The sequence below is a fragment of the Sciurus carolinensis genome, chromosome 5, assembly GCF_902686445.1.
Source record: "Sciurus carolinensis chromosome 5, mSciCar1.2, whole genome shotgun sequence".
Taxonomy (NCBI): domain Eukaryota; kingdom Metazoa; phylum Chordata; class Mammalia; order Rodentia; family Sciuridae; genus Sciurus; species Sciurus carolinensis.
Window position 1 is genome coordinate 12,319,813 of NC_062217.1, and position 121,896 is coordinate 12,441,708.

At 45.4% G+C, this 121,896-nt stretch overlaps 2 protein-coding genes, 1 non-coding gene and 1 pseudogene across 14 annotated transcripts in view; all 4 read left to right on the top strand.

Annotated features, from left to right (window-relative positions):
• Window positions 1-6,262, top strand: part of Dock9 (dedicator of cytokinesis 9) — a 273,347-nt gene extending 267,085 nt beyond the window's left edge. For all 12 annotated transcript variants that reach the window (XM_047553251.1, XM_047553252.1, XM_047553253.1 and 9 more), the window contains 4 exons: window positions 51-241; window positions 2,697-2,797; window positions 2,918-3,056; window positions 5,001-6,262. In XM_047553251.1, coding sequence (XP_047409207.1) covers window positions 51-241; window positions 2,697-2,797; window positions 2,918-3,056; window positions 5,001-5,123 — 554 coding nt within the window. In that variant the 3' untranslated portion in view covers window positions 5,124-6,262. The remainder of the gene's footprint in view (window positions 1-50; window positions 242-2,696; window positions 2,798-2,917; window positions 3,057-5,000) is intronic.
• A 14,784-nt stretch (window positions 6,263-21,046) lies between these two features.
• On the top strand, window positions 21,047-24,395 carry LOC124985452 (ribosomal protein L18-like; annotated as a pseudogene).
• A 17,829-nt stretch (window positions 24,396-42,224) lies between these two features.
• Window positions 42,225-93,606, top strand: Slc15a1 (solute carrier family 15 member 1). The gene is made up of 23 exons (XM_047553064.1): window positions 42,225-42,326; window positions 56,367-56,383; window positions 56,751-56,832; window positions 56,932-57,073; window positions 57,852-57,971; window positions 60,402-60,501; window positions 60,723-60,813; window positions 63,052-63,135; window positions 64,966-65,048; window positions 67,544-67,630; window positions 68,144-68,233; window positions 70,109-70,153; window positions 70,269-70,301; window positions 70,382-70,470; window positions 70,977-71,058; window positions 72,333-72,452; window positions 73,469-73,615; window positions 74,455-74,504; window positions 88,720-88,827; window positions 88,929-89,037; window positions 90,048-90,191; window positions 91,271-91,378; window positions 92,292-93,606. Exons 1-23 carry the CDS (start codon window positions 42,323-42,325, stop codon window positions 92,481-92,483), a joined length of 2,127 nt encoding a protein of 708 aa, XP_047409020.1. The 5' UTR covers window positions 42,225-42,322; the 3' UTR covers window positions 92,484-93,606.
• Window positions 93,607-121,605: 27,999 nt separating this feature from the next.
• Trnai-uau (transfer RNA isoleucine (anticodon UAU)) lies at window positions 121,606-121,679 on the top strand. Its single transcript has one exon. It is a non-coding gene; the product is annotated as a tRNA-Ile (tRNA).
• Window positions 121,680-121,896: the final 217 nt, after the last annotated feature.

The following is a 121,896-nucleotide window of genomic DNA, read 5'->3' on the forward strand; positions in this document are numbered from 1 at the left end:
GTGACGGTGGTGCTGACTGTGGAGTAATCCTGGGCCTCATTCCTGTGCAGCAATACACTGCTTCCCCTACGTGAAGAAGCGGATCCCCGTCATGTACCAACACCACACCGACCTGAACCCCATTGAAGTGGCCATCGACGAGATGAGTAAGAAGGTGGCCGAGCTCCGGCAACTGTGCTCCTCGGCTGAAGTGGACATGATCAAACTGCAGCTCAAACTCCAGGGCAGCGTGAGTGTCCAGGTGAGCCAGGCAAAGCCAGCCCAAGGTCCGGGAGGGAAAAGCCCTTCACACCAGCAAGGTCTGCTTTAGTGCCCTTTACCTTCCCTAGTGTCCATGTAGCTTCTCCTACTATCAGGGGAGAGGTGGCGGCCCTTCCAACCCACCTACAACAGTCCTCTTCACTCCACTGCCTGCTGGGGACAAGAGATCGCTCTCTATAACACCTGATTTTTCAGTAATTTGTGGGATTTGGGTTGCTTAATTGGAAACATCAAGACTCTTCTACATATAAGAAGGGCAGATACTAGGTTTCCCCATAAAATTGTGTCTGCAAAACTACCCAAAGTTTTACTTTCAATAATATTTTGATTAACAGAAATTCTTCATTTTAATATAGTCTAATCAATCAATTTCTCCTTTTCTGGTAGCATTTTTTATAGAAACTCATGCCCTTTCCAAGACTTCAGAGAAGTTCTCTTGTTTTCCTCTTTTGCTCAGCTTTCACATTCAGGTCTGCAATCCATCTAGAATAGATTTTTGTATGTGTAGGGCAAGGGTCCAGGTACATTTTTTTCCATATGACCATCCAAGCGATGTGTACCATTTATTGAAAAGATCATCTTTGATCTAGGTACTGATTAAAAGATATGTTCAACTTGTGAATCAGTCACCTCCCTCCAGTGACCAGTATACATCTTGCTTTGTGGATAGTCCTAAGTGTGTATAAGTAATTCCAGCACATGTTTATTTCCATACAAATCCCTATAGCTCATTGTTTTCTTTTCTCTTTCAAGTAGATTGTGTTTATGAAAGTTACATGTAGATTGTTCTGTAAAGGAAATTTTTTGCTTCATTTTCTGAAATCAGTTTTTGCCAGTGATTCATCTAATCTACACTAAAGAACCATGAATTATTGCCTAAAATTTTCCTAAATCTCTTTGACCACAGAACTATTCACAGATGTTTTCAGTCTTCTCCCTTACATTCTGAAAAATAATGTTCCAAAATTGGTTAGCAAGTGAAAATAAATATTCCAACAATGTGATTACACAGCAGGGCCAGAGGCCATAATTTTCTGTAGTTGGAAACAAACTCACTCAATAACCTGACCTGAGAACATCCAGCCTCTATCAAAAGGCTGTGAAGGGGTGTGGGCATCCGTGCAGGGTGGGGCTGGACAGGTTGGGCTCCCTAGAGGGCAAAATATGTCCTGCCATTTGACAGTGACCTTCAAGTTTTATAAAATGTGCAACCATCATATAAAGCAAATAAATCCATGTTAAAAATGAAGAGATTAAGTTTATACTTATACCTGCCCAGATAGCAAAAAAGTTGTGGCCAGAGAATATTAATTCTGACATTTATTTGTGTACTTCTATGATTCATTATGAGGCTCATGGAACTGCTGCTTTACACGACAGAGCTATCTATGTGGCTTCTTGACCCTGCACTCCAGGATCTAGTTGTATTAGGTTTTGTGCAGTCTCGTCAGCTTTACTCTTTGAGTCTTTTAGACAGTCGGTCATTAGGGTGGTCTCCACGTTGTCACGATCCCACACACCCGAGTCTTGCCCCGTACATTGAGTCATCCCAGGAGGTTAGCTGGCTCTCCCGTCTCAGGCTCCACCTCCGACACTGTGGCTTGTTCCCTCTGTCTCCCCACATCTGGTTTGAATTCTGGGGGCTCAGTTTTCCGGCCACTACCACACAAGTCCTGCCCGACCTGGATCAGAACCTCAGACAGACAGCTCTCCCCACCGCCCGCTCTTCACATCACCAGATCTTCCTGGGAAGAGTGTGCATCGATCCCGTGATCCAGTTCCTTCCCCAGCGCTGAGGTGCCGGAGCGTTCCTCCCATCCCAGGATGTTCAGCCTCCTTTCCTCCTCATTCCTGTATTTCCTGACTTACCAACTTCAGAGAGCCCTTCTTAGCTAATCGGAAGAGAGGCGCAGAGTTCTGACACACTGGCTACAGCACACCTCAAATGGTCACTGCAGGTGTGGGACAGCAAATCATTTTACCTATGGCTGCCTGTACAATTCAGCAGAGTGAATAATTGGTTTTTAAAAACTGGCATATAACTATATTTTTTTCATTTTTCCCTGAATTCGCCAGATTGCCTTTAGTGCAACGAAGACAGTTCTGGGGCTCAAGCCTCGGTGGTAAGAATCTCTGGCGTGCATCGCTGGTGTTTTGCTGATTGGATGTTCAGACTTGACTAGGTCTTTATGTTTCCAAGTCCATTCTTACATAGAGAGCCTTCATCACAAGTGCCCAAGGATGACCCAGGTGATGGAGCAAGTAACATGTGACATTACACTTTATTTTTGGTTTCCTCTTGGGTCATAACTTCCTAGAAGGCAAGAATCATGATTAACTCACTCAAACATTTTTTACCACATGCCCCCGAAGCTAAACAGGTGGTAATAGTAAGTTTTTTCCTAACATAAATGAAACCTTCTGCTCCTTTCTAGGTCAATGCTGGTCCACTAGCGTACGCACGAGCCTTCTTGGATGACACAAACACAAAACGATACCCTGACAACAAAGTGAAGTTGCTGAAGGAAGTTTTCAGGTAAGCATTTTAAAAATGTCTTTTTCTCCTCAAGGATCAATCATTTCCGTCCTCACTGAGGAAAGAGTTGCTACCCTTTGTCCTCTACATGCCTTTGTCTCCCTCTCCGCCCCATTTCAGGCAATTTGTGGAAGCTTGTGGCCAAGCCTTAGCAGTAAATGAACGCCTGATTAAAGAAGACCAGTTAGAGTATCAGGAAGAAATGAAGGCCAACTACCGGGAAATGGCAAAGGAGCTTTCTGAAATCATGCACGAGCAGGTAAGTGCCACCCTGGCTCTGGCGGATCAGAACTCTCATTGAGGGAACATGTGTTCGCTGGGTCTCAGATGCACCCTATGATGGGCTAAGCCTTTGGCATCTTCCCAGAGTTTTAATATCTGAAGAAAAATGTAACCTACCACACTCCTGCTCCTGCGACCCTAGGTTGCTTAGGGAACAGCTAACAGGTTGCCCCTGTGTTATGACCTGAGACCACCCAGGAGAGCAGCACCACCTCCTCCTTGTTTTTAGAGGGACCATGTTTTGTGGAGTTTGCCTCCCTCACCGTGATCCAGTCTGGAAAACATATCACTCAATCTTTTGAAAGAACAGAACTTTCCAGCCTGGTTTAAGGAATTCTCTGTTGTACTAAATGTCTTACATCACTTAAAAATACCTAGTTATTCCATTTTTTGCCTATTGACCACTGACCGGGTACCCAGTGGATTCTTCATAGTTACTTTGTATATGTTCCTTATCATCGTGGGCATCATTCCTGATTGGACTGCTCTGTCTTTATGAAGTCTCTCTGCAGTCCCAGTGGTCATCAGAGGAAACGTCTGACCTAAGCAACAAGCAGAGGTCAAAGAGCAGCATCCACATTCATACAAGCCACTGTCCTAGTCTTTGTACTTAGTGTTAGCATCTTGAGCACCCATAGGGGGGTTTTGTGTGTGCCCTACTTCATTGCCTGTTGGTCTTGCAAGATGACAGCCAGGGCCCTTCGAGTCAGTTATCCTGTTACATGATGACTTCCCATTTTGGAAAACTAATTTCAGTATTTGGACTTTAACTCACTTGTTTTTTTTTTCTCCTCCATGCTAACACGCTCAGCTGGGATGGTAATGTCACTTTTAAGTTTTCTTTTTCTGATAAACTAACTCATTTAAACTGACTCACATAAAATTATTACTGAGTTGGAGGCAGCTGTAGACATTGTAGAGTGCATGTGCAAAGGAAAGCAACCCTAATCTGGGCATTTTAAAAAGTGGGAAAAATGCAAGGGATGTAACTCAGTGATAGAACCTTGCCTAGCGTGCTCAAGGTCCTGGGTTAGATCCCAGCACCAACAAAAGAAAAAAACATTGAAATAACTAAATAAATGAATGTGTGAATAATTAAACAGAAGGAGAAGTCTAATGGGAACCTCTTTATGGAAAAACTCAAACTTTTTCCACAGAACCTCTAAATTCCTGCAAAATGCAGAGCTCAATCAATGAGTGCCAGCTTTCAGCACTAGGAAAGATGGAAATGGGAAGAAATTATAGGCTGAGACTGTTAAGCTCCAAGATCATATGGACATTAATTGCAGTGATTTGCTCTCCACTGTACCTTGAACTTCCCTTTGTGTCAACAAGTGTGAGATTAAACCCCTTGGAACACTTAAGCAAAATGAGTTACAGACTGGAGTGGTTGCTTCAGTTGCCTAGAGAGGAGCCTCTCTGAGGGTCTGTTCCTGAGTCTCCACCTGCTAGAGGGCGAGTCTGCGCCCAGCTTCCTTCTGGAGACAAAGGCTGTGCAAAGATGCACGCTCAGGTCAGCGGCAGCCACCCTCTCTTACCCAGGAGGGAAAGCTCTGAGACCTTAAGGAGATGGGAGAGAAGCATAAATGGCTCTAAATTCACTTTGGAAGATTCTGTCAAGGGACAAGGCTAGGTCAGGTCCCAATCAAGTTGTAAGCTAGACCTCAAGTCACCTAAAGTATGGGGAGTCTAGAATGTTCTTCATTCACTCACTGGTGAAGGAAACAAAACAGGTTGCTCTCTCTCTCTTTAAAATCGCCATCTGAAAACAGTCATTTACTAGATATGCTCAAACAGTGTCTCCCTGCAAACTGCCAAACCCACTGACAGTGGTGGCCAGTTCTGCATGTTGTCTGAAATGTAGTTTTGAGAAATGTCTGGGGACTCACCTTTTAGTAACGTCATGTTTCTGTGCCTTGAGATCTGCCCACTGGAGGAGAAGACGAGCGTTTTGTCGAATTCCCTTCACATCTTCAATGCTATCAGCGGGACTCCAACAAGCACAATGGTTCACGGGTTGACCAGCTCGTCCTCGGTTGTGTGACTTCGGCTCATGGACCACGGGTGGGGACTTGCTTTGTCATTTGCAAACTCAGGATGATTTCCAAAGCTAATCACTGGGAAGACCGAGCACAGGGAGAAGCCATGGGGAACGGGAGAGAAAGGGAATCGGGTCTGTTGGTATTTCATAGCAGATTTTCTAAGGTGTGGGAAGAGGGTGCACATATTTTTTTAAATCTCACTGGCAATATCTAGAATTTTCCTTGTGTCTTAACAGAGATGTGTGGTGGACATTCTTAAGCTGGAGTTAAATTTTATTCTTCCTTACAGAGTAGTATTAAAATAAGTGACCTAAAGAAGAACAGTGTTCTGGAATGTGGATGCAGGGGCAGCAGCACGGGAACTGAGGCCAGGGGCCTTCTGCTTCTGGGCTGAGCTGGAAAATCTTGAAGATATTATTTTTTTTTCCTGTGGCACATTCAGGTTGAATACAAGAACTATTTTTGTGTCTAGTTTTGATGACCTAAGGAAACTGACCATTGTCATTTTTGTACTGGTGAACGAGGAGATTTAGTGCTTTTATACTTATTCCTTGCACTTAAAACATGTGAATGCTTAAGAAACTACGTGAGCTTAAAGCTAGTGGAGCAGTTTAGAACCAAAGGCCTGTACTAACAACCACAACTATGCTCAAAAGTAAACCTAGTACAGCATATCACAATGTACATACAGTTTGTTAATACAGCCTCGCATTCTGTACATACGTGTATTACATTTCTACATTTTTAATACATCTGCTTCTGCATTGAGTTTAATTGTGACAAAGTTGTGCTGTTCTTAGTATATGCAATACATTTGACTTTACTGTTTTATTCTTGTACATAAAAAAGTGCAATATGGAGATGTACACAGTCTTTGCTATATTAGGTTTATAAACTATTAAAAATGTCATCCTTTTGCCAAAATGGTGGAATATGTGATTGGTAAATCATAAATCCTGTGGTGAATGGGGGTATAATTTAAAGTTTTCACCATGTTATATTTTCTTTCAAGACATTAATTTAGTAATTTTATATTTGGGAAAATAAAGGTTTTTAATTTTATTTAACTGGATCACTGCCCTGCTGTAATTACACATTCTGTACCACATCTGTATTAAAGATAACGTTGCTGATTTTCCAATAACGAACACTGGGTATTTATTGTTTGACCGCCCTAAGGGGAGCCAGGTATTGAAATACTTCAGGGAGTAAAATAACGTGGTATCTGAAACGTTCTTTAATATTTTGGGGAGAAGAGGACGGGTAGACACAGCAGAATCGATGGTGTCGGTGGTGCAGAAGCGGAGCCCGTGTGCGTGCAGGATCAGAGCCCTGCTTTCTCTGCTGTCGTGGAAGTGTTCCTGATCCCGATTTCAGGACGCGGGCCGAGTGTCGTGTTTCCAGAGGACGCGGGTGGCGCTTTGTCGACCCGTCGTCTGGCTCCAGATCGTGCCCGTTGTTCCCCCCGTACCTGCAGACGCCTTTTGCAGTGCCTGCTCGCCTGCACAGGGCGTCCATCTTGCCCTCCCCCTTACTTGCTTTGAGGCAAATGCTCTGGAACAAGGTGGCCGTTCATCCAGGTGATTCGTGGCACCCACGTGTGCACGCTGCGCCCTGGGCCCCCGTCACCCCAACTGCACGGGGTCATCAGTGGCTCAGGCTGCAGGTGCTGGTCCTGCCTCTGGTGTGCCCAGTGGCCCCAGCAGATGAATCAGTTCTTTGTCACTTAGACTCATACAGTTCCGGTGACACAAGAGAGAGGAAACTTTCCACAAGGAGTGAAATGGTCATTTTTCTACCAAAGGATTGAGAAACCGTTTTTACATGACCAGTGGAGGGAAGATCGCCTACAATGCTGTGTACCTCCTGAGCTCCTGACAGCTAGGACCTTGTGGCATCTGAAACGGTCTTCAGTTGTCAGCGGCTGGGGAAGAGGTCTTGAAGAAGAGATGGTAAAGGGTCATGGCCCTCAGCAGAGCCCAGGGCCCACTCATGAGTCCATTCAGACTTGGCCTCAGAAAAGTCTCAGTGTAGGTGGCCCTGAGCCTTTGACATCCCAGCCCAGTGTGATAAACCTTGACTCAGACACTATCAGGGATGGGTTGAAGAGTCTGTCACTGAACTGAATGTCCTCGTTATAAACACCTTATTTAGGGGCCATAAAATTCACATCATCTTGTGGTAGGATAAACGGAAATCTAGAAAAAGTCCCTGGCAGATAAGATGAGGTTTGGAAGGTGGCCAGCCCTCCCTGCCGCAGTGGAGAAGGTGAAGATGGAACCTTGGTGGAGCGCAGCGGAGAGCTGAGGCCCCTGCGTGTGCCCGGGGGCTGGCCGCCTTCGCCTGCTGCTGCGGTGCAGAGAAGAGTGGAGGAGGTTGGGGCCTCTGCTGTCCCCTGCTCTGAGACGCATTTTACTCGTCAAAAACTCGACTCCATTCATGCACAGAATTTTAGTAGTTTCAAGTAGCACATTACTATAGCAGTTTCTCAGAAAAAAAAATATGGCTATTAGTACATTTGTGTTTCACATAGACCCTACCTATTATTTTTTTAATTGGAGAGGAGTGTATATGACATAAAATTTACGATTTTTATAAAATTTGTCAAGTTTATATCCTGAATATCACTCTTTAATAATATAAAGATATATTCTTAAATCTTTTCATAGCTACATAGTACTATACTGTGTGAATGTACCAGAGTTTATATAAATGATCTCCTGATGGAATCAATTTTTTAATGGAGTCTCTACACTGAAGACCTCTCTTACATGATGAAACAATTCCCTGTGGTGGTTTTTTCTCATCTGTAAGTTATCTTTTGATTTTACAAAACCATTGTAAGCACACAGCTCTATGCCACTGGCTACATTTGCATTATATGTGGTCATCACTATCCATTCCCACAAATTTGTCATCCCAAACAGAAACTCTGTCCCCATTAAAGACTATCTCCATATTTGAACATATTTGAACATTGTTTTTGAGGTAACTCTGGAGTTGAAACTCTAGTTAGAGCCTTGTCAGGGGATTAGTTAAGGAACTAGTTAACTGGGAACTAGTTAAGGAACATGAATAGAGCCAGCCTCTGGCATGACAGAGATACTCAGAGTAGGTATGCAAAATGGAAAGGTAACTTATGGATGAGAAAAAACAACCATAGAGAGCTGTTTAATCTTAGAGTTCTTCAGTGTAGAAGGTCCATTAAAATTTTGATTTGCATCAGGAGATTATATATAAACTTCAATATAACCACATGTTGGAGTATTATATATCTATAAAAGAATTAAGATTATCTCTTTATATTACTAAAGAGTGATATTCATAATGTTTAAAAGTCTCTAACAGCTTATTGAGATATAATTCTTATTGAAAACTACCAGACATTTAATGTATACAATTTGATGAGTTCAGACATAAACACACACCCATGGTATCACCACCACAATCAAGGTAATAAACATGATGAAACACATCTATCACCTCCAAAAGTTTCCTTGTGTCCTTTTTTTTCAGAGTAAGAATGCTTAACGTGAGCTCTACCCTGTTAAATGTTTAAGTGCACAATACTGTGTAGTTAACTATAGGCAAAAAAAAAATTGTTTAATTATTAAAATTTGGAGAGGAAATGATACATAGGGGGTAGGATTATAAGATAAAGTTGTCAAGTATAATTTGTTTTATAATTTGGCTTTAGAATCATGTGAATACAGTCAACCTTCTGTATCCATGAGTTCTGCACCTGGATTTAACCAGCTTCAGATTGAAAATGGTGTAGGTGTGTGGTGTGGGTCTGGAATGTCCACCAGAATCTCATTGGAAGGTTTGCTCTCCAAAGCAGCAATGTTCTGAGGTGGGATTTCAGGAAATGCTTGGATCGTGAGGGCACTTACCTTCTCAAATGGACAGTGGAGAAGGGAGGAGACGACAGGAGATGGGACCTAGCTGGAGGAAGTGGGTCACTGAGGCTGTACCCTGCAAAGTGGCGTCTGGTCCCTGGCCCCTCGCTCACTCGAGCTCTGCTTCCCAGCTGCCACGGGCTGGCAGCTTTCCCCCACCATGCCCTTCACCATGACGCTCCGCCTGCCCAGCCCCAAAGCAATGGAACCAGCCAACCAGGGACTGAAACCACCGAAACTGGGAGCCAAAACCAGTCTGCTGCTCTCACTTGTTCTTGTCAGTGATTTTGGTCACAGAGATGAAACTCTAACACAGTAGGGTGTGTGTGTAAGCACCACACTATTTTATGTAAGGTATAGACGTTGGTGTCTGGGGGTGGGGTTCCTGGAATCAGTGACCCAAGGAAAACAAGGGACAATGGTATTTATATAATTACTAAAATGAATTTTTCGATTCCCAAAAGTTGAAAACAAAATTAAATAAATGAACCCCTAACCATATATCAATTTGGTGACATAAATACAGAATAGAATTATTTCAAAAAACTTTTAAATATAGGAACTTCACTGGGCATTCTTAGTGGTATATACTCCAAGGTTAAAAGGGGTGACAATAAATAAATAGTTGACAAACAAAAACTATTATCAGTAATTGTTTTGTTTGTGGAAGAATTGTACTAGTTTGTGAAATTGCATTGTTATTCTGAGACTGTTGTATGTTTATTACTGAAGAAAGTAAATTGGGAACCAGGTTTTGGCATGGGAGATAAAAAGAGATGAATCTATAAGAACAAAGGGATTAAATTAAAACCCTTTAGTTCTGAATTCGATATGGAAATGTCAGTTGGAACTCATGATATAGTTTATCTTAAACACACACCATTTCCTTACTAGGTTCACAGCCTAAAAACAGTGACCAACCCTGCAGCCAGTAAGTACCCCTCGTGCCCAAAGTGTGGCCTCTACATACCTTTCCACCAAAAGGAACCAGGGCCCCTTGAAGAATGGCTGATTCCATATTTAGGGCAGAAAATGTCCCAAGTGAGTGGAGCATGTTTTCAAATCACACATCAGGGGGCTGACAAGGTCACCTGGGGTCATGCCAATGATTTAAAGACACGATCTATTACACAACATGGTAACTTATAGGTACCCCTCAACTTATGATAGAATTACAGGTGCCCGAGAGGTGGGCACCTGTTCCTCGCTTTGCGTCAAGGGGACGCAGAAGGACTGGTGAGGTGGAGGAAAGCCAAGGGTGGGGCCAAGGAGTGTTTTGTAAATGGCAAAATAACAGCACGTTCATAGCTGATGAAAATAGCCCGCTAAACCGGAGGAGAATCCCGCAAAGGGGTGATGTCTCAAGTAACCAGAGGGGCGGTCACAGGGCACGAGTGAACGGGCAGGGAGAGCTGAACCCAAAGCATCTGCAAGGAGGGTGGCTGCTGGGCAACGTGCTCATCCTGTGGTGGCTTCTGTTTTCTCGGGAAGTGAAAAGAGCCCTCCACTGAAAGAAGAGAGAGAGGTGTGCTTTGGGTGGAAAAAGAGCCTGCAAATGATACTTCCATTATCACCTGTGTCTCTATCCCCAAGGAAGTGCTCTTAGGAATGGAATCATGGGTCGAAGGGAACGCATGTTTCAAACTTGACCATCATCCCCAGATTGTTCTTCAGAAAACAACATGGAGGCCAGAAAGAGCAAAGCTAAGCACTTGGTCTACTTTAAAACTTCACCCCCTTATTGGATTAGTTATGGGATTTGACAGTTTTCTGACAAATGCTCCAAATACAATTCACTGTGCATCTGCAGTGTACAGAATCTGCCTGGTAGAACTTGGACACTATTATTTGGTCTTGAGCAAATTGAAAGAGATGAGGACATTGAGCCACCAAAGTTGGACTGTCTCGATTCACTCTCCACTTGCTAGCTGTTTGACTTTGGACAAATTTTTCGTTTTCCCTTACCCCAGTCTCCTCATCTGTAAAATGGGGATAACGATGATCCCCGGCACCTGGGAATCTCCAGGCTGCAGTGAGGTGGGCACTACTGACTGGCTCACGGCACGCCCTGGGGAGAAGTTACTTTTTATTTTTTTAACTGAGGTAAGTGACGTTTCAGTGGGAAGATGGAAGTTCTGTTCCCCTGTGGCAGATCCGACCTTTAAGCAGATTAAAGAACCTCAGAGAAAGCCGCTGCTCCCCAGGTGTGCTCAGTTTGAAGTGCATAACAGGATGCTTTAGGGTCTCGTCTTCTGAGCCTCGAGCCTCCCAAGAAAGGTCTCCACTAAGAAGTATCTGCTCACGTTTGTTGATGAGACACTCTTGCTTCTCTGCAGCTGTCCCAAGACCAGTCTCCCACAGAAATGCTCCTCCAGACCACATCAGATGTAACCTCCCAGGTCCTGCATGGAGAAGGCTCTGCCTTGCGGGTCCAGTGACCACAGCTGGCAGCACAGAGATAGCGGGCTCTCCTCCATCAAGCGGCCATCTGCTAACTTTCTGGCCCAGATGCAGTGACTGAAAGGCAGAGAGTCACCCACCTTATGGACCAGGCCTGTGCTCTTGATGGGAGGCAGTTTGTCACGGATCAGCCTGATGTCTGGTGAGGTCTGGCCTGTCCTGCTGCACAGACACTGAACAGAGTCTCAGCACGAAGTCTTGAGCTGATGGTGCCTTCCTTGCCCTACACACGACCTAACAAATCCATGTTTCACTCTGCTTCTCCCTCTGAGTCACTGAGAAAGCCACCTCACCTCCCTCCTCACGGGACCCAATCCATGGGATCATCAAAGCCGAGAAGCATGCCCATTTCTTGTTTGGAAGAAGTAAGAACAGTGGTTACAATAGTTCCTTGAAGTCGGTGTCAGCTGGCATTTGGAATGTGGTCCCACTGGTTGAGATGGTGGTGGCATCTATAGGTGTGTTGGTGGTTGGCACCTGGGATTTACCTACAGAAACCTTGTAAAGAAAGCCCCAGGTGAAGAAATGACACTCAATTGCTAGGTCTTAGAAACTGGGGCAGCATCGCCCCTGAAATCAATGCCTGAATCCAGGCCAAGAGAAGCTGAGGAATGAGACACTGAGCTGAGATCTCCGTGGATGCTGGTGTGTCACTCAGCAGGCCCCAGACAGTCCTGGGCAAACCTTCATTGTAGGTGTGACCGACCTGTCAGCTGAGACGGGCGCAGGCTTGGGGGCATCCTCTGCAGAAGCTGATGGATTTGTGTAAGTATGTCATCGCTTCTTCCTGCCTTCAGAATGCCAAGGACTGGCATTTTGCAGTCGTTTTTACTCTTGGTCTTCAAAACAATCCTGTGAGGTTGGAAGTGGTACCATAAGAAGAAACCAAATCCAGAGAAAAGGAGGAAATCATGAGCAGTCACATAGTGAATGTGGACGCTGGGGTTCTACTTGGGATCTGTCTACCTGGGGGCCCGTGCATCCGCTGGCTCAGGAGAGGTGGGCATTCTCTGGGCAGCCCAGGTTGCTGAGGCCCGCCTAGTAACATGTGGAGGCTGATGCTCTTCATCTTCCAGGACAAACCGTATTCCCCGAAAATTCATATGCTGAAGTCTTAATCCCCTGGACTTCAGAATGTGCATGTATTTTGAGATAGTCTTTGCAGAGGTAATTCACCTGAGAATATTAGAGTGGCCCTAATCTAGTAGGAGTGATGTCCTTAGAGAAAAGGAGATTAGGACACAGAGGGCAGACCATGTAAAGACAGAGAGAATACAGCCTTTGATAAGCTAAAAAGAGAGCTGGAGCAGATCCTTCCCTCATGGCCCCCAAAAGATCCAACCCTGCCAGTACACTAATCCTGGACTTCTGGCCTCCAGACCATGAGATGATATATTTCTGTTTAAATCACCATCTGTAATACCTTGCAATGCAGCCTGAGAAAACTAATGTGGCAAAATTCCCAGCACCGAGGGCCATCAGTCACAGGGACATGTGGGCAACTCAGGACCCTCAGGGAGACAAAAGGTTAGAACAGAAATGTCACTGTGTCAGGAAAGGGAAGAGGACAAGTCTTTGGAGGGACTAACCCTTGCTGTGAATCCAAGATTGGGAAATAGTAATTGCTACCATTGGCTCTGGTGGCTTGTGGGACTGGTTCTTAACAATGTGTTTCCTAGGGGTGAGGACCAGGCGTGTTCCTTGTTGCACAGTAAACTACTTTCCACCTTCCAGATGGGTGAGTGACCAGCCCTGGAAGTTAATACGACTCTTCTATCACCGTCCCAGACGAGTCTCAGAGCCACCCGAATGCCTACTGCTTAGTCGGCACAGTGAAAGAAGCCCTGGATGAGGAGTCTGAAAGGTTGGGCAACACCATCTCCACACATCGCCGTTGACATCTGTCAGGAAGGTCCCTGTACCTCTTGACTTCACAGTTTGTCTCTCAAGTGAGGTAATTTATTATAATACTCCCACCTAGTCCCCAAAAAGACCATGGGAGGCTTGTGATAAAGACATATTAAATAAAATCATCTATAAAATAATGGGAGTTAATGAACTGATCAAGGAGATAGTTGTAAATTAAAATTTTGTTCTTGAGCATCCTGGCAGCCAAGAAAAAAAGTGGAACACTTTCAGTTTCAGGCAGTGGGTGGCTGAAGTTAATAAGATCCTGTACTCTTTTAAAGTAAAGCATTATACAGTATTTAAAATGATAATTTTATTTCAATGTGCCCAACCCAAATAGGAAGAAAAACACCCAGGTTCTACACTTAAATTTCCCAAACATTTCTAGGTGTGCTAGACTCTCAGTCTTGTTTAGCTAAGAATGGATGAATTTCTCACTCTAATCCCTTCCCAGAGACAATCTCACGTTCTAGGCAAACCCAACAACTTTTTTTTCCTCTTCTCTCTTTATAAGAATCTCCTTTTTACTTTTTCTAATTATAAAAGCATCTAGAATAAAATACTGAAAAATACTTGAGTAAGAATAAAAACGCCCCAATCCTGCCCAGTTTCCTCCAGAAGTCAGCCGTCAACATTTCCATTGACTTCATTCTAGAATTTTCTCGACTCTTTTGAATCTCCCATTGTTCCTTGACCCACATACTTTGGCTGGCCTCGAGGAGGAATGCTTCTGCTCCAGGTAAACGCGGTGTAGAAGCGTCTCAAATTACAGCTCTTCAACCTCCCCCGGGCTTGGAGGGCGTTTCTTTAAAATGAAAGTGGAGCCACCATCTCTGCTGCCGCCTCTGCCCTGCTGCCAGGGTGAGCCCCAGGGACAAGGCTCTGGACATCTCACCCTTGGGCGCCCACTCTGCCAATGCCCACGACAAAATGGGCTCCACTCTGCAAATTTTAAGAGACCTGGGCTCGTGAGGAGCCTTGTACAAGCCCCTGTAACTTTTTCCACATGATATTCTTGTTTTCCTGGCATTTCCCCGGAGGTAGAGTGGGTTTTGAGAGAGGCTGCCTCATTGCCATCCCACTCCAAAAAGAAGTCAACTCACCGCTCTGAATTTCCCTGCCCTGTTTTATTTCACCATTTGCAATTCTGCCACCAAGAGAAACAAACAGGTCCTTTAAAAATCCCACCTCGAGAGAAATCCGATCAGTGATCTTCGTATGAATCCTGCCAACCTGTTCTTCCCTAGTCCCATGAGCTATGAACTCCCAGGGTAAGATGCACTGAAGGGAAGAAGAGAAGTCACTGTGGAACTGAGAAGAGGAGGGAATCCTCTGTGAGGCTGCTCAACACCCTGGCCAGGCCTGGCCTGCTCTGCCCCGTTGCCGGTGGAGACCCCTGTGCAGGGGAGTCCAACAGTCACCTTCCTTCCCCCAACTGTTTTTGAGGGCCACCCTCCTTGGTTTATGCTGGGTGGAGGGGTTTGGGCTCCTGTTTCTCCTGAGTTGCCCAAGGTAGCTGCCCTTCCTGGGCCACCTTGCACTTTCCTGGGCCCCTGCCCTGGACTCTTGGAGAGATAGTTGCCCTGAGAGGTAGCGTCTCCTTGGCATGGTGGGGCCAAGGGTGACTGGTGCAGGCTGCACGTCCCTGTACCCTCCACGCCCCAAAGCTCCAGGAAGCAAGCAGAGCGGGCAAGGCCCCAGCCTGGCAAAGCACTGGGTCTCCCAGCCTCTGTGGTGTGGGCATCGGGAATCACCGTGCTCCTGTGACAGCTGACAGAGAGCAGGTCCTGCAGACTCTGCAGAGGCGCTCTAATGGCTCCGTTCTGCCAAGGCAGAGCTGTCAGACGTGGTGCTGGAGGCACAAGGCATGGCTGCCTGTCCCTCGCCAAGCCTGCCCTTGCCAAGTTCTCCCCATCTGACCGTCAGCAGCTCTGGACCCAAACACTGCCCCTTCTCTTGGACACACCCTCCTGCCTTCCTCCCACTCATGTCCTCCTCGGGGGGGCCTTGCTGCTCCCCAACTCTATCCAGAGTGCCTGGGACTCAGGCCTCACTCAGTTCTGTGGTCTCCACTGACCTCCTCTCCAGGCTGCCTGCGGGACGCTTCCTTCAGCTGTGCCCCAACCACGTGAGGACTTGCACGGTCTACAGTACTGACCACCCGACCCCTTCCAAAGGTGCCCTGGTGCAGGGTACTCCAGACTCCAGCCTCTGCCTGCCCGTGCTCCCCGGCTCCACCTGGAAATGGGTTCAATCCGAAACTCCGCGCGCCCCAGCCGGAGCACACCACAGGAGCCTGCCTGGGCCGGACGCCGTCACTACGGGGAAATGAGGTACGTGTCGGAAAGTCAGCCCACACACCTGCTGTGTCCGTGCTCTCCCGAGGCCTGGAGGGTCTGGCAAAGGCTCATCAGCGTCCCGCAGGGCTTCAGACCCCCAGGCCTGTGCTTTCAAGCTCCAGCTCCTCCTCTTACCAGCAACGTGACTTTGGGCAGGCGACTCACTCTCTCTGGCCCCAGCAACCCCAGAGGGCTTTACATGAAGTGCTATAGGACCTGGTACAAGGTCAGCCTTAGGAAGGTCACATTAATCCTGTCCCTGCACTGTCCTGAGGGTACAGTTTCAGAAACATCCTAAGAACCCGTGAAATCCCTTTGTCCCCACCGTGGCCCAGTGAATGTTTCACGGTCGCTTCCCCCTCCCCTGGGCCTTTCAGGGTTCCACAGCCTACGTGACAAAAACACCAGCCCCGGCCGGGCCTGGCCCCACCCAGCCCCCGTCAAGGGGTCTTCCTGGTATGGTGCGACCGACTGTGGCCTCTTCTCCGCCCCCAGGGCTGCCCGCCAGAGTCAGCCTGGCAGGGCTCCGTGCGTCTTCTTCAGCCCTCGCTCACTCAGTTCTAGCTGCGCCAGGAACTGGAGAGAAGTGGCCGAGAGCAGGCAGCCCACGTGCCGAGTGCCTGCCCTGCCCAGAGGGTAGTCAGAGCACTTCCCAAACGTGGACCAAGGGAGTGCGTCCGCCCGAGCCCACTGGCCTGTGGGCTTCCTTGATGAGGGATGGAGAGGGACGCGGGCCCAGGCTCCTCAGGAGCGGCCCGGCCGCGGAAGCCCAGCATCCCAGCGGAACACGGGGCATCAAGGTATTTATTTCGAGAAGGGCTTGACCCAGTGAGAGCCTACGCACCCTCTCTGTGTAGACGCGGGCCACCGCCGTCTTGAGTTTGACTCTCCGAGGACTTCCACCAAGCTTCAGGAGCGTGCCAGCGTCCCGAGGCTCCCTTACGGCCTTGGTCGGTGCACCTGCCCCCGATGGCCTCCCGAGAGTCAGAATAACCTGCTGGCAGGCGGCCGCACCGGGGCGGAGAGGAGGCCTGCTCCATTCCATTTCCCTTAGTGCCCAGCAGTCCTGGCAACCAGTAAAGACTGGGCATCTGCTGGATTCATGGAAGAGAAAGAAGCAGGGCGAGGAAAGAAGGGCACATCCTTCCATCACCTGGGAAAATAGTCTCATGGCTCCAAAATCAGTTACACCTGGAAAGCAGTCTAGATTCTATGCCTGTCCCTCCAGCCAATCGTCATACTCCTTATAGAAAACCACTTTTAAATGTTTTGCATTGGTCTCCCATTCTTTAGAAGGTCTTTTTAGTTGTAGAAGGACACCATACCTTTATTTCATTTATTTATTTTTATGTGGTGTCAAGGATCCAACCAGTACCTCACGTGTGCTAGGCAAGCATCCACCACTGAGCTAAAGCCCCAGCCCGTCTCCCATTTTTTTAACAGAACACACATGCATTCAAGGCAGGTGGGCCACCTACCTCTGTCAGACATTCAGGCCACAGAATCTGGAGTCTAAGAGAACAAAGTCCCCGAAGTGTGACACCACACGGTCACTCCCACTCTCAGAGGGTACAGGGAAGGCCATGGTGGGCAGTGCTGGGCAGCCCCGCCAGTGCCTCTGGGGCCTCAGACCTGCTTCAGAGTGCCCGTCAATAAGTCGTGGGCTGTAGACTCGACTCCCTTGTGCCCACAGCAGCACTCCACTTCTGGAAAGTGACCTCTGTGACCCGCCAGCACAAGCTTGAATCTGTCCCCGGGCTCTCCATCTGCTCGTGATACCCTTCCTTGGGGACACTTGAGCACAAAGCCCGTGGCGGCACCCGTGCCCCTGCTGACAGAGCCCCGGCTTGGTGTCTTGGGTTCATGGGTCGCCCTTTCCACCCCAGGGAACTATGGGACAGGAACAGGGCGGGGGCACAGCTGAGCCACTGGCAGAGTGAGGACCAACCCCACATGTCCCTGAACTGGAGGTCCCTTCGCCAGGAGAAATGCCAGCTGCTCTGCAGGGCACCTGCAGGGATGGTGAGGAAAGAAGGTCTTCCCTTCCTGATCATCTGTCGCCAATGGCCTCACACAGCATTTCACATGGCCCACAAATGACCTGGGGCAGGGTGTGAGGTCAGGAGTGGCAAGTGGGTGGAGAAAAGTCAAAGCCCGGCCGGGGACAGAAAACAGGCAGGCGTGGGCCGAGGTGACAGTGCACATAATTAAGGTCTCACACTTGTCACAGGAGAGGGCACACATTTGGCTTTTTAGCTCCAGTGGAAGAAGAAACTGTTTTCCACAGGCAAGTGAAACTCTCTCTGGAGGAAAGCTCAAGTGGTCCTGAAACCCAGCGCACGGACTTCCCCTCAGGGCCCCGAGGAATGGTGACCCCAGTAACTAGCTTCCTGTTGAGTTGTTGGCATCAACAGGAGCCAAGAGGCAGTCTATTAAAGAGCAGCTCAGTAAAAGCAAGCCTACGGGGGTTGCCACATAATCCTGGCACCTGTCTCTGGGGGTCTGGTCCATGCCAGGACAGACCTGACCCCCGGTTAAAGGCCCACCTCTGACCACAGCCATCTCCCACCCGCTGGCACCCTGCTCCCCAGCCTGTTGCCCAAGACTCTGAATCTCCACCTCACAGGAACAGCTCCTCCCTGACCTCTCCACCGTCCAGGGCTCCAGTGTCCTACCCTTCCTCACCCTGTCCCTGATAGAAGCAAAAGTATTTGTCCATGAGAAGCAAAGCTGTCTCCGAAGTTGAGGGGCCTGGGCTCGAATTCTGGTTCTGCCACTTCCTGAGTGTGTGGCCTGGACCATTAAGTGAGCTCCACTTCAGCAAATGCAGGCAGACAGTAGTGTCTGCCCCGCAGTTCTCTGGTGAGGAGCAGAAGAGATGGTGCCACCCATCAACAAATACTCCCTGAGCTCCTGTCACATGCCGGCGTTGTTCTAGGCCTCTGGATGCAGCAGAGAGCCTTTGCCTGCTCCTCATGGGACTCCATTCCTGCCGTGCGGCACACAGCGTCTGCTACAGTTCCAAGGCTCTTGATGAGCTGGTAGTGTTGAAGACACTTTTTGTTTCAATCAAGTAACTAAGGAGGACCCACAGGCCACCCAGACCATGCTGGATCTGTGTCACGGCAAAACTGGGTAAGGATGAGTTCATGCTCCAGTAAAGTTTATAATCCTGATAAGGAGACAAAATCTGAGGGGAGAAGGCATAATCCCGGCAAGAAATACCACGGCGATGGCATCAGTGCCGGAGGAAGGACCAGAAGCGCCCTGGCCAGGCAGCAATGTGGGAGCTCACCCATGCCCACTTCCTCCTCCTGGGTCCCTAGTGGAATGCGGGCAGCATCCAAGCATCTTTCCTCCTCCAGGAAGAGGGGGTGAGCCCTGGCTCTGCTGGCTGGAGTGGAGGTCATGACGGACTTCACTGCTCACTCCGGTGAGAGGACCTTGGGAACGGGCACTCGGGGGTCAGCCCTGAGAAGAAGGCCTGCTCTTCCTCTAGAACCGCTGCAGCCCGTCCTGCTGCCAGACTGCAGGGAGAGCCATCCCAGGGGCTGCAGGGCCAAGAGGGCCAAGGGAGAGCGAGCCGCCAGGGCCAGCCGCTGGCCTCCTTTGGGTGGAGATAAGAGAGGCCAAGGCACTGTAGTAGCAGCAGCAGCGGTTACTGTTTTCAGCAGTTATTTTCACCATCTTCAGTCATTTGGGAAAGTCTGTGCTGCCCTCAAGCCCAGAGGAACCACCCTTAAAATCACGGACTCTGCCTGCAGCTCTTCCTGTTCCCACCCTCTCTCAGAGCAAACGAGGAAGCCAGGGGAGGCAAACCACCTGGGTCATAGTGAAATGGAGCCACCCACAGCAGCACAGTGACAAACTGATCACACAATTGCATCAGCAATCTTCCCAAGTCCTCTTTCTGGTTCCACGACATGTGCCATATCCTGTACTGCAATGGGGGACTCCCTGTTGACAATACCACATTATCAGTGTCTGAATCAGAACAACACACACAGCACCATGGAGAGCCAGACCAACTCAACGAAGACAGACATTTCAAAATAGGGGAGGGTATTCCTGGCAGAGGTTGCAGCCTCTGAATCATTCTAAGATCTAAAAAACATGGTTATTTGATGGGAAAGAATTTTGTTTTGTTATTTTAATTTAATTGTCTGAGAAACCCACAGGGAGTCAGACAGTAACTTGCCAGGCTATGCAGGGGCTTGTTTCATTTCTGTTGACTCTGCTATTCCTAAATTGCCACCACAGCCCCAGATGCCTTCTGGTCCCCTCCTGGACCACTCTTGTTCCTAACATGGTCTGACACCAAAACAGGAGTCCCGGAACACTGGGGCCTACCTGGACACACAGGAAGATCCTGCATGAGGCGGATTCTAGGGCACTCAGGTAACAAGGGAATTCCCTTGCAAGGGAATCCACAGCGTTTTCACAAGGAGACATACATCACAGGCGTTGGGAGCACGTGGGTTTCCTGCCGGTGAGCTCCCTCTGCCTGTCCTTCTCTGGGGACGAGGTCCTCTCCGCCTGCCTCTCTTATCTTCCATGTGAAAGCGCGCAGCTGCGGTCCTGCCTCTCTCGACCTACTGACGTCCGCACGTCTCCCATCTGTGCCTTTCAGGAGCGGAGTCTGCTGCCCGGCGTGTACGCTGGTGCGCACACGGGAACCCTGGGCGCTGCGCCCCAGAGCCGGTCCCCCCATGGCCTGCAGGTGGCCCCACTGCAGCCCTGGGGTGTCCTCTCCGTTCCCGTCTAGAAACATAAGTGGGGCTGCACTGTTCCTCTTTCGGGGCTGACTTAGGGACATCGTGCCCTGGCTCAGTGACTTCGGGGGGCCCCTCCAGCCACCCTTTTATTTCAACATCAGAAAAGCCTGGACTACACTGGGTGAAGCAGAGTCGTTTTATTTTTGGCTTTCATTTTTGTTCTTTTTTTAAAAAAAATCATACGAGCGATGTGAACGCTTTTGATCATGCTTCTCTTTTCTTCTCCCACTAGAGAGCCGACTGCTAAAGCTGGAAGCTGCCCCTCCAGCAATGGATTTTAGCACTCCGATGACTCCCCTGAAGCACTCTCTCCTCTTCATGATTCCATGGCGATACACCAAGTATAAATTGCTGCAAATACTTAGGAAAACTATTTGGTATTACCCACTGAAATTGGTCATAGACATCTATCATCTCACAACCCATCATTCTGCACGATACGTGGAAGTACTTTACATATGTTCATAACATATGTTCATAGACATCTACAGTGTTCTCAGCATGGGTAGCTGAAAGCCAGAAACAACAAAGTGCACATCCACAGTTGAATGAAGCAGCGTACCGAGGTGGGTTTGCCCGTGGAATGCCGTCCCGCAGAGCGGACATCCGGTAAGTCCACGCGTCCACGGCTCAAATGGCACGCACAAGATTCTGATGAAAGAAACCAGACGCTGATGTGATGTCATCTATATGAAGTTCAGAAACAGGCAGACTCATCTTTGGCGTTACCCTTGGGGTCAGGGTAGTGACTGGGAAGGCCATGAGGCATGTTTCTGGGGCTCTGGGAGTGTTCTAGATTTTATTTATGTGATGGTAGGGTGGATGGGCTCTCATGGGCGAAATTCCCTCCAGCTGTGTGTTTATGATTCAGTTAAAAATCTCCAGTACAATTTTTCTAACATAGATTTTTTTAAAAACTGAGATATAACCATAAAATTTACCTAAGTGCACGATTCTGTCATTTTTAATATATTTACCACGTGTCCATCCCGCGCCACTAACTGCAAAGCATTCTCGTTGTTCCCCACAGAAGGCTTGGGCCCACTGAGTCGGCCCTGCTCCCTCCCCCAGGCCCTGGCAGCCACCCGCTGCTCTGTCTCTGCAGGTGTCCTAACTGGGCATTCATGCAGGGGGTTCCTGTGCATGCGGCCTTTGCGTGTGGTTCCAGGCACTGAGCTGGTGTCCATGCTGCTGTGTGTGTCGGGCGCCTTCTTTTCTGGCTGAACCGTGTTCTGCTATGTGGATGGACTGTGCTCCATCTGCTTGTCAGCTGCTGGATGTTTGCAGCGTTCGCTTTCTGGCTACTAAGAACAAAGCCACTGTCACTGTTTATGTTTGGGTCTTTGTTTGCAGTTCCCTCTTGACACACCTAGGAGGGGAACTGCAGGCTGCAGTGCTGAATGGCAGCGGCAAAAGAGATGTCTGGGTTTTCTCTGATCTTAGGGGACTGGGGGCCTGCTGAAAAGTTCCCTTCCATTCCTAGTTTGTTGAGTGTGTTTAGCATGAAAAGATGGACTTTGCCAAATGCTTCTTCTGTGCCAACTGAGAGTATAATGTCAATTGCCCTGTGTTCTATTTTGTTAAATTGATTTTTGTATATTAAACCTGACATTCCTGGGATAAATTTCACCTGATCGTGTCAGGTAATCCTTTGTATATTTTGCTAGATTCAATATTTGGTTGAGGAAATTTCTGTTTTCATATGGGATAGTGGTCTGCAATCTTCTCTTCTTGTGATGTCTTCACCTGGCTTTCATATTGAGGAGATGCTGGCTTCTGAATGAGTCCATGTGTTTCCTCTTCTTCTTTTTTCTTTTTTGGTATTGCTTCTTTAGGTGTGTGGTAGAATTCACCCGAGAGGTCATCTGAGCCTTGGCTTTTCTTTCAGGAACGTTTTGTTTGTTTTTGTTTTACTGTAATACGGATTGAACCCAGGTCTTCACGCCATTTCAGGGAAGTCTTTGATGACTAAATCAATTCCTGTATTTGTTATTCACTCGTATTTTCTATTTCCTCTTGAGTCAGTTTTAGTAGTCTGTGTCTTTCTAGGAATTTATGCTTTTCATTGAAATTACCTACTTGTAATTACCTACTTGTAAGGCAGGCAGATGTCCCTCTTCAATTTTTCCTGCTGGTATTTTAAGCCCTCCCTCTCCTCTCCCCCTCCCCATTTGAGATGCTCATTAGACATGTATTGGTACACTTGATGGGGTGAGACAAAACAGCACTTAAAGCTGACCGATGCTATACACCTTTGTAAGTTGTACACCAAAAATGTAGATTTTTCACTTGTAATAAATTCAAAGAAAATAAAAGGAAATGATAAATAGCAGAAATTTTAAAAGGAATAGCATAAGTGAACTTTTTTTTCACCTATTGGGACAGGGTCTCATTATGTTGCCCAGCCAGTTCTCAAACTCACAACCCTGCCCAGACGCTTGAGAATCTGGGATGACAGGCACATTCTTCCATGGCTGGCTAAAGCAGATAAACTTCTTTAAATGAGACAGAAAATGTGAAACTTAGGCCATCTCTATAAAATTATCCTTTTTAAAGATCAAACATGGGGGCTGGGGTTAGAGCTCTGTAGTAGAGCGCTTGGTTTCGGTCCTCAGCAGCACATAAAAATAAACAAATAAAGGTATCCTGTCTACCTACACCTGAAAAATAATATTTTAAAAAATCAAACACGGGAAGATTTAAGGATTTCATAAAGATAGATATAGCATTTGTACTTGTTTGCCAGTTTGAAATAAAATGTTTCATTGTTTTATAAAAGGTACCCATCTTCTTGGGAATTGTAAGATAATTTAATATGCATCTATGCAACAGAAAAAAATTCAACACCATCAAGAGACTAAGAAACCTGTATACATGGCCAGGCACAGTGGCCCTCAATTGTACTTTGGGGTACTTGGGAAGCCGGGGCAGGAGAATTGCAAGTTCAAGGCCACCTCAACAACTTAGTGAGACTTTCCCAAAATAAGAAATGAAAAGGTCTGGGGATGTAGCTCAGTGGGAAAGCGACCCTGGGCTCAATTCCTGATACCAGGAAAAAATTACAGATATCTAATCTCCGTATGCACTGATTTGGAGAGATACCTAAGATGATCTTTTATTTAAAACACCACAGCGCGAAGTAGCGTACAGAGCATGCTACCGTTTCTGTATGTGCTACCCTTTGCTTGTGTGTGCTGAATCACCTCTGGATGGATCTTCAGCTGCTAGGAGGAAGTATGGGTAGCTGTAAGACAGGAGTGGGAGAAGGAATTTTTACTCTTTCATAAAAACTTTCTAAAGTTTAAAATTAAATTTCGGCTTTCCAGACCAGGCCGAGCTGAAGGCACCATCATGGGAGTCGACATCTGCCACAACAAGGACCAAAAGTTTCAACGAAAGGAGCCCAAGAGCCAGGACATCTACCTAAGGCTGTTGGTCAAGTTGTACAGGTGTCTGGCCAGACGAACCAATTCCACCTTCAACCAAGTTGTACTGAAGAGGCCGCCTCTCTCCCTCTCCGGGATGATCAGGAAGATGAAGCTTCCTGGCCGAGAAAACAAAACGGCTGTGGTCGTGGGGACCACTACAGATGACATGCGTGTTCAGGAGGTGCCCAAACTGAAGGTCTGTGCACTGCGAGTGAGCAGCCGAGCCCGCAGCCGCATCCTCAAGGCTGGGGGCAAGATCCTCACCTTTGACCAGCTGGCCCTGGACTCCCCCAAGGGCTGTGGCACAGTCCTGCTCTCTGGTCCTCGCAAGGGCGGAGAGGTCTACCAGCACTTGGGCAAGGCTCCCGGGACCCCACACAGCCACACCAAACCCTGTATCCAATCCAAGGGCCGGAAATTGGAGCGCGCCAGAGGCCGGGGGCCAGCCGTGGCTACAAAAACTAACGCCAGATCTTACTGGATCTTACTGTTAATAAAGAGATTTTGAATTCTGAAAAAAAAATTCAATTCAATTCAATTAAATTTCAGATAGTGCCTTCCAAGGGTTCTATAATGAGCAGTTAGATTAGTACTCAGTGTACAGGCATTTATGAACTATTGAGTCCTCACATCTTTCTGAGGTGCAAGTTCCACTGTGAGACCCTTGCTACAGAGGAGGAAATGGAGACCCAGAAACTCCCTGCCCCGAGCTGGGAGTCCAAGATGCCAAAGCCAGTCGGTGGTAGAAATGGAAGCTGAGGCCGGGGCTCTTATGATCCGGGTGCCTTGTGGCATCTTGTGCAGCTTCCTCCCATGTGCCACTCTGAACCCAGTGGAGTCACTCGCCAGTGTCCGCAGGCTGTCCCCAGAGATTGTAAATTCCACAAGAGGAAAGTCTTTTCATTTTTAATATTACTCACATACTGGATTCTTGGTGGATATTTCTGAACCAGTGACTCCTCCTTAGGGTGTCCTGTGTGCACCGTAGTGCAGTCACTGTATCCTCAGGTCACTCTGGAAGAGACCTGGAGAACAGTTCCAAAGTTTAGAAGGACATCAGGTGATCTGAGTTCAGGCAGTTGACAAAATGCTCTAACCCCTGGGTGAAACTCTAGCAGTCATCTTTCCCCATCTGAGCACACAGCCCACGTGGAGGTAAGTCACTGCAAGGCAGTCCACCTGTCAGCGCAGCTCAGCGTGGGGTGTGTCCACATGTGTGTGCCGTGTTAAAGGCTGTCCAGTCTGTCCACACTCCCTATCCCCTTGACCTCTGGACCCGTGGAGGCTCCTCTGGTCTCCTTCGCCTGGTGCCTGCCCAGAGAGAGTCCAGAAGTCCCGGGGACTATCTGTTAAAACACAGTGAATCAGCATTTGTTGATTCTAAGACAGTTTCCATTCTGATGTCTCCAGAACCAGCTTGCCCCATCTAACCAACCATGAGGAAGACTACGTTACCATTAATTGTAGAGATTTTTCTTTCTAAGTGATCCAAGGCGCTTCTCTCAAGGGTTGACAACTCCGATTTGGAGAAATCCAATTGGCAAACAGACAGGTAGGGAAGCTCAGTTCTTCTGAGAACTTGGCTCAACTTAATTTGGATTCTACCCTTGGGTGTCTAGGTATCAGAACCACTCAGCCACTAACACATTGTAAAACACAGCCCCAACACGGCAGCGCCTGCTAGATGCCCACCCTGAACACACACCATCTTTCCTGATAGTGTGAGAACTCATTTTCCCTATTTAGAGAGAACAGAAAGTGAGGGCTCAAGAGATGTGATGGCCAGGCCACTCACTGTCCTCCAAATGTGTGGGCTTCTGCCCTTCCCCCTCAGCTGCCCTCCAACTGAAGGGTATGCATGGATTCCTTGTGAGTCCTCCAAACTGGAGCCTCCCTTTCTCTATCCAAGGGCTCTGTGGCTACAGACACAACTGACAAGCTCAGCAGTGGTCCTGGGGGTCCCAGCCAGAGAGCACTCAGCCGTGGCCGTGTGCTCTGCCATCGTAGCCAAAATGGTCTGCGTGGGCTGCGCCTTCTGTGGAAGTGGGAGCAGCAGGTAGAACAGGATCAGACACCAGGATGACCAGGAAGAAGAAGGCGGGTAGCCACAGAGCCACATCTGCCTCGGAGGGACTCTTGCTCAGGTCAAGGCTGTCTCGCCTGTGGCTGGGCCATTGATAATGCTGTCCAGCAGTCCCCCTTAGCAGACATCACTTGGAAACGGAAGCTCTAAAGCAGGGATGACATTAGATATTCTCATGTTTATGTGATTTTTTTTCATTTTTAATACATTCGGCTCATTAATTTGTACACTGTGGGTGCAAGGAAAATATCTCTAGAAGGTAACTCGGCAGTGTGTATGAAGAGAATTAATTTTTGGTGGGGAAGGTACCAGGGACTGAACCCAGGAACACTTAACCACTCAGCTACACCCCCAGCCCTTTTTATCTCTTATTTTGAGACAGGGTCTCACTAAGTTGCTTAGGGCCTTGCTAAGTTGCTGAGGCTGGCTTTGAACTTGTGATCCTCCTACCTCAGCCTCCTGAACTGCTGAGAAACAGGCCTGCACCACCATGCCTGGCTAAATTATTTTTATATCCTTTGACCAAGAGATTCCAACTTCTAGGAATGTGTACTGTGGAAATCATTGGAGAGACAAATGTTTCCTTACCAGAATGTGACTGCAGTATCGTTTATGTAGTCCCAAACTAGAAACCAATGTAGAGGCCCAAATAAAAGGAATTCATGATGAAATACTTGCACTCATTAAGAAAATAGTGTAAGATGACTTTGAGACATGGAAAAGTACTTATGACATATGACTGAATAAAAATGGAAGATTACAGAACTTGTATGGTAAGTACCAGTGTTGCTCAGTTTATTAATTTATGTTTGAAGAAAAACTGCAAAGAAGTAATAAAAGTTCAATGTTAGATATCTCTAGATTTTTTTTTCTTTATGCTTTACAGAATTTTCACAAATAATTTTATAATGAAAGTGTATTACTTTCACATTCAGAGAGGTGAAAGATACCTTTAAAAAATGTCCATTTGATTTTGCTGCTAATGTGGGGATGACTATCTTATCTTCAGGAAGGATGTTAGCTTTTCTCAATCACTGGGTTTAGAGAATCTGTGTATAAGCTTAAAAGAGAATTTCCCAGGCGCTTCCTGTGGAGAGCAAACATTACCTTCTAAATAGGCCAGAAGAGGGGTGGTTAGCATCTCCCTAATCTCCATTAGATCTGCTCATTCCCACTGAAGGTAACACATTAGGATCTTAGGACATTATCTTCCCAAAGATGAGAAACTTATCTGTTTTACAGATAAGAAAACTTTCAGAGAATTTCTTTTTACTCTATCCTTATTGATCAATAAAATCAAAAGTAAACTAATTGGATCATGGTCCACTGTGTTGGCTTTATGGTTTGTCTGTAAGATATTCAGGACACGTAGAACTCCCAAAGTAACAGGGGTCTAAGGTTTGTTCCAGAAAACCTTGTTTCCTGAGATCTGTGACATATTAAGGTAATGGAAGCCACTTTTCTTCTTTAGTCATGGACTCTCAAATCTAAAAGAAAATGTTAGAATTATTGTTCCCATGAACACTTCGGGAACTACAAAAGGAAACTTATTCACCAAAGGATAGCTGGGGAATTATGGCAAAAAGAGCAATGGTGAGAACTAACATATTTAAGAACAAAATCGAAGCTACAACTAATGTGAGGAAAAGTGACAGATGAGAGGGTAAATGTTTTGTGCTAGGAATAACGCCACCGATGAAGACCTTTCCAGAAGAGGAAGAAGGATGGGAGGGTGTATTTGTTGACTGATACTTGCTGGGAGTCAAAAATACCACCTCAGTACCTGTGGGGAATTGGTTCCAGGACCTCCTCAAATAACAAAATCTGCACTACTCACATCCCTTCTATAATGGCATAATATTTGTATATAATTTACATATATCCATATATTTCAAATATAGCTAGTTATTTATAATACCTGAAATAATGTAAAAACTCTAAGTAGTTGTTCTACTAGATTCTTTAGGGAATTATCATAAGAAAAACCCTGTATATATTCAGCACAGATACAGACTTTTTCCTACTGTGGCCAGTCTGGTGGTTAAGCCTGCAGATGGGGAGCCCGCAGATGTGGAGAGTCAGTTGCGTAAGCACGTGTGTTGGTGCCACATAAACACTGAAAAGGAGAACTCCGCCCGGTGGGTGACACAGAAGCATACCAGTAACACTGCTTCCCCTCCTAGAGAGTGACACAGAGTACTGCAAGGGATCGGTGGCCAAGGGCGCTATCTAATTCTAATCATAAGGTAGCCACCAGTACAAGGATACGGGTCTTCCCCCATCATGAAAAACGAAGGCCCCCAAAGTACATAGAATAAAAACTCGTGGAAATGCTTGCTTACAATGGGTGAATTTTATAGTACATACATTATATTTTTAAAAGACTGTTTAAAATATAAAGAAAATGATCACATAATGAGAAACTTTCTTAAAACTATGAAAACATAAAAGAATATAATAGAATTTAAATCACACATCTCTAAATTAACAACTCACCCAAAAAAAAAAAAAAAAAAAAAAAAACTTTCCTGTTGGCTCACAAAGCAAATATCAGTGTCCTACAGTTTGCAAGAGACACACCTAAAGCAAAGCAAGAAGCAATTGAGAAAGATTGGGAAAAAAGGATGGGCAAAATTTCTCAAGTCCAACTTCTTTTAAAAGATCCTTGCCTCGTGGGGCGTGGTGGCGCACGCCTGTAATCCCAGCAATTCAGGAGACCCAGGGCTGAGGCAGGAGGATTGCGAGTTCAAAGTCAACCTCAGCAACTCAGCAAGCCCTGAGAAACTTAGCAAGACCCTTTCACAAATAAAAAATAAAAAGGACTGGGGGTGTGGCTCAGTGATTAAGTACTCCTGGGTTCAGTCCCCAGTATCAATCCATCAATCATCCTTGCCTAGCTCAACTGAACAAATTTGATGGCCTTTTAAAAAGTGACTCATATCTGTGTTAATTTTATTACATCTGTATTTTTAACATCTGTCTTACTTTCACATATGCTATCTCATGAAACCTCCCTGTAAATTGATGATTGGGCAATATTATTGTTTTTATGGCTGGGAAACCATACCTGGAAAGAAGGCGACTTGCCCACGTTCACAGCTGGTGCTTGGAGTTGCTGGCATCAGTCCCAGATCTTCAGGCCTGCTTATCTCTGACTGGTCTCCCACACTGCAGTCTCAGGAGTAATCCTGAGTGAGCAGGTCAGAGGGAGGCTGATGCAGATCATCCTCTCTTCATGATAAACTTGCTGCCATTTTGCATACCTCTCTGTCCTGTGGCACTCCTGGAACTAGACATTTTATAGCTTATTTTTGAATCCACCCTACCACCATGAGTTGAGGGTCCTTACCTGTATTTTCACATTTGAGGAAATTGAGGCTTAGAAAGGTTAAGTGTTGTTCAACTTCACACAAAATAAGCAAGAAAACTGAGACCTTGATCAGTTAAGACTATCTCCAAACCTGGGGGGTGTGCAGTGAGCCACCAGCAGGGTTATTAGCAAAGGTTAGGATGGGAGGGGATAAAAGCACTTTAACTTGCTGGGCATGTGGCACCCGCCTGTAATCCCAGTGACTTCAGGAGGCTGAGGCAGGAGGATCACAAGTCAAGGCCATGTTTGGCGACGTAGCAAGACCCTCTCTCAAAAAAAAAAAAAATGATCTAAGGATGTAACTCAGTAATAAAATGACCCTGTATTCAGTCCCTAGAACCAACAAAAGGAAGAAAGAAAACCCACGTGAACTTAACCATCCGCCCTTATACAATTTAATACTCTTTTTAAAATATTTTTTAGTCGTATATGGACACAATGCCTTCATTTTACTTATTTATGTTTATGTGGTCCTGAGGATGGAACCCAGTGCCTCACACATGCCAGACAAGCACTCTACCACCGAGCCACAACCCCAGCCCCAGTTTAATACTCTTTGAGATGACAAATAAAACCCAGCTGGCCAGATGGGCATGCAACCTGGGCACTCAGAAGAGCCCTGGATCTACCAAGCTCTGTTGTCCCCATCCTGGAGTTAGTGATAACTTTATCCGTGAAGTCTGAGGGGACACGGGAGCAGCTTGTGTGTGGAGGAGATGTGCAGTGCGCATGCCCTTCGCCATTGCTGGGCCCCGGGCACACCATTGCAGCAAGAGGGCTGGCTTAACTAACCAGCACCAGCCACGCCTTCCAGCCCAACCAGAATTTCTCTGAACGTGGAGAGAAAATAATGATGTTCCAAAACACCGCCAACCAAGGAATCCTGCCATCTTTTCCTCCTTGTGTTGATCCCTGGGTCAGCGATGACTTATCTTGAAAGCAATGACATGAGAAAGATAGAGGGACCTCAAGTTCCTTTTCCTTCCAGACCTCTCCAGTCCCCAGATAGCCAAAGCCTGGGAGTTGGCAGAACGTGCGCGCAGCTTTCCATCACGTATGAGAGCTTCAGATCACTCCGTGAGCACATTGTTTTGTGGAAGGACAGAGTTGTTGTTTGCTTTTAAAGAGAACCTGTTTTTATAAATGTTCTTTATAAATAATTTTTGTGATCGTGGGCCTTGTGTAATCATTAGAGAAAAACATGTATTGTGAACCTTGTAACAAAATCATGCTGCCGTCAGCATTACTCATTTACAGCCCTGTTTCTGTTCCTCAGCTGGCCGCCGGGTCCTCCCTGCGTCTATAGATTGCACCTGGGGTGCCTGACTCATCCCCCACCCCCGAGTGATCCTCACCCCGTGAGTTTCCTACAGTTGATTCTGTGTTTTCTTTTGAAAGAAATAAATGTGCTCGACTAATTATCTGAGCAGATACTAGAGATGAGTCAGTCTTCATAGACACTTGTAGAGTTTAATTTGAATAATGGATTTTACTTTTTGAAACAAAAAACATAAAGGAAATAGAGAAACAACATGATCTAAAGATAATGTAAATATTGTTATTGGTATTTATAATATCTTTGCTAGTTAGTGTCTCTCTCTCTCTCAGTCCTGACCCTACAACGTATATGGAAAGACAAATGGCCTACAATAGCCAAAGCAATCTTGCCCATGAAGAACACAGATGGAGAGAATGTGGAGAACAGACATACAGGTCAACAGAACAGAAGAAAAGGCTCCAAGGTAGCCCCTATGTATATGACTGATTATTTCATTACAAAAGTTCCCATGCAATTTGGTGAAAATTTGACTTTTCAACAAATGGTGTTGGGATATCTGATATATGCAAAAAATAAACTTAGACCTTTATCTTACCTTGTACACTAAGATGAACCAAAATGGAGCATTAACTTAAATGTCAAAATTATATAAAGCCTCCTAAAGAAAACACAGCAGCAGCTGGGCATGTTTGCACACCTGTGATCCTAGAAGTTTGGGAGGCTGAGGCAGGAGGATTGCAAGTTCAAAGCCAGCCTTGACAATTTAGCGAGACCCTGTTTCTAAATAAAAAATATAAAAAAGGCTGGGAATGTGGCTCAGTGGCTAAGCACCCCTGGGTTCGATCCCCAGTAATAAATAAATAAATAAAAGGGCTGGGAATATAGCACCTCTGGGTTTAGTCTCCAGTACTCAAACAAACAAACAAACAAACAAAAAACACAGCGGTATGTTTGTGATCTTGAAAAAGGAAAAACCTTCATCATGACAAGTGCAAGATTTATTAAAAAATTGATAAACGGGGTTTCAAAAGACACATTAAGAAACTGAAAGACAAGCAACAGACTAGGGGAAAATGTTTGCAAATAAAGTACTTGCATGCAGAATGTGTAAAGAACTGTTAAATAAGACCCTCAATTTTAAAATAGGCAAAAAAATGTGACATTAAACACAGTGGAATGTTACTCAGCCATAAAAAAGAATGACTTTATGACTTTTGCTGGTAAATGGAGGGTCCTGGAGACTATCATGCTAAGTGAAATAAGCCAATCCCAAAAAACAAAGGCCAAATGTTCTCTCTGATATGTGGATGCTAACACACAGTGGAGGGCGGGTAGAAGGATTAGACAAAGGGGATGAAGGGGAGGGAGGGGATGGGAATGGGACAGACAGTGGAATGAATCGGGCCTAACCTTCCTCTCTTCATATATGAATACGCGACCAGTGTAACTCCACATCATGTGCAACCACAGAATGGGAAGTTACACTCCAGTTATGTAAAATGTGTCAAAATATACTCTATTGTCATGTGTAGCTAAAAAGAACAAATTAAAAATAAATAAAAATGGGCAAAAGGGTCCAATAGGCATTCCCCTGAGGAAGACACACAAATCACTGTCATGGCCAGGAAAAGTGCAAAGTGGAGTCAGTCACTAGCAAAATGGGAATGCGAACCCACCCACGTATCCCACCGTGACCCTGCGCGTCAGCCCTCTCCCAGTGGTGTGCTAGATATTTAGCAACCAGCCTCCTTGGGTAAAATGTGCTGACAAGTATCATGCGCTGATTTCTGTGGAATAATTAGTCCCCCCTGGTGGCTGATATCAAGCCACCAGCCTGGAGTCACTGACTGGGGAGTTGGGAAAAGGTATTCAGGGTTGCCTCCCAGTGACCCCGGCTCCTTCCTCACGCACCAGACACACCACCATCAGCCTCTGCAGTCAGAGGGAAGGCCACTGAGGAAGGGAACAGAAAAGAAGCCCAGTGCAGCATCTAGAAGAATCCACGTACGCAGTCTTTCTTTAAAAAGCAAACCAAAAACTCTCCCAAACGGATGAGGAAATCCAGCAACTTTAAAAGAGAAGGCCTAGAAAAGTGTAGAAGACCCTGGAGGAAAACAGATGCTTTGGCAAGAGAAGAAAATTTTGTTTTGAGTTTCAACTCTTATCCTCAGGGAGATTTAAGGAGAGATATTACATCTTCAGAAAACCAAGAAAAAGCTCTTAGAAATTAAAAATACTTCTTTTTGCTAAAAACACTTTTGCTAAATAAAACTTGCAGAGATGAGAAATAGATAAAGAAGTTTCCCATAAGGCCAAGAGACAGAAACATGATACAAAAGAAAAGAGAGAGGAAGTCCAGGAGACTAACATTTGAATAACAGGTTTCTAAGAAAAAGAGAACCAAAGAAATAGAGGCAAGGACATGATACAAGAGATGATGGAAGAAAATGGCCCAGAGCAACCGAGGCCATCGAATGAAAAATACTCAGGAAAATGAAAGGTACAGACAGACCCACATCTAGACACAGTCTCACAAGAAAGGTAAAAATGTAAAAGTTTCCACGAGAGAAGAAAGCCTCTAGTTTTTAAATAAACTGGGTATGAAATTCACCAGCCGCAATGAGGCTAAAAGACAAAAGGTAATTCCAAAAGGAAATTGGAAACCAAATTCCAATGAAGAATTCACTTAGATTTAAAAGCAAAATAAAGGTAGTTTCAGGCACATAGAAATTTGCTTCCCAAGCACCCTTTCTGATGATGTTATTGAGGATGTGCTCCGAGAGAGAGAAGAAAGAGGGACGGAGCAGGGAGACATGGAAAGAAGAAAGGAACAAGGAAGAAGGAAGGAGGAAGATGGGAGGTCAGGGGACCCGGGACCAGGATCTTAGTGTCTGGCTCCCAGGAGAGCCAACCCTGCTGGGAACAAGAGGTAAGAGAGAGGGGGCAAGAATGGAGGAAGGAGTGACTGTACAGAGGGAAAAGAGGGGTGGGCGGGGTGCGGGGGAGGAAAAAAATAACAGAATGAATCAAAAACTATTTCCCTAGGTAAATATATGATTACACAAATGGTATGCCTCTACCTGGAAAGAAGAATGCATTGCAACAGTTGCATGAAGCCAACTAAAGCGTGCCCCAAAGGGAGCCACCAGGGGAGAGTCAGAAGAGGAATCCATTCCACAACCTCCCGGAAATATAGGCCTTGGGGTGGCCTCGGAATGTGCTCTGGAACCATCCAGAAGAAAGCACACCCTGATTCCATCACTTGGTGCTGCAGTGGACATTTACATAATCCTAATAGGATAATGGGATTCATTGCTTTCTTTAATTTTTAGAATCAACTTTTAAGCCATTCATGGAAGACACTTCCAGAACAGAATGGAAACATTATCAGCCTTGACCGTGGCAAAGTAAAGTGATGGCAGTCCGACCTTGGGAGATGAATGGCCTCAATATCCTACTGTTAGGAAGGACGGAAACATTGTACTAAAACAAATAAATGATTACATAGATTAAAGTTGTTCAGGTGACAAATTGAAGAACTAGGATAAAGTTCTAAGTTATCTAAAACTGAAAAAAGTGTGTGGAGGGAGGTGTTATAAAAGGAGTATTGTGATCTCCAGTGTCATTTTTCATACAGGGGAGGTTACACAGTTTGTTTGTTGTGGTACCAGGGACTGAGCCCAGGGCAGTTTTGCCACAGCTGTGTCCCCAGATCTTTGGATTGTTTAGTTTGAGACAGGGCCTTGCTAAGTTGCTGAGGGCAGCTTTGAACTTGCCACCCTAAAGGAGTGCATTTGTATGGAAGGTCCAGGACAGACACATTCTGTCTAAGACTGGGAGGAAGGTGGAGAGAATTGGAGGCAAATCCCAACATGCTCTGATTTCTGTTTAGGGTGATGAAAATGTTCTAAGATTGAGTGTGCTGATGTCGCACAATTCTGTGACTATACTAAAAACCACTGACATGCACAACTGTAGAATTGCATGGTATATAAATTTAAATCTCAGTAAAGCTATTATTTAAAATTCCAAGGCACTATGAAAATCAATATGGAAGCTCCCAAAAGTGAAAAATAAAATTACTGTGTGTTTCAGCAAGCCCACTTCCGGGTGTATCTTCAAAGGGATTAGAAACAGGATCTCACAGAGATATTTGAACACCCATGTTCATTGCTGTGTTATTCACAATAGCAGAGAGGTGGAAGCCACCAAGCATCCATCAATGGATGAATGGATAAGGAATGTGGTATATACATACAATGAATTATTGCTCAACCTTGAAAAGGAAGGAAATGTACCGACATGGGTTAGCGTTAAGGACATTGTGCTGAGTGAAATAAACCAGTCACAAAAGACAAACACTGCATGCCTCCACTTAAGGGAGGTGTCTGGAGCTGTCAGATTAGAAAACTAAATGGTGGTGGGTGGGAGTTAACTGTTTGAGGTTACTAGTCTCTTCTCTGTTGGGTAGGATGAAAATGTTCTTGAGCTCCCTTGCACAAGTGGGCATCTAGTCCACACCAGGGTACTGTGCGTAGGAAAGTAGCTAAGATGGTAATTTTATGTTATGTGTTTATGTTTTGCTTTAATTTTGAGGCAGGATCTTGGTGAATTGTTGAGGCTGGTCTTGAATTTGTGATCCTTCTGCTTCAGCCTCCTAAGTAACTGGAATTATAGGTGTACGCCACCATGCCCAGCTTTGGGTGTTTTTTGTTTTTTTTTTTTTAAACACAGTAAAATAAAATTGATGACTCAGACTAGAGACAGGAACAGGGGACTTTGCCGTTTCATTATAAGCTGTTCTGCACTGTTAGCTGGGTTTTACTTTTATTTTTTATTTAATTCTGAATTCAATCTAACACTTAAAATAATATTGCCAAAAGACATTGGACATAGGCTTTGCTGGGTACCTCCTGCAGTATTTTATTTATTGCATTTGAGTCCTGAGCAATCATTTCCATATTTTGTATGGTAAAGCAATCATTCCATTGTCGCACCAATAATTTGCTAAGATTTTTATGTGGATATTTTTTATATCATCAGCATAAAGTTTGATTCTTTGCATTTGTAAATGATTTCAACTAATGCATATGCAAATGTTTTATCTGTGACTAATATTTCTAACAAAAATTTCATTACACATGCATGTAAAATTATCTTATTTTAATAAAAATTTAATTACCACCATCTATGAAAGTAAATATGATTTAGATGCCTATCTTGAGGACTTCTTAAAATTTTAAATGATTTTAAACACAAAAATAGTACCGAAAATCACCACATCCTCTCAATTAGCTTTGCTCACTGTTAGCATCTTATATAACCACAGTCAATGATCAAATAGAATGAGACAGACATCGTTACCCCATGTACATGTATGATTACAGGAATGGTATGAGTCTACATCGTGCACAACCATAGAAATGAAATGATGTACCCCCGTTTGTGTACAATGGATCAAAATGTAGTCTGTAAAAAGAAAAAAATTAAAAAATTAAAAAATTTTAAAAAGATCAAATAGAGGGAATTAACGACTCATTACTATTAACTCAAACTGCAGCCATTCCATCCTCTGGTCTCCTGCAGCTCTGATGGTTCCTCAATCTTTCATTTTCATAAACTCCACATTTTTAAAGTTCAGTCAGTTCTCATGTAGCATGTCACTCAGTCTGGGTTTGATGCTTTCTCATGATAAGGTTATGCATTTTAGCAAGAATTCTTCAGGACTCACTCTGTACCCCCTCAGAACATGTCCCAGGGGACCTGACATTGACAGTCTGACTCTGGGTGGTATTGGCCTTGATCACTCAGTCAAGGTGGTGTCTGCTAGGCTTCTCCACTGGAGTTACTGCTTTTCTCTTTGTAATAAATATCTTGAAGAGGCATTTTGAGACCAGACACAGTAATCCCTATCAGCTGTCAATTTCTTAGCATTTTGTAATATTTCCAAAGCGTTTTTGAGTGGCTAGGCATCAACTCATTAAGTGTGTGGTAATTCATTGCAGCATTAATAGGAAACCAATGCCCTTCTTCAAAAAATGTATTTCTTTATTTTTTCCACTTATTTAATATAGGTTTGGATGGTACTGTATAAAATATGAAAGATAACTTAAACTGTAAAATATAGAAATACCTGAATTTTCTAAATCTTTGCCAGCGATGGCATTTAGGTAGATAATATATTCTTTTTAATTCTAGAAAATAAGGTCAAATAATTGTACATAAGTGAATCAGATGTCAAAAATTTCCACATATTCACAGTAATCTCCCAAGATTTCCTCACATACATTATCTTAATTTTGTAGAACTGCAGTTCTACATAAAAGAAAGCAGGTTGTCAGGTAAATGACAAATTTTAGTACCATATAACTAAGCTCAGTGTCAATAAATAGGACATTTGTAAGTATCAGCATTTCTTTTTTTATTTTTTTTTAGATGTTGATAGACCTTTGATTTTTATTTATTTATTTATATGTGGTGCTGAGAATAGAACCCAGTGCCTCAAACATGCTAGACAAGCGCTCTATCACTGAGCCACCACCCCAGTCCACAAGTACCTGCACTTCTTATATGACAAATAAATTGTACTATTATTGGCACAAAACTCAGTAATGCAGGACACACTGACATTTTCTTGCCTCACACTTTGGGATGATTTCTTGAAGCAAAAATGAATTTGTTAAAAAAAAAAAAAAAAAAAAAAAAGCAGCAAAGTAAGAAGCCTAGAAATGACAAGAATTTCTGCTTCTTTGTCCACTCTGACATCTCAGGGACTTCATGTTAGTTACCCGGAAGGAAATTTTCCAAAATTCATTTTTCTAGCACTTTCTGAAGCAGGAACTTTGCAGATCATCTAGAGCTTCCGGCATCTGCTGCTGATTAGTGGGCACTGTGGGCAGCTCCTTGCATCATTTCAACAGGAAAGCACCCAAGTGCCTCCAGGAGGTCCACTTTATTTGAGAATAATCAATATAGTCACTGTTACTTGGTCTCTCAGCCTATGGAGGTGAAGAATTATTTGGTGGTCTCTATTCCCCCTCAAAAAAGTGAAACAATTTTTGTATCAAAAATAGTTTGATTTTTGTTGCTTTCTTTTTAAAAAATTTGTTTTAATTAGTTCTCCATGACAGTGGAATGCACCTTGACACATCACACATAAATGGGGTATAATTTTTTGTTCTTCTGGTTGTGCATGATGTGGAATCCCACCATGTATGCACACAGGGTGACAATGGCGATTCATCCTACCGTCCTTCCTGCCCCGGTCCCCTCCCCTGCCCTTATCCCCTCTGCCTAACCTAGGGTACCTCTCTTCTTCCCCAGCCCCTCCCCCTGCCCTTATTGTGCGTTAGCATCCGCATGTCAGCGGAAACATTCGCCTTTGCCTTTAGAAGTAAGATGTGGTGTGCTGCTCAGGTGACGGCAAGGGTTCTTCTCTGCACCCTGGCCTGAGTCCCCTCCGCTGCTGGTCTGCCTGGGAGCTTGGGGCTTGGTCATTGCCCAGCTGTGCCCACAGTCCGCCTTTTCACTCAGCACCTGGTGAGTGAGCAAGTGGTATCATGAGGATGACAGGGAACAGGGGCTCCAGGACCTGTCCCCTCCCCTGGGTCAGGGGCAGGCCTCTCCACATAGGAGGCCTCTGGCACCGTCTGGGGAGAAATCCCTGCTCTGGAAGTTTCCCCTTCTCTCAGTTTCACAGGGACCCTTTCACTAGCTCATTTGAATTGGTGGCTATTTTTCCTTCTGAAACGAAGCTCTGACCTGGCATGGTGGCCCTGCTGCTGGACGGACCACTACAGACTGGGTAGCAGTCGGTCTCTACAGGTCTGGAGGCTGGGAAATCCTGACAAGGGAGCACGTTGCTGAGGCTCTCTTGCTGCACAGGACAGGACGGAGGCTGGGGAAGGGCCAAGTGTCCCCTTTACACAACCCCTTCCCACTGTAGCCGCATGATCCACTCGGGGCCTGCCCCTGGTGACCTGACGACTGTCTGCGTGGTGGCAACCGGGCCTGGTCGTGGGAGGAGGGGGCAGTTCGGCCACAGCGAGCTGCAGAGCCGGTCGGTACTGCAGGTGGTGAGGCGACTCTGGGAGCAGGTGTAGACGGAGAGGGGCAACAGGCAGCGCTGGCAGCTGAGGTTCGGGCCTGTGCTCGGCCCTGGAGCAGCTGCATGACGGGTGATTAACCAGCCCCCGGTGCTGCAGCTTCCCCCCGGCAACATGGCTAACAGCGCTGCCTGAGAAAGACGGAGGAGCCGGGCCAGCGTGGATGCACTGGGCGCAGGACAACTCCCTCTGCCTATCTTTGAACCTCTCCGTGACAAAAACACACAAAACAAAGCGGAGCTGTGCTCCTGACACAGGGTGCTCTGCGCTGTGGGGAGAAAGGAATCGCAGGAGACGATGAGCGCAGTGTCCAGTCACAGGGCCTGCGCGGCACAGAGAGCCTTGGAATCCCAGGGACCACACACAGCACGAGTGTGGCACTCCCAACACTGGAGCTGACGAAGGTGACCACTACGTTTGACAGCAAAATCTGCCAGATGAGTTGGAATTTAAGTTAGTTTGGTAAACATTAGCATAGATGGCTACCACCTTGTCATCTTGATGCTATAAATAGGACAGCACAGTTCAGTGCCAGGCAGGGGCAGGACTGAGTCCTGGAAGAACCATTTCCTGGGTTCAGGTGCTTAATATTCTGAGGACTTGGTGGGTGGTATGTCATACATGTAAAATTTGCCTGCCAGTTCTTGGTTCCAAAGTAGCACTGAATGAACATGAGCCGGCTGCTGGTCCTCCCTCTCTTGCTAGTTTCCAAATAACCTTCCTCTTCACACCTCGCATGCTCCACCCCCATCCATTCCTTTTCTCAGCCTCTCCTTCTCAGGTGGATGGCATAGGGAGCCGTTCTTGTTTACTCCTAAAATCTACACCTTAACCATCAACCTCTCCATACCTACTTGCTTTGTATTTTACTTCTACTCAATTAGAGATGGAATTAAAGTTCTTTACAGCTAAGCAACCCGAGAGATAATTACTCCGAAAAGTTCTTAAGCCACCTCTCAAGGCAATGTTCTTGGACTAGAACACTGTGATATCTCTGTGCCATTTCAATGCTGAGGGAGTTGACAATATTGAAAGGTCAAGGTCTCATCATTATCATGGACATTTACTTCTCCTGTGATGGTTTCATAAGACAATCCTCTGAGGTCAAGTGACAGTTCCCTTTATCCAGGACCAATTGTCAAATCTGTACATTCCAGTTCTAGACTCAGGGCTCTTTGGAGAGGGTAGTAGGTACCCTGGTGCCTTTCCTTAAAGAGATGATGACCCGGAACCTGTGAATGTGGCCTTATTTGCAAAAAGGGCTTTTGCAAGTGGAATTAAGCACCTCAAAATGACTATCCTGGATTAGGGAGTCCTAAATCCTGGAACAAGTGCCCTTAGAAGAGGACAAAAGGCACAGAGGAGAAGATTGTGTGAAGACAGAGGCCAGTGTCACCTGGAGCCACCAGAAGCTGGAATCAAGAAGGAAGGAGTCTCCCCTACGTCCTTCAGAGGGACGACACTGCCCACACCTTGGCTTCATCTGGCCTCCAGAGTTGTGAGAGAATACATTTCTGTCCTTTTAAACTCCAACATTTTGGTAATTTGTCACAACAGCATCAAGAGTGATGAGGGGGGAGGCTAAATTGAGGAGAAACCAACCAGTGCGACTCCCCAAGGAGCTCCCGGATCTGCTGTCCTCCACACCACATACCAAAGAGCACCCAGTAAGAACTCCTGTTCTCCAAGGACACATTATCCTGGGAATTCTAGTGGATTCCAGTAACTGGCTGGTCTCCTCAGGGTCGGCACAGCTTGTTTCTTCTACCTCTTTAGTGCTTGCTCTTCACTGACGCATCCCTGTCTGGAACATCTCACCTCTTCTTGCCACGCTTAAAGGGTAGGGAAGAATTGAGGCTGCGCGGTGGCAGGGCTGCCTCTTCATTGCTTACACAGAGCGCACTCAACTCTCATCGGCACAGTAGTTAGCACTTGGAGGTGACAAATCAATAGTGCTTGAATGGAGGATTAAACAGGCATATGGAAGAGACAGCATCTGCCTCACACAATGAGGCGCCTGCCACACCCCAGAAGCCCCTAGTTTCTGATTCAGTGGATCTGGGCTGGGGCCCAGAACTTGTGTTTCTGCCACATTTCTGGGAGATGCTAATGCTACTGGTCCAGGGACCACACTTTGAGAACCTCCAGTCCAGAACAAAAGTGCATTTACACAGGCCCAGGATCCCAAGGTTCACAAACTCAACAGAAAGTCCACCCTGCAGAGAAAATGGACCCAAAAGAGCTATCAGGAGCTTCCTGTCTCTGCCAAGCCTGGCCGACAGCAGGTGACAGCCAGGGAGAGTGCTTCCAGCCTTGCAGAGGCCCTGCTCCTTCCCTCTGTCATTGCTGTTCTTCCCACCTGACAGGGTCCAGCGGCCAACATCAGTTGTCCTGTGCATCAACTGAGAAGGGTGGAAAGAGGTTTCTCCTCCTCACACACAGTGAAGAAGCCCAGGGAGGGCAGGTGCAGCGCCTCTGGGGTGGGGTGCCCCTGCCTCACCTCCACACCACCATCTCCCAGCAGGGTGGCTGGGGAAATTCCTGAGGCTCAACAACAATGGGGACAGGTGGGTGGATGAGGAAAGTGAAGTGTGTGCATACACTGGAATGTTCTTCACCCTATAAAGGAAGGGAGTTCCTACCCAAGCTGTAATAGGGATGAACCTTGAGGACATTATGCAAAGTGCAGGAAGCTAGGCACAAAGGACAGGTACTGTACCAACCCACTTACAGAGGCTCCTGGAAGAGTCATTCAGAGGCAGAAGGTGGAGCAGAGGGAAGGGATGGTGTGAAGAAAAGAGTGGAAACTCACCTCCGTTTCCCTTTTTAATGCTCCTCTCTGTTCGCAGAACACAAACCTCCTCCAGTCAGGAAAGCAGAACAGTGTCTCAAGAGGATTGCTGTGTCCCTATTTTTGTTTTTGTTGTCTGTATGGAGATGTAGACTCCTTCATGAGTGCTTCCATTGGTTCAAATGTCAGGTTCAACCACAAGCACATACATGGCCATGTGCACAAACACAGGACAAAAAGACACAGTGACCTGGTGCTACCCACTTGCACGTCCCCACCAAGAAGCAGCTTGGGTTTCCTGGAAGGTGGTTTGGAAGCGTGGCCTGACCAGGAGCACCCCACCACCTGAGGCTTGTTGAAAATGCAGATCCATCCCCAGTCCCGATCCATCGAGTCAGCAGATGGTGGAGTGAGACCTGGCAGTCTGCATTTTAACAAGCACTCCAGGTGACCAGTGACCCCCGCGGGAGAGCCGGTGGCCCCACAGCCCTCCTGCCGTCCCTGCTCCTTGGGGCAGCTGTTCCTCGGTTCCTGCCTAGACGGCCTGGGGCACCGGCCACGCCACGTGGACACCTGCAGGGACTCAAGCCTGCTAACCTCTGCGCGGCGGGTCCGGCCACCTCCAAGGGTGGAGCCCGGCCGGCCCCGCCTCGCACACCTCCGGCCGCCCGCGCAGGTAGCCAGCTGGGCAGGGCCTGGAGACAAAGTCAGAGGAGCTGGACTCTTCCCGCCCTCCAGTCGCCGGCGCTCCCGCAGCCGCCACCATGGGTGAGTCTCCGGGGAAGCCCGGGAAGCCGCTGTGCTCCGCAGTCGGGAGCAGCGTCAGGGCGCTGTGGCGGTGGGCGGGCTGCGACCGCGTCCCCGCGGCCGCTGGGGGCCGGCGAAGGCGCTGGGAGCGAGGGAGGGCGCGGCCGGCGGCAGAGGCCGGCTGGGGATGCCGAGCGCGGGAGGTTGCGGGCGCCCGACGTGTCACTGCTCTGCGGTGGCGCGGAGCCCTAGGGCGCCCCGTCGTGCAGACTCCCAGGCGTGGGGAACGAATGCAGTGACCTCGACCTGCCGCCTATGGGAACTCAGGTCCTTGTGCTCCCACTCTGCCGGCTGGCTGTGGCCTCGAGGGTGTGCGCACCACGACTCCCTGTCGGTTAGCCGGTGTTGGCCGCAAGCTGCGACGCTGGTGATGCCGGGCTGCCTGTCAAGCTAGCCCTGTGGCTGCCCTTTCACTTCTCTCCCTTCTGTCTGGGGAGGTGACCCTGGACTCCTGGAGGGATCCCTGGCCGGAGGGGAATTGGAGCCATCTCTCTGGGGCCCCGCTTCAGGTTCCGCCACTGCCCTCAGGTTATAAGCATAGGCACAGAAATGGAGTAGCTGGTTCTTGAGAGATCAGAGTATCAGCAAAACAGCTTGGAGGCAACGTGACTGCTACCTGCCTCAGAACAGGTCACTCCTGAAGTGACAGAGCAGAGCACCAAACAGAAGCCAGCCCAGCCCTCTGCTCTCTTAAAGATGGGGCGTTCAGTCAAGTGACTCCCCAGAGCCATGCCCAGGGCCTTGCTTTTCAGGTGACTGGCCACATGCTGGAGAGAAGGGACTCTGACCTCACCTCATAATATTCCAGTCTTGCCACTTGCCACCCCTATGTTCTTGCCCCAGTAAAGTAAGCTCTTTTGGGACCTCGCTTCCTACTGCACTAGACCTTGCAGAGTTTGGAAGTAGAAGCAGTGAGTAGGTCACACTCTGGATATTTACTTGTGGCTAATTGTGCTTCAGGTGGTCTTGGGAGCTGCCAGCATGAGTACCCAGCTCAGCTTCGAGGCGGATCCTGAGCTGAGGTTCTGGGGCCGTCCTCAAACACCATTACCTTGTGGTTCCCCATTAACTTTTCTGGGAGGTTCTCAGAAGCATTTTTGTTGGACTGTGGATATCAAATCCATGTTGAATTAGAATTCTGTGAGCTGCTTTTAGCACTCATAACAGGTCAAATGGGAACTGTTGTCAAAAGTGGCAGCAGATGAATACAGAACTGGCTTTTGAATCATAGTTCCAAATGAATCAACATTTTCTAGTTTGCAAATTGGTCCTTAAGGGTTTGGTGGGGTTTTTTGTTTGAGGTTTTTGTTGTTGTTGTTGTTGTTTTGTTTTATTTTTGCAACTAAGATTGGCATAGCATGTGAATAGCAACAATTTACATTTATATACTGGTTTGATTTTTACCAAGCCCCAACTTTTTGATCTAAAGCATAAGTACAAAAGAAACTTTTGTTTTGTTTTGTTTTTTTAATTATTGTTAAGAAACAAAGTAATATTGACTTACCCTCTTGAGAACAGATCTTTGGCACATAGATTACGCCAAAATTGTTTCAGATGCTGGGTGAAGGTGATGTTTGGAATACTTGGCGAATGAGGCGACAGAGTAAAGCCATTCTTACAGAAACCTGCGCTGTGAGCTATGACTCAGCACTGTGTAACTGGAACACAGTGGGTTCTTTACTCCCCCTGTAAATCAAGGTGCAGAGCTGATGAGTGACTAGCAACGTGAGGGACATTATGAGATCCAGAACTGTACCCCTCAGGCACTCAGTACTCAGTAGCGTAAGCAATGAGAAGCCACCACAATAAACAGGATAAACTATTGCATGGGATACGATGATGCATAGCTAAACCTGGTTGCAGAATCTTTCTGGGATCCTGAACCATAAACCCTGTTTTGTTTTGCCTTTTTTTTTTTTTTTTTTTTTTTTTTTTTTTTTAATACTGTGGGTTGAACACATGGACAATTAACCACTGAACCACATTCCAAGCCTTTTTATTTTTTAGTTTGAGACAGGGTCTTGCTAAGTTGCCCAAAAGTTGCTGAGGCTGGTCTTGAACTTAAAATCCTCCTCCTTCAGTCTCCGAAGGCACTGAGATTATAGGTGTGCATGAAGGTGCCCAGCTCTGCAAACCCTGTTTTAAAGCAGAAGTCAGTAATCTCTTCTGGAAGTGGTCAGGTAATAGATACTTTCAGCTTTGTGGGCCATATTATCTCCAACGACTTCTCAACTCTATCCTCGGTTTGTGAAAACAGCCACAATCTGTAAACAAATGGGTGGAGCTGTTCCAGTAGCACTGTATTTATGGGCACTGACAGTGGAATTTTATGTAATTTTCATGTACCACAAAAGTCTTTTTTTTTTTTAATCATTGGAAAACATAAAATCAATTTTATCTGTGAGCTATACAAAGACAGGTAGTGGGCTGAATTTGGCACATAAGCCACTGTTTTTCTGAGTCTTACCTTAAAGTACCTGTGTGCTTCTCCGAATCCGTGTGAAGTCTTTTCTCCTGAGAGTCATCTGGGTGGGTGAAGTCTCCCGATGACAAAGAACTTTTTATAGACTGGGGAGAAACATTGGGGAGGAAAGAGCAGTCTCGGGAGACGGGGATGACTTCATTGAAGATTTTCCCTCTCACCCCTGCCCCATCCAAAACTAGCAAGGGTCTTGGTGGACTTTGGGGCTCTCACAAATGACCTCTCATGCTTTGGTCTTGGAAAACCATGGATCTTGCTATGTCACTTGCCACATATTTGACTGAAAGTTAGGTGCAAGGGTCAAGTTTGAATCAAGTTCCTGCCTCTGTCTACCAAGACCTCCATCTTATTTGGGAAATTCTTTCTCTTAGCGAAGGACACTATCCTGTGCCTGGGCCCTAGATCTCAGTCTCGGGGCTTGTGTTTCCAGTGAGCTTTTCCAAGTCAGCTTCTTTTTGGAATAGAAAATAATGAAGTACCTTGAAGGTAACTCACAACTGGCCATTTGAAAGTCCTTCCTCATTCTCTGCAGGAGCTCTGGGGTCAACCCAAGAGCAGGACTGAGGTACTGGGGCAACTGGGATCCCTGCTCTAAGCTGGGAGTGTGCAGCTGGAAGCCCAGCTTGCACACTGGAGGGGCCTTTGACCTGTGACCTCCAGGATGACCTCTTCCAGCCAGCAGTAGGAGGAAAGCACTAACCTGGGCTCTTTGCTGGGTTCTTCCAGCTGACAGTGCCCTAGGCCAGTGTTTTTCAAACTTTGACGTGCACCAGACTCACCCTGAGGGCATGCTTCTTCTCACAGATCGCAGCCCCACCCGAGCCTGTGGTTCAGCAGGACTGGGGTGCGGCTCAAGTCTGGACATTTGGACAAACTCCTAGGATGCCCTTGCTGCTAATCCCAGGACCACATTTTGAAAACCCTGGCTCCAGATAACCCTGAGTGACTCTAAATGACAGAGCTCTCTTCTTCTTGACCTTTCCTTTGTCCAAATATTGCTACTAAAAATCAGATTGTGGTATGATGTAGTACACAGCCTGGCCCCTGGATTACCCATGTGGGTACTTGTCCATGGTGAAGAAGCTTTGGGTGAATCCATGGTAGGACTAGAAAATTCGCCTATAGATGCTTCTTTAGAGTGCAGGTGAGCAGCAGTGGGTAGCAGTGGTGCATCCGTGAGGTCCAGCCTGGGCTGTCGGGGCGGCGCTAAATCACTTATTCAGGCAGGCATTTATTTCCCATGCAAGGACATAAAATAATCCTGCCTGGAAGAGATCAGAGCCTCAGGGGCAGGAACCTAAGTCCACAAACAACTTCTCCCCCTTGAGCTGTACTGAATGACCCTGTGAACCTAGCAAGTAGTGACCTGTCAAAGACAGGATTCGCTGTCTTCAAGCTAAAGCTCTCACCTTCCTTCACACCTCTGTGCAATCTCCTGAGCGGAATTACTCAACTTTTTGTTTACTTGGATTTTTTTGACTAGTAATTTCCTCAGGTCTCTGAGTTATTGAACCATTCCATGAAGAACAGAGAAAAGCAGATGGAGGACTCTCTCAATTGGCAAGTGAAACTCCCAGGAAACTTTGCTAGCAGAAGGAACAGTCATTCTGTTCCCAGGGTACAGTGGCTAGTGATGGGGAATGACCTGAAAGCAGGCACAGAGGCCAAGATTTGCCAACCAGCTCTGTCCCAGGTCTCAGGGTGGGAGAAGCTTCTGGACACGATTGCATCTGGAATCTATCCCTTCCAAGGGAGAAAGTGCGTAGGTATCCTGGGTGAACTGATAGAGAAATAAAAACAAGGGTGAGGTCTGAGGAACATCTGCACATTCTTTCGTGGTGACAGGGAGAGAGTTTGAGCAGTACCATCAGGAGATGAGTGAGAATCATTGGCTCATAACTCTGGGTTGCGACAGAAGGACCTGGAAATCACTGTTTTGTAGCTTTGTCCCTTGGTTTATGAGCACAGCTGCCATCAGCAAGCAGGCCAGAGATAAAGGACATCTCAGCAGTTGGAAAGTGCAACATCTGAGTGGAGGAGGGACAGGCTCTTCCCCAGAGACTTGAGAGGGAGGAAGACCTAGAAGATCTAGTTCCTCCTGGGTGGAGGCTGGAAATGCCCAAGGCCCCCAAAGGTGCTGGAGGAGCTTCTCCCTGGAGCAAGGTTCTGAATCTCGGTATTATACAGGGTCCATGATCACGAGCATGTGTCCATAAGGAAGATTTGGTTCAAGAATCAGCTCGAAGACTAGAAAATTCACAGAATGTGCTTAGTTAAGAAGGCGCATTCAAAGTCCTCAAACCAAAGCGCTTAAAACTTCCACAGTGCCTGGAGCGACAAGATTTTGTGGTGAGCTCTAGGATATATCAAAGATACACTTGTGCCCTGGAGATATTCTTAGGGAAAAAACTCAAACACCTGATTCACACAGTGCACCTGCTTCCTGCTGAACCAGAAGTACCACAAGCAGAAGTATATTCTCCCATAGGTTGGAGGCTGGAGGTCCAAAGTTAAGGTGTGAGCCGGGCATGCTCTCTGGAGGCTCTCATCTCAGCTTCTGGGACGCCTCTGGCGAGCCTTGGTATTCCTTAGCTCATGAATGCCTCACCTCAGTCTCTGACTCTGCTGTCACCTGGCATCTCCCTCCTGTGTGTCTGTCTCAGCGTCTTCTCCTCTCTTCTAACTCCCACTGGATTTAGGGCCCTCCAACACCAGTCTGACCCCACTCACCTTAATTAATTTCCTCTGCAGCCACCTGTTTCCAACCATGGGTCACATTCTGAGATTCCTTGGAGGACATGAATTTGGAGGTGACATGCTCTGAGATATGTCATATGTCCCTTCCATAGGGCTTGGGTGGAAATATCCTTAGTGTGTAAAACAGACTCCACTGGGCCACCTCCTCAGCTCAGGTGCTGTACTTGGTGACCAGTGACTCTCCCAGCAAGACAGATGAATTTAGAGTCTTAGCTCTAATCAGTTAAGTGGTATGGAGAATCCACCCCTGCCATGTGTAATATCAGGTGAGATCAGAAACACTTGAAGTGGCGTAGTAAACACAGACAGTTTACCTCAGATTAATTCCAAAAATTGTGGCCATACTCCATTGACCCAGTACTTTGAATCTGTGGTTAAAGTTTCCAGGCAATCTTTACACATAGTGTTTAACCCTTTTTCCTTAATTCTTTTTTCTTCCAATATAACTTTTTTCTACGTTTGCTCATTCCAAAATTATTTTAAAAAGACCAAAGAAAGGTGTTACCCAAAACTTCTATGGATGGTTGTTAGATGATATCTAATAATATTTAAAATACACATAATGTTACTAGTTCTACTTCTAGAGCTTTTTACAGATATTTTCATGTTAACAATAAGGACTGTTGAAACTAAATATCAACTAGGCAAAAAATGTGCATGCCGAGCCAAGTTTTGTAGCCTAACTTCATATTTAATGTAATCATACAGTTTTTTTCCTAGTCACAATTTATCATGTAAGAGTGAAAAGCCTTGGTGTGTAAAAGTCACATTCTCTAACTTACTCATGTCCAAAACAAAAAGACCAGCAGATTGGTTCCTTTTAATTCAGCGACACTGTGGGTCACTGGCATTGTTTCGTCCTTTGACCGTATCGGGGTCACATTGTATTTTGGCACAGTATGGATCAGTGTGCAGCATTGATGCTAATCTACTAGTTTCTGCTGCCTGTTGGGTGTGGGCAGCTTGGTGGGGAGGGAGGGTGTTGTCCAGGAGGCCAGTCACCACTTCACGCCCACCATGTTCTACAGTCTCCTTCTGAGGAAGGTCTCTCTCCTCTTGAACTTGAGAATATAGTTGTCCATTCACCCTTAGCTGCCACGCATTTATATGTTCTGAACTAAGGGTGTTCTAGGATAAAAATATCCAAGTGCAGGGCTGGGGAGATAGCTCAGTCAGTAGAGTGCTCGCCTTACAAGCACAGGGCCCTGGGTTCAATCCCCAGCACCGCAAAAAAAAAAAAAAAAAAAAAATCCAAGTGCAGATAAAGAAACCAAGTAGGAGAGCAAGGGTTACAGTTCTAATGTCCAAGAAAATCATCTCACCTGAGTACTGTTCCCAGCCTAGACCTGGGCAGAACTTGGGACTATTGCCCAGGTCCTTTTGTTTTGCTATATATTAACTCCAGCATACTTTCTGGCCTGGCTGACCTTTTCCTGCAGTGAAGCACTTTGAGATTAAGTGATCTCTGAGCATGTCCAAAGATGGTTGGGCCCTGGGACCCCAGAGACCTAAAACAATAAGTGGCACACTACAAATGCCCTTGGATGGTCATGGTTGAGTTGTGTATCCCCCAAATTCACATGTTGAAGCCTGAACCCCCCAAAACCTCAGAATGAGACCTCTTTGGGGAATAGGATGGTTGCGAGTGTACTTAGTTAAAATGGGGTCGTAGTGGGGGAAATGTGAACCTGGCAGTTTGCACAGGGAGGCTGCACACGGAGATGAAGACAGAGACGGGAGCTTTTCTCCAACTCAGGAATGCCAAAGACCGAAGCCACCACCAGATCTGGGAGAGGGGCCTGGAGCAGATCCTCCACGGCCGCAGTGGGAACCAACCAGGCCATCACCCTTCCCTCAGACTTCAGACCTCGGGGACCGTGAGGCAAGTCACCTGCATTGTCTTAAGCCACCCAGTTCAAGATACTTGGCATGGCAGCCCCAGGAAGCGACTTCACTGACCCCGAACTGCCCTCAAGCCCGAGCCGTCAACCCCCAAGTTGAGGGAGGGAGTGTTTTAAAGAAAGACCGAGCACACCTGGGACCAAGTGAGTCCTTACAGATGATGGAAGAGACACAATGTCACAGCTTATCCCTCACATGGCACTGGGGAATGGTCACAGACACCAACTCCCCAGGTCCCTGTCCCCACAACAGAAAGGATGACACTGAAACCTCAGGGGCTGATGAATGGGTCGTGAGGTGCCCTGTCACCACGGAGCTGATGCCAGGTGGCAGCTAGGTGGTAGCATGTTCTGTGTCTCTCCTGAGGGGCTGGCAGAAGCCTCACCTGGTTAGGTCTCAGTGTGGAGGGGGCGACAGAGCCCCTCCAGGGCCTCTTGCCCACCAGGTGTCCAGCCAGACTCAGATCAGCTGCCAGCAAGCCTTCGCCTGGTGGCATGTGTGGGCACAGGTGGGGTCCTCAGGGCTGAGCTGATCTTCAGTAGCGTCATGCCAAGGTCACTGACTGCAACCCACACTCTCCCATTAGCACTGGTTTCCCCATATCTCCAAAAAGTAACTTCATGCCTCTGGGGTTCTGCCGACTTTCCTTGTCCTTGAAGGCCTGATGACAATCCACAGGCCCTGAGCGTTTTTGCCAAGAGGCGACCAGCAGCTTGCAGAAGGTGGTGCTCTGGAGATCGCGTGGAGGTAGCAGAGGAATACAGATTCCTTGAATGGGAACGAAGGTCACTAGTTCCATGAAGGACAATTGAAGTGTAACCCACAGGTGTGTGGCCCTGACCTGAAGGAAGCTCCCAGCAGGCGGAGCCCTGGGGGGTGGACTACAGCTCGACCCCATTTACCAGGCAGCGCAGCCACCCAGGGACGCCTCTTCTTACTGGGACAGAGCCTCTGTCCACTTGCGAAGCCATGCCTCCCGGGCAGCATCAGCCTAAGAGGTCACATTTTCCCAACAGACACAGCAATGCCAGGTGGACCTGCAGTGACCCCAAGGGTGGGGTCAAAAAAAATCAATGGGAAAAAAATCAAATCAAGAAACAGTGTCCACAGGATCCACTCCAGGGCAAGCACTTGGGTAACAGAAGTGAGCTTATTCCAAAGTGGACCCGGCTACGACGGTAGAAGAGCCTATGTAAGAAAAGCAAAGCAATTTCATTACTTGGCCAAGTTATCTGTTTTGGAAAATAACTGAAGCCAGTGTGAGACCTCAGGCCCCACCCACTCTCCCCCCGTCCTCCCTTCAGTCGTAGTTTAGCCTGGGGGCGTCCTGCTAGGCTCTCTTTGAGGTACCGCACACTTTACTTTCTTTAGAAGAGAGAGGGAGAGCGACCATACAATACGAAGCCATGTGACATTTTTCAGATGTCAGAACAGCTCCCACGTGTTGTAGACTGAAAAGCAGCTCATCAGAAAACACAAGGCTTGCCACGGTGGCTCATGTTGGAAAAGACTGGCTTTCTCTGGCACAGCTTCCTCATCCTGTGGCCTGAATTCCCAGGTGACATCCTCAGGCCCTGCTGCTTTTGGGCCAATGAGAGCTACTGTGGAGGGAGCTGCCTTTTCTTTGAGGGCACCTCACCCTGCTGCCAGGGCCTCCCACAATAAGTTCTTGTCCTTATTTTCATTCCAAGTCAGTCCATTCCAAACCTCTGTCCATGCTTGGTGGAAACTCTACCCTGTTGTCTTCATGAGGTGCATAAATAACAAGCCTCATCTTATTCATGTGGATTGGTCCTGTTAACTGACTTGCAGAAGTGGTCACTTCTCTGGGTGAAGGAACGGAAGCCCCAGGGCTAGGCACTTGGATCAAAGCCACTCTGCGAGGAAGAACGTCCCCATGCTCCAGTTCCACTTCCCCATTCCAGAGCTTGGCATCTTTCCACCCTCCTGATGCAGAGAACATTGAGAAATTTCTCACCTAACTCCAAAACCACTCCTGTCCTTCGTGAAGCCAAGCTGTAGAGTTTGGCTCTGCAGTGCCACTAGTACCATACAATGCCACTATATAGTTCTGGAGTTCTGAGATGGATTTCACTGGGCTACAGCAGGAGGCCACCAGGCTGCACTGGAAAGGAGAGTCCGTTTCCCTGCCGGTCCTAGCTGTACAGGCTGCTGCATTCCGTGACTTATGCTCCTGTCCAGCACTTGCCCGTGCCCCTGCCTCCATCGCCACGTTCTTCTCTCTTTGTAGGTCATTTGTGATTATTTTGGATCCACTGAATAATAGCTCAGAATATACTTTGCATCTCCAGGTCCTTAGCCACATCTGCAAAGTCTCTTTTGCCATGGAAGGGAACATATCCACCAATTGCCAAGATGAGAATGTGGACATCTCTGGGGAACACTCTTCTGTCCCCATACAACTTCAGAAGCACCCTTCCTAAAACATGCAGGGTGTATGCTGTTCCCTCAGTTGGATGCTTGGTAGGGACAGGAAGCAGTTTTCTCTGCCCCTGAGGATAAGGTGAGAGCTTTCTCAGGCCCCAGCAGAGTGCCCTGATCTGTCCTTCCGGTCTCCCCAATCAAGCTCCTAGAAATGCACAGTCTAGCTGTTCATGGTGCTGATTGAGTTCAGTCATGAGTCACATAATGTTTTGGCCGATGTCAGAGCACCTATCCCCTAAGGTGTCCCTAGATCCTAGGTGTGTGGTGGGCTGTCCTGCCTAGCTTTGTGTAAGTACACTTCCTGAAGTCCACAGGATAGAATCAGCTGATTGCTCACATCTCCCCAATGTTAATCCACTCATGACTAATGATTTCCAGGTAGTAAAACACTAAAACTGGAGATTTTATCCCTAAATGATTCAAAATATGAGACAAGCTGTGTATGAACAGTAGGCAATATTTACATTAATGGAGAGATTTTACTAAGTGGTGGGGATCAGTGGAGTCTCTTATTTTCTCCCTGCTTTCTCTGTCCCCCCCGCCTCTCCCCCAAGTCAGTAATCATAGAAATATATAATATACACTTATTAAATTGTTTGGACAAAACAAAGGCAAAATCACTTCAAGGCTTAGGATAACAGTAAGGCCCAGCGTTTGTTCTGAGTGCTGGGTGCTGACTAAGCTCCCTAGATGAGACATCTGGATTCTAGGCTTGGCTCTGATCAGTACTGGAATCCAGGTGATCTAAGAGCCATTCCAGAAACTTGGGACCACTTTAATATGCTGCTCAGATCTACTGCCAGGACACCAACCACAAACACAGTTGTACCAAAGTAAACAGTTGGGACTTGAGTTCAGACTGGAGTCTCCCTGTGTACACTGCACTGTTCTTGGACCAAGATAGCAGCCCTGTTGTCGCAGTAGTGTAGATAAGAAGCGCTGACTGCGGCAGAGGTCCAGCAGATTGCTCTGCATTCTTGAAAAGACGAGCTCAGCAGCCTCCACCCTGAATAATAAAAGTAGTTCTATAGTCCTCGCCTTTCGGAACACAAAATGATTCCTGGGCGGTGACCAGGACCAGAGCTCACGTTTGAGAGAGTTCAGGAATTCTTTCCTGATTTGGTCCTGGGTGTGATGTTTGTTCACATAAGGTCTAAGCTCCCTGAACATTTTGGTCTCTTTTCTGTATTCCAATTTACATTTGAAGTAAATATCATGTAGAAGATAGTAGGTGATACATGATATTTAGCAAGAAAGCATCATCACTCCACAGAGATGAGGTCTTTCTGTGTGAACCAAAGTTCTGAGGAGCACAGGAAGGACATTAAAATGAAGCTTGGCTATCCCAGTGGCTGAGTTTCAGCCCACCTCCTATTTTCCATGGATGCCCCAGCATGAGCAGGCCTCGCTTCTTGCTTTATCTTGGGAGGCAATGGTGAGGCCATGGTGCCTGAAGTCTAAGTAGGCAGGTGCTGCAGGCTATTGCTCTGTCCTGAGAAAACGCAAAACACAGATGCACCAAAACGGGGCTCTGAGTGAGACCAATAGCCTGGTTTGTGGTTCAGCTTTTAAAAAAGACCGTTTGCCCAGTAGGTCCTTCCTATTTCCCTGGCAAGGGAGACTCCTCCCTGTCTGGTGGTGCAAGATGGCGGCAGGGAGAGTCTACAGCTGGTGAACTGCATCACCAGAGTCCCATTGGGAATCATGTGGCCTACTCAAAAGGAGGGTTTATTTAGACAAGGCTGTTTGAACAATGTGGGGTAAGGATCCACAAATGGTAGTGCAGGTCTCCCTATAACCACACGACACCTGGGGGATAAGGAAGGAAGTCATGAAAACTTGGGAAGAGAGAGTTGTGATGCAGTTGAGACAACCTCAGAGTAGCAGTGACTGTCACTCGAGGACGCAGCCAGTCTGAGGAGGCCTGGTAGGGAGAGCGCCAGGAAAACAAATACTCTGATTTTTCCTTCCTCCTTTCGATCTGCTTAGGGCTCTCCATTGCTAAACCATGGTGGGCCATGGGGACATTGACGTGATCCAGGCAGGTTGGCCACAAGGGGTGATGGAGGCGACTAGGTCTCAAGGGGTCAGGAGAACCAGGGAGTGGCAGAGCCAGAATCTGATCCTGGTACTTGGTAACTGATACAGTGAATTCTTTGGAGGCCTATTCAACAAACGTTCAATCTCCTCTCTGGAAGATTCTGAGATGGTGGCATCTCCCACTTCCTGATGCACCAAGCTTTGAATTCTTACAGCATCCTTACAAGGTGGGTGGTATGATTTTCCTTGATTGTCAGGCTTCCAGAAGAAAGACTGGCTGGTCTAAGGCCACAACTGGCAAGTAGAACTGAGAGTTAGTCACAGGTCTGAGTCCACAGTCCTCTATCTTCATGTGTTGCCACTTGAAGCCACCCTTTCCACCAGGAAGTCTAACTAGGAAGAAAACCAGGTCGTTAGTGTTGTGAAATCTCCATCTAGAACTTAAATAGCAGGAAAAGTAGAGAGAACTGGGGTCATGTGAGATCAAGCAGTGTATTTCCCTCCTTGGAGTAAGGACTAAAACTGTGTTTAAAATGCCAAGAAGGCGAAAGTGTAAGGCCCTCTGGTGTGAGGCCCCTGGAGCCATGCTGAGTGGAGGTGGAGAGAGAACTCCAGCACAGTGTGACAGGGACCTGCAGGAATGCTCCTGCCCAGGAGCGAGTGGGTGCCCGCCTGGACCGTGTGGCGCTGGGTAAGAAGGGAGCTCCTCAGAGGAGCTATGTTTGTGTGTAGAGTGGGATGAGGCTCTGGAATTACACATACTGAAAATACAGGACAGCACATCTTCAAGGAAGGGCCCCAGTGGGGATCCGTGCAGAAACTGAGAGGGGGATTGTGCCAGGTTCTATATTTGTTTTCTGCTCTGGGCAGCTGCTTTTCTGGTGCTCAGAGCCAGAGAAGTGGTAAAACTGACCACATGAAGCAACACAACAACACACCTACTTCTCAGAGTGTGGTCCCTGGACCTGCAGCATCCACCTCACCTTAGAACTCATTGGAAATGCAGATTCTCGAGTACAGAGAAAAGTGTTTCCTCAGACACAAGCCACAGGGGCCAGCACTGGTTTCCAAGAAAGCTGCAGAGTGCGACTCGTGGGGCACTCTAGGGATGGAGGGTTATTTTTAATTCTCCAGTGCAGTGGTTTTCAAAGCATGCTGCTCGGACTCCTGGTTAGAAATGCCGACTCAAATGTCCACCCCAGACCTACAGAGTCAGCAACTCTGAGGACACAGCCCAGCAGTCTATTCTCACAACCCCCCCCCTCCCGGTGTTCTGAGACTCACCAGGTTTAAGACCTGCCACAGACGGCCACTGATCCCTGATGGAGGCAAGGCGTGCTCCAGAACTCTAGGATGAGGCCAGCAGGGGCTGGGGAGGGCGAGAGGGCAGATCCCGCAGGGGAGGGCACAGCAGTGGCTGCAGTGACAAACACAGGGCAACGTGTTGTGTAGGGAACAGGGCCAGGAGGTGCGAGGACTCGTCTGGGTTCTGGTCACCACTAGTCAAAATGCAGGGGAGAGGGAGAAGCAAAGCCCCTGTGCTTCTGCCGAGGTGGTGGGGGACCAGCCTCAGATTCAGACCGCAGAGTCCATTGCCCTTGGTTTGCATGGACTCCCTTGTGTCCTCCAGGTCTTCCTCCTGCTCCTGGAATCCATTCTCCTGACAACAGCCCCTACTAGTGTTAGGTGTTGTGACAGAGGCCGGGATGTGGCCCCATGGGGCTGCTGTGAGGGAGAAGGCATGATCCCTCCACTTGAGGGCGTGGACAGGGGGCAAGAATGTGGCCTGCCCATGTCCACACTGTGATGACTGATGTGGGAAGGCACCTGGGGTAGACCAAAGCATGGGCAGGACAGGCCAGGGCTTTGCTGAGAGTGTGCAGTGCGTGTTCAAGGGAGTGTCACTAGAGTGTCCACACATGGAGAGGGCCCTGGAAGGAAGGCAGGGTGGGGACAGGGAGCAACGGCTGAACCCTCACTGTGTGTTGAGCACCTGAAATCATTTTCCACCTCCATTACATGATACTCACAAGTACCCGGTGACCTTGTGAGACAGCGAGAAACAGTGAAATGGTTCCATTTTACCCTGCTGGCCTTTGAAGTGTTCTAAGGAGGAAATGCTTTGGGCAGGATTCTCTGAGCTCTGGTCTCTCTTCCAACCACACGTGACAATTGCCTGAGGATGTCGTTGAAAGAAAATAAGAGGCCAAGCCCCACTCCGGAGGCGCAGCGGGCCTGGGCGGGCTGGCGGGAGGGCCGCAGCTGCGTGGGGGACAACTCCTCTGGCTGCCGGGAAGTCGGGGGCTCTGGGTTGAGATGCTGACAAGATATTGCAGTGACTTAAATTTAACACCAGCCTTTTGTTTTTCCTTTAGGAATGTCCAGGTCACAGGTGAGTGTCCTTTTCCTTCTCCGTCTGCCTACTTTGTTAATTTTACAGTCTGTTTTATGCCTGGCTTTTCACAACTCTGCTTTGTTCACTAAACACGTAGGTACCGTGTATCCAGCACCAAGCAGGGCTGGCCTTTCCTTAGGAAGTGCTCTGTATTTCCTGCTTGACAACAGTAGACCTGGCTGCTTTATCTCCTTGCTGTCTCTGTCTGGAACACCTAATCGAAGGGAATAAAAACGATAAAATTCAGGTTTCTGCCTCTGGATAGTGGCCGGCAACCTGTGTGCGCCTCTCATGCCTCTCATGCTGGCACTGGTCGTGACGGAAGGAGCACACTTGGATCCTCTGCTGCATTTCTGTTTTCCAGAGTTGCTTTGGTTACCCCCTGAGCATCTTCTTCATCGTGGTCAACGAGTTCTGCGAAAGATTCTCCTACTATGGGATGAGAGGTAACTTGGCCCCGGCTCGCCCTTTGGGGAAGGAGGTGAGTGGTGGAAGCCAGTCCTAACTCTGCTTCCCCTCCTCTTCCTCCTGCCCTCTGCAAAAAGCAATCCTGATTCTGTACTTCACAAATTTCATTGGCTGGGATGACAACCTGTCCACGGCCATCTACCACACATTTGTCGCCCTGTGCTACCTGACACCAATTCTCGGAGCTCTGATTGCCGATTCGTGGCTGGGGAAGTTCAAGTAAGTGACTGGAACTTTCTTGTGAACAGACAAGCCAAAATATAAGCCAAGTGGTTTGGGATGGTGGACTCGGGGATGAAGAATGGAGGAACACAGACCCGGGGGAGAGCATCCTCTGCTCGATGCCACATCTCCAGAGCCGAACACCGAGCCTGGCACTTAGGGATGCAAAAGCAAGTAGGCTTCTCCCTCCCCCAAACAAACAGTGTCTCTGCTTGCCTTGAGCAGAGGCAGGAAGCCTCTCTATCATCAGTGGTGTGTAGGGCGCAGAGCTCAGGGCTGAAAAGCACCCTGCCTGATGCATCCTGGCGGCTGAGTCAACCCACGACATGAGGGAACAACTCCAAGAGTGTGCCGATGAGACACTGTTGGGAAAAGTCTCTTAACACTTTATGGAGAAGGAAGTAGGGGCTCTTCCAGGCCAGAGGCACATAGGCAGAGGCAAGAACATTCACTGTCTCCAACGAATTCTGTAAAAATAACCAATGGTCCACTGCCGACCAAGTACTGTTGCCAGTCACAAGATTAGAAAATCTTAGTGTTTAATGCTATAAATATTAATTTCTGTACTTAGGGATAAGATGAGTCTTTCAAGTAGTTGAAATGAGAGTGGGACCATCCCCTTCTCCTGGTCCTCGAGCCACAACTTTGCTCTATACCTTTCTGAGAGGTACCAGTTTTACCCAAGTTTGAGAAACAAAGGTGTCCAAGGAAGGAGGCTGGGAAATGGACAGCTGACATACAATTAACCAGGCTTCTCTCAACCCTCTGAACACAGGACAATCATATCGTTATCCATTGTCTACACCATTGGACAAGCAGTCCTTGCAGTCAGCTCAATTCATGACCTCACAGACTACAACCACAGCGGGACCCCCGACAGCCTTCCTGTGCACGTGTGAGTTGGTGGTCGCGCCTGCCTCCCTGCCCTCCCACCGGTTGCTCATTGGTGTCCTGATGCTTCATCTTGTTCTTGAATGTCCCCTCGAGAGCTGGGAGGCTTCTCCTCCCTCTTTGGTGGTGTAGATAAGGCGATTTAAGGATCGAGAGCTGGGCCTGCAGGATGCCACCATCCTCACGGGTGCTGGTCTTGACTTGGCTGTCTCAGGTCATGACATCCCACTTGATGTGTGGTCAGTGGGCATGGTACCTATGTTTGCCCTGGGCTTCCCTAAAGGGACAGAGCTCCCACAGACCGTGGTCACTGACACCACCAGGTTTCCCCAAGACTGTGGTACCTCTCCTGTCCTACGCATCTGCTTATTTTTTAGTAATTCTGTTTTATAAATATTTATCCCAGTTGTCTATTCTGGACTCTTGACAGCAAGTGGTATGGACAATGCTCCTCTCCTGGGTTCATTCCCCTCTCTGTCTCCTGGCCTCATAGACTGATTATGTTGATCGTCCCCTGCCCTTGTGCTTCAGCTCCTTGGTCTATGGGTAAACTGTCTCATGGGCTGGGTAAATATAATTGAAACTCAAGTTCCTATCCACAGTGCCAAGTCTCTGACTTGTTAGTTGATCAGATTGCTGACCAGACCAGATGGGGGCCCTGGAGCCTCCCCTTGGTGCCCAGAGGGACAGTGTTGTTGGTGAGGAGAGTGGCGATAAGCGCAGTAGACAGCTCAGACTGCCAGGGTCTGAGCCCACTCTCCCACAGGGCAGGGATGTGACCTTGGGTGAACTGTCGTCATTTTAAAATCACAGACTTGGAGATGGACTGGTTCAGATCCGGTGGTGCCCCTACTAGTTGTGTGATCTTCGGTAGGTGTCTGGTCCTCCATGCCTCGGTTTCCTCACCTGTCATAGTTCTGACTTTAGCTGGAGCTGCCTGGTTTAATCCAGGAAGAGCTCCCAGAAGAGCCTGGAGCGGTCAGGGGCTCCGGAGATCTTGGCTGTGTATTTTTCATTTCATGGAGTTAGTGTTGGAACACCCCGGAAGTTCTCACAAGAGTAAAAATAGGATCTAATATTCAATTGACCGTGTTTTCATTGCCTCTAAAATGCTTTGAATGACCACTTCAAACATAAGTTATATTAAGAGGCAAACAGATTCAAAGAGGAACTTGGGCCAGTGAACTCAGGAAGAATAATTCAGGGTTTTTTTTTTTTGTTTTTTTTTTTTCTTTTTTGCAGTACAGGGGATTGAACCCAGGGCCTTGTGCTTATGAGGCAAGCACGCTACTGAGCTATATCCTCAGCCCAGGAAGAATAATTCAGGATGCATGACTTTTAAAGGATTCTTTCTCTGTGTAATATCTGCCTTCACTTTATCTGTTTCTTTTCTTTCTTTGTTTTTTGTTATTGTTGTTGTTGTTGTTGTTGTCGTTTTTGAACCCAGGGAAACTTCACCACTGAGCCACATTCCCAGCCCTTTTTATTTTTTGTTTTGAAATAGGACCTCACTAAGTTGCTTAGGACCTCAGTAAATTTCTGAGGCTGGCCTCCTGGTCAGCCTCCCAAGTGGCTGGGATCATAGGTGTGTACCACCATGCCCAGCATTTTATCTGTTTCGTGACTTCTTAAAAGATATTTTTAAGCCACACTAGCAATAAGAAGATATGGGATAGATGTTTGTTGTGTGAGATGTGTAGTGCCCAAGTGCAAATTTAATAAAACTACAAAATGAGAATTGATAAATGCCGTGGTATTTTTTTTAAATTCAGGAAGCAAAATGCTTAAGATAATCTGGAAAATACAAAAGTAAATCAAGATAAAATTGCCCTGTAATTCCACCACTTGGACATAACAATAAACTTCTTTGTTTTTTGCAGTGCTAGGAATTAAATCCAGGGTCTTGCATGTGGTAGGCAAGGCCCCTACCACTGAGCTACATCCCCAGCCTTTTTTATTTTTATTTTGAGATAAGATCTCACACCACCACACACATGGCAGAGTAAATCTTTTGCTAGATTTTTTTCCAGACATCTGTACTTTGTAAACAAATTAAGATCATTCTGTATAACCTGATATTCTGCTTTGCAATGAAATCATGTTTTCTCACATCATTTAATGTTTATGAGTCCATTTTTATTGCATAAGATGCAGGGCTTATGTTTGTCCAATTAACTGTGTGAGTGTGTGTGTGTGTGTGTTTGCACGTGCTGCAAACTGAGCCCAGGGCCTTGTGATGCGAGGCATGCATTCTACCACTGACCCTCTCTGCAGTCCCTGTATGACCATTTCATTTACCCAGTCTTTTGCTAGATTTCAAGCTATTGCTTTCAGTTTTCTAGATGATAAGTTATTCAGATGAAATGTGAATCAGGGGACAGGCTCCCTCTTCTAAGAACCTGCCACCTTGGCCCTAACTCTCTCCTCTCTCCAGGGCACTGTCCATGATCGGCCTGGCCCTGATAGCTCTCGGGACAGGAGGAATCAAACCCTGTGTATCTGCATTTGGCGGTGACCAGTTTGAAGAGGGCCAGGTAAGAGCAAGGGCCTCCTCAGAAACCACGTCAATGAATTATAACCCTCCAGGAATCAAAGCCATGGCACTAAGTCTGTTCTCCATTCCATCATTTCCAAACACTCTTGAAAGTAAGATACCGATGAAAGCTAAGGCAGAAGTCAAGTCCGATATCAGCCCCATCTGCTCAGATGATACTGAGCCCAAGTCATTGTGTTTTACCTCTCTTTTCCATGACAGGAAAAGCAAAGAAACAGATTTTTCTCCATCTTCTATTTGGCCATTAATGCTGGAAGTCTGCTGTCCACGATCATCACTCCCATACTCAGGGGTAAGAATATCTGAATGGGACCTGTCTTCCCTTCACTGATGGTGGGGGAAACTCAGGTGCAAAGGTTGAGCCCCCTTCTTGTTGGTCTGTTAAATCTCGTCTCTCCTCAAAGTCTAGCTGCAATTCATTCTGGGATGGACATTGAAATCCAGAATCTGAGCTTCTTTCCTCTCAAGTTTTATCCCCTTTCCTAATCCTATTTGATTCTATATTCCAGTGACCACTGGAGAATCTAAAACACCCTGGCATAGGCATCAGTCTTTTTAATGTTTTATTAATGTGACGTCCTTATTCATGGTGAGAGGTGAGTCAGGAAGGTGTTTGCGGTGATGCCTCGCGGGCTGTGGTGGACATTATGGCCTTCAAGCTTTTCTCTGCAGTAAGTCAGGAAGGCAAGGTTTCCCCTTTGGCTTCCTTATCAGCCTGAGTATTTCCAGAAAGAACTAAAGGAACTACCCAGATAAAGAACAAGACAGTGTCAGTAACCACCAGCCCCACTCAGATCTCTGTGCTTGCTTGTGGGCAGTTGAGAGTTTGCCGGTTTCCCACATGGAAAGCAGTATTTGGTGTTATTCAGGGCAAATTAACAAAACTATGGTGTCCATACTTGAATCAGATTAAGTTATGAAATAAAACATTTTCTAGGAATTTTTGTGTTTCTGCCTGGAGCAGTAGTTTGAAGATGACAGACACTTAAGCCCCATCCCAGTTTGTTTTGTATAGGATTTAATAGCTTTCGGGCTGGGGCTGGGGCTCAGTGGTAGAGCACTTGCCTAGCATGTGTGAGGCACTGGGTTCGATTCTCAGCACCACATATAAATGAGTAAATAAAATAAGGGTCCATCAACAACTAATAAAAACATTAAAAAATTAATTAATTAAAAAGGTATTGTGTTATCTACAACTAAAAAAAAATTAATAGCTTTCATTTTTGAGTTATGTCCCCGTCCCTCTCCCACCCCCAGGTTCTTCTAGGGTAGGTACTGTGCATGTTTGAATCATGGAATATGTTCAAAGATGATTTTGTGAAGTAAAATAATCACTCTCATACAAATATAAAATGAGCATGGGACAGAGATTTTGTATTACTTATTAATTAATTAGGGAAGTGGAAACTTGTTACAATCTGTTCAAATAAGGATTTGACTAATGAGATTTTGATTCTTTATGGGGAGAAATTATTTTGTATTGCCACAAACAGGAATTATTTGCATAACCAGAACTTTGCTACTAGTTAACTTTTTTTCTCTATAGAATTGTGAAATAGCTAGTTGAAGTCAAAATCCCTAGAGAATCAGATCATTCTGGAGGTCACAGCCTCCCACAGAAAGATTTTTAGTAATCTCTGTTGCTCCTTATAAAGCCTAAATAGTTTTTCTTACCAATCCTAAGATTTCAGAGCTGAAATAACCCTCAGCCATAGGTTGGCAAACAACGACTCTAGGGCCAGATCTAGAAATCTGGCAAGATCATTATTTAGGTTTTGTCTCTTACTACTTTCCCCCTACAAAGGCAGAGATGAAGCCAGACGAGGTGGTGCACACCTGTAGTCCCAGTGGCTTGGGAGGCTGAGGCAGGAGGATTGCAAGTTCAAAGCCAGCCTCAGCAATTTAGCGAGGCTCTAAGCAACTCAGTGAGACCCTGTCTCTGACCACAATACAACAACAGGGCTGGGGATGCGGTGCAATGGTTAAGCATCCCTGAGTTCAATCCCAGTACCAAAAAAGAAGAAAGAAAGAAAGAAAAAGAAAGAAAGAAAGAAAGAAAGAAAGAAAGAAAGAACGAACTGAAGAGTTGTGACCAAGATCAAATAGTCCCCAAAGCTAAGATATCCAGCCTAAGGTATCACAAAAAAATTATCAACCTCTGCCCTAGGTCACCTAATTGTCACCTACTCAGCAAGCATACAGGGACATACAATATTGACTTTCTAGGGTACTTGGCTTTTTATTTACTGAGTCCCATATGTTGGAGTCATTGTACCCAGATCACATTTGTCTCCCCCACTTAGAAAATCCACACAGCAAACACACATCTATTTAGGGGCTAAGATTAGAATCTGCCTCCATCTCCTGCTCTTTCTACATTGCAGCTGGCAATGACACCGGTAAGGCAATGAATGAGTCTTGAACATTAAGTAAAAATATTATATGACAATAGTGAGGGATTTTTAGAAACAGGAACTACACATGCATTACCAACGCCATAATCAATTTTAATCTCATACTTTCTCCCCAGTTCAGCAATGTGGAATTCACAGTCAGCAAGCATGTTACCCACTGGCCTTTGGAGTTCCTGCTGCCCTCATGGCTATCTCCCTAAGTAAGTGGAAATTACTTGAATTAACACCAACCTACAACCAGATCAGGGCCCACATTAATTATTGAGACTAATTTTTTAAAGTTCATGAAATGAGTTGTAACAAAACATAGCGTGAAGAATCACCATCAGATGTTAAGTGGACTCTCAGACAGTGTGGGGTTGGCCTCTCGTTTCAGAGGAGATAGGATCAAAAGAGGGTTTGCAGGGAAATTAATCAACTGAGTTGGACATGAAAGGTTTGGTACCATTTGGAAGAAGAAGGTGAAGGTGATAGAATCTGCTAGACTGGCTGTACCCATGGCCAGAAGCTTTTCTTTTTGTCAATGTGTACACATCTCTGGCCCTTGAAGAAATGGCAACCAGGTTCAACGGCCATTGAAATACTTCCAACGAGTGTGTGCATTTCCATAATCCAACCTCCCAAAATGTTTCTGCTGGAATTCCTTCCCTCTGGAAGGAGACGTATGCATATTAGATGCAGTTAGATTGGTTCTTGGCGTTGGCTTTTTAGGAAGTGTGAAGGTTTCCTACAAGGAATGGTCTGGCTGGAAAGATGGCAGCACAGGGACAGGCCAATGGCCGCCTCGAGTCCTCCTGGCCTCTTCTCCCCTCTAGCCAGGGAGTTACCGGCACTGGCGCCACTTTCTCCCATTTCTGTTTTCAGATCTTACTAGAATTGAGAAGGTTGACTTTTTACCTCTGTGCTCATGTAGTAGCACTTTTGCTTTGTCCTTACAATTGTGGGAGAGCTCAGTGATCTCCATAATTCTTCCATAATTCTTCAAATACCGCCACACTCCCCTGAAATGCTCGTCTGTGCTCCTCCTCTCTAATTCCGGGCAGCAGAGAGCATTTTAAAGATATAATCTAATGCAATAAGGCCAGGCATAAAGGATGTTGTGTTGAGCATTTGAGCAAATTCTCATTGAGTCTGAATCAGTCATTCTTAGGTAAAATTTATGCTTGTTTTTTAATGGAAAAATTGAGAACCAACCAAATACTATATATCAGCACCGTCTCTAGACATTTCTATGCTTGAGTTAGGCTTTAGTTTATCAAAAGATTGAAATATTAGTTTGCAAAATAAAACGTAGACACAGTTTTTTGAACATCTTCGCCATCCATGTGTTGAGGAAGGTTGGCATTGGGCAAGAATACAAAGAATCCATTGATATTTTAAATTATTGAATCATGGTATTGGATGATCAGAAAGTTTAGTACAAGGACTGTGTTTTCAGAATCTCTTACAAAGATGCTCTTTTCTACATTATTTTCATACTATACCTTTGTTAAGAAGGTCCATGGGGAAATGACCCTATTGAAAAGGTGCTTCCAACTTCTGCAAAACTCACTGCAGAAGCAATTAATTATAATGTGCTTCTGTACAGTGACCACAGGGGAAGAACTGGTACATATGATTGAGTAAAAGTTTCAGCACATTAATTCCTATTTTCCTTAGCATGAAAAAGAAAAAGAGAGGGTAAGAAGAAAATTTCTTTTGCCATTGCAGCCAGAAAATTAGAGCTATATTTATTGTCTTTGAGAACAATGTGTTCATCTTGCACATATTGTCTCCCTTTAAATAGCTAGGACCTGGCTTAAATAGCTGGACTGGGTGTCTGTGGGCTGCCCCATGTTCTGCCAGGTTGACAGATGGCTCTAGGCTTTGGTGTTTGGTGTTTGTTAACACAAACACAACATCACTCTGAGCGCTTGTATCTGTTAGGATCCCTTGACCATGAGGGAGATGGTAAACCCCTCCTGCATCTCTTAGGTCACAGGTAACATTGGCAGATACCACATTAACACACCTTCTTTTACCCTCTCCAGTTGTGTTTGTCATCGGCAGTGGAATGTACAGGAAGTTCCAGCCACAGGGTAACATCATGGGTAAAGTGGTCAAATGCATTGGTGTGAGTATTTCAGTACCTCTCCATGACATTTTATCACCCCAGAACCTTCTATGTCCTTTATGTTAAAATTCAATCCAACTTTGACTTTCCTTTAAACATATTTTTAGTGTCCCTATTTTGATAAATTTTAATTTAAGTTATAAACTTCTTGGGAAACTCACCAAATGGAAAAGCACACAAATGGAATTCGAAAAGAGAGGAATAGAAATGGCTGTTAAGTTAAAGTAAGATCAGTGGTCAAAGAAAAGCAGAGTGACTTCATCTGTCAAATTGGCAGATGACACCTTATGTTTTTTAGGGAGCAGTGAAACAAAAGTTGGGGCTCAGTTTGGCAATGCATATTAAGAGCACTCAGATGCCGAGGGCCTGTGGGGCTACTTTCAGGAAATAAGGCTAAGAAAATTAATTTTTAAATGAATGCAGATTCACCTACAAAGGATATCATTGTAATATTTATATCAGCAAAAACTTAAGTCCACCAAGTTGCTGAAAAGAGGAAAATGATGCTCAACTGACAGCGTACCTTTGACATCTTACGCAGTCATCGCAAGTCTTGTTTTCAAAGAATATTTAGCAATGAGATTGTGCAGAGTTTGGTTTCTTCCATATGCATCTACTTGAGATATATACATGTGGGTACATTTATAGGCAGGAAATAAATGTTGAGAATAAGAACCTTTACATAATAGAATCAAATTTTTATTCCTTTATATACTTCTCCCTTTAAGTGAACATATATATGATATAACTGGGGGGAAATGTGTCATTATTTTTTAAATGTGTGGATTATCTTTTGGATAAAAAGGTGGCCTGAAGATAACTTGAGATCATATACATCATTTATGCCTGGCCTTATTGCATTAGATTATATGCTCTATTTTGCTGTGTGCCCTCTCTTTGTCAAAAAAAAAAAAAAAAAAAATCCCCTCAGGTGCAGCTTTCCCCTTTCCTCTAGCATCAGGTCTGTTCCCTCCAAAAAGGTTTTTCCAGGCAAAGAGGGGACCTGTCCTTCCTTAGCAAGCAACTGACAGCTTAGTTTAAACCCTCAAAGAACAACTTTGAGGGCTGGGGAGATAGCTCAGTTGGTAGAGTGCTCACCTCGCAAGCCCTGGGTTCAATCTCCAGCACCGCAAAAAATAAAAATAAAAAAAGAACAACTTTGAGCTACTTAGAGTCATGCGAACCACACTGCCCAGGGTCCTAAAATCAGCCTGCAGTCTGTCTTCAGTGACACACCTGTCCCCAGCTGCCGCCACCATCCCTCCTCTCACTGTGTCTTGCAAATGCACTTTGCTTTCCCTCAAAGCTCTCTTGAGTAACACTGGCCAGTAATCTTAGTGGCTTCTCATTTTATGATGGATCAGTATATTTTTATGATCAGTGTCACCCTCTATACACTTGAAATATATTTAACTATAACTTTTTTCTCTTCCGAATACTGGGACTTGAACCCAGGACTTGACACTGTCCCACTTGCAGGGCAGCCCTGTACCACTGAGCCACATCCCAATCCTACCTTACTTTCTTATATATGTGTTTTTGTGTAGTGGATTCTTACTCAAATTAAATTCTATAACGATGCTTAATTCAGTTATTAGAAAGCTTTTAAGTACATTTGGAACAACCTAGTATATAAATCTAATTTTTCAAACATAAACTTAGTGAAATCTAAATATAGGTCACATATTTCTGATAAAAATTAGCAACCAAATTGAGATATACCATAGGTAGAAATACTCCCTCAATTTTGAAGACTTAGTATGAAAAAAGAATTAAAATTCTCATTAATTTTTAGTAGATCACATATTAAAATCATATTTGGGGCTTATGAGTTAAATAAAATATATTTTAAATAAATTTTATATGTTCGACTTTTTCTTGTTTCTTTGGATACTCGGAAACTTAAGTTGCGAATGAGTCTTGCATTATATGTCTACTGAACGTGCCTCTCCAGAGGATCTGGAGAGAAGCCCTCACTGTATCTCTGCCGACCCCAACTCAACAACTTAGTTAGAGTCTAGACACATGCCAGGTGCGGTGGGCCAGTCCATCATCCCAGCAGGTCCTAAGCAACCTAGTGAGACCCTGTCCCAAAATAAAAAATAAAAAGGGCTGGGGATGATGTGGCTAGGTGGTAAAGTGCCCCTGGGTTCAACCTCCAGGACAAAAAAAATTAAAAATCTAGAAACAAATGCATCAGTTGTCTTCCATGTGCTCATTGCACTGGTATATACAAGTTTTTAAAAAAATATTTCCAAGTTGTAGATGAACACAATACCTCTACTTTTTTAATTTTTATGTGGTGCTGAGGATCAGACCCAGTGCCCCACAGGAGCTAGGCAAGCGCTCTACCACTGAGCCACACCCTCAGCCACTACAATTTTTTGTTTTGATTTTCTCACATATTTTTCCCTTAAGAAGGAGTTAGTTGGTATGTGTTGCTCTGATGAAGTAATTAGTTCTGTTCTGAAATTGGATTTTTTTTCTTCCTTTAGTTTTCTATCAAAAACAGGTTTAGGCACCGGAGTAAGGAATTCCCCAAGAGAGCGCACTGGCTGGACTGGGCTAAAGAGAAGTATGACGTAAGTCACCGTCTGGCTTCCGCTCCTCCAGAGCGGAGACGCCAGAATCACAGCTCAGAGCAGGAAGGCCGCGTGGCTCAAGCGAGCAGTTGTGTCCTCCCAACCATATAAGTAAGAGGATGCAGGAGTGCGATTTTGAAAAGTTGACCATTCGGTAACCAGTGGATATAATTTATCTGAAGCAATATTGGCTTTCCATTTGATGTCCTCTGCCACTAGTTACGGGTAATTGTGAGCCTGTAACCTCAGTTTGAATACATACAGACGTTAAAGGGTGGTGACGGCAGCGGTGGGGTTTACAGTTAGTGAACTCTACATTTGGCAAATTGGAGTTTACCTCCTTAAACAGATATTTTCAATAGCTTAGAAACTGCACAAAACTTGTGTTAGGTTCTTTGGAACAATTAACCACCTCCCCACTCATCTTTGGATGCAAATATCTCAAGACTGAAACCAAGTTGTGACTGAGCTCTGCGAGTGACACAGTTGTGACTGATCTGTCCCTTCCTGCAGGAGCGGCTTATCTCTCAAATTAAGATGGTTACGAGGGTGATGTTCCTGTACATTCCGCTCCCCATGTTCTGGGCCCTGTTTGATCAGCAGGTAATGTTTCCGTACATCTTTATTTAGCAAACTTACTTTGGGTACTACCATGTACTGAGTCATACTTAGTATTTAGTTCCTAAAAACATTCTCTTCCAGTTTCTTTTTTGTATTTCACTTATTTAGTTGTTAGATCACAGAGTTTATTTGTAAAAAAAAAAAAAAAAAAATTTTTAAATTCTGAAAGCTTGTGTCCACATTTCTGTTGCAAACCAATGAAGAAAATGAGGTGCCGTCAAGTAAAGTAGCCTCGGCAAAGATTTCATCAGAGCAGCCAGCACTCTTGTCAATCAAAACTGAGGGTTGAGGGGGTTTGCTGGGCTGGGGAGATAGCTCAGTTGGTAGAGTGCTTGTCTCGCATGCACAAAGCCCTAGGTTCAATCCCCAGCACCACCAAAAAAAAAAAAAAGAGAGAGTTTGCTTTCCTACCATTTGTGCTGGTACATACGTATGATCCCAGCAACTCCGGAAACTGAGGCAGGAGGATCACAAGTTCATGGCCAGCCTTGGCAACTCAATGAGATCCTGTCTCAAATTTACAAGATTTTAAAAAAACTGGGGGCATAATTCAGTTGTAGAGCATCCCTCGGTTCAATCCCCAATACCCAGGGTAAAGAAAGAGGCGGGGGGAGGGAAGAAAGGAAGGAAGGAAGGAAGGAAGGAGAAAGACAGGGAGAGAAGGAGGAAGGAAGGAAGAGAAAGAAAGGAAAAGAGCTTATTTTCCTCCTTATGCAGCATGGTAAAAAGAGGCATGGCCTTTGACAGAATCCATGGCACATTTAACCTGAGAGGGGCCTGATACCTTCCACTTTAAAATGGAACATTTGGACTCAAAGTTCCATGCAGTGACGTAAAGTGACCACACCAGAATCATCCCCAGAGCAGGAACCCAGACCAGATGGGTGACTTCTGCTCTGCTGTTTGTCCTACAGCTGTGACACGCACCCTGGAACCTGCCACAGTAGTGCCAGCTCAGCACATGGGTCTCAGCAGCCAAAGCAATAGGATCTTATTTCTTTTAGAAACTGAAGTTAAAAAAAATTGTGAACACATTTTCATTGTACAACGAGCATCACTATAAGGGTAAATCATCTCTTGGAAAAATGTGAACATACACATTAATCTCCTTATTTGTAAATATGAGGTTTAGCCCCTCTCCCCATAGGGAGTAGGGAAGCAGTCTCACAGGTGGATAGAAGCCTCCTGGAATCAGACTTTGGGAGCTGGGAGACTTGGTAAGAACTTGTAACCCTTCCGGACAGGTCAGAATAACCCACCTCGAGGCAGTGAGATCAAATCAGAGACTGTCCACAAAGTACCCAGCGGCTGGTGGGTTAAGAGCTCAAACAGGAGCTTTGCATGATGCCCTCCTGGTGGAGTTGAGATTCTCATCGAAACATTGCACGTTCACTCTTTAGTTATAAAATACGTGTATTATAACCAGGCTGCCCAGATTTATGCCCACCACTCTTGACGTAGATACGTAGATCCATTCAAGCCCCCAGACTGTCCAAACTGGCTCTTGACAACCACAGAGCTATTGATGCTGATGCCAGGGAGCAGAGACTGGCGCGGGGCACGAAGCCGCCCTCCCCTGCCTGGGCTGTGCTCACCAGCTCAGCGATGTGCGCTGGGGTCTCCTGCAGGTGGCTTCACCTCAGGGCGGTGCTTGCTGCATCTACAGGAGGGACTGGGCTATGTACAGGTCCCTCGTCAACAGAAGTGCAGCTTGCTTCCTTGTCCCTGGTGTTAGAGCAGCTTTAAACCCCACAGCATTTCAGACCTCATTCCTGATTTAGAAAAGATCCCACAATGCCTGGTAAAAATGTGCAAAGCCACCTTCCCAAATGATGCGGTGAATGTGTTTGTGTTTAGGGCTCCCGGTGGACACTGCAAGCAACCACCATGACCGGGAAAATTGTAAGTCTGGGCCCGCGTGGTAGTTGACCTTTCCTGTCGCTGTTTCAGTCCCTTTGCCCTCTTTATCCTTCCCTTTCATGACATTTTTTAATGAGACCCCTCACACCTCTTTTAGGGAATTATTGAAATTCAGCCGGATCAGATGCAGGTAAGGAGAAAATATGTTGCCTTCAGAGATCCAGGTGGCCCTCAAGCCGGTATTAACATCTGTCCTCACTTCCTCTGCAGACTGTGAATGCCATCTTGATTGTCATCATGGTCCCCATTGTAGACGCTGTGGTGTACCCTCTGATTGCAAAATGTGGCTTCAATTTCACGTAGGTGCCTGGTTGGTTTGGGTTGGTTGATACGCCGCTGGTCCAGGGCTGTGCAGGGGCCGTGTTCTCTCTGCCCCCAGATCACTGGGGCCCCAGGGATGTCCCTCTTACCAGCCACCTCAATGGTGGGGTTTTAAAGGAAATGAATTAAATAGATATTTATATGCTGATGTTCCTGAAAATGTCCTTTAAAACAAAATTGTATTAGTGACAGCCTGAAAAAGCTTCTAATTGAGGCTCTTTTTTGCATGTAGATGATGAAATGTTCACTGTGATTCCGAGTATCACCTCAACTACAGTTTCTAGAAATTAAATATAAAAATGCAAATGAGAAGCTCCATTTCATCAGCCCTCTGTGGTCTCAGTCAGGAATAAGGGAGAGACACTCGCAGCACATGTCTCTATAAGGAAGCCAGTCTTGTTGGGGAGCACGTTTCCTTCAGGGCCTTTCCTTAGCGCATCTGCATGGAACTGGACGAGGCTCACTTTCTTTTTGTCCCAATCAGCTCCTTGAAGAAGATGACAGTTGGGATGTTCCTGGCTTCCATGGCCTTTGTGGTGGCTGCCATCGTGCAGGTGGAAATCGATGTGAGTTTTTCCTTGAGTCTCCAGCGCTCAGAGTGTCTCTCTCCTGGGCTAGAGGATTCGGGGAGACCAGGGTCTCTCCCTGTGTGGAGTTCTAGGCGCTGGAATGGCAGATGGTGAGGGGCAAAATATCGCTGTCAGTCCATTTACAATGTGGACTCATAAAAGCAGGGGCAGTGGGAATAGGGTCAGATGGGCGGGCTTCCTTAGAAGAGGTCAGGCGTTGGTTCTAGAAATGGGAGGCATGTGGTACATAGAACAAGAGGTGAGAGGGCTTCTCTCTCTTCCCTCTTTCTCTTTGCCTCTGTCTCTCTCCCCTCCTTTCTCTTTTAATTTCTTTTTGTTTTTTAAAATGTAATTGTGCTAAACATGAAATGCGTCATCTTATCCATTTTTAAGTGGACAGCTCAGGGCACACCATCCCTGCCGTCCGCCTCTAGAACCTCTTCCCTTTCCCAGCTGAGCCTCTGTGCTCAGTAACGGCGGCGGCTCTCCACCCTCTGGCAACCACCAGGCACCTAAGTGGGATCAGAGTATCTGTCCTTCGTTGATGGGCTTATTTTACTCAGCATAATGTCCTCAGGGCTCATCCAGGTCACAACAGGATTTCATTCCTTTGTAAGGCTAACTGATATTCCACTGTATGTGTGCAGCACGTTTGGTTTCCTCCATTCCTTGGTCGCCAGACGCTGGGTGCCTCCAGCTCTTGGCTCTTGTGAATGATGCTGCTGTGCGCCTGTGGCCTCTCGCCGGGCCATAGCTGGCTTTGTGGCTTGCTTCAGTGGCACTGCATTTAACAACAGAGTAGGAAAAAGACCAGAAACCCAGCACGGGTGTGGAGGCACGAGGACAGAAAGCTTTTGTGAGAAGACGGCCCAAGTACCCACCGTGTCCAGGGCCAAGCATGGGGCTTCCAGAGGTGCAAGAGAGGACACTGGAGTCAGGGAGAGCAGACCCCAGGTGCCCTGACAGAGGGACGCTCATTTAGGCTGCAGTTACTCTGACTCCCTCCAGTACCAGGCTTTGTAACTGGCATCTGCTGACCGAGAGGTAGCGAAGGGAGGCGAGAGCAGCCTCTGTCCAGTTACTCCCATGCTCTCCTTTCCTCTGGGTGCCAGGTGGCAAGTGAAGGCATCAGCATGGGTAGTAGGGTGCCGACAGGTCTCTGCCAGCGCAGCTTTCAAGGGCTCAAGGGAAAGTGACCCCAGAGGCGAGTGAAGATGATCTTCAGGGACCACTGAAGACCTCACTGTCCTTTGCATTTTTTTTTTCCCCAGAAAACTCTTCCAGTCTTCCCCCAGGGGAACGAAGTCCAGATTAAAGTCTTGAATATAGGAAATGTCAACGTGAACGTATCTTTTCCTGGAGAGATGGTATCCATTGGCCAAATGTCTCAAGTAAGTGCAGGGAAATGCCACCCTCTCTTTCTCCTTCTGGCCTGAGTCATAATAGAATTTGAGAAGCTGTTTCTCCTGGTCCTTGGATACAACCCAAGACCAGCCCAGGGGGAAGCGTCCAAGTCTCCTGACCTTGTGGGCTGCACCCTAGAGCAGCAGGCTTCGGGGAAGCGCAGATGGCCTGGGAGCTCTTGAGAGTGCAGGTCCACAATGCTGTGTTCTCACAAGCCGCTGGGTGCTGCTGCTACAAGAAACCACACTGCAAACAGCAGGGAAGGCCCATGTTCTGAAGCAGTGGCTGTTTCCCCCAGGGGACATTTGGCAAACCCTACAGACATTTTTTGTCATTGCAACTAGGGGCATGCTCCTGGCTTCTCATATGTAGCAGCCAGCGAAGTTGACAGATAGCCTTCCATGACCAAGAACTATCTGGCTCAAAGGTCAACAGTGCCAAGGTCAGAAAATCCTGCTCTTGACAGCATTGTTCTGGTCCTCAACTTAAATCCAGACTGGAATCGCCTGGAAAACTTTGAAAATTCTGATCCTGAGTCCTAACCCTGAGATTATGTAAGCGGCTCTTATTCCTCATCAGCCATGATTGGATCCACTACCTTAGACCTCGCCAAACTAGTAACCTTGATGTTTAAAAAAGTCTGAGTCCAGATGCTTGGGGACAGTCCAGGACTGATTCCCACCAGGACTCTTGCTCTTCCCCTGATGCTATTTTTTGCTGAATGGTAGAAATAATTTCCTCAGCATTTATTTTCAGAAAACAAAAGTAAAATACTTGATGAAAAGTAGAATCTTGTAGTAATACTAATAAAACTCCATGAGAGTCCATGCAGGCAGGTACAAGGCTAAGAGAAATAAATGTCAGTTCTCCACGGGGCATTTTCGATGTGTGTGAACTTGAACTTGGAAAGTTGGCGTGTCAAATAACATGTTCTCACAAAGTTTGAATGTGTATTGCAGCACTGGACTCTGCTATTAACTCTGGCTCCTCCCTCCTTCCTCAGACAAACGACTTTATGTCTTTTGATGTAAACAAACTGACAAGCATCAACATTTCTTCAGATGGGTCACCGGTCTCTACAGTAACTCAGGACTTTGAGAAGGGTCATCGCTACACCCTTCTAGTGTGGGCACCCAGTCAGTACCAAGTGGTGAGTCCTTGACCCCGAGGCTAGCCCTTAGCCACCTGTGATACTGGGCACATGACTTGTTATTGGTGTGACTTTGTTTAACCTCTGGTAGAATGATATTAGATAATCCTCAGTTCCTACCCTCTTCAAGAACAAGTTATTTGACTTCCTGTAACAATTTGGTGGACAGGAAGGGCTAATATCAATTCAGTTTTTTAAAAAGCTCTGGGCATGGTTTGATGTGTATGTGTGCACATGTGTGTGTGCTGTGTATGCTCATGTGCAGTTGTGTGTGTGTGTCAGGCACAGTACGTGGGTGCATTCTCAGGGTCTTTTTGAGACGAAGTTTGAAATATACCTTTAATTTCAGTGATTTTTAAAAATGTGTGCTGAATTAGAGTAGTCTCAAAAAAATAGAGTGGGTATGTCATGTACAAGCAATAAAATCCGAACAAAGTGTTTGATAAGAAAATGGAGACACCCACACCTACCACTGAGCTCGCAGGGAGGCGGGCACGTGACCTGTGGAGCCGCCGCGGGCCTTCTGCACAGGGTGTAAGTGAGCCTCCGCTAAACTGCAGCCTCGACTAACTTCCTTGGTCATCTGCTTAGTTAGGGAGCTGTTGAGTGGCTCAGTCTAAATCCTTGGGGAGGGGTGTTCTTTGGCACCACGGGCAGCGCAGGATCAAGACTGGTCGAGGCTCCTGTTAGCCTGGGAGATGGCAGGCTGGAGCCGCCCCGTGCCCACTGTGCCTCAGCTCCCGGGTGGGGGGCAGAGTCCCTGTCCTCAAGGCCTAAGTGCTCACTGAGCTTATTCTAAGGGAGCAGAGCTGGAAGTGCTTTTCTGTTTTCTCTCTCAGGTGAAGGATGAGCTCATCAAGAAGCCAGAAAAGGGAGAAAATGGAATCAGGTATGAGCAGGTTTTACTTTCTTTCTTTTTTGTTTTTTTAAAATAGCTTTCATTTTTTAAAAGTTAACATGTACATTACAGGAAAGACAAAAACACAAGCAAAGAGCAAAGCCACCCAGTCACCAGACACTTAGTTGGACCAGTCCCTGCAGGCCATGCTTGAGGAAAAGCATGAAACGCATTCGCGTTTTGCGTGACTGAGATCGTAGTGGGTATTGTGCTTTTGAACACATTATAAGCATTCATCAATTCAAAATCCCAACGCTGCACGAGTCTCTTTGATAACCAAGAGTACACTGTATCAACTCAATTTGTTAGAAAAAAATTATAATCCTGCCTTTCTTGGGGACTGGTGTATTTCTTTAAAACTTGAGTTCTAGCAGCTTCTGATGGAAGTGATGCATACCCATAGTGAAGCCCAGCTACAACCAGATAGAAAGGGAAAGATAGGGTTTCTTCCAAGAGTTTAAGGCCAGTTCAACACGCAGTCTTAGACATCAGTCAACATCACAGCCACATCAATGTTCATAGCAGCTCAAATCACAATAGCCAAACTATAGTCAACCTAGGTGCCCTTCAACAGATGAATGGATAAAGAAAATGTGGCCTATATACACAATGGAATATTACTCAGTCATAAAGAAGAATGAAATTATGGCATTTGCAGGTAAATGGATGGAACTGGAGACTATCATGCTAAGCAAAATAAGCCAATCCCAAAAAACCAAAAGCCGAATGACTCTCTGAGAAGAGGATGCTAACACACAATAAGGGGAGGTGGGAAGAATAGAATTTCATTGGATTAGACAAAAGGGGAGGAAGTGAAGGGAGTGGGGAGGGGAAAAGGAAAGACAGTGGAATGAATTAGACATCACTTTCCTGTGTTCACAAATGTCTCCACTACCAGTGAAACTGCACATTATGCACAACCATAAGAATGAGGTCCTAATTAGAATAAGTCACATTCCATGTACATATGTCAAAATATACTCTGCTGTCATATATATATCTAAAAAAAACCAAATTTTAAAAATCAACATCAATGTGTCAAAATGCATTCTACTGTCATGTATAACCAATTAGAACAAATTTTTAAAAATCAGTCAACATAATCATCTTAAAAAACTAAAGAGGAAAATCCACACCATCTTATCAATTGATGCAGAAAAACCATTTGATAAAATTCATAGTCCATTCATGATTTTTAAAAAATCTCAGCCTACTAGGAATAGGAAACAACTTTCTTACCCTTACAAAGGACACCTGCAAAACATCAAGTATGTCGCGCTTCCTAGTGAAAGTCTTAATACTCTCCCTAAGGTCAGGAACAAGGATAGTTTCACTCTCCCCACTCCCATCTAACATCCTTCTGGGTGAGCAATGAGACAAGAAAGAGAAGTAAAACCATTTAGATTGGAGAGGAAGAAATAAAGCTACTCCTGCTCACAGTTGACAACTGTCTACATTAGAAAGTCCTCAGGACTCGAGCAAAAAGCTCATAAAATCAATATGTGAGTTTAGAAGTTCACAGGACAACAACAAAAATTCCCATTACAAAATGAAAATTGGAAACTGAACTTTAAAAACCATATCATTTATTATATCCCCCCAAGTATGAAATACTTAAATATAAATCTAACAAGTCCTGTGCAGCATTCGAGTGCTGAAAACTACAGAATGCTTAGGAAAGAAACCAGGGAGGAGCAACATTAATGGAGAGACACACTGTGTTCAACCTTGTAAGACTCAAAATAGAAAAGATGGCAACCCTCCCCAACTGAGCACCATAGGTGTAGTGTAATCCCTATCAAAATCATGGCGTTGTTTATATAAACATAAACAAGATGATTAAAAAATTATATGGAAAACCAAAGGAACTAAAATAGCCAAAATAGTTTTTTTTTTTAAGTTTCACTGCTCACACCACTACTAATTTTAAGACTACATAAAGTTATAGAAATCAAAACAGAATGGTATTGAAAAAGAAATAGAGTGATAGATCAATGGAATAGTCCAGAAATAAACCCACACAGTATAGCCAACTGCTTTTTGCCAAAAGTGCAAAGATAATTATATGGATTAAAGAAAGTCTTTTCAACAGATGGAACTGAAACATTTGGCCATTCATATGTAAAAAATGAACTAAATCTCATGTCTTACACAAATTCTTGTAGAAAAAATATATAAACATTCTTACACATCATATATGCAAGTCGGCTCAAAATTGATTAAGGATGCATATTAAAATGCAAAGCTACAAAATGTATGCAAGAATCATTAAAATCTTTATGGCATTGGGTTCTTAGATGTCAAACCAAAAATACAAATCCATAGAATAAAAATTTGATAAATTAGGCTTCATTGAAACTAAAAATGTTCTGCAATCTCACTATTTTAAAAATTTTGGTGAAACCCAATTTATTTATTTATTCATCTATCTATCTATTTATTTATTTATTATTAGAGCTTCATAGTTATACACAGTAGTTGGGTTCATCCCAACAAACTTATACATGCATGGACGTCTATTTCAGTTCTTGATTTGCCCCCTTTCCCCTCCTGTCCTCCCTCGCCTCTCTCATTCTCCTTCCTCTGTTCTACTGGACTTCCTTTTGCTTCTCTATTAATTTATATTTGAGTGGTTCTTTATGTTATCCTATTCTTCCCTCCTCCTTTCCTTTATTTTCCACATAGGAAAGAAAACATGTGACCTTTGAGTTTCTGAGTTTGCCTTATTTCACTTAGCATGAGATTCTCCATTTCTGTCCAATTTACCAGCAAATGCCATAATTTCATTCTTTTGTCTGAGTACAATTCCATTGTGTGTGTGCGTGTGTGTGTGTATGTGTGGGTGTATCACAATTCCTTAATCCATTCATCTACTGACAAACATCTGGATTGAGTCCATAATTTAACTGTTGTGAATTGTGCTGCTATTAACATTCATGTGGACATGTTGCTGTAGCATACTGATTTTAGATATTTTGGGAAAACATTAAGGAGTTGGATGGCTGAGTCATATGGTGGTTCCATTCCTAGTTTTTTGGGGAATCTCTATACTACTTTCCAGAGTGGTTGTATTGGTCTACAATCCTACCAACGATGTACAAGTGTACCTTTTCTTCCCCACAACCTTGCCAGCATTTATTATTGTTTGTATTCTTGATCATTGCAATTCAGACTGGATTGAGATTAAATCTTAGTGTAGTTTTGTTCTGAATTTCCCTGCTTGCTAGACAGGTTGAACATTTTTTTATATATTTGTTGGCTATTTGCGTTTCTTATTTTGAGAAGTTTCTGTTTAGTTCTTTTGCCCATTTATTGATTGGATTATTTGGGTTTTTGCTGTTAAGTTTTTTGAGTTCTTTGTATATTCTGGATGTTAATTCCCTATCAGAGGAGTAACTGGCCAAGATTTTTTCCCATTCTGTAGGATCTCTCTTCACACTATTAATCATTTCCTATGCTGTACAGAAGCTTTTTAATTTGATGGCATTCCACTTATTGATTCTTAGTTTTATTTCTTGTGCTTTTGGCGATCTTGTTAAGGAAGTCGGTGCCCGCATCTGTATGATGGAGTGTTGACCCAATGTTTTATTCTAGCAATTGCGAAGTTTCTGGCCTAATTCCTAAGTCTTTGATTCATTTCAACCTGAGTTCTGTGCAAGGTGAGAGATAGGAGTCCAGTTTCATTTTTCTACATATAGCTATCCAGTTTTCCCAGCACCATTTGTTTAAAAGGCTGTCTTTTCTCCAAAACAAATTTTGGCACTTGTCAAATATCAGCAGCTTATTGGCATATGGATTTGTCTGTCTTTTATTCTGTTCCATTAGTCTTCATGTCTATTTTGATGCTAATTCCACACTATTTTTGTTACTACAACTCTATAGTGTAAATTCAGATCATGTATTGTGATGCCTCTTGCTTCACTTTACTTGCTTAGTATTGCTTTGGCTATTCTGAGTCTCTTATTCTTATAAAGGAATTTAAGAATCTTTTTTTAATTCTGTGAAGAGTGTCATTGGTATTTTGATGGGGATTGCATTGAATATATGTATTGCTTTTGGTAGTATGGCCATTTTGACAATATTGATTCTGCCTATCCAAGAACATGGGATGTCTTTCTATCTTCTCAGGTCTTCTTCAATTTCTTTCTTTGATGTTCTATAATTTTCATTGTAGAAAAGCATTTCCTTTAAAATTGTCTTGTTCCAGATTTTAAAGGAAATGCTTTTAGTTTTTTCTGTATTTAATATGATGTTGTTTATGTTTGTCATAAACAGCCTTTATGATAGTGAGGTAAGTTCCTTTGATCCCTAGTTTCTCCAGTGTTTTTAACATCAACGGGTGTTAAATTTTATCAAAGTCTTTTTCTTCATCTTTTGATATGATCATGTGACTTTTGTTCTTAATTCATTTTAAGTGGTGAATTACATTTTTTGATTTGCATAAATTGAACCAACCTTGCATCCCTGGAATGAAATTCACTTGATTATAGTGGTATTATCATTTTGATGTATTTTTGAATGCAGTTTGCTAATATCGTTTAAGGATTTTTGCATCTATGTTCATCAGGGATATTGGGCTATAGTTTTCTTTCCTTGATGTGTCTTTGTCTGGTTTTGGTATCAGGGTTATACTGACTTCATAAAATGTATTTGGAAGTGTTCCCTTCCTGTCAATTTCATAGACTAATTTGAGAAAGACTTGTATTACTTTTTTTGTAAAGATCTGGTAGAACTCAGCTGAGAATCTGTCAGGTTCTGTACTTTTCATTTTTGGAAGACTTTTAATTGCTGTTTTAATTTCATTACTTGATATTGATCTATTTAGGTTTTCTGTATCTTTTCTGATTCAATTTAGACAGGTCGTGTGTGTCTAAAACTTTGTCAACGTATTTCATATTTTCCAGTTTATTGGAGTGTAAATTTTCAAAATAGGTTCTGATAATCCTCTGGATTTCAAAAGGATCTGTGGTGATATCTCCTTTTTCATCTCTGATCTTGTTGATTTCCGTCTTCTCACTCTTTCTTTTGGTTAGTTTGCCTGAGGGTTTGTCAATCTTATTTATCTTTTAAAGAACCAACTTTTTGTTGCATTGATCCTGTGTATTGTTTTCTTATTACCAATTTTGTTGATTCCAGCTCTAAATTATTTCCTGTTTTCTACTGGTTTGGGGTGGGGGTTAGTTTATTCTTTTTCTAAGGCCTTAGAGTGGAACATAACCATATTTATTTTAAATCTCTCTAATTCTTTAATGTAGGCACTCCATGCTATAAATTTTCCTTTAGAATTGCTCTCACACTGTCCCAGATACTTTGATATGCTGTACTTTGTTCCTGTTCATTTCTAAGAATTTCTTGGGGGCTGGGGTGATAGCTCAGTCGGTAGAGTGCTTGCCTTGTAAGCACAAGGCCCTGGGTTTGATCCCCAGCACCCAAAAAAAAAAAAAAAAAAAAAAAAAAAATTCTAAGAATTTCTTGATTTCTATTCTTATTTCTTCTTTGATCCATTCTTCATTTAAAAGAATATTGTTCAATCTCCATGTATTTATGTGGTTTCTATTATTTTTCTTGCTGTTGATTTCTAGCTTCATTCCATTATGATCTGATAGGATACATGGAATTATATCAATTTTTTGTATTTGCTAAGATTTGCTTTGTGGCCTAGAATATGATCTATTTTGGGAAAAGTTCCATGCACAGCTGAGAAGAAGACAGATTCAGCTGTTTTGGCATAGAATATTCTACCGATATCCACTAGGTTCATTTGAATTTCAGTGTTATTTAGGTTGGAGATATCTTCATTGAATTTATGTTTTGATAACCTGTCTATTGCTAATAAGGTCTATTAAAATCACCCAGTATTATTGTGTTAGGGACAATGTGGAATTTAGTGTCATGGAGTATTTTTTTTTCTATGTAATTGAGTGTGTTGACATTTGGGGCATAAATGTTTACTGTCATTATATCATCTTGTTGGATTTTTCCCTTTACTAAGATGTAATGACCTTCTTTGTCTCTTTTGATTAATTTTTGCTTGAAATATACTTTGTCAGATATGAGAATAGCTACTCCTGCTTGTTTTTGTGGTCAATATGCATGGAATTTTTTGCCATCCTTTTACCTTCAGTCTGTACATGTCTTTGCCTGTAAGATGAATCTCTTGTAAACACATACAGTTGGATCTTGTTTTTTGATCCATTCTGCTAATTTTTGTCTCTTAGTTGGGAGTCAAGACCATTAACATTCAGTGTTAATATGGATATATGTTTGTAGTTTCCTGCATTTTGATTTTTTGCTCTTATTTTATCTTGTCTTGATTCTCATTTAGTGGATTATTGTTCTATTGAACTTCTTCTGTTTTGGAGCTTTGGGGATTGTTTTTTCATTCCTCTGTGTGCAGTTTATCTTTGAGTATTCTTTGTGATCCTGATGTGGTGCTCATGTGTTCTTTTAGTTTATTCTTGTTGTGGAAAGTTTTTATTTCCCCCTCAAATTTGAAACTGAGCTTTGCTGGGTATAGTAACCTTGACTGGCAATTGTTTTCTTTTAGGGCTTGGAATATCTCAGTCCAGCCTCTTCTTGATTTTAGTTTCTGAGCTGAGAATCAGAAGTGAGGCTTATATGTTTGCCTCTAAATGTGACTCGATGTTTCTCTCTTGTGGTGTTTAATATTCTTTCCTTATTTTTTATTTTAGGCATTTTGATTATGATATGTCTTGATGAGTTTCTCATTTGACTAAGTCTATTTGTGGATGTCTATCTCATTTCTGATATTGAAAAAGTTATCTCTAATTATCTCTTTGAAAATGTTCTTAACATCTTTAGTATGTATCTCCAGGTTCTCTTCTGTCCCAATAATTCTCAGGGTTTGGTCTTTAAATATTGTCCCAGAGTTCTTGTATATTCTGGTCATATTCTATAACTTTTCCCTTTATTACATTCTGTACTCAAGATCATACACCCCGTCTTCAAGGCCTGAAGTTCTGTTTTCAAGGGCTGAGGTTCTATATTCTATGCAATCTAGTCTATTAGTGAAGCCTTCAAGTGAGTTTTTAATTTGATTGATTGCGTCATTCATTTCTAGGAGTTCTCCTTGGTTTCTTTTCACTTTTTCTATTTCTTTATTAAAGTGGCCTTTCATCTCCTGTGTATGCTCTCAATTCTTTCCCTAGATCTCTCTTATTTGTTTTAGAACTTCTCTGTTTTTTATGTATGAGTAGATGCCAAGGGATGGGAACTGAAGTTTCTCTCTGTTCTTCCCTGGATCCTTGTTGTTGGTTTGGGGCTTTAGTCTCCTCACTTGTTTGAGCTGGAGTAATGTCAAGGAATGGATAGTTCAGTAGCAGAGTCTCTAATCTGTGAAATTTTAGTATCCATGCAGGTTCTAAATACCTTATGGAATGGGGTGAAATAAACAATTATAATATCTATTGTAAACAATATACAGCATTAAGTAAATACCCAGTTCCTGCTATGACCTATTCAACATTAATCACCACCAATAAACAGGAATGGTGAGTTCAGCAATTGTCAACAGTAAAAATAATAACTATGAACTAGATCTAACTTTAAAGTAAACAGCAAGTGTCAACTGTATCACTCACAGCAGTAATGAGTGCATCAGCTTTAACAGTAGGAGCAGGAGTTTTATAAACCAGTTAGTTCTGAAAGATGGTAAAAATACAATTAAGGGGAAAAGAAAATGTGATAAGAAGTTAAAAAAGAATTTACAATTTCAAAAAGTGAACAGAGAGTGCAGAAGAGATGTGGCAGGTGATGTTTACATGAAAGGTGGGGGAGAATAGAAGAAGCAAAGTATTGGGAGAGAGGGAGAGAGAACAATTAAATTTGGTCATTAGCAGGAAAAGATAAGAGAGAAAGAGAAACAAGAGAAATAAACAAATGAAAATAATACAAAACCAAACTATAATATACAATCCAAAAATACTGAACCCTCAAAAGACAATGCTAGGAAAAAATAATCACACTTAAAAATGCTAAGAATGAGAGAAAAAGAAACAAGTATATTTATATATGTCCCTGACCAATCAGCACAGCAAGAAAGCACAGCACAGAAAGAATAAAAGAAAAAATCTTAACGAGAAATGAAGGAAACATCTCCACTGAGCTGATCAAAATAGTTGACCAGATTGGGGGGCCACTGTCTGTGTTCAACAGTCTTTCTAATTCTTCTTGAGTAATATATGGATAGAAAGAGCAAGGGGTGGGGTTATTAACCCCTTCCTTTTTTAGTGTTTCTCTCTGAATACCAGTTGGAGTGGTCTAATATTAAAGCCATTTTGGCATAAGACTCAGCTTGCCTTCTTACCAGTATGAGGTGGCATGTGTTAGGACATACTGTCTGTTGGTGTTTTGTCCATTGGGACCAGTTGGATGACATCTGTTAACTTACTAATACAGAATTTACCTTACTTACTAATGCAGAAATTACCTTTTATGTTTCATCTCTCCTCATCTCCAGTTTGTTTCATATTGTGGATATTTATCATATTTATGTTCCTGTGTTTTCCACATACTAGGTTAAGTCTTAAAAAATAGAAAAAAAAGCAGTATTTACAATAGGGCATTATAAATATTGTTCATAATATCATAAAAGTGTGAGTGGTCTGAAAGAGAAGGAATGTATAACCTTGAAAACCTATCCCTTGGCTTCAAATCTTCCAAATGTCAAGATGAGCTGGAAAATCCTCTTACAGTCCCATGAAGGGCTCAGTGGTGCCCATCTCATTACCTTTCATCTGACCTGGGCTTTCTTGCACAGCTTTTGTTCTTTCCTGTAAGCATCTGCTCTGCGTCCCACTGAGGCACGGTCCTAGTAGGCTTTCCCCCGGTATGCCAGGTAAGTGCCTTCCTGCCTTGGATTCTGTGTCACCTTTCTTGGACTCCTTTCTTGTCTTGCTGCAGCCTATGCTCAAATATCTCACCACCAGAAGCTACAAGGTAAATTCAAGTCCCTCCATGCCTGAATGTGCCATTTTCTCTTCTCACACTTGGTTCCTTAGTTGGGCACCATTTTCTCCCAGAGTTTTGGAGGCTGACTTCTTTGGCTTCTTACCTGCTGGCACTTGCCTATACCAAAGAGAAAAAAAAAAAAAAATTGCATCTCCTGGTCTCTGTAATTGACTTTAACTTCTCATCAGGCTCTTTGTGCCTTCTTTCTCGATACTCCCAAAATTCCCTGCCGTGTAATTAACATGGGTGTAATTTTATTCATTTTACCAGCACAAGGTCCTTTCAATTTTTTGTTCCTTCCTTTATTTTCTTTGTTCTCTTCTATTTGAGTTTTCTAGGGCTGTCATGACAAAGTACCAACAACTGGGTGGCTTTTTTACATAGAAATTTATGTTCTAATAGTTCCTCTAGCTGGAAGTCCAAGGTGGAAGTGCCAACAGGGTTGGTTTCTTGTGACGCCTCTCTCCTCGGCTTGCAGAGGGCCATCTTTGTGCATCTTCATGTGGTCTTCCCTCTGTGCATGCCTGTGTCCTGCTCTGCTCTTCATATAAGGACAACAGTCATACTTGATTGAGGCCCACCCTGGTGACCTCATTTTATCTCTTTAAGGACCTTCTCTCTAAATAGTCACATTCTGAGGTACTGAGGTCTCGTGCTCCAATCTGGGAATTTGGGAGGGATACAACTCAGTCCACACACCTTCTTTCAGATCTTTGGAGCTGTCCTTCTGTCCTACCTACCTGCACAAATACATAGCTGCCCGCATAGATCTGGAAGGAAATACACTGACAATGGTCCCTGGTGCTTTCCTAAGCTCTGTATTTGATTCTGAGCCAGAAGCACCTCTGGGTTTTCATTTTTGCCTCAGACTGTGGTTTCCATTGCTTTGATTTCTTCAGAAATATCCTAATTTTGGAAACTTTGGAAAATTTAGATTGTGGTATCCTTTCTTGCTATGGTACTATGCTATAAAAACTTATTTTCAAAAATTGTCTTTGATGAAATCTTGGAAGTGAAGAGACACATGAGATTAGTAATACACTGAACCCACCATCACCTCAACCCATGTGATAAAAGATGACTCAGAAACCTCTTTCTATTGACTGAAAACATCAAATCCTTAATGGATCAAGGATGTTGTTATTTCAGTAATGCCCCAGAGACAACACATTAATAAAAGGAAGCCCTAGAAACCCAATGTGAGAAAATAACTGATAAATAGGACAACTTAAAGAATTTCAGCAAGTCAGACTTCTGAGTAATGTGAATTAAAGGAAGAACATACAAAAGTTCAAGCAAATAGAATCCTTTTGATTACATGTTATCAGTCATTTGAAAGACTTAATTGATTGCCTTCAATAGAAACGTTTAAATAAAATGGCAATACTTCAGTCAAAAACTAGTTGAGAATTTAATATTGATCTTCCTCATGCATTGTTAACATTACCCATTGATATATATTGTACACATCTGTTTTAGTCAGCTTTTTCCCTGCTGTAACTAAAAGACCTGACAAGAACAATTGAGCAGGAGGAAAAGTTTATTTGGAGGCTCACAGTTTCAGAAGTTTCAATCCATAGATAGCAGGCTCTTCCTCAGGGCTCAAGGTGAGGCAGAAAATCATGAAGGAAGAGTGTGGTGGAGGGAAGCAGCTCACATGATGATCAGAAAGCAGAAAGAGACTCCACTTGCTAGATACAAACTATATACCCTATAGGCACACCCCCAAGACCCACCTCCTCCAGCCACACCCTACCCACCTTCAGTTACCACTCAGCCGATCTCATCAGGGGATTAATTCATTGATTGGGTTAAGGCTCTCATAGCCCAATCATTTCTCTTCTAAACCTACTTCATTGTGTCACATATGAACTTTTAGGGGACACTTAATATCTAAACCATAACATTCCACTCCTGGCCCCAAAAAACTCATGCTCATCTCACAATGCAAAATACATTTAGTCTATTTCCAGGAGTCCCCATAGTCTCAATCATTCAAGATTTCCCTAAAGTTCAAGCCCAAGCCTCCTTTGAGACTCAGGGAAAGCTTGCATCGTGAGATCCTCTAAAAAATCAAAAGCAATTTACAAGTATCCAATATATAAAGGGGCAGAGTAAACATTTCCATTCACAAAAATATGGGCACAGAAAGAAGGGATAGGACCAAAACAAGACTGAAATCCAGCTGAGCAAACAAGTCTGATAGCGCCACATCTGGCACTTGGGGCACATGGCATCATGAGGTTCCGTCCAAAGAGCTTCTGTCACTCCACTCTGTGGCCTTGTTGGTTGCAGCCCACATGGCCTTTCTTTTGGATGATCTCAGCTCAATTCCTGCAGCCTTCCTCAGCAGACATTCCATAGTACTGGCATTTCTTAATCTTGGAGTTCTCCACTGTAGCTCTGGCTTCCTCCTCTCATCTCTATGCATTGCCCTCTCAAGGGGTGCCCACAGGAACTCCGACCCTGCTGCACTTTGCCAGGCCTCCCAGACCTTCCTTTGAAATCTTCGTGGAAGCCTCTGTGACCTCCTAACTCCTGCATCCTGTAATCCTGCAGATCCAGCACCAAATGGTTCCCACCAAGGTCTGCAGCCATCTTGAGCAGTGACCAAACCTCCAGGGACCAAGGCTGTAGCAGCCTCTGAGTGCCTGGGTGGCTGAGCATATTGAAAAAACTTCCTAGGCCTTCTCATGCAAGAAGGGTGCCCCACTGGTCTCTTCTCAAGGGAATTTTTACTTTTAATTCCTTGAGTCTGAGATGGAGATGATCTTGCCAATTCCTGAGATACCCTCAAGCCATTTTTCTTATTGTCTCTGGGCAAAGTCTTCAGCATTTCTTTAGTGGCAATAATGTCTTTAATAATAGTAACTTTCTTAGCCCCAGTTTTACTCTCACCTTTCAAGTTCAAGTTTTTCAAATCTTTCTGCTCTGCTTTCTGCTCCTGCACAATAAATTTGACTAAAAGCCACCAGCAATGTCCGTGCCACTGCCTGAATGCTATGCTGTCTAGAAATTTCTTCTATCTGATTAAAAAGTCCATTGCTCTTAAAATAAGCCTCACAGAAAGTTTCAGGACACAGGCAAAATGCAGACTTCTCAGCCAGAACACAACACAAATGGCCTCCAATTCAACTACCAATAGTGTTCTATTTTTCCTCTAAATCATCTGGAGCCCTGTCTTCACTGTCTGTAGTCCTGTTGGCATTCTGGTCTTCTGAACTCCCATCAGAATAGGCCATTAAGGTCCACTTACAACAATCTAAAACATTTCCAGCCTGCAGTGCTAAACATCTCAAAATTCCTCCTCCAAATTCCAAAAATCTCCAAAAGCTTCTGAACCACATGGTCAGATTAGTTACAGCAACAACCCCACTTCTTAGTACCAATTTCTGTTTTAGTCAGTTTTTTTACTGCTGTGACTAAAAGACCTGACAAGAACAATTTAGAGGAAGAAAAGTTTATCTGGGGGCCCACAGTTTCAGAGGTTTCAGTTCATAGACAGCCAGCTCCATTCCTCAGGGATCCGGGTAAAGCTGAACATCATGGTGGAACAGTGTGGTGGAGGAAAGTGGCTCACATGATGACCAAGAAGAAGATATAAAATATATACCACTAACCACCAGATATAAAATATATACCCTAAGGCATGCCCCCAATGTCCATTTCCTCCAGCTGCACCCTCCCTGCCTTCAGTTACCACTCAGTTGATCCCATCAGGGGATCAATTCACTTGACTCATGAGTTAAGACTCTCAAAATCTAATCATTTCTCCTCTAAACCTTCTTTCTTTGTCTTATACATGAGCTTTTGGGGATACCTAATATCTAAACCATAATAGTATCCATAAACAATGTTGTTGGTATATTTTTAAGCTTAATGTGATATAAAAGTTATGTCCTGTGTATGTTATTCTATAATATTATAGAGATTATAAAATATATTTTAATATTTATTCATATTGATATATACATCTCTTATCCATTCACTTTATCACTGTAGAGTATTCCACTGCATCGATATACCACAATTTACTTATTATTCTTCTCTTCAACTTTCCAAACAATACTACAATCCACATTCTTACCTGTTTCTTTGCCCAAATGTAGGAAGTTTCTCTGTGCCAGTGATCTTTAAACTTTTGATCACTTTTAATAAAAATATTTTGAGCATGAGACCACCACATATGAATATGATATCCTTTATAAATTACATATATAAACTACTGTATTGAATTAATATGTGTCACAAAGCTGATGAAACTTGGTCACATATTTTAGGAATATAAAGGTCAAGTTGTTCTTTTTAGTACTTAGATGTACACACCATTATTACTTTTTCTTCAAATTGGATAATCTGCTATAAACCTTCACTCACCTGTTTGGTAGGAAAAAATGAACTGGTCTTATTTGGGCAACATCCACCTCATTCCTAGAGTGGTACAAGAATTTCAGGGTCTTGTACAGCCCGGAACATCTCAGAAAATGATCTCTAATCCCCTGTTCTTGCTGTTCACCACCCATCTGGTCCCAGGAAGGCAGACAGCTCACCTGGTTCCACCTGAGGCTGAGGCAGGGGGACTTGGGGCCTGGCCCAGGCTCATTGGTTGTTCCACTCCTGCAGGGTGCTGCTTACTGTGCCTCCAGAGTCACATGGGTCAGTTCCTTTTGAGAGAAATTACTTAAAACTGTCTCTTTTTAGTGGGTTGGCCCTGTTCTTTCTCTCTAAGCCTTGTGACCCTCCCCTGCCACAGGTTCCTGGAGGTAAAAGAAATAACAAGTCTTTCTCCCCTGCTTCCAGAAGAATCCCTCTTGGGGCTGTGTTCTAGGTACTGGGCAAGTTCTGTTTTGGGTCCTTCACTTCTTTTAACTAACACTTCTGAAGCAAGGAACACAGAAGCCTTTTCCTTCTGGAAAGGGAAGGACTCAGTCTCTATCTCAGTGCCTCCTCAGTATCCCCAAATGTCAGTAGACCAGGTAATACTTACAAAGTATTTAGAACAGCACCCGACATGTATAAACAGTGTTAAAGCAATTTTCCCAGGGTTGTTGTCATGAGTGGGCAAGCAAGGGCAAGCTAGTGTTGCTAAACCATCTGTCTTTGGACTTCAGGGATTTTCTGTAAGCATCTTCATGTCCTTCAAAAAAGGGTCCTAGCCCAATGCCAGATGCATGTCCTATGACCTACAGTAAATTGCTATGTGGTTCAGTTACAAGACCATGGTTTTCTGTTTCAGATTTGTGAATACTTTTAATGAGATGATCAACATCACAATGGATGGCAAAGTTTTTGAAAACATCACCAGTCACAACGCCAGCAAATACCAGTTTTTCCCTTCTGGCATGTAAGTTATCTATTGACACTTGGTTCCAGATGCACATGTGTTGTCTTTTTTGAGACTTTTAATACCAAGAACATTAACTACACTATTTTTCCTTTTCCTAGAAAAACCTTCACAGTAAGCTCAGTAGAGATTTCACAACAGTGTCCACGTGCTTTTGAAACTTCCTACCTTGAATTTGGTAGTGCTTATACGTATGTGATCAAAAGGGAGGTTAGTAATGTCTAATATTAACTGGGCTGTAGAAGGTTGCCCTGTTGTTTTAGGTTTTGAAGATTTTCTTTTTTTTTTTTTTCTTAAATGCACAGTAGAGTGGCGTCTGTTTAAGTGTTAACTGTTGTGGGGTTTTGTCCAACAAGCCTGAAATTTATATTTTGAAATAAATGACAGTTTTTTTTTTCTTAAAAAAAAAAAGGGAGTTTAGTAACTCATTCCATCATATCAGAAGTTCTATTCACACTGTGCCAATGTGACTCTTCACAGTGAGGACATTCTCTTAATTTAACGAGAGGAATATTAAGATTTGTATTGTAAATGGGCTTATAATTAATTATTTATTTAATTAATTATTGACTTAAGATACCCATTAGAAGAGAACCCTCAGACTGACTTACACTCACTACAAGTTCTCATTGACCAGTATCCATTACTTCCTTATATACTACTACTACTACTATTATTATTATTATTATTATTATTATTACTTTTGCCTGGGAGTTGAACCCAAGGTCTCAAACATGCTAGTTGCTAGGCAAGCTCTCTACCACTGAGCTACATCCTCAGCTCTTTTTATTTTTCTCATTTTGAGATGGTCTTGCTATATTGCCCAGGCTGGCCTTGAACTCACGATCCTCCTGCCTCAGTCTACTGAGTAGCTGGGATTACAGGCGAGAACCACCACACCCAGGTCCTTACAGATTATTAACATGGACTTGAGGAACATATAGTTCAGAGGGATGGCATTGTTTTAAACAAAGTTGATTTCCAATCTCCTGTCTCATTTAAAAGGAAAATACTAGTGAATATATCCATTCCCACCGAGGCCACCCCACACAAATATAAAAAGCAGCATTGCACCTGCACATTTAAAACGTGCACTTACTCCATAAATTGCTTGATGGAACTCCTGAAGTTCGAGCTCAGTTTGCCTGTGGGAACAACTCTTATTCTAGAAGCTACCTTGACTTCAGTTTCAGCTTCCTGCTTTTGCCTTCATGGTTTAGGAAAACGGCTGCCCCACACCAGAGAAGTTCGAGGACATTCCACCCAACACAGTCAACATGGCGCTGCAGATTCCCCAGTATTTCCTTCTCACCTGCGGCGAGGTGGTCTTCTCTGTAACGGGACTGGAGTTCTCATATTCCCAGGTTTCTTGTTCATTGTCTTTGCCACCCACCCCCTGATCTCCCCACCCCTGGCTTCATAAAATGCTGCTGGGACTTGATTTAAATCTGGAATAGCTGTATGTTTGTAGTTTTTAAAAATTCTAGAAAGAATTATGGTATTTTCCACAGATTAAGGTCTTTGAGATTGACAAGGGCGTCCCCGATTAAGAACAGCACACTGTAAACTTTTGAGCTGTGTCCGTTGTGTGTCTGAATTCCCACGGTCACACTAGAAGTTAGAGTCCTAAGTAGGAAAAACAGTATTCATGACTCCTACCAGGATCATGATGGTAGGTTCTACATTTTGAAATAAGCTAATGCTACTAACTATTCATACAAGTGTTCATTTATAGGTCTGTGTCCTCGGTGTATTTAAGATTCAGTTGAGGTCTCTTTGTGACTCCCAGTGAAAACATCAGATAAGACCTAGCTTTTTGAAGTTTTAAAATATTACTTTTAAGCATATTAGACAAATGACGCAAATTTTGTTGATCTGCACATTAGATCTTAGTGTCTGAACTACTTTAAAACTGCAGTTATAGTCATTGTAACCCATGATTTCTAGTGCCTTCTATTTGTATAGTAAAGACCATAACTGTGAGTTGAATAATTCCTTTCTTTGATGACCTCAGAGTCTAACAAAGGAGATGACCATAATATAGGTGACGAGACTTTGAAGACAGGTTTCAGTGACGTGGTAGAGGAGCCACCAAGAGCAAGCTTGTATCCCCGAGAGCAGCCTCCATTTGTGGGGAGACGTGCCATGGGTGGCTTTGTTTGGAAGCTCTCCTGCAGAAATTGAATCAGCTCACCTGTTGCTCTGTCCATTTGACTAGGAGGAGCACTGTGCGAGTGTGTGGACAGGGAAGCACAGGGCTTCGTGTGTGTTCCTGCAGGGGGTGGTTGGGTGCCTCGTCACCCATTTGTGTGTAAACAAAGTGAGCTGACCTTTAATATGCACTTCCAGGGTAGGAAGACGGCCCAAGGAAGCAACCCAGTGAGCCGGGTTCTGCTCCGAGGCTGAGACCCAGACTGAGATGCACTTTCCTTTGTTTCCTCAGGCTCCTTCCAACATGAAGTCGGTGCTGCAGGCGGGATGGCTGCTGACAGTGGCTGTTGGCAACATCATTGTGCTCATCGTGGCAGGAGTGGGCCAGTTCAGTCAACAGGTACGGGTCGGGAAAGGACAGGGTTGTGCCTCTGCCTCGTCTGTTAATAGTCATCACCAAGCCCTTCCCAGCCTCCGGTAAATACATGGTCATGGCTGATGCTTGGATCCAACGCCAGACTGGCCAGGTAGGGCTGCTGCCAACAGCCTCTGGCAGAATGTGTGCTGATTCTTAGTTTCACTTGGTGCCACACTTTGGAAGATGACAACCGAAATGACCAGATGGGGTGAATATATGCACCCGAGAGTGGTTCACTGTTGGAGGAACTATCTTTCCTAGCTCAGTGAATGCAGCTCAATAGCCCTGAACTAGACATGTTATCTGGAAACTTTTATAATACCAGAAGTGAAAGCCATCCTTGAGTGGTAGTAATTTTTCCAGCTAAAATAAAGTGAGGGCTTTCTTGACACTTAAATTCTTTCCTTCAGCACTGAGGCGTCCAAGGCCTACCTCACGGTTGTCTCTCCCAGGCTTCACGTTCCCCAATCTGCTCCCACCAGGGGTGTGCCGTTGCTGCAGGCTCAGGAGCCCAGGGTGCACCCAGGGGTAACGTGGGGTTCTTACCTTGGCGAAGCTCACGCAGTCTTCTCCCGTAAGGGCGCTGCTGGGTCCACGTATCTTACGGCTTGAGTGTCTTAGAGACTTTCTTTCATCTTTCCAAAATCTTGTGTTTCTGTGCCTCCATGCTGTTAGAAAAATATTGTCTGTCATTTGGGCATTCAAGAGAAGCTGGCCAATCTGTATCTGTATCGGTTCCTGCCAATTTTCCATAACAACTTAATCCACAGCAAATTCACCTAGGCATAGCAAGAAAATATACACTCGGTATGCACATTCAGGTGACTTGTTTTGTCTTGTTTTGTCTTGTTTTGTCTTGTCTTGCTCCAACTCCGCAACTCCCACCGTCTTGCAGTGGGCTGAGTACATTCTGTTTGCTGCGCTGCTTCTGGTCGTCTGCGTAATATTTGCCATCATGGCTACATTCTACACTTACATCAACCCAGCAGAGGTTGAGGCTCAGTTTGATGAGGACGAAAAGAAAAAGAACGCAGAAAAGAATAACCTATATCCTACGCTGGGACCCGTCTCACAGACAAAGATGTGAAGGTCAGGACGCAAGTGGAGGATGGACTGAGCCAGCCGCAGCCTGACCTCTGTCCCCAGGGAAGGACACCCCTTTGGATAGCCCTTGATGGGGAAGACTTCAGAATTGTGAACTGAACCAAGAAGGCTATTTTCTAAGCAGCCAGCGACGAATCTAAAACTCTAGAAAAAGTCTTTGTTTAAAGTCTTATTTAAAACACACACTTTTTTTTTAACTCTGAGAGTACACAATGCATTTAACTCTTCTGACAAATGAACGTAGTTTGTGCTAACAATTTTTTAAAAGTAACAGAGTTTTCTATTTTTTTCCTCACACTCCTGAGAAAACAATGTCAAATGAGGCCAGTTTTTGGCCAACACCAAAAGTAAAATCACAGGTTTCAAAAGGGTGTATAGTAAGCACCAGCTCGTATTAACTAATAACTTTATCTATTGGATTTTAGTTTAGTTTCTCCAGTCCCTACCTCTTTTTTAAACTATGTATAACTCCAAAGATCACTCAAGTGAAGGCCAGTAATGATTTTTTAAGTTTTGATGATATGAAATAAATTCTTGTTCTTAAGAGTATGTGTCATTGGGTAGGGTAAGAACTCTTTAACAGGCTGATTATGAAAGCAATGTATGTCCATCAAAATTTTACCAGAAGTTGATAAAATCATTAACAAATACTATGCCCACATGGGATAAATCCCAGGGACATGAAACATCAAGGTTTATTTATTCTTCATCCTATTTTTTTCCCAGGGGGGACACCTGTATCTTTTATTATTAGGATCTTTTTATGTGCACATATGTATAAATCTCATAGTGGTTTTCTGTTTGAAGCAAAAATTCTTCCAAAACATTGTTAACATTTAAAATCTAATTCATACTACAGATACTTGTCATTTAGTCATCCCAGATATCAGACTAAGAATGCTTTTACTTTGACATTCCTATACAAACAAGGGATAGCTCTTAAAACAGACTTGAACACACCTCTGAAGACTGAGGAGGATTAGGAGGAACAGTCTGTGTTTGACCCTTAGGATGTTTCATACACAAGGCACCATGGGGAAACTCAAAGTCCAGAGTGAGAAACCCAAATGTGACTATCAAACCTTGCTTGATGCTTTTCCAGCCTTGGGATCAAGTCCTAATTCCTTAACAAGGGCCCATGAGGCTCTTTTTCCTCTGGACACATTTCACTTCTCTCTACATATTCTGTTCCTTCCTGGAACACATCAAGTTCTACTTTCTAGGTCAAAGGCAAAAAAAAAAAAAAAAAAAAAAAAAAAATCAGATCCTGAGGCACATTCTCTACCATCACCTCCACCCCCTCCACCTGGTTAAGTCCTCTTCATTTTCACATCACTTCCTGCAAGAGTGTTCCTCTCACCCCTCCCTGCCATATTAGGTTGAATTCCTGCTCTGAACTCCCATGATGTACCAACATTGTTGGACCTCAGTGTCTACTGACTGTCCAACTTTCCCTAGATGGAAAACTCTGTATATATCTTGTTCACCAGTCTGCAGAACATGGCACTCTTCCATTTGTTAAATAAATGTTTTTAAATCTTACACCATGAGAATGAGATGAAAGAAGCAGAGAACTAACAAATTTAATGGAATTTAATCAGTATGATTTGACTGAGCCTAACAAACTCTGGTGTAAAAGACTAGATACAGAGGATCACTAATTCTGCCACTCTGAGGATTTTTACCCCCTAGTTTACATACTGTACCTTTGCAACCAAAAGTTGCAGTGATGAGCACTCATTTTGCTATTGTCCTACTCTTGACAATAATTGAAAGAGAGATAATCCTAAATCCTTGAGAGAGGTTCTAATCCCGGCTTGTTTTATAACTGGGTAACGTTGGGCAACTCTTGATCCTTTAGATCTCACTTCTGTGGATAAAGAAAACACCAGGTAATCTGAGACTTCAGAAATCCTGTTTGAGAGTGTCTGACATACGATAGGCTTCCAAATATTCGAATGAACCAAATCTGATACCAACACTTTTCATGCTTTGTGTATGGATAGAAATGATACCCAAAGGATCTTCTTTGGCCTTAGAAGGGCACAAGGAGGGTGCACAGAAGAGCTCGTAGACTTTGCCCATCAGGGTGGACTTTTTAGAAACATCTGTCCTGGCTCACTATCGACCACTTCTTTGAAGCATGATCAAGACAGAGATGCCAGCATGGGGCTGTATGTGTAAGATCTTGGACAATGGCACTTGTCCCATGGTAATGGTGTCGGGGGGAACACATGAGGTCACATCAATAACCTCTGTTCTTCCACTCCTTCCTGGCAGTCTGTCTGCATGTGTGTGTGTGTGTGTGTGTGTGTGTGTGTGTGCGTGCTTTACATCTTTTTCTAAATCCCATGATGATTAGTGTATAAACAGAATAGCACACTGACTTGAACACTGACTATTTAAGTACAATTCTACATCAGGTGGGGAGGGAAGCCCCTAGGACATATTTCCTAGTTCATACCCAAAATCCAGAATACTCTCAGAAGTAGTCACAATATACCCTATGAATATTTTTTATGTTGGCTTATTCTTTTTTGTTCTTGTTCTTTTTAAATATACATGACAGTAAAGTGTATTTTGACATATTATACATAGGTGGAATAGAACTTATTCTATTAGGATCCCTTTCTTGTGGTTGTACATGATGTGGCGTTTTACTGGTTGTGTATTCATATATGAATATAGGAAAGTTATGACCTATTCATTCTATTGTCTTTCCTGTTCCCATCCCTTCCTACCCCCGCCTTCATTCCCCTTTGTCTAATCAAATGAACTTCTGTTTTTCCCTCCCTCCCCCCACTGTGAGTCAGCATCCACATATCAGAGAGAATACTGGCCTTTGGTTTGGGGGGATTGGCATATTTCACTTAGCACAATAGCCTCTAGTGCCATCCATTTGCTAGCCAATGCCATAATTTCCTTCTATTTATGGCTGAGTAATATTCCATTATGTATATATACTGCATTTTCTTTATCTGGAAATTTTTTGCATCCTCACTTTTCTTAATGATAAACAATAGTAAATAACAAGTATCAAACTCTAAATACATGCAGACAGCTTGCTCACAGCCTTCTGAATTAAGTGTAAAGCATGCAGTCCTGCCACAATAGAGAACTTATTCCCACTCCCCAGAGAAAACAGGCACAGAGAAACCAAGTCACCTGCCAAGGCCATCCCTACCATCTGGTTCCAGAGCCCAGGCTGTCAGCCGTACACAAGCTGACTCTTGCTGTCCACGTTTGGTCTAGAGTACAGATTAACTCAATCCTATAATAATAATAATAAGGAAATTTTTTGACCCACACTTTAGAGGGATGGGAACTAAAGAACAGTCATCCTGCATAAGCTGCCCAAGGCAATGTACCCAAGTGGCTGAACCAGGATTTGAACCAAACATGCCTGAGCCAAGAGGGAGACCTGCCTCTCACCGATTAGGCTGCAGTGTCTCCTTTCACTTGTCAGAAAGCAAACCTGTGATGGCTGTGGCCACAGAAAGGGGAAGGAGCAAGGCGAAGTGGGTACAGAGGGCCTCAGAGGCTACCATCCGCCAAACCCCATCAGGGGCGCCCAGGCCTGCCTCCATGGATAAGAGGGCTGTGTGTAGGGAGGCAGGGCTGGAAAATTCAGACTTAAAGGACAGACCAGGAAAGATCAACCACCTTTGCCCTCCTGGAGGGAGCCGGGGCTACCATAAGTCCCTGCTGTGGCTCTGAGTGCTGAACACCACACTGCCAAGGAGGCCCCAGCAGGTGGTTCCCTCAACAAGGCGTGGTGACTAGCCCTGAGCCGACCATGCAGACGGGCAGGGGCTGGCAGGCAGGGCTGGGCAAGACCCCAGGAGGAGCCTCTTTCATTTACTTAATTTAAAAATTCTGGCAAAATATACAGAAGAGAAGAATGGTCATTTGTAAGTGTGCGGCTCAGCGGCATTAAGTGCATTCACATTGCTGGGCAGCCCTCTCTGCCATCGGTCTCCTGGACTCTTCGTCTGCAGAACTGAAGCTCTGTCCCCATTTCACATTCACTCCCCATCCTCCCTCCTCCCAGAGGCAGTCCTCCCTCCCCCAGCCCATCCTGTGATGTCCAGCGCTGTGGGCTCTCCGGACAGTGCCCTGGGTTGGGGCTTTGGCATCAAACCCTGATCAAAGGCATCGAACAGGGAGAAGACCTGGGCCTCAGGGCTGCCGGGGTCATCGGCAAGGCCACGGCCACCACCAGCCCCTGCAGCGGGAGAAGGGCTTTCATCTGGTCTTCCAGCATCCTGGTCCCTCTGGCGGTTCGGAACCGCTTGGGTTTTCACTTGATGTCACGTCTGACTTGTTCTAATGAGACTCCTCCGCTCTGCCTGTGTTTAAAGACTCAAAGGGAACAGGAACCAAATCTGGTAGGTTGCTATTCTGGTGTACTGGAACAAAGAGCCAACACTTCCTAGGGCTGAATGTTCTGGAAGCCCGGGGTCGGGGCGGGGGGTGGGGGTGTCTGCTTGATCTAAATAGAGGACAGTGCCCTGTTTGGGAACTTCCTGTCTTTGGGGCTAAGTGTTCCCTGAACAGTTCCCATTTCATAGGTTGCTCCTAAAAGTTTCCAGTCCCCATCCCACATTAAAGAAGGAAAGAGGCACAGGCCGTGGGTACTGAACTCCAACTTCACAGTGGCCAAGGGGAAGCAAGAGCCCCTTCCCCAATTTATGCACTGGGGCAGAGATGGCTTCTCAACCTCCAGCAGCCCCTGCTGTTCAGTCGGGATTTTAGTCTTCAATAAGATGAACCTTCAGTAAGACTGACCTTCATTGAGAACGACCTTCGGTGAAATTGGCCTTTAGCGAGACTGCCTTCAGTGAGATTGACCTTTAGACTGACCTTCAGAGAGAATGACCTTCAGTGAGATTGACCTTTAGAGAGACTGACCTTCAGAAACCAACTTTCAGGAAGATGGATCTGAGAGAATGACCTTTAGTAAGACCAAAACTCCAGTAAGCCGTGAGTCTTTCCTGGGTCCTTGGCTCACTTTACAAACCTGGATAGAATGCTAATAGGTCCCACTCAGCTTCTAAAAGTCACAACCCATGTTTGTCCACTAATTTTTCACTAAGGACCTATAGCAGGCAGCCCAGCAAAGAAAGAATGAAGGAGAACGTGCGTGTATCTATCTGTCTGTCTTTCCTGAGGAGCTCACAGGAAAGCTGGAACAAGAGAAGTGAAAGAAACCGCTAGCAGAGGTGAGCAAGGTACATAATCAGTGACCCCAAAGCCAAGCAGTAGCCCTTGGGGGACACAGGAGAGCGGGAGGTGCGGACTTTCTGCAGGGAGACCCTGGAGCTGCCCTAAGCAAATGGAGCACTCTGGGCCGAGCGAGTGCTGGCGGGGGGCAAACCGCCACAGGTGGGAGGGGGCCGGAGGCAATAAAAGTGCAGGGACAGGGGACAGGGGCTCCTGGAGGCCGGGCAACCCTGCTTCGTGGGCTGCATCAGCAGCTAGAAAGCTGGGCCAGGTGAGAACCCTCCTGTTAGCTCTGTGACCTTGGCTGTGCCAGAGTTGAGGTCACCACTTGTACAGCAGAGTGCCCACAGCCAGGGCTGGCCTGAGACATCTGTGGCACCAAGCCTTGAGCTTGCTGGAGCTCAAATCACCCACCTGGGCCAGATGCCACCCAGGGCACTTGGGATATGTCCAAGAGAAAAAGATCTGAAACCTTCTAGCAGCAGATGGACCATAAACAGCAAATTTGTTTGATAAGGAAATGTTGGGCAATTGTGTCCTGTGGGAGAAAGCGCGGGTGCTGTGGACCCTAAAAGTCAAGCAGAGGTGGGAGGGCATGCCATCTGGGGAGGGTGGCTGGAGGTCACCACCTCAAGGACGTGAGGGAAGCCGTCTCTGCTCGAGATGAGGACAGAGCGTGCAGGACGGGGGGACAGTTGTGCCAAGGCCCGCTGGGGAGCATGTTTGGGGGCTTGGAGAAGCTGCAGGGCCAGGGGCAAGGGAGCAACCATGGCTGCTGAGGGCAGACACAGAAGGGTGTGCGTGTCTGTGTGTGGGCGCACGTGCTGGGCTTCACAGGCGGTGGGAAGGACATGGGCTTCTAAGAAGTCCCACGAACTGAAGTGTGCTGTGGCAAGGTCCCTGCCGCTGGCATCTCAAGAAAAAAATGGAAAGAGGCCATGGAAGCAGGCTCCCCGGTGACCTTCAGCAGGGCCTTAGCCCAGGGAGGTGGCAGTGGGGTGGTGAGGAGTGGTGGGGGCGCTGGAGGTGGATGGAGCCCGCAGGTCCTCTGGCGGAAAGAGACAGGCGTTGGCTGCTGGCAGCACGGCCCGCCCGGGGCTGCGAATGTTTTGTCTCATTTAATACCCAGTGCAGCCTGTGGGCCGCGCCACCAGCACCCCCAAGGTACAGAGCGAGCGGATGCCTCTGCGGGAAGAAACCTGCCCGGGGGGCAGACACAAACCCAAGCCTGTCCGGGGCTTTACAGTGACTCCCTTTCCCCAAATCCTGGGAGGGCCCACACCTAGGCTTGGGAGAAACAGAGTCCATGTTTGTTTCCAACAGAAGAGAAGCACCCAGCACGGCCTGTGGTTGAGACAGAGGAGCCGCAGTGGAAGCAGAAGTGTCAGCTGGCTGCCGTCTGGGGGCCCCAGCCTGGGTATGACTGTCTGGAGCCCAGGTTCTCTCTCTGCCCATCTTCGTAATTCTGTAATTTGCCTGATGCGTCTCTTCAGAAAGGACCAAGGACACCTGCAGTCCCCTTCACACCTTCACAGTCAGGGACCAGATGAGGCCCCAGAGACAGGCATGCTGCCCACAGGCTGAGGGGCCAGACCCACGAGGCCCTGCCCCTTGCTTCCAGGGAGTGCCGAGGTCCTGTGCAGGCTGTGGCGTCTGAGGCTCCCACCCAGGGCCCCCAGTTGCCTCTTGTGAGTTTGTGACAACGGGCGCATCGTGAACATTCTGAGCCTGTCTTCTCGTCTGCAACATGGCAATCTGGTAATGTCAACCTCAGACAGGTGTTACCTAAAGGGGACCAACCTCCCCATTTGTCCAGGACTGAGGGGATTCCCTGAAGCCTGGGCACACTGGGATGAGTTGGTGGCTTTAGTTTAATGAGACAGGTCATAAAAAGTGCTTGTGCTTGGCACACAGTAAGGGCTCTGCATAGTCCAGAGATGTTTCGTTTCTTCAACAGCAATTACTTAGTAAATGTGTTTAACATACTGGGGGTACCAAACAGTTAATGTCCTGCCTTCATGGGTTCTCGGGCTCTTATTGAGCACCCAGACCAAATCCTTGGGGTCCCTCTGTGATTGGGTTAATGGTAGGGGCTGTTGAAACAGGACAAAGGTCAGATAGGGAGGTAGCAGAAGTCACCAAGCAAAGCAGTCACCTAGGTGTCCTCCTGTTCTAAAAAGTAGGAGCCTGAGAAGCCAGATAGCCCCAGGGTCTAGTCAGATGACAAGTGTTTTGCCAAATGTTCTGAACTTCTGACTGAAGCCATAGCAAATGTTAGTCTCCGAGTTCCCCAGTTTGGCCACAAGATGGCAGAAGAGCACATTTGTTGGGAAATGTGGCAGAAGCCTTTTGTAAAGGTCAGAAATATCATATTTGGATTTTTTTGTGCATACACATCACAAGGCCTCATCAGATACGGATTACGTAGAAGTTTAGGTCTTAGAACTGGTTGTAGTGGACTAGGCCTGCATGGACTCAGGCAGATTCCTGGAGGGTGTCACCAGGTTCAGGAGGCAGCCCCCGGCCTTACAGAGTTGGGAGGAATTCAGGGAAAAGATTCACAAAGAGCACTTCCCATCTGTTAAGAGTCTACATTATTTTAATTATAGCCTTATCTGTTCATTTCTTTGTTCAACAAATATTGATCAAGCATTGCTATTTTGCAGATACTGATGTAGGCCAAACAAACTTATAAATATAGAATATAATGCCAGGTGTCATAAAAGCTATGAAGCAAAAATAAACAAAGTAAGGGAACAAAGAGTAATGAAGGCTGATATTTTAGTCAAATGTGACAAGTGTTCTATCCACTTCGATATCCCGAAGAGGATTCTCCTGCAGCCTTTTCAAGAACTCCAATCTGGAGGCCGGTTGTACAGCAGAATTTCAGAGGAATTCTTTGTAGACTCTCCTGGGATTTCCTCACCTCTCTACTTTGTCACCTCTTGTGTTCTGTGTTCATATCATCTTTGTCGATTTGTGTGGTAATCATTTCTCTCTAGATGATTGTAAGATTATTTCTTGGATTCTAGTACAGGTTCAGTATCCCTCATTGGAAATGCTTGGGACCAGAAGCATTTCAGATGCTGTGGGGTTTCTGGACTACTTGCATATACACAGTGAGATGTGTCCCATCCGGAGGGTGGGACACAAGTCTAAATCTGTGCTTCACGTATGGTTCATATACCACTATGCAGTGGAGGCCATACAGCCCATGTCGTAGAGTGCCTGCCTCTCATGTTGGAGGCCCGGGTTCGAATCCCCAGCACTCTGGGATTGTGAAAATAACAAACATATATCATTATGCCCCCAAGGCGAATTTATATAGCACTGTTAGTGCACCGGTGTTTGGCCTACAGCCTGTTCTGTGAATGGAATTTTCTCCTTGTGACATAATTTTCTACTTATGTCAGCACTCAAAAGTTTCAGATTCTGAAGCATTTTAGATTTTGGATTTTTGGATAGTGATGTTCAGCCTATGATTTTAATTTCATGGTGATGTATCTGGTGTGGGTTCATTTTTACCCATTTCTCTGGATGCTCAGGGGGCCTTCCAAATGGAAAACTCATGTCCTGTGATTGTTGGACACTTTCATGAATATTTTATTTTCAATTTTCTCCTTTCCATTTCCTCTGCTCTCTCCAGAACTCTTACTATTTAGATGTTAATCCTCCTTGACCAGCTTGCACTTTTCTTATCCTGTGTCTCCACCTCCTCCTCCCTCTTCCTCTATTCAATTTTCTTTTGAGATGACCTGAACTCTGTTTCAGACTTTCTTGTGTATTTTTTGTTTCTACCAGCATGCCTTAATTCAAATTGCCTTTTTCATTAGGTGAAGTGTTGTTTTAATGCCCAGCTGTTTCACGGTGACAGCATCTTTGCTTAAAACTTTTAGACCATCAATACGGATATTTTTAAACTGTCTTCCCTGTGTAGCTTCTGTTTCCTCCAAGATGCTTTTAATTTCTTTTCTAATTTGTTTGCTTCTTAGCATGTTTTTCAAATAGCAGATTTTACCACAACTGATGATCCTCGGCTATCAGCTCCTGTTAAAGAGTAGGGGTCAGAAGGCTGATGAGCAGCTTTGTGCCCTTGGCCATGGTCCTCGCTTGGAGAAACCTGGATGGGAAACCTAGAAGACAGCATTGTTGGACCCTCTTCCTTTCAGGAACAGGGCACCTGAGCTCACAGCACCAGCCTCGTGGAGAAGCGGGTGGGATTTGAGGTATGGTCTCCCAGGCCCAAACCAGCCCCTCTCCTGAGTCTAACAGGCTTAGGAAGACAGTTCTTACCAGGGCTCCTTAAAGAGTTGTTCTAAGTGGAGAAGCCGACAGCTAGTTAAGGTCAGCTGATTAGCAGCCATAAGCCACCTGCAGAACATGTTTCTTTGCAGGACACTCATAACGGTGTTGGTTATGAGGAGCTGGGGAGCCATCGGGTCTCATCCAGGGTGACATCTGCGTCCCCTCACTTCTCCTCAGCACTGCCTGCCCCTCGGCCCCCACCACTCTGCACTCCTTGGGATTCCGGACACTGCTGTCTTCTGAAGAATCCTGCTCACACAGACGGGGGGGAATGCACCGCGACCCGGAACTGCTCCTGCTAGTTGGTTCTCTCTCGGCACCACCTAGGAGGGGAAGCACCCTGGGTCTCGCTGCTGTCTAGGAGGTTTGCCACCGACACCTGGTTCCCTGCCAGCGCCTGGCTGACACTTCCCGTGGCCCTTCCAGGTCCTGCCCCCAGTGGAGCCTGCCCTCTGCATGGGACGCTGCTCCTTCTGATTAGCACCAAGAATCCTGTGCCTCTGGCTGAGTTCTAAGTTCAACTCTAGCAGGGTCTTTTCAGGATCCAGCTGCTTAATTGCTGTTTTCTGCTGGGGTCTCAGTTAGTTTCCTCGGGCAGCTGTGACAAGTCAACACAAATTGGGTGACCCTGAAGTAGCAGAAGTGTACTCTCTTGCAATCCTGGAGACTGGGGGTCAAGATGGAGGAATCTGCAGGGCTGTGCTGAGGGCCCCAGGGAGACCATTCGGGGCCTCACTCCTGGACGCTTCTGTGTTGCCAGCCACCCTGATCCTTGGCCTGTAGGCGCATCACTGAACTCTCTGCCTCTGACGTCAGGTGGCCCTCTCCCCTGGGTGCAGTCTGCCTCTGTGTCTCTTCTCTAAGGACAAGAGCCCACTGGATTAGGGTCCCTGCTTCCATGTGACCTCATCTTAACTCATCACGTCTGTGAAGACCCTACTTCCCAGTCACGTTCACAGAACAGGGGTCAGGACTTTAACAGGAGGGGGTTTGGGGATACAACTCTCCCCACCCAGGTCTGCCCGGCACAGGGCCCCCCTCTCCCTCCAGGCCCTCCTGCCCCAAGTCCCCCTGCAGTCCCTCCCCTCCCTCACCCGTGCTCAGTCTCTCCTACTTATTTCACTATCACATCACACAGTGTCTTCTGTCCTGGTCCCACTGCCACCGCCCCAGTTAAGGTGTTCCTTCTCTGCCCTGTCTTGGCCTCCTGACCGTTCAAGTCCCAGACCTGAGCCAGCTGTACGCGCAGTCTGCTGACAGCTTTGTGAGTTCAGACACCAGTCGACACGTGATGCACCCTCACCCAATCAGAGGGAAGGGAAGGGATCCTGTTGGCATCCGGGGAATCTCGGGGTCATAGTCTCTGATCCTCACCCTCACAGGGGGCTGATTAAGGAAGCAGTGCTACTGACATGATCTTCCTATAACCACATTGGTGGGGCATTGGTCTCAGAATGTGACAAGAATAATGTGGATGAAGAAAGACGCAAAGAGAATGAGGGATGGAAAGAACTGGGTCACAGGTGACCCTACAGAACAGCCAGGCCAACCAGCTCTGAGGCCGTCTTCCTTTGGACCTTCTGTGATGTCAGCCCAAAAATGTCCACCTTGCCTCAGTCAGCTTAGGCTGAGGACCAACCGAGGAGGGCTTTCCCTGTTTGTAAACGATGGAGCAGATGGGAGAGCCTGGTCTTTGCTCTTGCCTCTGGACAAGGTTACTGTGCTGAGCAACTTCTGAACAGCTCAGGACTCCTCTTCCATTTCAGATTTAGAATTAAAAATATTAGCATATTATCATGGAAATCATACAGACACTGTTACAACCTAAAATGTGGGGCTTTTAATATCCAAATTAAATATTGAGAATTGAAAAACATACCTTAGAAGAAAGCAAATAGCCCAGATTCCAGCACGAGGCTAAAAATTCCAGGGCCTTCCCTTACTCTTAATCTATGAACCAAACATTTCCAAGGACAGAGGACTCAGAATTATCACAGTAGTTCTGATATAGATCAAAACCATTCATTACGCTCCCTTTCTGAAAAGCAGGACTTTCATTCTTATTCCAGTGTGAAAATGATGAAGTAGTAGCTTCCATGAGAAATGTAAAAGCGTTTTCAATTAAAAGATAAATGTGAGGGAGAGGATTTTATTTCTAGATGATAACAGCCATATTGGTCAAATTAATGAATCCACGTTCAATAGGTATTCAATAAATCATAGTTCCATATTGTAAGAATCATTCTGAGTTTCTTCACTGTACAGATTTGAACATATTAAAATGGTTAGAACTGGGATTTTTAAGACTGAATGAGATGAAAGATCACTGTTGTGGTTTGGATATGATGTCCCCTGAAAAGACCAGGGAGGAATGTTCAAAGTGAAATTATTAGATTGTGAGAGTTGTCACCTAATCAGTGTGTTAATCCATTTGATAGATTCATAATTTGAGTGGACTAACTGGGAGGTAACTGTAGGCCGGTGGAACCTGACCAGAGGAACTAGGTCACTGGGGAGCACTTGGAGATTATATCTTGACCCTGGTTCTTTCTCTTTCTCTCTCTGCTTCCTGGCTACGATGAACTGAGCAGGTTTCTTCCACCACTCCCTTCCACCATGATGTTCTGCTTCATCTTAGGCCCGGAGCAATGAGCTTGGCCAACCATGAGTCTCTCAAAGTGTGATCCCAAAGTAAACTTCTCCTTCCCTAAGTTGTTCTTATCAGGTATTTTGGTCATGGTGACAAAAAGCTGACTGAAACAATCACTATTACAAAAGAGAGACAATAACAATAGCTACCATGGATTGAGCTCTTACCATGATTGATCCACATATATTAACTCATTTACTCTTTCCATATCCCTGTGAGTTTGGCTCTGTTGCCCCATTTTATGGATGGAACTCAAGATCAGTTAAATGACAAACCATGTTTTGGCCATTATGATTTTAATCCTAAGTTCTCAAAGGGTTTTCTCACCATTTATCTAAAACAAAATCCAGGATTTGATTTTAAGAAGGGCTATAACTCAAGCATAAATTGACAAGGACCTGCATTATAAAATTATAAAATTGATCCTGAAAATGGAAAAGACAATGAAGTTATAGATTCTCCCTAAATTGATTTGTAAAGTTTACTCACTAGGTAGAAGAGCACCAGACATTTTTGTTTTTAATTAATTTATTTTGTTTTGGAACTAGATAATTCTAAGATTACATTGACAAACGTGTAAGAATACCAGGAAGACTCTAAAAGAGAGGATCATCGAGGTGGACTACTCTATAAGACAATGTTGAGGACCGCGAGGAGTCTGGGGTTTATCCTTCTTGCAAGTAAGTTACCCTACCACAGCTTCCTGTCCCCGATAGAAGAGCCCTGCATACCTCAAAGTTTCACGATGGGGAAGAACACAGTTTAGGAATCCCCAATCTTTCTTAATAGCATAAGCACACCTCCCCTTCAGGGAGACACTGTCTCTATCTTCCAAGACTGTGCTACACAAATGTCCTTGGAAAGATAGTCTTGAACGCCGCCAGCTCACAAGATGTGCAGGAATGTGGGAGACTCAAAGGTGACTGTCTGCCAAGAGATGACGCAGCGCGCTGTGTGACCTCGTCCTGAGACAGAGAATATGGGTGCGTGAAGAGACAAGTGGAGGGGACCTGATGATCACAACAGACCCAACTTGCACGAGCACTTAGCATTTGAAAAAGCTGTCATCAAATCCGTGGGAGAAAACATGGACTTCTCGGCCAACGGTGATAGGAAAGAGGGATGGTTACAAGGAGGACCCGCATGTACCACTGACAGAATAAGTTCCCAGGGAAGCAGAGACTTAATATCCTTAAAACAGAGCGATATGGAATTATACCCCTGAGAATATGAATCGTGTGTACGGCGCCCCTGGGAAACGTGGGGGGAGTTTAGCTTTATGTAAAATGTCCTAAGTTTGGAAAGAGCTGGTAGGTGTAGGAGGAATGGCAGAGTGGCAACGTTCCCGTTTTGAGCCATCACAGTAATGACTGGCTAAGGCTTACATGATCAAGGGGTGCCAAGGCCCCTGGGGAGTTTGACAGGTATAATGGCTCATTTTGTGTCTATCTGGTGACACCACGTTTTTGGTGGAATACTGTCTTGCACTGTGACCGTATCTTTCACATGAGATCCAAACTTCAACCAGCAGATTTTTAAAGTAGATTTACCTTCATGATGGCAGAGTGGTGCTCGTCTAGCCAGCCAAAGGCCTTAGGAGGAGGAAGTCCACAGCCCCCCAAGTCCACAGCCCCACAAAGAGAAAGGCCTCCAGCCTGCCCTGCACATTTTGGGCTTGACAGTCTCCACAACCACATGACCTGATTTCTTAAAATCTCTCTCTCCTCCCGCCCCCTGACTAATACAACAAGGCGAGGTCTGCTTTCAAAGCCTCTCCCCACAATTAGCTTACTAATTGCAACAGAACAGTGGAGAGAACAGCAGGTTAGGGTTATTACCTTAACTGAGCAATCGGTAATAGTGGGACACACTGACGTCGCCTACCTCCCAATGCCATGCACTAAGAATCCAGCATCATCTCAGCAGAAGTTCTGCCCCAAATGAGGAACCCAATTCTAATCAAGAGGAAAGCTGATCGTAATCACAAGAAGCCAACTGATGCTAAAATGGGAGAATGTCCTATAAAGAAGTGTCCTGTACTCTTAAATAATGCCAATGTCATTAAAGAAAAACAATAAAAAGACACCATGAAAGACAAGAAAAGGGGTGAGGGATGGGTCCTGATAAAGCAAAGTAAAGAGATTTAACAACTAAATGCAAACATGAGCCTGGGCCACATCCTGGATTAAAAGATAATAATAATGCTATAAAAATTACTGAACATTTGGAAAATAGGATTATTATTATTAAATCTCCTGACTTTAACAACTTCTGCTGTGATTAGATAAAAGAATGTCTTCATTCCTGTTTTACACACACACACACACACACATATCAGACAAAGAAAGAATGAAAGAAAGAAGGGTTCCTTTCCTCTCCAGTGGCAGGTGACAAAGGTACAGACTGGTGCATTCTCTAGCTCCTGAGCTTGAGGAGCTGACCAGAGGCAGTGGTGCCAGGGCATGAAGCCATCCCACACTAAGACCCATGCTTTGGTTAAGAACATGTCCTTTGTTTGCATTATACATTGATCTATCCAGAACTTTCACTCATAGTTGAACTCAGGTATTCAGGTATAACAAAAGATCCAAACAGTATTCCTGTTAATGTAACTATGTTACCACACTGGTTCCAGTTAGTGGTCACCTAGTGCAGGAGGTCAGGATGTCCAAAAAGACAGTGAAATTGGCTAGTAGGACATCCAAAATGAGCCTGGTTGCCAAGCTAACTCACAGGCCTCAGCCAAACTCCAAGGCCAAGCTGAACCTCTGGGTAGGCTTATATGCTGCAGACGTTATTCAGGAAAGGTTTCCTGGTCTTTCTACTTGTTATGATTTGGATGTGAGGTGATCCCCAGAAGCTCAAGTGTGAGACAATGCAAGAAGGTTTAGAGGAGAAATGGTTGGGTCATGAAAGCCTTAAGCCAATCCGTGAATGAATCCTGATGGGATTAACTGAGTGGTAATTGAAGGTGGGCAGGGGATGGCTAGAGGAGGGGTGTTGCCACCTGCAGCAACAATCCCGCCGGAAGGAATCGGAGGTGGACTGGGAATGAACTACTATTCTCTTTTTCTGGACTGCTTTCTTGTTTGCTTGCTTGTTTGCTAGTTTATAGAGGAAAAGACGCTTGCTTGCTTTTAGAGGAAGTTTTAGAGGAAGAGAGGCTTGCTACGCTCTCAGAGAGGCTACTATTATCAGAGAGGCTACACTTTCAGAGGAGCTATTTCTTAGAGTTCTGCTGCTTCTTCTTAGAGGTGCGTCCTGCATCCTGCATCCTAGAGGTGCATCCTAGAGGTGCGTGCTAGAGGTACGTGCTATCAGAGGTGCTTCTTAGTAGTGCGTCCCGTGTACTGCGTCCTTCATTCTGCAATCTAGAGGTGTGTTCTTAGTCCTCCGACCTGCGATCTTCTTCCAGGTAAAGAGAATGTCTTATATACACTAAGGCAGCCAATCAGCTTAGGATTAAGTAGCACGATTGGAGCACGCACCATGGTACCAATCGAGAAAGAATGAGGAACGCGTGTAGACCTCGAGCGCGGAAGAGACATCAACCAATCAGGCAAAAGGTAGATCATGCCATGTTAACACTAATTATGCGCCACCTCTTGGCCCAATGCCAGCCGCCATCTTAGAGCTGCTTAAACATGTCTCTGCATAGGGGAGCCTTGGGGGCGTGACTTTGGGGTACGTATTTGTATCTGGTGCATGGAGTCTCTCTTCTTCTGATCATCATGTGAGCTGCTTTCCTCTGCCACACTCTTTTACCATGATGTTCTGGCCTCACCTTGAGCCCCAAAGAATGGAATGGGCTGTCCATGAACTGAGACCTCTGAAACTGTGAGCCCCCAAGTAAACTTTTCCTTCTCTACAATCATTCTGGTCAGGTCTTTTAGTTGCAGCAGAAAAAAAAAAAAAAATCTGACTAAACCACCACTGAAGAGTTCAGGAATATGAGGTACAACAGGATTCAGACCACAGCCCGGGTGACTCCTGGTTCACTGGACACTGCCTGGACTCACTTCAGCATCCTTGGGAATGGAAGGCTCAAACGCACATTCAATATTTGTTTGCTCCTCTGTAGGAACCAGGGCAGCCTCTGCCCTGTGTGCACACCTCTGGGGGGGTTGGCTCTTGGGAAAGGACTGCAGAAGTGAGTGTGTGAATGGTGGCTTGGCTGTGGCATGCCTTGGTGTCATTGCGGGTGAGGCCAGCAGTCACCTGCCTTGAAGACGTCTGGCAATAGCCTGCGGTGAGGGCCAGAGGGTTTGAACTCGTGACCGATGAGATCTTTTTGCAACATCTGAGAGTGTGGCTAGAGACCCACCACAGAGAAGAAGCCTGAGGCTTCCGGGGCTGTTTTAGAGATAGCAGGATGCCCCCTCCACACGGAGCCCTGGCAGCAGCAGGAAGGGCAGGGGCTGGATTTCCAGAAAGGACTCGATTGGGAGAAGACCACTTTGGGGAAGAGGAGAAAATGTCTGCACGAAACACAGACCCTCCTGAGGGTTTTTGCTCTCTACTGGGAACACCAGCTCCCCGTCCCTGGAGAGCGGGGCTTCTGCAGCTGCCGTCCTGCCCTAACTGGCAGCTGACACTCAGTTTTGCTCTTGTTTTCCATTATAGCAGTCTGGGCTGGCCAATAGGGATCTGAGATGAAGTGGGACTGTCCAGGAGGGGGATTAAGGCTTTGTGGGGAGAAGGCAAGGGTGACATTGGCCCTCATAGATCCCTCCCCCTTTTGGCTTCTGTAGTTAGGGTGAGGACCCTGGGCGGCAGAGGGCAGAGGTGATGATACAAAGTCACTCGAAAGGTGGGAACTGACCCATGTGACATCCGCACCAAGCTTGATCTCTGACAGGTTTCCCACAGAGTCCTCCTGAACCAGCTCTGACTCCTGAAGTCAGGTGAGGCTTCTGTCTGGGCAAATCAAAAGTCCTCTGGTTGAAAATTGCTTTCTCTATCCTTTTCAAACACATGTGGTTTGTGTGTGTGTGTGTGTGTGTGTGTGTGTGTTTGTTTTTGGGCTTTTTTTAGTGGTTAAAGTCACTTGCTAGTCTTACAATTCAAGAATTTTTCCTCAAGGAGCTGGGAGCACCTCTTAGCAATGGAATCATCCAGAAAGAACATGAGTTCTATGTCCTGGGAGGAGATGGGACCCAGGTGGCAACGCTGACTGATGGACAGATGTGCCATCTTTGCAGGTTGCCCATGGAGCTCCTCATCTGGTTTACTTAAGCAGTAATTAAATTATTGTCTTTCTTCCCACCTTAGTGGCAGGACTTTCTGGGTTGGGAGTGGATTTTGATTTTAATTATTTTTCCCCTAACACTTTGGACAGCACTGGGCACCTGACCTGTACGTTAAGGTCAAGGTGAGAGACACAGGATCCTTTCTACTGACCCACAAAGGCTGTCTGGACCCAGTGCTCCATGGCTTCTCTGCCAGATTCCTAGTCGCGGAGTTCTCACTTGAGACTTTGCATTGTGGGAAGAGCAATGCTCTACAAGTGCGGATTCATGAGCCTAAATGCACAGAACTTTCTAAGTGCCAGGAAGGGCTGTTGCTGGCCAGATGCTGGATGGCCTCTCCAACCTGTAAGGCCGGGAGGTGAAGAAGTCCTATGGATTGTGCCCCTCCAGGTGGCATCAGATCCCTGGGCCCATGGTGCCCTCACTCTAGCAAGCTCCCGCCGCATGGAACACAGATAACCTGCTCCCAGGGGACCTCCTCCCATCCTGCCTGGAATCTTTTCCTGAGTGACAGCCCAGAATTGTCTGAATGGGAGCTGTTATCCTGCAAGGCATACCCTTTCCAGTCACTTGGGAAAGCACTGAGGACTGACCATTGATCTGCTTTTTGCCACACCCACCGTGACCACACACCTTGAGAATGGAGCTTTGGAGGGAGAAGCTGGGGAAGGAAAAAGTTATATCAGGGCTGGGCAGGGACGTGGAGCACACCCTGGGATAGGTGTCCTGGAACACTATGGGCAAGGCCTTATGAAGCAAGGTCACCAACAGGAGGGACAGAGCCCACCATGCAAGGCGAAAGCAGGCTGTGCTCTCTCTGCCTGGCACGGGCCTGTCGCTCATCCCCAGAGACTATATGATCTGATGCAGAGGCCAGTGTCTTCAGCAGCACCTCTGGACTTGGGAATAAGGAGCCTCCTCCACTCCCGCTCTTCAGCTTGGTGTATGTGGCCACCATCTCTGCTCTCCTTTCTTATGGTCACCTGGGGCAATAACATGAAGGTAAGAGAGCGAACAATGTGCGGCCAGTAGCAAAACCACACATGAATGGGAACTCTGCCCGCAGTCTGCAGCAGCCAGCTTGGGGGGCCACCTGCATCCGTGAGGGAGACTTGGAGGAAGTCAGACCACCTCTAGCAGGAAGCTCAGTGGTCAGGCTTCCAACAGAGGGCCCTGCGCGGCCAGGACCAGATTGGTAACTGACAGCTTCCCTTGCTGTTCTCCTTCCTCCGCCTTCAGACTAAACCAGGGAAATAACCAATGATGGACACAGGGCTGTCCCATTGGATGGTGACCACAGACACGTGGGCTTATCTGAGAACACTCCCCAAACAACACCCGTGTGGACACTCGATGAACTCCTTGAATGTCACTTTATGTGTCTTTTTTGTGAGCAGGGAAAAATGCTTTCAGAAATCCCTCAGGGGAGAAGCGCTGAGCGTTCCCAATGTCCCCATCTCTCCCATTCTGTTCCGAGTCCCTTTTAGTATAATTATGACGGCGAAGCCTATTGTCAGCCCTGGGAGCTTTCCCGGCCTCTCTCATTTCCACTGCCAGCTACCGCCTGTGAGTCTTTTCACTTCCTGCTCCACTTCTGTGCTTACTCAGCTTCCTCCTTCCTGTCTATTACTGAACCTTATTTTAGCCCATACGGTTTTCAGCGCAGTTAAAACCGCATTAAGCAGAAGACCCTGAGAGACAGAGCTACTGGGTGCTTGCTAGTGGAGGATGCTGGGCATTCAGATCCTGGGGTTCCTTTCACTGGGGGTTCCGAGTAAAGAGAATGCGCCTCCCTGACCTGCATGAAGGATTCGGAGCACACGGTGGCCTGAGGAAATGAAAGATGCTCAACCAAGACAGCTCGCCAGCTGAAGGGCAGCTCATTGAAAACGCTTTTCTATTTTGATGAGTCAGGGTACAGCTTTTTTCTTTTATTTCTATATTTTAAAAAATGACACCTCTTAGGCGAGGTCAGATTCTTTCCTCATTTAAAGCCTGTGTCCTCGTTTACTCTGGAAACGTCAAAGGAACCCGAATGATTAAGGGCAGAGCTGGGAGAGGCTCGGGGTTCTGCGAGGCGCCGTGGAGTTCAGCAGGGAAGACGGGTGGCTGTGCCCGACTTGCCATCTCGCTGGCTCTTAATCATACTGCAGAGGAACACAGGGCAATTTCAAAACAAATGAAGGGGATGCTCCAGGGTTGGGACAGAACCAGCGGTTACGACACAGTAGCTGCCTCTGGAGCAGCCAGAAAGACACCTGGGTGCCAACTGCCCACAGCGTGCAAAAGTCACTGACGTCAGACATTTTTACCCAGTTTCTCAAAAGATCAATTTCTTGTTTTAGTAAGTATCATAAAAGAAGTTTATTTTTAGTTTTCCTATGGCAAAAATCTCATGTCCCGCACACTGATGTTTTCACATGACTTCGCCAGGTTCGCTTCCCAGGTGGGTTCCTCTGCCCCTGCCCGCATCGGGTGCTGGATGAGCTGGTCTCCCAACTCTTCCTTGGGCTTTAGTGATCCCCTGAGCCCAGGTCCCCACCCTCCTCTCTGCTGCCTTTGTACCTAGAAGTGACAAATGTCCAGAGCACCAAGTCCTGCTGAGGGTGCTCCTCCTGAGCACTCCATCACATTATGCCGCTCTGCACCTTGTCTGAGTTACCTGGACTTCCTTGGCGTTGGAGTCTCGTGTTTCTCCCTGGACTCTGGTGTTCACCACCAGTGCGTAAGACCGCCCTGCCTCCAGACCATTCCTGTCCAGCCTCGGTATCGCCTGACCCAGGAGGTTGGAATTCCTAGACCTAGTCCTGCCCCTGCCAAACCTTACTGCTTCCCGCCTGTCCCCATGCTCCTCTGTCCCTCCACTGTGACCAAAGAGGAGGAGTTCCTGTGCCAGGTCAGGGCTCAGGTGGCTTTGTGGGATGCCTGAGAGGTAGGCCCATAAGGCTCTGGTGAGGATGACAGCTGCCTCTCTGTCCCCCCCTTGCAAAGTGTGGCCCCTGCCAGTTCCCAATCAGCAGCCTGTGAGAACTAGTTAGAAACACTTCCTGGGGCTGAACTGAGCCAGAGACTCTGCAGATGGCCCCAGCTGTCTGCGCTTTTAACAAGTCTACAGGTGACCCCGGTACTCACCAGGGAGGGCGTGAGGACTTCAAGGAAGGCTTCCCTGTCGAGTGGTGCCCTTCACACACAGCCTTGTGATGCGGACTGTCGCCCTGAGATGGCACAGCCCTCAACTGGCCCTGGGGTTGATAGACCCCTAGGACAGCCCTGGGATTTGGGGATTGTGTCAGGAAGTCATAGGATACTGGTGGGCAATACAGTCAAAGATTTCCTGAAACAGGACCTTCGGGAAGATAAAGGTCTCTGGCTCCAGCTGCTGTCAATCATCGCACAAGCCTCCTGACCTGGTGGCAAACCCTCGTTCCCTTCTGCTCCAGCAGAGACCGCTCCGCAGTGACCCCGAAGGATCACCTGATGCAGACTGAGCCAACTCGATCCGGGAACTACAGGACTGGAGGTAAGAGTCTGGATTCCGGGTTTTTATGCATCCTATGATCTGAAAAAGAACACATTGCCTTGTCTTAAAAACCAAGGAAAATAAAGATATGTGAATAAAGAGCTCCGGACACCTGGAACGATGCACGTGAGAAAGAATTCTTACCTCAAGTGAATCATTGTTTTCCATCTACTGACTCAGTGCCAGACACTGCGCTTGGCTTTTCTTGGCTGATCTCGGGAAGTTCTTGTGTGTAGGACCTCCGTCGATGGCAGTGAGCTGCGGCAGCGAGTGGAAAGCCTGGGCCTGGAGTCAGAGCAGCTGGGTCGGGTCAGCTCTGCCACTAGCCAGGGACTGACGGCGACATAGGGGATAAGCAATTCTGGACTCACGGGCTTTGTGTGGTGGCAGATGAGAACATGCCTAATGTAAACACTTAATAAGTAAGCCTTTGTTATAAACCGTCCCTCGCTTCACACAGAAAGCTCAGGGAGGTCGGCGGAGGTTCCCAGGGCCTCCGTGCACTAGAATCACCTGCAGGGCCTGGACCAGGCCCTGTAACACCAGCTCAGCAGCTAGGGCTGGGGACCAGAGGGTGAAATGAGTTGCAGGTGACCCCACAGCCGGCAGGTGGTGGGGCTGGGACTTAAGCCAGATCTACTGATAGGGACACCAGCTCTGGCTCACAGCACCAGTTCACGGAACTCAGAAGGCAGGTGACACCTCTGAATCCCAAGGCAGATACAGCGTGGGATGCTGACCTCTCCTGGGCCTCCTTGTGACAATACTGACTTGTCACAGTGGGGATATATTCTCCTAGTTGATCCACTTTCAGTATCTCTGTCTCAGGTTGTGCCGATCTCAGAGAGGGTGGCCTTCTGGGAATAGAGCAATGCATGAGGTCACAGGGAAGAATGCAAAGGTTCCCTTCTGACTCGAGGGCGTCCTCTGCCACCTTAAAAAGAAAAACGCTGCCCCTGACATTAGACAGGGATACTCACTTCACAAAGAGCATCATATGTATTTCCAGCACTGCCTCTTCCTAGCTGAATGTTGGTGGGTAAGTTACTCAACCTCTCTGATTCTCAGTTTCCTCCTCAGAACAACTTGGGAGGCTCAGAAATGATTTCATTTGTTTGTTATTTCCACAATCCCACAATGCTGGGGACTCGAACCCGGGCCTCCAGCATGCGAGTGAGGCACTCTACATGATGTGCTATATCGCCAGCACTGAACAACTTGGATAATAAGGGAATTATCTCAAAGGGTCTCTGTGATGGTCACATGATATGTGAAGCGCTAAGAAGAGGGACTGGCCCACAGAAAGTGCTTAATGAAGTCGGTAACTTAAGTTCAGACTTGACACCATCCCAAGGTTTTCCCCAAAGTTAACAGCTAGTAACCCTGAGCTGGAACGGAACCCAGGTTCCCCAAGTCTGGGTAGAGCCCTCTTTCTGCACCTCCACCGCAAACGTGTCTGCAGCATGGCTCCCCTGGGCCACTCAGTGGCTGCTGCCTGGACCTTGTCACCAGGTTCTCACCAATCATCCTTCCTCCTTTTTATTTACATATTTTCAAATTTTTTTCTATTTTGTTGTAATTTTCACTTTTTTTTTTTTTTTTCCGGATTGAACCCAGGACACCTGACCACTAAGCCTCATCCCCTGGCTTTGAATTTGCAATCTTCCTGCCTCTGCCTCCAGAGCCACTGTGTGCCCCAGTGCACCCGGCTCTCTTCTTCTATTTTTGATCATAACAGTAAGCTCCCTTATTTTTATTTGTAAGGGTAAAATAGCAGTAGTGAAAAAGGTGAGGTAAGAAAGAACCTTCGGTGATCCCACCTAATCTGGTGAAGTTTGACGTGCTTTGCTGAACATCTTTGCTGCAGAATGATGTCCCAAGCATACAATTGTTTGCATGATAGTTCTCATTCTTCAGAGTTCAGAAAAGTCAACTGGAAAGCTCATTTAAAGTTCAGCTTCCTGGTTCTAGCATTCTGATTCAGCAGAGGGACCACGGGACTAGAGACCTAAATCCTTTTGATAACATCATATTTGACTAGTATTCCCATACAGGGCTGTATTCTTGGCATTATTCACATTTTGACCCTATTTCACTGAGACATTTTGCCATAAGTACCTTTCCCAGTTGCTATGCTGGCTTCATAGCTATAATTTGGCCTCCACAGTGCTTCCAAATCTTAATATTCACAGCATGGTGGTATTTTCCTAGACAAACCAGTTTGTACTCTTTCTCTGGTTTCACTGATCTCAGATAAAGGGTATGGGATCTAGAGAAAGAAACACAACATTCCATCCAGGGAATGTACAGTCATTTCCTCTGTTGGAAACTTGAAACTGAATTCCTCTCTTTTGGCAAGTCCTAGTTTGATTAAGCCAAGTGGGTGGCAGGGGAAATTCAGAGTAGACCATTGGACCCAGGTTCTGAGCAGGCTCAAAGCACCAGGCAAAGTCAAATCTTGGAGTAGAAGATTGAAAACTCTGGTATTCTAGAAACTTCTGGAACCATCTGGAAGAAGAAGGTCCAAACCACCAGGGGAGGATGAGGCTGAGGTAAAGTGCTAAGTGCACCAAAGCCAAGGAGGCCCTACTTTTGCAGGACCCTAAGAGAGTGAGCAAGCAGAGAGGGTGAGTGAGTGTGCGTCCTCGAAGCCCATGCCCAGGGCCTGGTCCCACCGCGTCAACCACACCAGCCGTGATGGTCAGTCCCTCAAGATGTTCTGCTTAGGAAACTCCTTTAGTCATGGATCTGCTCAGCCTCATCCGTGTGGCCCACCCCTGTGACTCACAAGACCCTCCCTTTTCTCCAACCAGGTACCTATTGTCTTCCATAATTAATAAGATGATCACGTCCTCAGGTGGACTATTGGGAGGACCAAAACCCTCCATGGAAGGATACACAAAACGCCAGGGAGTCCCAGGTCTTCAAACTTTTCTGTCAACCCTTAAAGATGGGACCAGGGCCTTGGCTTTAGGAGCAAGACTGGGGTTCCAGTCTCTCCACACAGACCCACTTGTGCTGAAAAACATTTTAAACACCTGCTTCTGAAGGACTCACCAAGAAGCAACATGGCCTCCCATCTCGTTGTCATGGAAGTTGCCAGGAGCCTCAGCTGTGTCTCCGGAACCCTTAGCATAATGGTTCCTACAATTCTGATGACCAAATCATCCTTATACATGGCCAATCACACTTATCAATTTACAATAAAAGCAATCAAGTCTTCATTTTAGCATGTCAACAGGAAAATATGACCTCAAAAAACCATCAAGAGCAGAATCACATAGTGGATACAAAATTAAACAAACCAGATATTGTGAAAAATATTTTCGCCGTGCTCTGGTGAGCTAACATGATCCCATTCTCCACTATTGAGAGACAGATGTTATTTTGTCCTGTCCATGAACCCTGTTCCCCTCTGATTTCTGTGTCTTTGACCAATTCCTTTCTCTCCATCTTTCCCTGTACAATGAATTCTCCAAGCCAGCTCTCAGAACAAGATCCACGGAAACATTACTCTGTCATCAATGCTTGGGTGGAGTTGGTGCCAATGTCAGTAGCGCTGCCTCATTCTGACTTGACTGGGGGTCATTTCTGACAGCTGCTCTTCTTGGACCTTTCTGCCAATTCCCCTTCACCCAGGAAGTGGCCTCCTTATCCAGAATGCGGTCTAGCACCTTTGAGTTCATGTCATCAGGGAAGAGGAGATTCAGACAGTCGGGGCTCTGCAAACACCTTTCTCAAGCCCGAGAAACTGGTTTTGCAGGAAGCTGGCTACAGTGCAGAAAGGCTACCGAGAGATGATTGGCACGAAGAGGCCCTGCGTGCGGGAATGTGCGTCAGGGCACCGGCACTGAATTGGGGCAAAGACCAACCCCTCATCCACACGTGGGGCAGACTGCCCGAGGTCAGTCTTCATCCAGCAAAGCTCTCAGGCAGTGGATGTCACTGGGCAGAGCTGAGGAACTGGCGATGCCCCCTTGCTTAGTCTCTGTGCCCTTTGTAAACAACAGAGGACTAGAGTAGTGACTCCCTCCCTGTTTCACTTCTCTTGTCTCCAAAGCTTGGCTTCTCAGCCCGGGTGCTGTTGACACTTAAGGCTGGATGGTTCTTTCCTGGGGGGCTGCTGTGTGAACTGCAGACTGTTGACAGCAGCCTGCGCTCCACTCACGAGATGCCATTAGCCAATACGTCCCTGCTTATACCAGGCAAGAAAAAAAAAACCAGGAAAGTGGTGACACAGGACTGGGATTCTGGGTGCAGAGAGTGAGGACAGAGTGAGACTAGTGTGGGCGCCAGCAGGTCTGTCCTGAACCAGGCTTGGGCCACCCCCTGCCATGGCATCCCTAAAACTTGTTTGTGCAACAAATTCTTACATACGCTTTCTGCAGGGTTTTCTGCCCGTTGGTAGATTCAGCCATTCCAGAGACCCCCTGACGGCTGACTCACTCTGACTCAAACTAAACAGGATTTGAAAATGTTTTTTAGGAAGAACAAGAGTTCACTCTTTTAAAGTTCTCCAAACAAAGTTCTCAATGCCAGGATTCACCACTAGCATGTTAACAAGTATTGCTGTTGTTGACGTTGTTACTGCATCAGTGACATTAAGGATAACTGGGGGGAAAGTTTCCACTGTCAATTCGACCCTCCCAAATCAAGCGCTTTTCATTTGTTTTCACTCCCCCCCGGCCTTCACTGTACAAATACATATTTTTCTCAAACAAAAAAATCTCTTAAATAGACCCAACTTTAAACTCTCAACACGGCCTTCCAACGCACACTTAAGGGATGAAGCACACGTGTGTTCTTTTGGTGTGCAACCATGTCTGGAGAGGAGGGGGGATGCCCACGCACACACTTGGAACAGACCATCGAATGTGGCGTGATAGCAGAGCGTCTGGGAAGAGCTTGGGTCTTGATTCCTCAGAACCGTCCACATCACCCTACCTATCAAGGGACTTTAAACCAGAAGTGACCTTAGGTATCACACAGAGTTCTCACTTTACAGATAACTCCACTGTGGCCCAGATAAGTGGACTTTTTCTGCCAAGATAACAGGAAGTATAGATGACAGGACTGGGAAAAAATCCCAGCCTCCCTAGCCCCTGAAACTGATGGCTTTTACAACACCCCTTTATGATGTGCCCATAAAATATCCTGAGGAAGAACCCGTCAGATGGAGACAGCAGGATTACAAAGGAAGTACTGTGGTTTGAATGTGCCCCTGAAGTTCAAGTGTTGGAAACTTACTCACAGACTCATGTGTTGATGGTATTTAGAGGTAGGGCCTTTGGGAAGCAGTTAGGGCTAGAAGAGGTCAATAGTGTGGGGTTCCCACGATGGCATTCGTGGCTTTACAGGAAGAGGGGAGACCTGAGTACACACGCTCTCTCACTCTTGTCAGGTGATACCCTCCACCATATCATGACAGAGCAAGAAGGATCTCACCAAGCTCCGGCACGCTGACACTGGACTTCCCGCCTCTAGAACTGTGAGAAACAACCTGTTTCCACTGTAAAGGACCCAGTGTGTGCTACACTACCATAGTCCCAGAGAGCAAACTAAGCAGAAAACTTACACAAGCGTTGATTTTCCCAAAGGATTTTAATTCCACTTCCTGTACTGTAAGGGTTAGAGCTTTGGGTCTGTGACATTTAGTAGAAATTGCCCAGACCAAAAAATTTAGAAAATTGGGTTTAATCTGATCTCTACCACTTGTGAGCACTAAATTTCCAGATGAATGGTTTAACTTCTTTAAACTTTGGTTTCTTCATTTAGGAAAAACTAAAACAAAAGAAAAAAAAAACAGGAGTCAGTCACTCATTTACTAAGTATTATTAAGAATGTGGAAAATCGTTCCTTCCTCTGAACCAATAATTCTCTACTTCTGGAATTTTATCACTTAAAAATGTGTAGACATAACACTGTGCAAACCACATTGTCACCCTGCGTGGATGACTGCCTTGATGGAGCCTGCCACACTGCCCTGAGAGTCGATCACATAATTGTCTCTAATCTTCAGAACAGATCAGAACATGGGCATCAGAGTGTTGATTTTACGAAGGAGAAAATTGAACACCAGAGAGCAGACGTGCCTGTCCCAAACCACGCAGACGGGCAGTGGTGGGAGCGGAGCAGCCCAGGCTCCCGTCTGCCTTTCTCCAGCCCCTTTTCTTTTCACCGTCTATTTGTGTGTGTGTGTGTGTGTGTGTGTGTGTGTGTGTGTGTGTGTGTATGATGGCAAACATTTGGAAACAACCTAAATACCTAATGATAGGGTTTGATTTTAAAACGCTGTTACAGAGTTTTTGGATCTTTAAAGCTTTAATGATTTTAATAAGATGCTTAACAGGACCCTCTGTCTAATGGAGCTGAAGAGGTGCTAGGGTAGAAGGAAAGGAGCTCCGTGGCCAGACCCAGACAAGGAGCAGCGAAGAGCTTGGTGGAGGAGGGAGGCAGAGGGTGGGGATCTGTGTTCACGGAGATGTCAGGTCAGCAGGTCGAAGGACTGAACAAGTGGGAAGCTAAGGAGACTGAATGTGAACTTGTGTGGGAGTGTGTATTAGGGTATAGGTTTGGTTGCTCTAGAGGAGAAACTTCTAGTTAATAAGATGGAACTTCAGTTTTTCTGGAAGAAGAATATCAGGCTAGAGAATCCTAGTTTGAGCCCCATTTTCCTTCTATCTCGCCGCTGTGGATCTTCATCACAGCCCTAGCCTATAGTCTGCAAGATTGCTCAAGCTCCCACATTCTAGAGGGAAGATGGAGGGGAAGAAGAGGAAATGCCCTTTCCCTTTAGCAGCTCTGCTCACCCTCTATTGGCCAGAATTTGGCCACAACGCATTCTAGGAAATGCAGTCTTTAGCAGAGTCACTGTATGCACCACCTATAATCCCAGTTACATCATGCCAGGGCAGAATGGATGTTAAGGACACTAGCCCAGAAGGCTAAGGGAAGAGAAACAAGGGAAGAGTCATTGTCCTGGTACTGTTTCTAGGAATTGTGGGGGCAGTGTCAATCATGGAAACCACAAAACATCCCCAGCCCTCTCCTGTGGCTAGTTTTCCATGGAGTTCTCATTACATCTGCTTCAATAGTCCCCCCACCTCTACCTGCTTAAGGGATCCTGAGAGCAAAGTCCTACATTATTTCCCCAGGCTTTTGAGAGTCATGTGTGTTCTGTTGGATGGGACACTGTGCTGAGACGAGTCTTAAGAGGATAAGTTGTTTTCATTATGTTAGGCTTAAGAACCAGGACATGAGACGGCATACAAAGCTAAACACAACTTTGAATCTTAAATGCATAGGAAGAAAATTTGAGAGGGATAACAAAACCCACTGTTATATGAGTGACTTGCTTTTGGTGTTAGGATTACAAACTTTTTCCTTTAAAAATTTTTTTTCTAAAGTATCCAAAGTTTCTTCAATAAGCATCTATGAATTTTATATTCAGAGATTTTATTTTAAGGCTTATTTGAAAACCATTGCCTACCTGTAATTCTTACATAAAACCATTAAATATAATAAGGAAATAATATTACTAGAAAGGCTGTGAACGTGGGCATTATCTAGGCCCAAACATTCTTAGTATAAACAAAAAGTTTTGTAAAACTTTTTCAAAATGCAGATAATAAAAATATGGCATAAAAAAATCTGTAACAAGCCGGGTGTGGTGGCACATGCCTGTAATCCCAGTGGCTGGGGAGGCTGAAGCAGGTGGATCACAGGAAGATCCCCAACCTCAGCAACTAATCAAGGCCCAAGCAACTTAGCGAGACCCTGTCTCAAACTAAAACATAATAATAAGGGTTGGGGATGTGTCTAAGCAGTTAAGCACCCCTAGGTTCAATCCCTGGTACCAAAACAACAACAACAACAACAACAAAAAAAAAAATACCAGGAACCTGTAGCATAGAGCTAAAGCAATTGTTAATGGGAAATTTATTGCATTAACTAACTATATGAATAAAACTGAGGAAAATGGAAATAAATTAAATTCCCTTTCTGAAAAGCTAAAAAAAAAAAAAGAAAGAAAGAAAGAAAGAAAAGAAAGAAAGCCAAATGAGAGCAGAAGGAAATCTCAATATGTATAAACAGAAATTAGTGAGTTAGAAAACAACCATCTAGAAGTTGGTTGTTTAAAAATAAAAACTGAGGAGCTGGGGAGATAGCTCAGTTGGTAGAGTGCTTGCCTTATAAGCACAAGGCCCTGGGTTCGATCCCCAGCACCCCCCAAAAATAAATAAATAAATAAATAAATAAAAATAAAAATAAAAACTGAGTCAAGCCAGTAGAACAAATATGCCAAAGTAGAAATCACCATAAAACAGAGGAAAGAAATATAACTTGCATTAGTGTGCACAGCTCCACAGACATCTGTGGAAGCCCAGGTGGATGTATAATTTAAAACAAAACAAACATTCCTTATCAAAGTTAGCCTGCCAAAATAAAT

Coding starts and splice junctions, on each gene's coding strand:
- Slc15a1 (XM_047553064.1), top strand. Junction 63,136..64,965: donor CCTCATGGCTATCTCCCTAA/GTAAGTGGAAAT, acceptor TACCCTCTCCAG/TTGTGTTTGTCATCGGCAGT. Junction 90,192..91,270: donor TGGAGTTCTCATATTCCCAG/GTTTCTTGTTCA, acceptor TTGTTTCCTCAG/GCTCCTTCCAACATGAAGTC.